At 42.8% G+C, this 144179-nt stretch overlaps 1 protein-coding gene and 1 non-coding gene across 2 annotated transcripts; one reads left to right on the top strand and one right to left on the bottom strand.

Annotated features, from left to right (window-relative positions):
- The first annotated feature begins 4633 nt into the window (after positions 1-4633).
- Trnal-uaa (transfer RNA leucine (anticodon UAA)) lies at positions 4634-4708 on the top strand. The gene has a single exon. It is a non-coding gene; the product is annotated as a tRNA-Leu (tRNA).
- A 33314-nt stretch (positions 4709-38022) lies between these two features.
- On the bottom strand, positions 38023-137057 carry LOC126419585 (ras-like protein family member 10B). Its single transcript, XM_050086772.1, has 6 exons — positions 136920-137057; positions 121437-121503; positions 116543-116694; positions 111859-112062; positions 74663-74807; positions 38023-38324 (listed from the first exon to the last, which is right to left on the bottom strand). Exons 1-6 carry the CDS (start codon positions 137055-137057, stop codon positions 38023-38025), a joined length of 1008 nt encoding a protein of 335 aa, XP_049942729.1.
- Positions 137058-144179: the final 7122 nt, after the last annotated feature.

Genomic DNA, 144179 nt, shown 5'->3' with positions numbered 1-144179 from the left:
CTCTTTACAGTTCTTTTTAATAGGAGGTGGTCCATCAATTTGACAACGTGCATTCACATTATAATGCTTGTAACAATGTTGATATTTAGAAATGAGAGCATCATTTTGAAACACTTGTGGTAAACTGTGAAATATATGAGAAAGATCACATAAAGAGGGTAACAACTGTTTAGGAAATAAGTAATAATCAATTGCATTTAGATTTTGACACTGTTGCACAGTAAGTTTTCTATAAATTCGAGTGAGCAGTTTACAAACATTTTTTGATTTAATCCACTCGAACAAGAAGTGAGCATCATCATCATCATCAGCAGCAGCAGCAGCAGCAGCACCTCTCTCTTTCTTATTAGCACAGTCCAATCCATAATCTTCCAATCGTAGCATATCAACATCTTTATGAATAATAACAATTTGTTCTAGAAAATTTAGGACGAGTGGACACAGCAGATTTTTTGAATACACTAATGTTTTACAGTCACTGTTCTCTTTTAGCAATGAATCGAGTGAACAATTCAGTGCACTGAAAGAGGCCTCCATGTTATGAACTTGCAGTACACATTCACAACCAGTACTTAAATTAGTCACTAACACTATCACTGGATGATTCTCGGAGTTAGCGATAATTATTATAACTTTGTTCATATTTCCTTCTCAAGCTACTGGTTGGGGGGGGGGGGGGGAGCAAACAGGACGACAATGATGAAATGCTTGCACATTTTTCCTCTTATATATATCTCTGAGTATGCCTTATGTGACCTAATTGGCTGGACGGGGACAAATCCTCCTTACACGACATCTAAAAAGCGACTACAGTCAACAGCTGCTTGCATCCATGTAACTTTGCAAGCCTCTCTGGTATATGATAAAATTCCGCCCCCTAGTCATCCAATACGTGAATTGATGTACAGGGCTCATCAGGAAAGTGAACCCTTTTTTTTTTTTTCTTTCCAGCTTCCATGTCTTTTCCCTTCTATATCCGAGTACGCTTTGTGACTTGATTGGTTGATGGAGTCATTTCAATCACTGAATCATGAATGACCAGGCAGTAAGCTATTGTATTTTTAGCAAATGCTTGTTTTGTTTCTATTTCAATCTTCATTCAACGACCGAAGATTTCAGTGTTTCGTCTTGATGAGAACAATCAATGAAAAATATAGGACAGTTCTGAAATTCAGTACGGTTCATGAGCGGGTTCCCTCTTCTTACAATGCTATCTCCATAATACAGCGATTGAAAATTGGCATTCATTTCAAACGCCTGTGCAGTATTCTTCGTGTCAAAATCAACAGCAAAATTCTCCTCTGGGAATTTAGAAGAATTTAAATACACCTTCAAGTTTGATATGTTTATTTTGTCGAATACACTAGAGTCAGCAGTAATCAAATTTCTGTTTGACTGAAAAGCCAATATTACATACCTTGCTGTTTCAAGAGCTGTATTAAATTTAATTTGACATGTCCATGAGTTAATTTCTGGCGCAATGCTTTCAACCAAATCCCAGTGACGAAAAGGTAGAGTCAAACTGATATCATTTTTTAAGATATTCCACAGTGATATTTGTTGATTTTCAGACACCTGAACATGCGGCATTTCCCAGTGAACTTTTTCCAACACCATTTTTGATTTAGTATCTGCTTTATCTGAGATAATACAGTTAATATCTTGCCTGCTACGAATCAGTACCAGTTCATGGCGAGCATTTAAAATAATCTTTTTGTAATCCTCTGCAAAGCCTAAGATCATTTTAAGCGGAATGCAAAAATTAAAACGACCATTATCATCGTCGACTACCTCTTTCAATTCGCTTCTTGCCCCCCATCCGGCATTTTGTAATGCATTTGCGTCACCTGGTGTAAAAGAAGCATATCCTTTCATTAATGTTGCAATTCCTGGATTACGTACATGATCGATAATTTGGTTATTGAGACGGTACTGAATATCCGAAAACAGATTAAGTGCACAGTGTTTTGTTAACTCAATATCCCTTTCCCTCTGAATTGACAAGTCGTCCTTCTATATACAGCATACTCTCGGAAGGAAGCAGGTAAGTGTTTTCATTTTGTATAACAATTGATATGGAATCGTTCTGAGCAAAAGCCGGTTGACCAAAAGGTTTATGCTTATGATACTGAAGGCGAGTAACCGAGTCGTCGACGAGAATTTTTTCTCTTACATTCTACATTTTTTTTTCTTAGCTTCCTCCTCCTCCTCCTCCTCCTCCTGTTTGATCACTGAAAGTCGCACGACTCGAATGAGAGTTTGCGGATGAAGGTATCAGTATTTATAGCCCTTTATATCCCAGTGACGACAGAATTTCTCTGTTATGTGGAGTTAAAACGTTTTTGACTTTCCTCTTCTTTGCTTTTATTTTTTTCTTCTTCTTCTCCATGTTATTATTGCTCACATTGTCAAGGTATCTTGTTTCCTTGCTTATGCAGGCATTCTGTTTGTATACGATACCCATTTCTTTTTTTTACCGTATTTTCCTCAAATGTAATCGCACAGTTATCTCTTCCCCGTCAAAATCAACAAGATTTCCGTCTTGATCTGTAATTGACACACTTACTTCTGAAACGTATCTTGCAATTACTGGCATATAAATGGGTGAATTCGGTGTTTCCACAATCTTATATCCTGGTGGTACAGCAGGCCAGAACTGATGCAATGTATGTGTAGGTTCCTCATTGTGAAATGAACCTCCTGAGGTGTTACAGTCAACACACAAGACATTAACACTTTGAATGTTAACTGAATATTCGGCAGTCTTCAAGACTTTTTTATCCACTACAGTTTTTGCAAACCCTAAAACTGAACCTATGTTGTCTGGGAGATTAAAATCTATAGTAAGATTACTCCTAATCTGACATCGATTCAGTGTTTTATTGAAGGTAATATTTAATTGCAAGTCATGCTTTTTCTTGTTTATCGAGTTATCACTGCAAACCTTCAAGTTGTATGCTTCAATTTCTTTCAATAATGCTGAAAAAATGTCGTGCAGTTCATATGTTCCATGTTTCAGACTAACTTTATCCAAAATTTCTACATCATTCAAATAGTTGTAGAAGTAGAGATTATTATTTAACGATGTAATATTGTGAATGGAATTATATGTAAAAAGGTTTAGCAGAGCAATTTCGTAAACATGTGAGGATAAATTCAATGCAGGATTGAATACAGCAGTTAGAAGTGATTCTTTACCCGTCAGACTTAACGTTATGCCGTGTTCAATGTCCATTGTTAGACTACAACTATACCCTGCAAGACTGTCTGTTTTATGTTGAATTCAGAAACCTTAAACATAAATGGCCACATTTCTGGCTGTTAAGTGACTGAAATGTATTGTAGTTATATTTTATCGTACAGTTTTTCAGATACCTTACTATTTCTGGAGGAGGTGGTAAATTTCCAAAGCTGTCGAAATAGTAGACAATTTTGCCTTCCTTTCTGTAAGCTACCCAGTGTGAACCTGGTTCCTCTTCAGTATTGAGATTAATAATTGCATACTCACATGTGTTAGGTCTTGTAGGTAAAGTATTTCTCATAAAGACACCTCGAAAGTGAAGCTTTTTAGCATAGTGTTCTAAGTCAATGTTGGTAAGTGCTCTTGTAGGGAGACTGTTTATGGAGAACTTTTTTTTTTTATTCCTTGTTCCATTTATACCGGCCAGTTACAGACCGAATCCATTTTTCCTGTATGGACCCAAGTACAGCCCTTTTCCATCACGCAAAGCAATTGCTTCAAGTACACGATGATGCCTCTGCATTTCAGCTAACTCCGTTCGAGCACTTTTCGCTTCATTAACAGCCTTAGCAATTCCAGCAGCACCTCCGGCTAATCCTCCAAGTGCTGATAAAGCAGCAAATATTGGAATTAGAGGTATTATTCCACCTGTTTTGGGCACAGGTATTACACGTTCTCTGTCTAATAATTTCCCCACAGCTTTCGTCGGAGCAACCTGTGATGCGATTTTACGAGCCACTTTCACAACTGTCATCAGATTAGCACCAGGCTTCAAGTACTTAAGTCCACTTCGAACTTTTTTAATTACTTTGCTCAGTATATTACCACCTTTCTTTCGTCCAGAACTTTTCTTCTTCTTCTTCTTCTTATTCAAACCCATACCCATTTTAACTTTAGCTTTCATTGCTCCAGCCACTGCCAGGGCAGCTAACTTTTCCTTCAAATTAGCGTCTTTTGCTTTTACTCTACTCCACGCTTTTCTAGCCAGAATTCTGTCTGCTTGATGTCTGTCAGGCAAACTGTCTGGATGAGTTGCGTAAGCTAAGTCATGTTCTTTACACGCCTCATCTAGTGGATTGATACCGACATCGCCTCTTTTGAGTCTTTCCTCTAACTTTGTGCTAGGACCACAGTAGGAGTAGCCAGGTATGTGAAGTTCAACAGGTAGTTTATTAATCATGCGGTTAAGCAGGGAACCACCACGTTTTTTTGTCCCTCTCTTATTCTTCCCCTTCCTCAACCTATTTTGCTTGTTGTTGTTGTCGCGATGCTTCTTCATAGCTTGAGTGTTATCTAACGACTGGTCTTTTTGACACCCAGAATGCTCTATTATAACAGTATTTGTAAGATAGGAATTGTTTTCTCCAAAATGGTGGCGCATGTTACAAATCTGTCAGATTGGCCGAGTGGTTAAGGCGCTAGATTTAAGATCTTGTGGGAGTGTGGGTTAGAGTCCCACATCTGACAATTTTTTTTTTCATAATCATGATCATTGCCCGTGTGCTAACTTTGCCACCTCGAGTGCTCTATTATAGTAGTAATTGTAAGATACGTAGAGTCCTTAGTGTACTTAAAGATGCAATTCAGGAAACATGCACTTCAACTTCCTATTAGACATATTGCTGAACACAGAAATGAACTGCAAAGGCAAGATCGTAGGCATGGTGATCTATTTCCTGATACGATTAGGTGTATTATTGCAGGTCCTTCCAATTGTGGAAAAACAAATGTGATTGTCAATCTTCTAATTCATGAAAATGGTCTCAAATTTAAGAATGTCTACATATTTTCCAAATCGCTGCAACAATGCAAATATAAATATTTGGAACAAATTTTTAAAAACCTGCATGATATTGGCTACTTTACATTTTCCAGTAAGGAAGATGTAATACCACCAGATCAAGCCCGACCACTTTCAGTTTTTATTTTCGACGACATTGCCTGCGACAAACAAGATCACATGAAAGCTTACTTTTCGATGGGTCGGCATTACGGTGTAGACAGTTTCTATTTGTGTCAGACATATAGCAAAATTCCTAAACAGTTAATCAGAGACAATGCTAACGTTATTGTTCTCTTTAAACAAGATGAGCGTAATTTGAAACATGTCTTCAGTGATCATGTTAATCCTGACATGACATTCAATGAATTTCTCGAAATGTGTAAACGAGCATGGAATGGGAATGCCTACGATTTTCTCGTTATTAGCGAAGATGGTGAATTAAATAATGGTCGTTATCGTATAAACTTTGATAATTATATCTATATTTAAAGCAACAGCTTGACCATTACAGATTATTACCATCATGGCTTCTGCACAGGTAACATCTTCGAATAACAGCAGTAGCAATACTCTATTGCTCGTACTAGATCCTCAATACAATAACGATGTTGCTAATAAAAAATATGTGGATTCGAAATTCCAGTCATACTCGAACATTATTACAAATCTTATCGATAAAGTAAATCAGCTATTTGAGAAACAAGTGAGTATCACCTCTTCTTCTTCTTCTTCTTCTTCTGCCGGAGACTCGACACCGAGAAAAAGAGGAAATGATGCAACAAACTCTAATACTGATGCTGCCTCCTCGAGCTCCTTAATAACGAAATTTTTGCCGCAGATAATAGCTTTCTTTTCCTCCATATACACTACAAGTGCAGCAATATATTTTAATAATAAGCGTTTAAGTGGATTACATGATCCTGCTGAAGATCATGATGCATGTATGAAAGTTTATGTGGATAATGCGGTTGAAAAACTGAACGCATTCGATGTAAGTGAGAGCTCACTTACGGTCAAGCGCCGCAAAACCATCACTAACTTAGCTGATCCGTGAACTGATGATGATGCAGCAACGAAATAATACGTAGACGACATCCGTAGAAGAATCGAAAATTCTGTGAAACGTGTGAAAGACAAAGTTGATTCTGCTGAGAAGGCAAAGCCGAGGGCAAGTGATGTAGTAAGTAAATCGTATGTCGATCTGTTGTTCCAAAAGCTGCAAAATCAGCTTAACGACTTCAGAGAGCTAAAAAACTCTATGCGTACATCTATGAATGCTGGAGTTCAAAACTTTTTAGACTTAATTAGTGTAACAGAACGAGTTTTAGACGTGCAGAATAAACGCATCACGAATGTGCGCGAGCCAATTTTAGACTCGGATGTTGCAACAAAAGGTTACGTTGAAAAAAATCGAATGTGTTCCATCATTTTTAGAATTGACAGCATCCCTTCAGGAGATCCCAATGAATCAGCTTACCTTGTACACAATGGTCAGTATGAGTATGTATTACCTTACACTGGTAAAGTTATTTTACGCTCTATTACCCCTGATATTGAAACAATTAGCTTTGAAGTGAATGAAAACAGTTACCAACTTTTGATGAATACGGAGATTGACGTACATAAAGGAGACAGATTCAAGTTCCATAAAGCATCGCATTTAACACTTGGAAATCGTCCACTTCATGCTGAATTTGAATATCGGGTTCTAAATTAAAGTGTAATTTATCTGAGCAGTTGCGTACTACAAAGCACTCGCAATTATCATCATGTCCCTCAGATTCCTAACATATGTCAATGAGTGCACATCTTACACGCTAGCATTAAAGACCTATATAGGAAATGGAGAAGGTGAGAAAAAAAAAGAAAGTGCACTTTCCAAATGAAGTATGTACCTCAGTGCACATTTTAAATGATTCGGATTTTTCGGTATACAGAGAGGCTCGCATAGGGCTTTGCTGGCAACGTGCCGCCATTGACAGTCTTCGATTCAAGCAACGTATAGAACAATTGTGTAAAATTATCTCACCAATCCTCGACGATGCGCATAGGCAGCGTGTGATAAACACATACTTTGAAACCTCTAAGTGAAGAAATTACTGTTATAAATTGAGATGTCTACGTAAATTTAGTTCAGATAGCGAGTGGGCAGTTTTGAGATATAAACATGCTGCACGATTCGATTAAACGAAACATTAATATTAAAAAACAGATCGCTAAAGCTAGGCAGAATATCCGAAGAAAGATGCTATCTCTACATAAAGAGAAACTGAAACAAAATCTGTGCTGGAAAAGACATTTAAGCCCATTTCACAACCACTAAAGGCGAGAGAAAACAATAGCAATTCTGCAGCTAGATGTCAAGACAATATCAACGGCTGTGACATTAAAGAAAAATATGATGACGATGATGATGTGGAGAGAAAAAAAACGAAAAGTAGCAGAAAAATACAAGAGTTGCGTATAGCAGAAAATGCAGCTGGTCGACTGTCGGATTCGTATTTTAATAAACCTATAGACAAAACGCGCGACGCCGTGTACGGCGTAAGATTTGATCCATTATCAAGTGAATGGATGATTGGAAACTCACCAGTGGAAGTTGATGAAAATGACTTAATAATACACAACGTAAGATATCCTGGAACTAGAGGGCTATACAGTTTATTGTTCAAAATCAAGCCTAAGAATTACACGAGCCGTGATCTTCAAAATTATGCAAAAATTCTGAAGGCAACCAATGCCTTTAGACAACAATACCTCGCCTTCAAGCCTGTAAATGCAAACAAAGGATATAAGTATACACGTATCATAAAGCCATTAATTGGAATACTTGAGGGTCCAAAACGTCGTACTGCAGCAGCAGCAGCAACTGCAACGGTTTTCCTAACATCTACAGAAAAAGACCGTGAAGAGGATAATAATAGAAGTGAGGATGACGACAGTGATGATGACATTGTTGTGGAATACAAAATTGGTAAAGCAGCGAAAATAAAAAGTAAAATACGTACAGGAAAGGGAATTCCCTCTGTACCTGGAGTAAACAGAGAAGATGAAGAACAAGAAGTAAAAATTGACTGGAAAGACTATTCAAACAAATCACATGTTGACTACATTCACTGGAATAACCCAAACGAACTTGTTGAACGTCTAGTTTTTCTCCTTGCATCAAAAACAGCTGGCAACAACTCACACGACAATGAAATTATTTCAATAGAGGAAGAACTCTGAGAAGCTGCAATTATTGCTTAACATAAAAGAATAAAAAGCTTATGTAGCAGTGCTTAAGACTTTGTATATTCATATCAACTGAATAAATAAACATTTTCACTTCAAACTATTTTTTTTTCCTTTTGTGGTTTCCTCTTTTATTTCTCATATCCTTCAAAGAAACAAATCTAAGTATATTTGATTACAGAGAAAACTGTAATTGTAAACTGTGTGTGTGTGTGTGCGTGTGTGTCTGTGTGTGTTTGTTTGTATATGTGTGTGTGTGCGCGCACGTGCGTAACATCTGCACTGGAGAGCTGCCAGAGCAACAGCGAGCAGTAGTGACGTCACGGAGCGGTACGGTGCTAAGGACGGTACGTATACGTCCTCAATGTGTTCCAGAAACCCCCCGGTCGGACACGTTGTAATGTTCTGGCTGTCCATATAAGGATCTCCGCGATAAGTGGGTATAAGTGTGTTGTTTACTTTAGGGCTATACGGAAACTCAAAACATGCCACCCAAAGTGGTCGTGGGAAAAACAAGTCAGGAGCACAATGTCATCTCCTCTCTGCCCGGGAATGTGCGAGTCAGGGATTGCTTCTCAGAATTCGGTCAGGACAGGATTCTGGTTTTGACTTTCATTATGAGTTTCTTGCACTTGGAATACTTGTCACTAGCACTTATCTTGGCTGGGGACACTGGATAAGGATAAGAGGTACTGACAATTTAGCCCTCAGTCACAACGGACAACTCGCTATGCCGAGGACAGTCTTACTCATGACAGGTCTGCCGCCTTGACGGTTGATCTTCTGTGCACTGCCGTGTAATTAAGTCAGATTGGTCCACGGTATGACCGGCGAACTATAGTGTCACGTGCTGCGGTTTGCAAAGATTTCAGGGCTACATTAGAGAGCAGTGGCGATCAGACTAAATGATCGCCAGCCGCGACTTTGCATATTCGTGACCACGATAGCGAATTACAGGCACCACACAACTCTGCTCTGTTGACGCCTCAACCACCACGGTCATATGGAGACAGCGCTAAATATCTGCATATTTCGTCCTCACGATAGCGAATTACAGGGGCCGTGCAATGCTGCTCTGCCGACGCGTGGACCATGACGGTCATATGAGACAACGCTACACATCGAGAAAGGGCTATAGTATAACTGCTACAGCTTGTCAGTGCAAACAGTCTCATTGCTTGTTCTCAGCTGCACCAACGTAGTATAACTTCCATGCAGAATAAAACCGTCAACGTCTATTCAGTGTTAGATAATATCAGATTACGTTATCCATTCTTCGACTCCTAGTAAATAGTTCAATCAGATAAGCCTTAGTCTTTGCCAATGACTCGCAACCCAATGGAGTGTTAAATATTTGTTGTGTCTTTTTGTGTTGGCAACAGTTCAGGTATTGATTGTCATCACCCTAACAGGTACTGTTGGTCCTATTATTTTTAATCAATAACCTTGAGCCATAACTTTTATGAAACAATTGATATATTAATCACGCATCAACAACTGACTAAAATAATATCAGGGCTACCATTTCATTAACATGATTTCAGCACTCAAACTCATTTAGATGCTGATAAATGAGAGAATCTGAAATGCAGGCTAACAACAACAAAGCCAAAGGGAAAAATCAATTTACCAGACACATAGGCCAGGTAGTGAAGTGGAAGACATACTATTTAAAGTAATTGCTGATAGGGCATAAACTCATAGTCGCGTGTAGCCTTCCAAAACATACTGCAAGTTCAGCACAGTTTTGCAGTTCAGTGACCATGCCACGATCCTGAATTGATGTCACCTTCTGTGACCGTCAGAGGCGTTTTCCGTTGCAAGGGTTTTGTTTTCCCATGTTGAAATTCAGTTGGTGCACTGTGGGTAGTTAGTTTAGAATGACCATAAGGACAGCTTCCGCTAAATAAAGTGATTATTTGTAAATCTGTGTGTGTTGTTTGTATTTTCATTCACTTGTCGTTGTAATTTCTGTTTCCTTGCTGATATTTTATAACGGAGAAAAGCGTTGCGTTAATGTGTGGGATGATAGATTGTCTGTGGCTCTTTCTTTTTTAATGTAGATTAAGATTGTTTTTGATATGCGTTTTCAGGGCTCGCCAGAAGAAATTTGAAATTTCAGGGTAGGACTGTGTGGCATTGCGACGAGGAGCAATAGAATTTTCTAAGGAATAGAAACAGAATGCATGGTCACTAGAAACTAGGCATGTTTGCTCCAAAGTAGTGAGAATACTCGAATCTCGTTACAAATACATCGATGTCGGACTGGTAGCACTGATCAAGTGGAAGTTGTGGAGAATTCTCAGTCGAATGTAGTACCTGACTTCGGGGATATACCGAACGTGGAATTCTCTGATTACGAGGAAGAAATTTAGTCACACAATGAGCTCGAAGATCAAATCGCAGCGGATCAGCGTGTAGAATTGGTAGGCATTGCAAAATGTACCTTTAGTGAGAGTGGCAGATGAGACTCCTTACAAAACGTAGAGCGATGGAATCGCGTTCGTCTAGTCCTGGGGATATTAGCGGAGGATATCAGTTTCAGACCCTCATGCAATCCATGTAGGAAGCGGAGAAGAAGAGGTACTACAGAGAAAACATAACCTCAGAAGAGAAGAAGGCGATGAAGGAATTAGTTCCAAACGAGATGGAGGAGACGAACGGATTAGTTACTAAGAAGACAAAAGAGATACGAATGGCAGCTGAACTGCTTGTTGAAAGTATAGAGCATGCTAAGAAGGAAGTCGCAAGTGTTAAGAATGAGGCAGAAAGCGTCAAGGCAACACTGATAGAGACGTGAGAGGTCGCAAACGAGGCTAAACGCGATACCAAGGCGGCAAGATCAGTAGCCCAAGGTGCACGCAAGAACCCTTTGTTAGCTAAAGAACAAGTAAAATAGGCCAAAACCGAAATGTGCAAAAACCGAAAAGTTCTTACCACGCCCCAGTAACAGGGAAGAAAGATAGTCCAGGAAACAAGAGAAAAAATTAACGAAAACGTGAAGCGCATCGAACATATCGAGAATAAAGAGGCAGAAATATCAGAGGTTAAAGAAAAGTTGACTCGGATCACCTAACAGCAAAACGAGTTCAGAAGACGTCCAGCAAGCACTTCGGTGGGTTGCACAATCATGGTCTTATACGGGAGCACTCCTACATGATCAGTGAGCACGTATTAAGACATTTCGATGCGCAGTATGTGTCCCATAGTGCTCAGAGCCATTTGAACCAATTTTTTGCTACTGAAAACGAGGCCATTTAAATACAAGGTGGAACTTATCTGCGGATTTTTAAAGGGCTCGATTGCGGAACATATACACAATGTTGCTGAGAGTAGTCGCTGATATAAAGAGTTAAGGGACGCAGTTACTTAACACATATTGACCGCAAGACACGCAGGAAAGTACCAAGCAGGAGATTATGTTGGGCAAAGATCTAGAAGCGTAGGAATTCTGTACTTCAGTGAAGTTCTTTGAGTCGCTAAATAAGAAGAATGGGTGTTCGGACCAGTCGTAGAGTCCCAAGGAAATTATGAGGCACTCTTACATCAAATCACCTCGGCATTACCAACAACTCCTCATCGGAAGGTGCAACGATTCCACTGAATCATTCAAGAGCGCGCTATGTGAATTAGACTATGTCAACGAAATACAAAGTGCAAAACACAATGACCACAGTTGGAAAGGTTCGTCATAAAGGAACAACAACACAGGAAATGGGGGGATTTATCGATCAAGAGGAACGAACAACTCCAACTACGGAGGGAGCAACCGGCCACTGTGAGACAACACCGACAGACGAGGCACTTACAACAATAACAACAAGGAACGACAAAACGGAAACTGAACCACGAAGTCCAAACCTGTTCGAGTGAGATACTGGATTACAACAGTAGCAAAAATAACTGGGAGAAAAACAGTCAGTTGTAGCAAGGAAACCAACAAGATCATAATGTTCAGATTAGGCCATCCAACCCGTCACAGGGGAAACGTAGCAGAACTCCAAATAGAAACCGACGCTCGGCTGCTGCGGACACAGCTCAAAACAAGGCCTCAGGAAACATCGGGACGAGCACCATCAACATGCTAGAATATGAAGACACATAATAGCATTTTCGTGAGGAAAGAACAGTCGTGAGATGACCGGATCTACATCTCATTATTCACGTGACCGTAGGCAAAATCAATCTGACCGTAACTGTCGACAGTGTAAGCCACATTACGGCGATCTCGGAATCACCGCAGATCAACCACGGCCAGCACTGAAAACTAAAAGCATTGGCCCAATGAGGAGAAAGTATATGGAGATGCGAATGCAAACCCCGTTGATGTTTCAGCTGCCAAGTGCACAAATATGGTTCAAATGGCTCTGAGCACTATGGGACTCAACTTCTGAGGTCATCAGTCCCCTAGAACTTAGAACTACTTAAACCTAACTAACCTAAGGACATCACACACATCCATGCCCGAGGCAGGATTCGAACCTGCGACTGTAGCGGTCTCGCGGTTCCAGACTGCAGCGCCTAGAACCCCATGGCCACTCCGGCCGGCACCAAGGGCACACCTAGAAAGCGACATTTTTGGTCGTTCCTTTGCTAGTAATTGAAATAATATTTGGAGTGGATTTCCTGAACCAACATCAGACCATATTGGAAGTGAGACTAGAAGAGCTCACATTGCAAAAAGATCATCAGGACTATTACATTTGCGAATCACGTAATATGTGCTCGATTTCCTCCTAAATGTCTCAACCTAAACTACACCACAAAACGGGAAGACAGAAATCAATCATGGCATTATGAGCGTTGTCGCATCGCGCAAGAAGATGAACAAACTCAACGGCAGGTGCACTATGCTATTGATAACATTCCAGTGAGTGACAAAGAGGATCTGGAAGAAATCTTACTTAAAAGCGCGCATTTATTTCTGCCAAAAGACCTGTAGGACGTCCTGTATTGAGGTTCAAGGACTCCTGTAACCTAGTTATGGAGAGCTTTGGAATCGGCACAAACAGATGGGAGGCACGGGCTAGCATGAGACCAGAGTGGCGTGATGAAATATCATCTGGAATGCCGAAGCATGATGAAGGGTTGTTAGACAGATTAAGGCAGAAAAAGCTTCGCAATGCTACCACTGCTCCTGCCTCAGCAGCCTGGTACACTTGTGACAATTGCGGCAAGAGATGCCGTGCTGCCATTGGCTTGACAAGTGATATGAAAAAATGCAACCTATAAACACACAGACTCTGCAACAATCATCTACCAAGATGTCGTTGTCAATATATAATTTCTGCTGAAAACTGGAGCTATCCGTAACTTCAAAATTGTAATCCGAATGTGCGAGCACGAGATCCCACTGGCCTACCACCACAAAGCTCTCTTACAGATCAAGAGGATGCTTGACGATGACATTAAACCAGCAACCTCCACGTGTAACAACTCCCTGACGATAGTAGAAAAGTCCGACGGCTCAATGTGTTTGGTACTGCATTCACGCCAAATTAACATCATCATAGAACCAGAAACCCCCCCCCCCCCATGAACCATGGACCTTGCCGTTGGTGGGGAGGCTTGCGTGCCTCAGCGATACAGATAGCCGTACCGTAGGTGCAACCACAACGGAGGGGTATCTGTTGAGAGGCCAGACAAACGTGTGGTTCCTGAAGAGGGGCAGCAGCCTTTTCAGTAGTTGCAAGGGCAACAGTCTGGATGATTGACTGATCTGGCCTTGTAACAATAACCAAAACGGCCTTGCTGTGCTGGTACTGCGAACGGCTGAAAGCAAGGGGAAACTACAGCCGTAATTTTTCCCGAGGGCATGCAGCTTTACTGTATGATTACATGATGATGGCGTCCTCTTGGGTAAAATATTCCGGAGGTAAAATAGTCCCCCATTCGGATCTCCGGGCGGGGACTACTCAGGAGGATGTCGTTATCAGGAGAAAGAAAACTGGCGTTCTACGGATCGGAGCGTGGAATGTCAGATCCCTTAATCGGGCAGGTAGGTTAGAAAATTTAAAAAGGGAAATGGATAGGTTGAAGTTAGATATAGTGGGAATTAGTGAAGTTCGGTGGCAGGAGGAACAAGACTTCTGGTCAGGTGACTACAGGGTTATAAACACAAAATCAAATAGGGGTAATGCAGGAGTAGGTTTAATAATGAATAGGAAAATAGGAATGCGGGTAAGCTACTACAAACAGCATAGTGAACGCATTATTGTGGCCAAGATAGATACGAAGCCCACGCCTACTACAGTAGTACAAGTTTATATGCCAACTAGCTCTGCAGATGACGAAGAAATTGAAGAAATGTATGATGAAATAAAAGAAATTATTCAGATTGTGAAGGGAGACGAAAATTTAATAGTCATGGGTGACTGGAATTCGAGTGTAGGAAAAGGGAAAGAAGGAAACATAGTAGGTGAATATGGATTGGGGGACAGAAATGAAAGAGGAAGCCGCCTGGTCGAATTTTGCACAGAGCACAACATAATCATAACTAACACTTGGTTTAAGAATCATGAAAGAAGGTTGTATACATGGAAGAACCCTGGAGATACTAAAAGGTATCAGATAGATTATATAATGGTAAGACAGAGATTTAGGAACCAGGTTTTAAATTGTAAGACATTTCCAGGGGCAGATGTGGACTCTGACCACAATCTATTGGTTATGACCTGTAGATTAAAACTGAAGAAACTGCTAAAAGGTGGGAATTTAAGGAGATGGGACCTGGATAAACTAAAAGAACCAGAGGTTGTACAGAGATTCAGGGAGAGCATAAGGGAGCAATTGACAGGAATGGGGGAAATAAATACAGTAGAAGAAGAATGGGTAGCTTTGAGGGATGAAGTAGTGAAGGCAGCAGAGGATCAAGTAGGTAAAAAGACGAGGGCTAGTAGAAATCCTTGGGTAACAGAAGAAATATTGAATTTAATTGATGAAAGGAGAAAATATAAAAATGCAGTAAGTGAAACAGGCAAAAAGGAACACAAACGTCTCAAAAATGAGATCGACAGGAAGTGCAAAATGGCTAAGCAGGGATGGCTAGAGGACAAATGTAAGGATGTAGAGGCCTATCTCACTAGGGGTAAGATAGATACCGCCTACAGGAAAATTAAAGAGACCTTTGGAGATAAGGGAACGACTTGTATGAATATCAGGAGCTCAAATGGAAACCCAGTTCTAAGCAAAGAAGGGAAAGCAGAAAGGTGGAAGGAGTATATAGAGGGTCTATACAAGGGTGATGTACTTGAGGACAATATTATGGAAATGGAAGAGGATGTAGATGAAGATGAAATGGGAGATATGATACTGCGTGAAGAGTTTGACAGAGCACTGAAAGACCTGAGTCGAAACAAGGCGCCCGGAGTAGACACTATTCCATTGGAACTACTGACGGCCGTGGGAGAGCCAGTCCTGACAAAACTCTACCATCTGGTGAGCAAGATGTATGAAACAGGCGAAATACCCTCAAACTTCAAGAAGAATATAATAATTCCAATCCCAAAGAAAGCAGGTGTTGACAGATGTGAAAATTACCGAACTATCAGCTTAATAAGTCACAGCTGCAAAATACTAACACGAATTCTTTACAGACGAATGGAAAAACTAGTAGAAGCCAACCTCGGGGAAGATCAGTTTGGATTCCGTAGAAACACTGGAACACGTGAGGCAATACTGACCTTACGACTTATCTTAGAAGAAAGATTAAGGAAAGGCAAACCTACGTTTCTAGCATTTGTAGACTTAGAGAAAGCTTTTGACAATGTTGACTGGAATACTCTCTTTCAAATTCTAAAGGTGGCAGGGGTAAAATACAGGGAGCGAAAGGCTATTTACAATTTGTACAGAAACCAGATGGCAGTTATAAGAGTCGAGGGGCATGAAAGGGAAGCAGTGGTTGGGAAGGGAGTAAGACAGGGTTGTAGCCTCTCCCCGATGTTGTTCAATCTGTATATTGAGCAAGCAGTAAAGGAAACAAAAGAAAAATTCGGAGTAGGTATTAAAATTCATGGAGAAGAAATAAAAACTTTGAGGTTCGCCGATGACATTGTAATTCTGTCAGAGACAGCAAAGGACTTGGAAGAGCAGTTGAATGGAATGGACAGTGTCTTGAAAGGAGGATATAAGATGAACATCAACAAAAGCAAAACAAGGATAATGGAATGTAGTCTAATTAAGTCAGGTGATGCTGAGGGAATTAGATTAGGAAATGAGGCACTTAAAGTAGTAAAGGAGTTTTGCTATTTGGGGAGCAAAATAACTGATGATGGTCGAAGTAGAGAGGATATAAAATGTAGGCTGGCAATGGCAAGGAAAGCGTTTCTGAAGAAGAGAAATTTGTTAACATCCAGTATTGATTTAATTGTCAGGAAGTCATTTCTGAAAGTATTCGTATGGAGTGTAGCCATGTATGGAAGTGAAACATGGACGATAAATAGTTTGGACAAGAAGAGAATAGAAGCTTTCGAAATGTGGTGCTACAGAAGAATGCTGAAGATTAGATGGGTAGATCACATAACTAATGAGGAAGTACTGAATAGGATTGGGGAGAAGAGAAGTTTGTGGCACAACTTGACCAGAAGAAGGGATCGGTTGGTAGGACATGTTCTGAGGCATCAAGGGATCACCAATTTAGTATTGGAGGGCAGCGTGGAGGGTAAAAATCGTAGAGGGAGACCAAGAGATGAATACACTAAACAGATTCAGAAGGATGTAGGTTGCAGTAGGTACTGGGAGATGAAAAAGCTTGCACAGGATAGAGTAGCATGGAGAGCTGCATCAAACCAGTCTCAGGACTGAAGACCACAACAACAACAACAGAACCAGAAACAGATCGTCCAGAAAACTCCTACAAAACTTCCGTGGAGTAACATTATCCTCGTCTCTCAATCTGCGGTACTGTTTCTGGCAAATTACAGTCCACACGGACTGCTGGTAATATACTGCATTCCTCTGCTTCGGTCGACCTTATCAATTCAAATGACTACCATTCGGCTTAAACGTTTCCATTAGGGTTAAGCGTCTCCATTAGGAGACTCGATGGTATCTTAAAGTGTTCCGTGAAGTAAAGAATCACCACTAACGTAAGCGATCTCTTAGGTACGGAACCGACGTGGGGAGGACAAAATGTGATCTTAAGGGAAATTCGACAGACCTCCAAGGAATGCGGCATAACTGCCAACATCAAAAGTCATGTATTGGGATCTCACGAGCAAAATTCCTCGCCCATATCCTCACCGCAGAAGGAATCTCACCAGACACAACCAAGATCGAAGCGATAGCAAAATCCGCAACCCCAATAACTATGAAACAATTGCATGACTTTCTCAGTGTCGCAAATTTCTGCGATAGATTCCTCCACGTTAAGAAACTAGCTGCACAGCGATCATACCAGCTCAGCGGGAAGAGGTCGCCGTGAGATTGGGACGATGTGACGGAAGATGAATTCCAGACCCTTAAAACAGCGCTGGTTAATGCACTAAATTTGTCGCACCATAACTTGGCGGAAGAATTTTGCATGGAAACTAGGGTCTGCGCGTAGTAAACTTCCAGAGATATCAGAAAGGGGCGAACATGGTACAAACCCCATTGCTTTTGGAAGTCATGTTCTCAGAAAGTGCAGGAGAAACTGATCTGTAACTAAGTTGGAAGCATCACCGGTCCTGTTTGGTTTCGAAAAATTGCGATTCTTCCCGTATAGGAGAAAAACAAGAGTCTTCACGGAGCACAGAGTCTTGCAGTTCTTACTCACGGTGGTGCTCCGCAATAAGAGACTTGCGAGATGGGCTTTCTTGCTAGAGGAGTACGACATCACTATTACGCACATACCAGGGAAGGTGAACATTATCTTGGATGCGCTGTCACGCTCACCTGTAAGATTAGTAAGAATTGGTGCAAACCAACAAAAAGAAGAACTCTGCAGCATTACATTAAATATGTGGCGCCTGAGAGTTACTTCACCACAAGCCGTACGGACATGAGCAGGGAACAAGAAAAGAACCCTGTTCTCCTTGGGTTGAAGAAAAAGTTAAAGGAAACTAAGCTGAGGCAGTTCTGCCTATTGCGGAAGGAACTCTTTTGCAGTGAAGAAGAAGAAGTGCTTTTATTCCAAATGAACTTGTGAACAAAGTTATTTGGCACACTCACCTTAGCTATTTACATTCTAGAGCCAGGAAATGCTACCTGAAATAAAGTATGCCGTGCCACTTTAAAAATGTGGTCAAACGAATTCGGGAGGTTTTGGCGATGTGTAAAGCCTGTCAGAAATCAAAGCGTGGTACGGTGACAGTGCAGGCACCTCTGCATCCTATAATTCCAACCAAACTAAAACATCTCGCTGCAACCGACATAATGCGCCCTCTTGAGAGTACAGGTAGAGGATATAGTTACATCCTGGCGGTAGTGGAGCTGACATGCAAGTATGTCACTTTAACGCCCCTGAAAAAGACAACAACTTGGACAATGTGCAGTGCGTTCTGCAAAGATTTCATCACCCAGGTAGGTAGGATTACCTGTTACAATGGACGCCAGTTCCGGTGAGAGAGATTGAAAACTAACTTACGAAAACACAGGATTGAACCAATATACACATCCATACAGCATCCCCAATTGTCCCGGCAAAAAAGGATAATGAAAAGCCTTGTAACACTTATGTAGATTAGGAGTATGTTTATTTTAAGTAACTGTGTATCTGCCGTTTATTTGAAAATTTGTGGTAAGTCCTATGGGACCAAAATACTGAGGTCATCGGTACCTAAAGTTACACACTACTTAATTTAACTTAAACCAACTTACGATTAGGACAACACACACACACACACCCACGCCCGAGGGAGGACTCGAGCACGCACAGTGCGAATCATGGAGGTGTGGCGTACCTCAGGTTCAGGAAAAGGAGGGCAGCAGTAACAAGGGGACCGACGTCGGAGAAATAATTTAGCTTTTGTCAATTTACTTCGACGGCGATTCAAAAAGGAAACCGTTGGCATTTTTGTAAGATGTAAGGCAACACGTAAGCGGATGCTAATGACATTTGTAAGTTTCAGATGTGTGAATACAGGAGGATGTGTCATGAGACAGGTTATCTATGCAGATAAATGGGACCACGGTTTTAGGCCACTTCGGCATTGGATGACAACACTACCGGATGCACCAAGAACAGGAGTATACGAAGCGTAGTCATAATATAAGAGTAGAGACGGTTTAGAGCTAAAGTTAACTGGTGTTGGGCAAAGAGGATAAATTAATACTAAGTATTATTTCGAAAAAACATCTAGGGTCAATGGTGGACGCAGTGTCGGCCTCTTTTTTTTCAGATTTTGTCCTGTATAGCTCCCTCTAGTACCATGAAAGCCATTCCCTGATGTCGTAACAGATGTCCTCTCACACTGTCCATTCTCCTTGTCAATGTTTTCCACATATTCCTTTCCTCTCCGATTACGCGCTGAGCCTCCTCTTTCCTTACCTTATCAGTTCACATTATTTTCAACGTCCTCTGTAGCACCACATGTAAGATACGATTCTCTTCTGTTCCAGAGCCATCCGCTTCTGCTCTTACATCAAGTGCTGAGTGAAGGATGACCTTCCCTCTGGCGCTGTTTCACTGCACCTTAATGCAGGAGCCAGCACAGATACAATTTGTGCATGTATCTAGGCCGTATTTTATATGTCTGACTTTGTAACTGTAAGTTGACTCCTCAGAGACACTTGCAGAGGGAGTGGTAGGATGTTTCGTGTAACTCTTGAGTCCAGGTAATTCTGTGTATATTTTTGTGGAACTGATTTAATTCTTGATACAGCAACGTTCGTAAAGATAATTTGTCCAGGATATACGTAAATTCTATTTGGAAAGTGTGATATGCAAATGTCTTGTAGGTAGTGGATATACTATTAAATCGCCCTACGAAATAAGCAAAAAAGATGACAAATATTACTTGTTCGTTTAGGTTCTGAGAATGACTATCTTTCTCAAATTATAATTGTCTTTTTATGTATTGTGGATGACTGAACAGGGGACGGTTAGAATTCCATTCGTCTCTGACCTCAGAAACTGTATGAGTGAGGAAAACATATTGCTGCAAGACCTTTTTAACCGCTTAGTAATTGTTCATCTGAAGTCTCTGGTGTAGCAGCCGCCTTTGTGTCCACATGAATCACACAGAAATGTTCATACGTTCTTCTTGCAGGCATGCAGCTCTATGTGAGCGAATGACTGTAGTATTGAAAGAGGTAAAGTTAGGATACCTTTTCCAAGTGCGGTCTTGGTAGCAAAGTCAGCCCTATCAGTTACATTATCGTTATGAGATCCCAGTACTACAGGATGATTTCATCTGTTGTGCCACACTGTACCACTTTAAAGTGAAACGCTACGCATGCAGAAATCATCCACAGATAGAAGCAGTCAGAGTGAATAAGTCACTCTCTCACATGTTTTCGTACTCAAGGCTGTTCTTTAATGTTGCTATTACACCTCAGGCATCATTTTCTATTAGGCTATAGGAAGTTATCAACATGAGCAGGCACTGATGAGAGCATGGAAATCGTATATGTATAAGGGATCTTTATGGTAGCTCTCCCCGAATAATATTTTCTCGAGTTGGAAACAAGCATGCAGTGTGGTTATTTAACAGTAAATCTTGCAGTGAACATTCGGGGCTTGGAAGCCGCATGCAGCTGATAGGGAGAAGAACATGTCAAACCGCTTACTGGGAAAATAATGCTGGCCCGAAAAATTTCTCACACTGGTGTGCAGATAATGCTTTCCACTGAAGAGGCGGAAACAGCCTACCTGGATCTACCTGTGAGTATTTCTTACCATGGCACTGACAGGGGCTCATGAGAGAACTAGCTCGCTCAGATGAGGCGTTTCAACAGTGGCGTAAACACCCGTTGCGTATAGAGTTGGCGACCATACAGATCCACGAGTTTCTATGTTCACCTTGGCCTGGATGCTATAGACGTACCACCAGGTGATGTCGTCCCTCTACCTATGGAGTTATTGGGAAGTATAGGTTCTTCGGAAGAATTTTAGGACAGGGTGCTTCATTTATGGTGATCCTGAAATTGTCTGCTGGCTCTGAAACTATCTGTGTTGGGTCACAAAAGCTCTTCGTTTAGCCGAAGGCCCGTGGTCAGTCGGTTGTAGCGTTCAGCCTGTCAAAATAACGATCTCTGTGACAAATGTGTAGTTCACTTTAGGCCTAAACGAAAACTCTCAAAACCTGCTGCCTAAAGAAGTCATCGGTAACACAGTTTAGGAGAGTAAAGTCTTTTCCTTCCTGCGCGGAAATTTTCGAGTCAGGGATAGTCTGCTTCTCCAGCAGGGAAAAGAATATTATTTACTTTGCTTAGGATTGGTATCGATGTTGAGCATATGAGCTAGAAGGGAGGCGTGGCCCTCCTGAAGTTTTTTAGTTGGCATGAAACCCGTGTGGACGCGGTTGTGTCCTTGCAATTTTTTGCTTACCGAGTTTTGCTGGAAAGTTGACTAGAGAAATGGTCAGATTCTGAGTCCAATCTGGAGAGAAAATTCGGGTCTTCAATCTTCTTATAAGTGGGTTGCATTTCGGACGGTCATCCTGGGCCTGGTCTCGAATGGCGAGCCTGAGATGAAGTCTTAGCTATAGTGACAGTTTGGAGCTCAGTCATCTCGGACAACGCGCTGTGCCGAGGGCAATGTTAATCGTATCAGATCTGACACCTTGCCGTTTGGTCGCCTCGTGTGCTCGGTCATGTGAGTCAAATCGGTCCATGGTATGACCGGCGAAATAGAGTGTCACACTCTGCAATCTGCAAGGATTTCAGGGCTACATTAGAGAGCAATTGCGATCCGACTAACAGATCACCAGCCGCGACTTTGCGTATTTCGTGTTACGAATGCGCCGCACAACGCTACTCGGACGACACTACTACCATCACGGTCATACGTATCATACAGCGCTACTCATAGAGAAAGAGGTTAAGTCTCACCACTTGATCTTAGCTGCGCCAACTACTGTCTAGAATAAATCCATCAGCGTCTAATCAGTGCCTGATAATATCAGATTACGTTATCCATTTTTTGAATCAGATTAAATAGTTCCATGAAACAAGCCTTAGTCTTTGCCAACCAGACGCAGTGTTAAATACTTGCTGTGTCTATTTGTGTTGCCAACAGTACACATTTTATTTGTCATCTCGCTAACATGTATTATTTGATCTATTACACACCAAAAAAAGTTTTGCATCACCCCGGTTTCCAGAACTCCTGAAGATAGACGTTGACTATGGATATTGTATCACACAGTCCCTTTGAGTGTTCAGAGATGTCACTAAACCCACCCAAACATTTAAACAACCCTGCATTAGCAGCGGCTATGAGACGGAGGGGTTCCGATAGCCGATCGGTTCCAATCATTCCACCAGGAAGAAGGTACACGGCTCGTGTTGTCTGTAGTTCAACCATGCCTAAACGGTCAATACGGCGGTTCGATCACGTCAGCATTGTTACTTTCTGCCAGGAAGAGCTCTCCACAAGGAAAGTGTCCAGGTGTCGGAGTGAACCAAAGCGATGTTTTTCGACATGGAGGAGATACAGAGAGACAGGAACTGTCGATGACATGCCTCGCTCGGGCCACCGAAGGGCTACTACTGCAGTGGATGACCGCTACCTACGGATTATGGTTCGGAGGAACCCTGACAGAAACGCCACCATGTTGAATAATGATTTTCTTGCAGCCACAGTACGTCGTGTTACGACTCAAACTGTGCGCAATAGGCTGCATGATGCGCAACTTCACTCCCGACGTCGACGGCGAGTTGCATCTTTGCAAACAACGACACCATGCAGCGTGGTACAGATGGCCCAAACAAGTTGCCGAATGGACCGCTCAGGATTGGCACCACATTCTCTTCACCAATGAGAGTCGCATATGCCTTCAACCAGACGATCGACGAAGAGTGTTTGGAGGTCATCCGGTCAGGCTGAACGCCTTAGACACACTGTCCAGGGTGTGAAGCAAGGTGGAAGTTCCTGATGTTTTCGTGTGGCATTATGTGGGGCCGACGTACCTAGCTGGTGGTCATGGAAGGCGCCGTAACGGCTGTACGATACGTGAATGCCATCCTCCGACTGATAGTGCAACCATATCGCCAGCATATTGGCGAGCCATTCGTTTTCATGGACGACAATTCGCGCCCCCATCTTGCACATCTTCCTTCTGGATAACGACATCGCTCGACTAGAGTGGCCGGCATGTTCTCCAGACATGAGCCCTATCGAACATGCCTGGGGTAGACTGAAAACGGCTGCTTATGGATGACGTGACGCACAAAGCAGTGTGCGGGATCCACACTGAATCGCCGTTGAGGAGTGGAACAATATGGACCAACAGTACATTGGTGAACTTGTAGGCGGTATGCCACGACGAGTAAAGGCGTGCATGAATGCAAGAGGACGTGCTACTTACTATTAGAAGTACCGGTGTGTACAGAAATCTCGACCACCACCACTAAAGGTCTCGCTGTATGGTGGTACAACATGCAATGTGTGGTTTCCATGAGCAATAAAAAGGACGGAAATGATATTTATGTTGATCTCTATTAGAATTATTTTCTGTACACGTTCCGGAACTCCTGGAGACGAGGTGATGGGAAAATTTTTTTAGGTGTGTATTTTTATCGATTACCTCGTTCCATAAATTTTACGAATGATCAATCTCGGGTTGATGTATTAATCACACACAAACAACTGACTAAAATAATGACAGGGCCACCACTTCGTTAATTTTATTTCAGGGCTGAAGTTCATGTAGTCTCTGATACAGATATAGCCTCAAATGCAGGCTAGCAAAGACAAACACATACAAAGGGAAAAATCAGTTTAGCTGAAGAATGGGCCAGGTAGTCAAGTGGAAGGCTTACTAGTTAAAGTAATTTCTGTCAGGGCGTAAAGTCACAGTCGCCTTAGCCTTTCAAAACATACCGCAGGTCCTGTGCAGTCTTGCATGGTTACCTTCGCAGAACACTTAACTTTCTAACTATTCCAGTCTCTTAATTTACTAAATCTGAAGGTCAATGCGAGCACAGATTTTCAGCAGGTAAGTAGATCCAGTGTAAGACCAGCGACGCAAATACGTTCGAAAACGGGCAAAACTGCATTTTTCAACAAGACCAACAGTTGCCGCAGTTCATGGCAATAGGTACACCATCATTAACTCACAACGCCCGTTATATTTGTCGACTGATATGTGTTGTATTCTAAACGATAGGCAGGGAAGTGGTGATTAGTAATGAAGGATTCCGTCGTCAGTGCATTAATACCTTATTTTCCTGAAACTAGTATGCCACGACGCGACAGGTAGCTGTATTCTCGAACGAGACTGTTTCCTCGTTTCTCGCGCACGTCAAAATACAATTTTATCACCAAGTGAGCTACACGCCACTAGCTGTGGCACCTCAAAGGTGCTACATGTACGATGTGTAGAAAATAACTGGCTGACATAAGACTGTGTTCCTTAAATAGTTAGGGGCATTCATATAGAAAGCACAGCGTCTATAAATGAATCACTGCAAGCACTCGCACTGAATCTTATCGCAGTGTGTGGGGACATTGCAAATTATGTCATCCTACGTCCTGCCCCACAAGCATATTAGACGATAGTTTTAACTTTGATCCCAGCCAGCGCGAACTCATTGTCATATGGTAGTTTTAAGAAACGACGTATGCATCCACCATTTCAAATTCCACTCCCCTTCATTATTTGTTGGTGTTTATATTACGAAAGGCTGTGCTGTGCTAACGGCTGTTCCCGTCCGACTGCCAAAGTTAGGGACCGATGACTTCCGCAGTTTGGTCCCATAGAACTTACCACCACACCACCGAAGTTAAGCGCGGTATGGCTTGGCTAGCACTTGGTTGGGTCACCACCCAGGTCTGTCGAGTCCTGCTGGCAAGTGGGCTGCAGTCAGCCCTTGTGACGCAAAATGAGGAGCTACTTGACTGAGAAGTAGCGACACCGGTCACGAAAACGGACAACGACCGAGAGAGCGGTGTCCTGAGCAAATGACCCTGAGTATCCGCATCAGACGACGCCTAACGGCTGTAGATGACACGGCGACCGCTGGGCACCATTGGGCCTCTTAGACCTGTTCGGAAGGTGCTGGTTTTTTTTATTGTGATACTATTATAATAAAATGGCTCGTATGTTAATGCTAACCTCTCGTCAACCATTTAGCTTGACGAATGTTTACACTTGCGCCGTTATTATATGTGCGATTAGATTACTTAAATTGTCCTTACGGGACCCTCAAATGTTAACCTTCTATGAAGCTCCAGGCTATTGCAGGAATTTGTACTGAAAAATCACCACGTTCCTCTAGTTCCTCTGTTCTCCCTTACGATATTTACACAATGAAGTCTGCAAATCGTGTTTGTGATGAGCTTCTGTCGTTAGCGATTTGCCCTCGTTTATGGAGGTGCTAGGCTGTTTCCTTATGTTGTTTGCCTCAAATAACTACGCAACTTTCACTCATTTCTTCTGTTACTAGGTAACATATGATAGTTTTCTGTCCTCCGCCGAAACAAGTCCTGCAAAAGTCATCTGAGCACTGGTCTACTTGCTTCCAGGAGGATATCAATTGCGTCATTAGGATTCCGGCGTTGTTGACTGTACATTTGCAAGTGTTTCGCATAAAAGCTTGTTTCCATTTCTTTGTCAGTGTTCTTAACAGTTATAAATCCTTCATATTCACCTGGAACATAGCGACATGCGTCCGTAGTTGATCATCTGACTTCACATTTTGGCCATTGATTTACGCAATTTACCACTAGGATGTCTCTAAAGTCTTCACCAGTGGCTACTGTGAAGTATTTCGGCAACGACCAAGAACGATATGGTTTCACCTGACCAAATGTAATCATCCTGAATCCTTCTAAACCAAGAATGAGTGACTGACATTTTCTGTAAAATTGTGTGAAAATAATCAGCCTATCCTCTGCTGATACGGTAGTAACTTTCTTGTCACTCCTTTCAACGTGTTATTGCAACCGCACTTTGTTTTGATACCCTTGCAATTTGAACGGTCCGTACTTCATTTCTGATTTAATATAGTCCCTTATTCTTCGATGTCTACGTGACACATCTGAAAACTTTACCTTATGCAAATATTGGCATCAGTCCAGGTGAAACTTATTATCGATACTACATCACCCGGTGACTGCTTCCTGAGGATTGCGTTAGTGACTGAAAAAAGGACCATCGTTCAAATGGTTCAAATAGCTCTAAGCACTATGGGACTTAACATCTGAGGTCATCAGTCCCCTAGACTTAGAACTACTTAAACCTAACTAACCTAAGAACATCACACACATCCATGCCCGAGGCAGGATCTGAACCTGCGACCGTAGCAGCAGCGCCGTTCCGGACTGAAGCGCCTAGAACCTCTCGGTCACAGTGGCCGGCTATCCCAGCTCCCGAAGAACATCTCTCCAACAAACAAAGAAGCTCAGACAAAAAAAATCGCAACGAACATAGTCTTCTTGATATTGTGAGCCTGGATGACTGATATCCCGTAAAATGATATTAAACGCGGCCATTGAAGAGTCACCACCTGACTATCTGCCAGCCCATGTAGTGCCTCACGGCTCCACAACAAATTGGAAAACATTGAGGACCTTGAACTGCATAAGAAGAGTGATCCCGGTAAAAATGTGCATCATCAGGTGGGGACATGGTAACGTGCATGACGTCAAGTGAGATTGTGGTGCTGTGCAAGGCGTGTAACTACTCCTCGCCTGTCCGTACTGTTCCTACAGATGCATCCTCGAAGAATTGTGGCTGGACAGAAAAGCAGCTCAGGACATGTCCCAGTACTGTGCTGAGAGGCTATGATTTGGCTTCCGGACACGAAACAGTAAGTGAGGGAAGTAAGCAACCAAGAAGTAACATAAAAAAGAAAAATGCAACTAATTTAATACGGATGTGAAAAGCTGGAGGACGATGAACTTGTCAGTACGAAACCGGTAGTGGCACTGCTTTGGGTAAATAAATAACATTACATATTACTACTGGCTGCTTGCTATTTCTCTTTTTGCACGAATCAGCTTTATAATAACTCCCTTATTTGCACCTAGAACCAACGAATTTCCTGGTTTGGCAGTTATGACGTTATTAATAGGTTATTTATTTTCTAATTTGCCTCATAATTGTTTGTGGCGATGCAGTGAGTATCATGGCAGTTTTGAGTCGAATTAACTTCTCAGTTCCTTGTATACAAGTGAGTTATATACAAAGAGACATATATTATTTTTGATTCTCTTGACGTAAGTGAAATTTGGCACCTAGAAAATTTTCACTTTCCACTCTTCAACTGGTCTCAACAGGACTCAATATGGTTACAATCTTGCTCGGTGCAACTTCCTCGTAGATAAGCCATATACGAAATCTTTAAAAATCAAAGTAATTTTTATTACACTATTGTAAGCAGAGCTTTCAGTTTATAGTATAGTCGGCGTAAGAAGATCCCTTACAGCGGGAAATGCTGGTGTCCTCTTTCAGCTGCGAAACGCAAACGACTGCAGGTGAAAACAAAGTCGTCTACTGAGGTGCTACAACTCTGAGACGTTGCCATAGTGACGTATACAAAGTCGCGTTAAGTGCTTGGTTGAGTTAGACGAGTGAAGCTGTCGTGCCAATCCCCATGGAACTGTCAGTGGCTTTCTTTCGCTGACTGTACTATAGTTCCTTGCTTTCCATGTAACTTTTCGACAGGTACTAATTAGTGACTTGTAATAAGCACTCTTTATCAAATCTTATGCCAGTCACATTGATTGGCATATAGGGATATTGAGGCTAACAGCACCCATTTTCATAGTTCTGAAGCATGTTCTAGATTTACATGAGGGGGAAGGAAAGAAGTGTTTTGGAATATTTTCATACCCGTCTATTTAGTATTGTGTGATAACTAATATCTGTTCTGAAATATAAAAGTATCATGTTTTATACAGAAATCTACAGAAAATATTTATTAATCTTTGCTTATGTATACACAGTGCGACATACATTAAACAGAAATAATGTGCACATTGAAAGCATAAAAGCTAGTAACATTCCCAATTTCTTTAAAAATGTATACAATTTATTTACAATAACTGTTTCACATACACATCGCATCAGTCATGTAATCCACTGCTTCTGACACAACACGGCGACTCTTCGCAGTTTGATGTCCCCACTTTAATTTGTCACACAGTAGTCAACTTGAATGGTACTAAATAACAATAGAAGTCGTAACTGCGATGAGCCCTGTTAAGTGTTACACAAATAACTGAAAATTAACTACCGACAAATTAACTTCTGTTTTCTCCCGATTTCATGAAGATCAGTTGTGAAATGTGACCTGCGGAGGCTAAGCAGGAACGTACACCATTCTTGACAAAATATTACAACGTATGAGAGTACGGAATACTGGTTCAAAGGTTTACGTGACCATCCGATTTCTTCTTCCAGCACATAATGAAAACCTGGTATTTATTGTCTTCTGAATCATCGTCCCTCAAAGACAAAATTTTTAGCACATGTCTTAAGAGAACAGACACCACACATGCAATAGTATTTATAGTATTATTATAATCCAGATTAGTTACTTTGGACTTTGGATTTCTTGGTTAGTTGTATTAAGTCATCTAAGGGACGGACAGTCGTTCTCTGAAGGAAGCATCAATAGGTTAAGATGAGTGAAGGATGTTGAAGCACTGCAATCTCTTAACATTTTTATTTGCATGTAGATAACCGCAGTTTTGTAACGGTGATTACTATAAATTAATTGCTGTCTTTATTCATGTTAACACGACAAATCATGACCTACTTTCTTCGTAACATATTCGGAACAAACAGGGCAGATAATAATAATTACTTCCAAAACAGAGCAAAGTTTGCACTGAAGAATGGAATTAAAAAATGAATCTCGTTCAAAATTTCGCACGTTTTAATTATGCTTTTATTATTTCCAGTCTTAGACTTGTGTGCTTTTAAATATTCCCGTTGTATTTTGTGTTCAAAGAAATTTCGGGCTTGCAGCCGGCCGACCTCGTCTAAACTCCACGACATTTCGACTGAGCACACGTCATTCATCCTCAGGCAAGTCATCGAGGACTGACGAAGACGTCCTCCATTCCGATGTGCGTATTTCGCACATATGTCAAATCTATCACCAAACATTGCGTCTTCACCGGAAAACAACAGAGTACGACAAAACAATTTTGGTCACAGCAGCACCTTTCTGAGTCTTAATCATTAAAGAATCCTTGGAAATACGCACGACGGAGATTCTGACGATCCGCGACGGCTGCTACCAGCTGGATAATGTGTGGAATCTGGACGATTTTCTCAAATGGAACACGATAGAGTGCACCGACGGCCGTGGCGAACGGCAACGCAGAGGACAGCTTGGCTCTGCAGATCCACAAGCGAGGGTTGATTTTGACTGTCTGTCAACACTATTTTGCCGCATTGTATAATGGAAGACATCTTCGACAGTCCGCGAAGGCTCACTTGGGTATAACCGGTAGTTACCCAGTCGAAATAATGTGGAGTTTAGTTGACGAAGACCGTCAGGAAATACGAAATCTCTTCCAGGTCTCATACGGGCCGATAAACAGGTACATTTGAAATTATGTGTAATGAAATAAATTGAAACGAATTAAGATAATATATGAAGGGATCCGACAACAAAAACTGAGTCATCTATGCGGGGTAAGATACAAAATTTTATTTTATTTAGTAGAAACTTAATGTCGTTACAGTTGTTTACTGTATTATTTCTAACGGGAATAGCATCTGAGTATTCAATTTTTGACTACATTTTTATTCCCTTGTCTGTGGTTTTATCATCAATTAACGAAAGTTTTAGTAACCGGTGGAGATAAACTAAATTAAGTGCTCTCCAAAATACACGCCCAGGTGAAAACAATTAATAATCTTCCACTGCCTTGCCACGTTGGTAAAAGCGGTTTCTGCCTGACCACGGGAGTTACGCAACGCTGGGTGTGGCTAGTAGTTGTATGGGTGATCGTCCGGGGAAAGGTAAGTGCCTTTGGTTTTAAGACCGAAGTGGCTCTAATTCAAAGACCTGCACCAGGCCGTGGTACCGAACGACTTTTTTTATGGAAATTACTTGTTGTACGCAGATTTTTGGTGTCGTAATAGTTATCACAATAACACTGTTAAAGGCGCTCTTGTGTTTTGAGAAGTAATTCCTTAACCATAAGCAAAGTGTTTCGTGATAGCGGAGATGATGGCGGTAACAATACAAAAGTGTGTGTCGGCCCGCGAATCGTGTAATATCTTGACCTTTCGATCTTAGGTATACACAGGGATCACAGAAAATACTCTGCTTACATTGAGAGCGCTAATTTTCAGCAACAACACTGTGGCTGTGTACACATCAAAGACCCCGCAATGGTGAAAGATCCTCATAGGATCGTGGAAGGCCCACTGCATAGTATATATATAGAGTGGAGAAGTCTGTGGCCGGTATTAGCACTGAGTGGGTTCAAAATGATTGCTCGGATGGCCTTGCATGTAGCGTACTGTTGATAAAGACGTGGGTCGGGATTCCAAGTGCGCTCAGTCCCGCGTTTTGTTGTAAGCGCTGCTCAGTGCAGTGAACCGTCGACGTGTCCGTGCATTCACCCTGTCGTCACGTGAGTGAGCGCCCCTACCCTTTTAGCGGAGAGTTCGAGCCCTTGGCGCCCTTATGGGGGCCACACCGTCGTCCGTGGCAACGACATTACGAACCCTTCAGCGGTTTTGATTTTACAGCCTCCGCCTCGATTCATTTTTAATGTCCCTTAGACAGTGATTCATTTATCTCAATATCTGTTATTTATTAGTAGCTCTCCCCGGTCCCTTTTTAATATTATTTATTCTGGTGACAGGAGTGCCTTTAATACGGAAACGAGTCCGATGTCAACATGAACAGTGAAGAGAGGATTTGCAGGTAGAGATTCTTTTAGTTGCTAACAGGGAAACTGTTCCAGTCTGGACACCTTGCGCCATTCACGTCCCATAGCGGTTCTTAATTATTAGATTTCATCACATCTTTCAGAAAGGCTTATGCAGCTATTCTCCAGCAAGCAATTATTATCATATTAGCAGTTCCCATGACATAAAATGACAGAAGGAATGGAGCTTGAGAACAGAAAGTCGAGGTTGGAGCTGACAGGGAACACCATGATCCACATTGATAGGCATTTTGGCAAACTGTCTCATTGTTTGTGTATGACTCCAACTGGGGTGTCTACATTATCAACACAGATACCTTCTTATCCATGGTTTCAGTGTTTCCAATATCAAGCTCACATTTTAATTAGAACATTTTTTCAGACTGTCCTTAGTTGAATGGTTAAATAGACCAAATATGTACTCTGAGCAGGTAGGTCCCAAACACCGAAGCTCGCTCAGTGCCCAATCTCTGACTTGTTTCCCGCGAGGCACCATGAATGTGCAGTAAAGTGAAATTGTTTTGGTGTAAAAGTGATGTAATGAGTTAGAAGCACGTTGGAAAACGCTTACATGTGAATTGGTAAGTGTGCGACTTCGAACTGTCTTTAAGTTCGTGTGGACGTAATTGTATGAACTCGAAATGGTGCTCGATATTTCATGAGCACAATCCGCGAATGTACATTAAAGTATTATCGTTGGGCTGGTTCTAATGGCAGTTAGTCTTTGATTTTTTCCATTAAACAAAGTGACGTCCCATTACTTTGACACTTTTCTTAAAGTAGCAGTGAGATTTTTCCGCATGCCCTTGCATCACTCACAGTCGATTGCATGCTCGTGTGGAACCAGGGCTGACGGAGAAGACCAGTTGCGGCATCGAGCCAACTTTACAGACACGACGTAAGCAAATCTCTAGGAGGCGAATAATAGAACTTGAATGTGTGCTGGATGCTTTCGTTACGAGCTACTCAACGTAGCCCTCCACATGCAACAATTCCCAAGTAACAACTACTCTCTTAGCATGTCCAGCGCAGTAGTGTGCCACTGTAGCAAAACAGTTTAGCTCGCCCGAATTGATTAATTAGTTAGCAGGGACTTATGCTGATTCATTTACTTAATTTTAATCTGTACAAAATATCATAGCTTTGTTGATTTGATCACCATAATTACAAAACACAGTCAAGTTAAAACAACGCACGTGGAAGAAAGTAAGTGAACTGTGAAATTTGCAAGACTGTTTACGTTGTCTTGGGACTGGGTGGATGGTGTGACATTGGCCAAAGAAAATTGGAGCCATGACTAGGCTACGACGAGCCAAATGTCCAAGTTCGACCAACTTTCGACATAGATGTTTTGAGGAAGTTCCTACTCGACGATCCGTTATTAGCTTGACCGGGAAAACTACAGATGACGCGACTACGACTGTGTTTGCAAGAGGTCTGATTTTTGCTCCTACAGCTGTTGCATCACCACTACTGGACTTTGTCAGTTCCATCGAAGAAGCTGTGAGCCGTTTTGCTACAGATGAAGCAGAGGAAGTGCCCCGGGAGTCTTGTCTTGTGTTGACAAGAGCTACACCGCCGAAGAACAGTATCTCGCCTATAGAGAGGGCAGCCCTACGGAACTTGCGAGCCGACGAGGATACAATGGTACTTAAATCTGACAAAGGTAATGCTACTGTTTCAATGCTACAGGAGGTATATATTAATAAGATCAATGTTCTAATAAGCAGATCAAATGGCTCTGAGCACTATGGGACTTAACATCTGTGGTCATCAGTCCCCTAGAACTTAGAACTACTTTAACCTAACTAACCTAAGGACATCACACACATCCATGCCCGAGGCAGGATTCGAACCTGCGACCGTAGCAGTCGCACGGTTCCGGACTGCGCGCCTAGAACCGCGAGACCACCGCGGCCGGCGAGTAAGCAGATCAACTTATCGCAGAAACGATAAGGATCCTACTACCCGAGTGGCGAGGAAAACAGCAGAACTTCTAACAGTTACTTACCATAGGAGGTAATTAATAAACTGAAACTAAATAGTTCAGTTCCACGTAGGCTGTAAGCATTGCCGAAGATCCACAAAGATAACGAGCAATTACGTCCAATTATGAGTAATAATGGAGCAGCCACCTGAGACTTAGCAAAGTAGTTGGCGTCTTTGCTCAAACCGATGGTCGGAAAGTGTCCACATCACATAAAGAGTTCTAGTGATTTCATCAGCAGACTGAAGTTATTGCAGCTTCAAAATTATGACTTGTTGGTCGGTTTTTATGTGTTTTCACTATTTTCAAATGTACCTCTTGTGGACTAACATCTCACTGGCAATAGGTTTGGAGCTGACATTACAGCGCTGTTTGAGCACACCCTCTCCTCTAGATATTTGTCTATTTAGCAACGAGTTTTATGAGCAATCAGACGTTGTCGCCATGGGGATCTTTTGTCTCCCCTGGTGGCCAATCATTTTATGGAAGATTCTGAGGAGCGAGCACTCGCCTCAGCCACTATTAAACCAATAGTATTTTGGCGGTATGTTGATAAAACTTATATAGTTTGGCCTCATGGTTTGGATCGTCTGCGAGAGTTCCTACAACATTTGAACTCCATGCACGAAAACATAAAATTTAATATGGAGTTAGGCAAGGAGGGTCGCCTACCGTTTTTAGACGTCTTAGTGCGACGTAAGAGGGATGGCACGCTTGGTCATTCAGTATATAGAAAGACCACTCACGCAGACCTTTACTTGCAAGCCGCTAGTTGCCACCATCCGGCACAAACTATGGGTGTTTTGAGGACTTTGATTCACCGAGCCCACGATATCTCTGACACCGATAGTTTGCAAACGGAATTGGAGCACCTGCAGATTGTATTTCTGAAGAATGGGTATTCGTCCTGGCAACTGGAGAGAGCGCTGCAGACCTGTAAACGACAGAGCAAAGAAGAGGAAGAGGCCTTTAAAACGACTGCCCATTTACTACATACTGGTAATATTTCAGCGCAAATAGGCAGAATACTAGGAAAATATAAAGTGAAAGCAATCTGTCTCCCTCCTGCAAAAATTTCGTCGCTGTTGGGATCTGTCAAAGACGACCGAGAGTTGCACAAGGCAGGTGTTTACAGGATTCCATGTGAATGCGGCGAATCTTACATAGGGAAAACGAAGCGTATTGTGCAGTATCGCCTTGTAGAACATCAGCGGCATACTCGCCTCCTTCAGCCTTATAAGTGAGACAAAAATTGTGGCTCATACGTCTAACTTTCGGAGTTCGACCACCAAGAGTCTGAATTGCGGATGTTAAACCTTGTTTTCGGGGAAAATGGATACAGCAAAAGAGACATCGCAAACTCTTTCAAGGGCCGCCGACGAAAGACACCTGGGGAATCAGTAGAAGAAGCCAAACGGACCGCATTCCTGCCATACCGTGGAGCAACGAACAGTAAGTTAGGACGTCTGCTGCAGAAACATGGGCCCGCCCCCAAGATATGAGGTATGTTGCACCCTGTTAAAGACGACATTGCTCTTCGAGTGTCCGGCGTGTATGGTATACCCTGTGAACATGGCAGCATGTATACCGCACAAACAATTCGCACGGTTGCGGAGCGTTGTACTGAGCACAAGCGCCATATAAAACAAAGGGAACTTGATAAGTCGGCCATAGCGAAGCAATGCCTAGAAAACGGACATATAATACAGTTCGATAATGTAAAATTGTTGGTTCAAGCATCTACATATACGGACTCCGTTACAAAGAAAGCGGCCGAGATTCGTATAAACAACAACAATTTCAACAGAGACCAGGCGTACACACTCAGCAAAGCATGGGGCGGGCGTCGGACATCGAAAGAAAGCAAAGGCAGAGGCGCTGCGCGGGAGCGGCAGTTTCAAACGTGGCGCCTGCCCCTGGCCCCACGTGACGTCACTGGTGCTGCCACGGGCAATAGCTCCGCTTACTGCCCGGGTCGACTTACGCACGCGCGCGCCACATTGGGTCTATCTCATTGGCTGCTGATGATGTCATCATGCCTATATAATAGAGAAACCGTAGCAGCCCGGCAGTCTGTAAACTCCTAACGACGATGGCGGAGATGGTCATCGAAAGCTCGAGGATTTTATTCGAATTGACGCGGCTTGAAAAAAGAGAACCTTTTATTCATATATGCCGTCGCGAAAGACTCCGAGGACACTATGAGACTTAGCATCTGAGGTCGTCAGTTCCCTAGACTTAAACCTACATAAACCTAACTAACCTAAGGACATCACACGCGTCCATGCCCGAGGCAGGATTGGAACCTGCGTCCGTAGCAGCAGCGCGGTTCCGGATTGAAGCGCTTAGAACCACTCGGCCACAGCAACTGACTACAGATCTTTCTACTGGTCCAGATCGTAGGACACAGCGGATTATGAGTCAGTTGATCTAGATGCAATGCATCTGGAGTGGAATCCAAAGGAAGAGAAGAGTATCTGCCTATCGTGATTTCGCGAATAATATGATCCTGTACGCTTGATGCATTGGGATGGATAAATTCGTCCCAAGTTAATTTTGACAAACATGCCGTATGTCCCTTTTATTTATTTGCATAAGTATGTGCATACTTGGACAAGAAAAATGTGGAGTTTGACAATAAATTCTAATAAATCTCAATAAATTTCATTGTGAGGTAACCAACAATATCATCACTACCCAGAAACGCAAGACGTTCTGCTAAAAATGTGGTGATTACAATGACTGGTTCTAAGAGTTTCTGCCAATACTTTTCTTCGGTCTTAGTTTCACTCACAAGTGGAGAAATCACGCGCACATAATTGATTTTTCGAACTAACAGCGAAATTATCGCTAGCCTGTATGAGATGCTTTCCTCATGCCTCTGTAACAATATATTCACGTTCTTCCTGTCATCTAATCAATCTTTTTTGAACTGTGGCGAACTGTCTGAATCTGTAACTTTGCCAACATACTGAAGAACACAGTTCATATCTCACGTGACTTTTATTTTTCAGTTCACATCTGTACAATAATTCCTTCAACTGCTTGTCTGTTACTTGTTTGCAGTTTCCTCCCGACCCTTACCAGTATATTTTTTCCGGCAATAGAAATACCCCTATAGTACGAAAATGAGTCCGATGTCGCCACGGACAGATTTGCCGGGTAGATATTCTTTTACCTGCTCAAACGGAACTAGCAGTATTCAGAATAGCTGATTCATTGATTTAATTTTCAGAACAATATTTTCCCACCAGAATGTGTATAATTATTTTTTTCTATTTTTCACACTACCGGTTTTGGGCACTGCCCATTCTCAAATGTGTCTAGAAACACAGTAACACACAGTAGCAAGAACCAACTAAACATAAATGTAACTACAGTGGACGTACCGTTACACAAACATAATATTTTTATGTTGTAACATGTATGGCTAAATCGTAGTCATTAATTTAAAAATCGCAATATTATACTGAATATATACGATGTAAATAGTTTTTGTTCAGTACATGAAATGTGTCTCGACATATGCACTGAAGATTCTGTAACGGTGCTTAAGTGGGACTCTAATTTATTTACATAATACTTTTTTCACACAACTCTTACTAAGAGCCAGAGATGTTCTTGAAATCGGATCGACAGTTGTACTGTTATTCTCTAACTGACAGCTCAGAGTTCACCACGCAAAATTGCTCATGAGAAAGTTCGTGGATGACGATATACAATGCGTTTAGTAGGAAATATTGCAAGGTTTGTTTCCTTTCTGCACCTGTATGGATGTTACATTTAAATAACGTGGTAATACTTTTTTCTCATCAGCAATTTCATGTCATGAGTCTTTATATTTTAGGTGAGGACGTATGACAACTGCGATTCGCACAGTTACACCTGGCACGCGATTATTAATGACGACGATGTAGACACAAATGTTACTAGAAGTAAATTCAATGTTTGTGTAATGGTACGTACATCTAATATAGTTACATGAATAGTGTTTACCTGTTAGTTTGTTACGGTCTGGTGCTATGTTTTCATACACCTTCGAGAATGGGCAAATGCCCGAAGCCGATAACGCGGAAAATAAAGAATTTTATACGCGGCCTGACAGAAGAAAAATGATATCCTTGAAGTTTACTGAGGCTGTGGGACTCACGAAGGATAAAACGATGGAAACATAATTCACACTATTTTATTTTATTAAAAATGAAACTCTTCCAGCTGTACTTAAGATTTTATATTTACTTGGCTACTAGTTTCGACGTTGCACCAACGCCGTCGCCAGGTCCGAAATCGATTGTGTGTGGCTCAGTACTATTAAGTCCGCGGTGAGACCAACACGTGCTCCACATAGATCGATGTGGGGCACGTGTTGGTCTCACCGCGGACATGTAGTACTGAGCCACACACAATTGATTTCATCAAAGTGTACGGGCCTGAAGATGGCGTTGATGCAACGTCGAAACTAGTAGCCAATTAAATATAAAATCCAAAGTACAGCTGGAGGGGTTTCATTTTTTAATTAAAAAAAATTATATCAGCTGTGTCCCACCGTCATCCAATTTAACTATGGGCGTACGAAGATTAATTCACATCTATTCAGAATACACAGCTGATGAAGAGAATTTGATTCTCATTGCCGGGAGCTCGCGTACGAGTTGTAGGAACGCAGAGCAGAATGGAGGTGTTGAGGGAGTGCGCGTCCAGCGGCAGCGCCCTCAGAGCAGCGGGCAGGAGCGCACGTCCCTCTGCGGTTGGGAGTCGCGGCGGGCGTCCAGGGCGGCCGCGTCGGCGCAGCGTCACAACAGGTGGCAGGTGGCGCGGTCGTCCGGCGTCTCCAGGAAGCCGCGCTCGGGCCGCTCGTCGTCGGCGTCGCCGTCCTCCGGCGAGGAGGCGGCCAGCAGCCCGTAGGAGGCGGGGATGGGCGGCGAGGCGGCGCCGGCCGCGCCCAGCAGCCGGTCCACCTGGCGCATCAGCCGCTGGAACACGGCCAGCACCTGCCCCCGCTGCCGCGCGCTGCACTCGGCGTAGCCGCAGCCCCACGAGGCGCGAACCTCGGACCACAAGTCGGGACGCGCCAGGTCTCTGCCCGGGACCCGCTCTGTAAGATTCACCGCACCACTAGTGCTCTAAACACCGGCTGGTTCTTACGTTTCTCGAATTACAGAAAATGCAGAATAACGAATGAAAAACACACGACACATCAAACATTGCACTAGAATTTATTACATTAGTTTGGTTTTGTCATCTTTGAAAAATTATTGTAATTTACCATGTAGTTCATGACTTAATGCGCCATATACTACCACTGACCTATACTTGAGTATTGCTCATCAGTGTGGGATCCGTACCAGGTCGGGTTGACGGAAGAGATCGAGAAGATCCAAAGATGAGCGGCGCGTTTTGTCACAGGGTTATTTGATAACCGTGAAAGCGTTACGGAGATGTTTAGCAAACTCAAGTGGCAGACTCTGCAAGAGAGGCGCTCTGCACCGCGGTGTAGCTTGCTGTCCAGGTTTCGAGAGGGTGCGTTTCTGGATGAGGTATCGAATATATTGCTTCCCCCTACTTATACCTCCAGAGGAGATCACGAATGTAAAATTAGAGAGATTCGAGCGCGCACGGAAGCTTTCCGGCAGTCGTTCTTAAACGGGAACCATAAGCGACTGGAACAGGAAAGGGAGGTAATGACAGTAGCACGTAAAGTGCCCTACGCCACACAACGTTGAGTGGCTTGCGGAGTATAAATGTAGATGCAGAAATACACTCTAAGAGAAAAAAAAGAGACGCAGCACAAAGAAATTGTCCGAATGGGACGGAAACCGGTCGATGTGATGTACATGTACAGACAAATGAATCATTACAATTTCAGAAAAACTGGATAATTTATTCAAGAGAAAGAAATTCACAAACTGAGCTAGTCAATAACGCATTAGTCCACCTCTGGCCCTTATGCAAGCAGTTATCGGGCGTCTCGGCAGAGTTGCTGAAAGTCTTACTCTGAGATTCCGTCCAAGTGGCAAGTTAGCTCGTCAGTATGTCGAGTCTATTGAAGGGCTCTGCCTATAATGCTGCAAACGTTCTGATTGGAGACAGATCCAGCGATCTTGTTCCCAAGGTAGGATTTGGAAGAAGGAAGACAAGGTGTAGAAACTCTCGCCGTGTGCGGATGAGCGTTATTTTGCTGAAATGCAAACTCAAGAAGGCTTGCCATGAAGGATAACAAAATGTGACTTAGGATATCGTCGACGTACCGCTGTAAGTGTACAATGAATGGCACCCAAAGGGGTCCTGTTGCGAAATAAAATGGCAGCCCAGACCATCAGTCCTGCTTGTGAGGCCGTCTGCAGGGTGACAGTCAGGTTGGTGTCCTACCATTGTATATGGCATCTCCAGACACGTCTTCAGCCTGGAACCGAAGTTACTGGAATATAATTTTATCCAATTATGAGTCCAGTTTAAACCTATGAGATCGTCTCGCTACAATTGCCTACAGTAACTTTTACTGCGTCTTAGCTGCAACGCAAGTATTTTATCCCAATGGAAACGTGAGGTAGACATTTGTGAGTGTTCAACCATTTTATCACGCGCAACTGCTCCCAACCCTTGGCCATCACTATGAAAATATCAGCAATTCAATGCAGCAGTGTGCAGCAGCTCGTGACGATCAGAATAAACGGATGTGGCTGGTTCGCCGGATTCCGCTCAATGATTGAATACTGTTGTAGCTATTTGGCGTGGTAGTTACTGAATGATCACTTTATTACAATAGAGAATATTTTGTAATTAGTTGTTTTAATCCACAAAACGGAACCAAGTGTATGAAGTATGTTTTGAAAACGGGTACATAATTCTGTATAAATATTGTTCCTAAAATCATGAAAAAATCACCTGAGAGCTGTACCATACGAATAAATATTTTCCTTCCTGCAGAAGAAATTTAGGTCTGAAAAGATTTGCATGGGTTAACACCTGTGCGCCATACGCCAGTCACCGTGCGACGGTGCTTAACCCACTTGCATGCCTCTTCTTCCATATGTGCGCGTGAGTGATGCCATTCACTCCTTCGTCGGCGCTGGGCGCCTCTACTTCCGTGTGGGGGCAAGCTACAGCCGGAAGTGCACTAGCGACAAGGTACACATGTGTAAACGCTCCTTTAGAAGCCAGCCTCGACAACCAGCGGCACGACAACCACGAGTGATGCACTGGGACGCAATTTCTATCATAGGAGAAGCCCTTCGGGTGTCAATTGCGGCACTCTTGCAGAACAGCAGCTCGTATCTACATCTACATCCATACTCCGCAAGCCACCTGACGGTGTGTGGCGGAGGGTAACTTGAGTACCTCTATCTGTTCTCCCTTCTATTCCAGTCTCGTATTGTTCATGGAAAGAAGGATTGTCGGTATGTCTCTGTGTCGGCTCTAATCTCTCAGATTTTATGCTCATGGTTTCTTCACGAGATATACGTAGGAGGGAGCAATATACTGCTTGACTCTTCGGTGAAGGTATGTTCTCGAAACTTCAACAAAAGCCCATACCGAGCTACTGAGCGTCCCTCCTGCAGAGTCTTTCACTGGAGTTTATCTATCATCTCCGTAACGCTTTCGCGATTACTAAATGATCCTGTAACGAAGCGCGCTGCTCTCCGTTGGATCTTCTCTATCTCTTCTATCAACCCTATCTGTTACGGATCCCACACTGCAGAGCAGTATTCAAGCAGTGGGCGAACAAGCGTACTGTAACCTACTTCCTTTGTTTTCGGATTGCATTTCCTTAGGATACTTCCAATTTAAATCACTCCTAATGTGTACTCCCAGATAATTTATGGAATTAACTGCTTCCAGTTGCTGACTTGCTATATTGTAGCTAAATGATATGGGATCTTTCTTTCTATGTATTCGCAGCACATTACACTTGTCTACATTGAGATTAAATTGCCATTCCCTGCACCATGCGTCGATTCGCTGCAGATCCTCCTGCATTTCAGTACAATTTTCCATTGTTACAAGCTCTCGATATACCACAGCATCATCCGCAAAAAGCCTCAGCGAACCTCCGATGTCATCCACAAGGTCATTTATGTATATTGTGAATAGCAACGGTCCTACGACAGTCCCCTGCGGGACACTTGAAATCACTCTTACTTCGGATGACTTCTCTCCATTATCGTAGATGATATTTTAGGTCTCGTTTCGCTGCCCTTCATGACAAGACATCCTGAGCTGAGATTTCAGCAAAATAATGCTCACTCGCAAACGGCGAGAGTTGCTACTCTTTCTCTTCGTGCATGCCAGCCCTTCCAAAGCCAAAGAGTTTCCCGGATCTCTCCCCAATGGAGAAAGTTTGAAGCATTATGGGCGGGACCCTCCAATTACCTCGGGGTATTGACGACCTAATGTTTCAATTGGACGCTCCCACGATATCATTCAGGACGTCATCCAGCAATCAATGATTGCCAAGCCTAATAACTGCTTCAATAAGGGCCATAGGTGGACGGATGCATTATTGGCGTGTTCAATTTACGAAGCTCTTTCTCTTGAACAAATGATCGAAATTTTTTGAAACTGTAAACATTCATTTGTCTCTACTCGTAACTCAGATCTAATTCACGATCCCTTCGGACATTTCTTTTGACGTTCGTATTTTTATTTCGGCCAAAATTAAGGTGTACGCCGAACTTGGTCAGAAATGAACCTGCAGAAGTGCCCGCTGCAGATGGCTAAGTCTTTAGAAAACATAACATTTTTGGAGTGGGTCGAACAAAGCATGTGTCATTCATGTTAATGACGTTTACAGACAGCAGGCTGACGCAGCCGATCTATTCCCTAAGTGGAAACGTCGTTTTATATTTCAATTTTTACAGTTATTGCACTGCAAACAGCCCGAAAAAACGCTCAATACATTGTAATTATTAATAAAGGCAGGAAAATAAAGACAAAGGCAAATGTGGGATTGGTAATAAATTTTCAGAGAGGAATTATAAGGCATACAGGAGAACTTCGCACACAAAAAGACACATTTTATTATTTTGCAGTTGTCGATCTACATGGACTGAGGTGAGTTCATTGTAAAAACAGGAGGAGCCGTAATTTTCTCGGTATCTTACACATGTCAAGAATGCCAGACTTTTACACTTACATGATTGTTTCAAAGCTGATACAGAAAAGCAATATTCTCACTGTGTTCTTGAGAGATTCACGTTACTCGGTCGACAGCACGCAAGCGAGTGAGCTGTGTAGTTGTCTGTAGCTAGCGTCATCTCCAACGGCCGATGGGTCGATTTTACCTGCACCACGAACCTACTGTGCAGCTGCCGAGGGTTGCTCGAAGGTTAGAATGAAACTGACGAAATATAAAGTCCCGTAAGCATTAGTCACAATAACGTCGGGGCGCTGTAACCACAATCCTTCCTTGAAAATTTATTTCGAATTACTAATAAATACAATATTGAGCATTGTTACCAACTTAAAAACTGAACAAATTCTTCCACGTAGGGACCAGATCCCACGACCTTCGGATAACCCTCGTGTACCCTTCCAGCTCCACCAACCGCTGCCAGGAAGCCACGTTAACATAAACCGTGTGGGCCTCTCCCTATCCGCCGCAAAAATGCTTTTCCTTCTGAACGCTTTGCCGTCTGGCGCACTGATTTACTTCACTTTCATTTCTGGCAAGTGCGGCATGTACTACAAACATGGACGAAATTGATGACGACGACGGCGCGTTTCTCTTGTCGGCTAAATTGTTTTTACTTCTTATAACATGGAAATAATTGTTCTCATTTTTTCCTTATACCGAATGTTATTATTAGTCATCTTTGAAAGTCAGGCAGTTGAGCGCCCCGCAACTCCAACATCACCATCATCATCTTCTTTGAAAGCCAAATGACAAATCATTTGGTGGCACCTATATTAAAATATTTGATCTCACAAACTTTAGAGCCACAATTTTTTTATGGTTTTTATTGATGACTGCGTACTGCGGAAAACTAGTTAGTTAAATAATACATTTTGTGGAATAGTACCGAAGTGTTTCTCGCTTAATATGTAAACGTCATGTGGCACTGGTGGCCGGGATATCTCAAAGGATGGTTCAATCGCCTGTGGGAAAGCGGCGGTCTTCCTCCATGCATTGACCCCTTTCAAAAAATGGTTCAAATGGCTCTGAGCACTATGGGACACAACTGCTGAGGTCATTAGTCCCCTAGAACTTAGAGATAGTTAAACCTAACTAACCTAAGGACATCACAAACATCCATGCCCGAGGCAGGATTCGAACCTGCGACCGTAGCGGTCTTGCGGTGCCAGACTGCAGCGCCTTTAACCGCACGGCCACTTCGGCCGGCTGACCCCTTTCGTTGTGGGTACGTGACAGGTGTATCGTATATGTATTTGTAAAATAAAAGTGAGTGCAATGGAGGCGTGTAAAAAGTACTGCCATGTGTGTGTTGTATGACGATGATGGCAGAAGAGAGAGAGAGAGAGAGAGAGAGAGAGAGACCCGGTACGGTTACATAGCCTGTCGTCTCGGACAGCACGAAGTGGGCCGGCAACTCCAACGTCCCCATGCCACGATTGAACCGCGACGGGGTGTCACAGTACTCTCTCTTCATGAGATACTGCGGACAGGTTTGTAATTCAACCAGGGCAGAGACTGGTGATTAGGAACTAAACGCCAACACATATCTTCCTCGTGCCGGCCAAATACTGTCACTGATTCATGATGAAGTCATTTCGGGTTATTAGCCGAGTGAAGGCTGATGCCGCAGAACAACGCCTTGACGCAGCTGATAACCCGAGAACACTTCATTATCGTGATTCATTGAGAAATTCTAAATTTGCACTGGCAGTGATTATTTCATCCACCATCAGTATTCGAACCTGCGTACATCCGAGACTAGCGCCACCGCACAAGCGAGCGTTTGCTTCCTCGGCTATGAAGGTGGGGTTGTTTCTAATTGATAATGTATAAAATATTCTACCCTGAACCAACGGAAGGGTAAGTAATATCTTTTAGGTTGATAACCCCCGTCATACTCTATCAGTTTCTTCTGTAAAAGTCAACGTTTCGATCCCTTTGCTGGAATCTTCTTCAGATCCTGTCTGCTGTCTCTGTTTGGCTTAACACTGTAGTAGACCGTTGTTGCTTCCACATTTTTAGTTCGTTCAGTGCTGGCTGGCATTCCTCCTATGACATTCCTCCTATAATTCTTTCAAACAGCACTTCGAAAAATGTGTCGATGTATTTGTGAAGATAGACTACAGAACTGTCTACTGCCACTTGATGGTTTTGCCGCTTCCAATAGGTGACGCGTTGAAGCAGCGCTTGTTCAGGCTTGCGAGTGCACTGGAGGACATAGGTAAAACAACACGAAGTAGACAAGTAAGGACTACAGTGAACAGCACAGTTTAAATGGAGGGAAAGGATGACTACTTCAGACACCCACAAGACGTTAGCAGCCATATGTGGCGAAACAGCGCGAAGTCGTATATCCCTGTTTCGTTGAGCATCAGAATTCAGATACGCAGGGACTATACCGAAAAGCGCAAGAACACTGGGCGCGCAGCAGCTGCACGCAAACTAAACAATGCCCAGCGTGTCAGTGATGTCGCTATGAGACGCCGGCGAACCACGTTTGATCAACTAAAGAAGGCAACCGGTCTACTACGGTGGACCCTCCACACCATCATCTACGAAGATGAAGGTGTATGAACAATGGGTGCCCCATTCCTTCACCGTACAGCAGAAACAGAAGCGTGTGGAGATATGCCAAGAGATTTGCCAACAGTTGATGCAACAGTACAGTGCCGATCCAGCGGAGTTCTTTCAGCGTCTGGTCACCGTCAAAGAGTTATGGTTCTTCCTAGAGACTCCAAAAAAGAAAAACCAGTCTATGGAATGGAAGCATACTGGGGGCTCTCGTCCCAAGAAATCACGGTCGGGAATTTTCGTGCAGAAACAATTGGCGACTGTGTTCTGGGATTACGAAGGGGTACTGCTGGTGTACTGGCTCCCTGCCAGTACGACTCTCAGCAGTGATCGGTACAGCACTGCATTACACCAACTCCGCCCACTCACTCAACTACGCCGCCACGAAGATAGGGCACTGGCGTTCTGCTCCAAACCGACAACGTCCGGTCATGCCAGACGCCAGACGTGTATGACTAGGGTTGACTGTGCTGCCACATTCTCCACACCCGCCGGATTTATATCCTAGCGACTATGCCCTATTCGACTGAATGAAACAGGTCATTCGGGTAAGTAGTTCACCACCAATAACAAATTCATGTAGTTGTCTACCAGTGACATCGAAAAAGCACGAAAGAATGGCACACAAATACGGAAATTGCCAGAACGATGGTAAAAGTCCATAGACGTTGGCGGGGAATACGTGTAATATAATCTGTATTCGTTTGTTCAATAAATGGTTCCTGCGTACACAACAATTAGTAGTTTTCAATCATTTTTTGTGAATGGCTCAGGTACAAAAAGAAATTTTCTTTCACTTGTTCTAAAAACGAGAATCGTTTGAATAAAGTTCTTCAAGCTACTGACTCTCTTTAATTCAACAACTCACTTCACCGAACGACGCATGAGACAGTTCCCTTTTGTATATCAACGTGACGATGATCTTAGAACGTGTTCAGTCAGCCAGAGATATCAGAAGAGTCGCGAAGAAAATCCCAGCTAACGAATCCAAATGTGAGTTCTCAAAGATGGAATCTCAAGAGGGATATGATGCGACCTGACAACTTAGATTATTTTATCCTTTTTTGCAATTCGGATAAAAGATTGTAAAACATGTCTGAAATACTGTTCCGCGGACTAAGTAAACTGAAAAACCAAATGTGAAGATCATCATAGAATTTTCAATACCCATTCTATTAATCCAACATCTTTACATTTCAAAATATACGTCCAATACTAAAGAATTGGTTGGACGAGGTTTTTAGTGTGCGACCTGTGTTGTATTGCGCTAACAGTTTAGGCAGCCACCATTCCAAGTTGATCTGTTCAAAAATGGCTCTGAGCACTATGGGACTTAACATCTCAGGTCATCAGTCCCCTAGAACTTAGAACTACTTAAACCTAACTAAACCTAACGTAACGTGTATCCACAGGACATGTGGCCCCCCATTTGGATCTCCGGGAGGGGACTGCCAAGGGGGAGGTTACCATGAGAAAAAGATTGAATAATCAACGAAAGGATAACGGTCTACGAGTCGGGGCGTGGAATGTCAGAAGCTTGAACGTGATAGGGAAACTCGAAAATCTGAAAAGGGAAATGCAAAGGCTCAATATAGATATAGTAGGGGTCAGTGAAGTGAAGTGGAAGGAAGACAAGCATTTCTGGTCAGATGAGTATCGGGTAATATCAACAGCAGCAGAAAATGGTATAACAGGTGTAGGATTCGTTATGAATAGGAAGGTAGGGCAGAGGGTGTGTTACTGTGAACAGTTCAGTGTCCGGGTTGTTCTAATCAGAATCGACAGCAGACCAACATCGGCAACGATAGTTCAGGTATCCATGCCGACGTCGCAAGCTGAAGATGAACAGATAGAGAAAGGGTAATGCAGTATGTAAAGGGGGACGAAAATCTAATAGTCATGGGCGACTGGAATGCAGTTGTGGGGTAAGGAGTAGAAGAAAAGGTTACAGGAGAATATGGGCTTGGGACAAGGAATGAAAGAGGAGGAAGTCTAATTGAGTTCTGTAACAAGTTTCAGCTAGTAATAGCGAATACCCTGTTCAAGAATCACAAGAGGAGGAGGTATACTTTTAAAAGACCGGGAGATACGGGAAGATTTCAATTAGATTGCATCATGGTCAGACAGAGATTCCGAAAGCAGATACTGGATTGTAAGGCGTACCAAGGAGCAGATATAGACTCAGATCACAATATAGTAGTGATGAAGAGTAGGCTGAAGTTCAAGACATTAGTCAGGAGGAATCAATAGCAAAGAAGTGGGATACGGAAGTACTAAGGAATGACGAGATACGTTTGAAGTTATCTAACGCTATAGATATAACAATAAGGAATAGCGCAGTAGGCAGTACAGTTGAAGGGGAATGGACATCTCTAAAAAGGACCATCACAGAAGTTAGGAAGGAAACCATAGGCACAAAGAAGGTAGCTGCGAAGAAACCATGGGTAACAGGAGAAATACTTCAGTTGATTGATGAAAGGAAGAAGTACAAACATGTTCCGGGAAAATCAGGAATATAGAAATACAAGTCGCTGAGGAGTGAAATAAATAGAAAGTGCAGGGAATCTAAGACGAAATGAAATGCCTGCAGGAAAAATGTGAAGACATCGAAAAAGATATGATTGTCGGAAGGACAGACTCAGCATACAGGAAAGTCAAAACAACCTTTGGTGACATTAAAAGCAACGGTGGTAACATTAAGAGTGCAACGGGAATTCCACTGTTAAATGCAGAGAAGAGAGCAGATAGGTGGAAAGAATACATTGAAAGCCTCTATGAGGGTGAAGATTGGTCTGATGTCATAGAAGAAGGAACAGGAGTCGATTTAGAAGAGATAGGGGATCCAGTATTAGAATCGGAATTTAAAAGAGCTTAGTAGGACTTACGGTCAAATAAGGCAGAAGGGATAGATAACATTCCATCAGAATTTCTAAAATCATTGGGGGAAGTGGCAAGAAAACGACTATTCACGTTGGTGTGTAGAATATATGAGTCTGGCGACATACCATCTGACTTTCGGAAAAGCTTCATCCACACAATTCCGAAGACGGCAAGAGCTGACAAGTGCGAGAATTATCGCACAATCAGCTTAACAGCTCATGCATCGAAGCAGCTTACAAGAATAATATACAGAAGAATGGAAAAGAAAATTGAGAATGCGCTAGGTGACGATCAGTTTGGCTTTAGGAAAAGTAAAGGGACGAGAGAGGCAATTCTGACGTTACGGTTAATAATGGAAGCAATGCTCAAGAAAAATCAAGACACTTTCATAGGATTTGTCGACCTGGAAAAAGCGTTCGACAATATAAAATAGTGCAAGCTATAGGGAGAGACGGGTCATATACAATATGTACAACAACCAAGAGGGAATAATAAGAGTGGACGATCAAGAACGAAGTGCTCGTATTAAGAAGGGTGTAAGACAAGGCTGTAGCCTTTCGCCCCTATTCTTTGTATATCGAGGAAGCAATGATGGAAATAAAAGAAGGGTTCAGAAGTGGAATTAGAATACAAGGTGAAAAGATATCAATGATACGATTCGCTGATGACATTGCTATCCTGAGTGAAAGTGAAGAAGAATTAAATGATCTGCTGAACGGAATGAACCGTGTAATGAGTACACAGTATGGTTTGAGAGTAAATCGGAGAAAGACGAAGGTAATGAGAAGTAGTAGAAATGAGAACAGCGAGAAACTTAACATCAGGATTGATGGTCACGAAGTCAATGAAGTTAAGGAATTCTGCTACCTAGGCAGTAAAATAACCAATGACGGACGGAGCAAGGAGGACATCAAAAGCAGACTCGCTATGGCAAAAAAGGCATTTCTGGCCAAGAGAAGTCTACCAATATCAAATACCGGCCTTAATTTGAGGAAGAAATTTCTCAGGATGTACGTCTGGAGTACAGCATTGTATGGTAGTGAAACATGGACTGTGGGAAAACCGGAACAGAAGAGAATCGAAGCATTTAAGATGTGGTGCTATAGACGAATGTTGAAAATTAGGTGGACTGATAAGGTAAGGAATGAGGAGGTTCTACGAAGAATCGGAGAGGAAAGGAATATGTGGAAAACACTGATAAGGAGAAGGGACAGGATGATAGGACATCTGGTCAGACATGAGGGAATGACTTCCATGGTACTAGAGGGACCTGTAGAGTGCAAAAACTGTAGAGGAAGACAGAGACTGGAATACGTCAAGCAAATAATTGAGGACGTAGGTTGCAAGTGCTACTCTGAGATGGAGAGGTTAGCACAGGAAAGGAATTCGTGGCGGGCCGCATCAAACCAGTCAGTAGGCTGACGACAAAAAAAAAATTCATCTGTAAATCTGTTTATATTATATAACATTGCCAATGCTGCAGTGTTCTAATGTAAGTTCCTACAAATTCTGGTGATGCACATGAATCACATGATTATTATTCCAGAAATGTTGTTGACACCAGACTATGACTTCGAAGCTAAAAAAGATCTGTAGTGCATATTCATATTTATAATCATATTTTTTTTTTCTTTTAGACACACGTTGACAGCACGAGTGGATCCATGGCTTTAATTAATAACATTTATTACGATTCTTCCGACTGGTCAGAGACTTCTTTCTACGTTACACGTAAATGATGTATGCGGCCATCCCACCGTGAGCCACTCTGGGCAGATGCTGTTATATACATAATGATTTCGACTGATACCAGCTACTATTTGCCGATCATGCAATGCAACAGTGTAAGCTTTTTCATATACTTACCCTCTTTACGTTATATATACACGGTCCAGCCACACTAATGTGGCCCGCATCTCGTGGTCGTGCGGTAGCGTTCTTGCTTCCCACGCCCGGGTTCCCGGGTTCGATTCCCGGCGGGGTCAGGGATTTTCTCTGCCTCGTGATGGCTGGGTGTTGTGTGCTGTCCTTAGGTTAGTTAGGTTTAAGTAGTTCTAAGTTCTAGGGGACCACAGCAGTTGAGTCCCATAGTGCTCAGAGCCATTTGAACCACACTAATGTGGCTCCGCCTATGTTCGACGTCAACAGACTAGCGGTGACATCACTAACACTGGGGGTTAGATAAAGCTCGTCGTGGCGACGACGCGAAAAACAGTGTAGTCGTTTTCGTAATGCAGGAACGGAGCGATTTATCTGACGTCCAGATTGTCATGACCTTTGGCTTTCGGACCGAGGGTGCAAGCGTTTCCGAAATGACTTGAAGAATGAATTGAAGAAAGTAAATACCAACATCCATAATTTTATTTCGTAATTCAATTTAGCTATCAGTTTTGGTGCCTCATTCGCACCATCTTCAGGCGCCTATACACGAAACTATGTAAGCCATGTAGTAGCTTGTATTATTGTAGGAACCGCTGTATCAGCCATTTACGGTATATTTGGGTGTATGATTTACCGAGTTTCGTGTATAGAAGGCTGAAGATGGAACCAGTAAGGCACAGAAACGGGTAGCTAAATAAAATTATTAGATAAAATTACAACTGCTGGTATCTATTCTCTTCAACTCTTCGACCAGCCGCAGTCTCATTCCAAAACGAAAGGTGGAATTACAGAAGTTTGTAAACTGTTCGTGTGCCCCAGTGGTTAACGTACACTTTGGTGAACCACGAGCCATAGATGACAGGGATGACGGGTGGCTGCGATGTGTAAGGGCGAATAGACGTGCAACTGTTCAGCAGTTAACCCCCCAGATGTTGCACGAGGCTACCAACAGAGTCTCCCCAACGACATTTTAGTGTTTGTTGTTGTTTATGGGCCCCAGCAGCTGACGCCTGTTTTTCTGCCTATGACAGATAGGTGCTCTAAATGTTCATCAAATCAAAAGTATGCCTGCAGCCCTACAGACACGACTGATCTTGAATGAAGTGACTGCCACAGCATACTCGTCATGAAGATTCCGATCAACGGGCAGCACTTGGTCGCTTAGATTGTTGAAATAAAGTTCATGGTTCAGTCCACCGTGACGTCAGTTAGTGGTCCGAAGCTACTGTATGGAAAATACAAAAGATCCCCAAAAAAATCAGTGAACCACCTCCAGCCTGAGCCATACCCTCCGCAAATTACGGCTTAAACACCGTACTGGACTGTCGATACTCTCTATCCCTTGCATTATTTGAAAAACAAGTAAAAGCCTTGTCTCGTTGGACCACATTATACGCCTCCAGTCAGTAACTGTCCAGTGTCCTGGACGTTATCCGCCGCCGCCCTGCCCCAATGAAGATGTATAAATTCTTGTAGCATAGTGAGTAAGACTTTGCGAGTTGTCTGATCCAAAGGTCAGTTGCTTGCAGCTTTCTTCCCAATGTTCGCCCAGAATCTCTGAGTGACTAACCTGCATTTATGGCCAGCAAATCTTCCTGTTGCGTCTGAAACAGATGGCCATTTATAAGGCACGATACTCGTGTCTGATCACTTACTGTTAGTCATTCTGCGACTGCTGAGGCTGTGCTATAAGGTTGCGAATGTTGCACAAATTGCACGTAGACACGGTGGATGGCAGAACGGTTCTACGCGCTTCTGTCCGGAACCGCGCTGTTGCTACGGTGGCAGGTTCGAATCCTGCCACGTGCATGGATGTGTGTGATGTACTTAGGCTAGTTTAAGTAGTTCTATGTCCAGGGGACTGATGACTTCAGATGTTAATTCCCATAGTGCTCAGAGCCATTTGAACCATTATGAATCGTTGGACACTCCGTATTTTACGCTAATAAATGGGGCAACATCCTTCCCTGTGTTGTCATGTCGAAACATGACGGCTCATTTCCGCTGTTCGGCCACTTCTCCACCTCGAACTATCTTGCTGTTTTTATGGAATAAAATAGTTTATGCAAGCGCACGCGCACACCCCTACATTTGCATAGCCATGTCAGTGGTGCACGTCCACATTACACGCCATGTACCCATTCTACGATTGTGCGTTGAATAGTAACACTTCCAAATTGTATGTGAAAACTCATGAAGGTTTGTAAGTAAGAAACGTTACTAACATTCTCCTCTCCCCGCCCCCCCCCCCCCCCCCCATGAACCACGGAGCGGGGGATGCGATCGACCGGCGGGTGCCGCCCCTGCTCGATGAGTAGCGAAACCTTCAGAACTTGAAATGCCAACCAATAAACAGGATGCTAGAAAGTACTCAAGCATAACAGTTTGACTCATCATAATTTAGTCACCTACCATCATATTGGTTCAAATGGCTCTGAGCACTATGGGACTTAACATCTGTGGTCATCAGTCCCCTAGAACTGAGAACTACTTAAACCTAACTAACCTAAGGACATCACACACATCCATGCCCGAGGTAGGATTCGAACCTGCGACCGTAGCGGCCGCGCGGCTCCGGACTGAGCGCCTAGAACCGCTAGACCACCGCGGCCGGCATCATCATATTGGTAGGTGACTAAATTATGAAGAGTCAAACTGCTATGCTTGAGTTCTCTCTAGCACCCTAGTGCTAGTGCTAGTTGTGGTGTCACCGCCAGACACCACACTTGCTAGGTGGTAGCTTAAATCGGCCGCGGTCCATTTAGTACATGTCGGACCCGCGTGTCGCCACTGTGTGATCGCAGACCTAGTGCCACCACAAGGCAGGTCTCGAGATACGGACGAGCACTCGCCCCAGTTGTACGGACGACATTGCTAGCGACAATACGGACAAAGCCTTCCTCTCATTTGCCGAGAGACCGTTAGAATAGCCTTCTGCTAAGTCCATGGCTACGACCTAGCAAGGCGCCATTAGCCTTACCTAGTTTGAGAGTTATCGTGTAAATGTCTCAAGAAGAACGTGTAACCAACAAAGATTAAAAGTTAAGTATAAAGCAGCTACGTACTTTTCTTGCTACCATTCAATAGTTATCCTGTTACAGACTTGACGCCAGTCGGCGTGTGTGTACGCGTGCCTTTCTTTCGGCTCCCTTCTCAATGTGGCGTAACTAGCTTGTTACGTCACAACACTAGTCACCTACCATCATATCCCCCCCCCCCCCCCCCCCCATGAACCATGGACCTTGCACTTGGTTGGGAGGCTTGCGTGCCTCATCGATACAGATAGCCATACCGTAGGTGCAATCACAACAGAGGGGTAACTGTTGAGAGGCCAGACAAACGTGTGGCTCCTGAAGAGGGGCAGCAGCCTTTTCAGTAGTTGCAGGGGCAACAGTCTGGATGATTGACTGATCTGGCCTTGTAACACTAACCAAAACGGCCTTACTATTGTGGTACTGCGAATGGCTGAAAGCGAGGGGAAACTACAGCCGTAGTTTTTCCCGAGGGCATGCAGCTTTACTGTATGGTTAAATGATGATGGCATCCTCTTGGGTAAAATATTCCGGAGGTAAAATAGTCCCCCATTTGGATCTCCGGGCGGGAACTACTCAAGAGGACGTCGTTATCAGGAGAAAGAAAACTGGAGTTCTACAGATCGGAGCGTGGAATGTCAGATCCCTTAATCGGGCAGATAGGCTAGAAAATTTAAAAAGGGAAATGGATAGGTTAAAGTTAGATACAGTGGGAATTAGTGTAGTTCGGTGGCAGGAGGAACCAGACTTTTGTCAGGTGAATACAGGGTTATAAATACAAAATCAAATAGGGGTAATGAGGGATAGGTTTAATAATGAACAAAAAAAATTGGAGTGCGGGTAAGCTACTACAAACAGCATAGTGAACGCATTATTGTGGTCAAGATAGACATGAAGCCCACGCCTACTACAGTAGTACAATTTTATATGCCAACTAGCTCTGTAGATGATGAAGAAATTGATGAAATGTATGATAAAAGAAATTATTCAGGTAGTGAAGGGAGACGAAAATTTAATAGTCATGGGTGACTGTAATTCAACAGTAGGAAAAGAAAGAGAAGGAAACGTAGTAGGAAAATATGGATTAGGGCGAAGAAATGAAAGAGGAAGCCGTCTGGTAGAATTTTGCACAGAGCATAACTTATAGCTAACACTTGGTTCAAGAATCATGAAATAAGGTTGTATATATGGAAGAACCCTGGAGATACTAGAAGGTTCCAGATAGATTATATAATGGTAAGACAGAGATTTAGAAACCAGGTTTTAAATTGTAAGACATTTTCAGGGGAAGATGTGGACTCTGACCACAATCAGATGGAAGAGGATGTAGATGAAGATGAAATGGGAGATATGATACTGCGTGAAGAGTTTGATAGAGCACTGAAAGACCTAAGTCGAAACAAGGCCCCGGGAGTAGACAACATTCCATTAGACCTACTGACAGCCTTGGGAGAGAGAGTCCTGACAAAACTCTACCATCTGGTGAGCAAGATGTATAAGACTGGCGAAATTCCCTCAGACTTCAAGAGGAATATAATAATTCCAATCCCAAAGAAAGCAGGTGTTGGCAGATGTGAAAAGTACCGAACTATCAGTTTAATAAACCACTGTTGCAAAATACTAACGCGAAATCTTTAGAGACGAATGGAAAAACTGGTAGAAGCCGACCTCGGGGAAGATCAGTTTGGATTCCGTAGAAATGTTGGAACACGTGAGGCAATACTGACCTTACGACTTATCTTAGAAGAAAGATTATGGAAAGTCAAACCAACGTTTCTAGCATTTGTAGACTTAGAGAAAGCTTTTGACAATGTTGACTGGAATACTCTCTTTCAAATTCTGAAGGTGGCAGAGGTAAAATACAGGGAGCGAAAGGCTATTTACAATGTGTGCAGAACGCAGATGGCAGTTATAAGAGTCGAGGAACATGAAAGGGAAGCAGTGGTTGGGAAGGGAGGAGACAGGGTTGTAGCCTCTCCCCGATGCTATTCAATCTGTATACTGAGCAAGCAGTAAAGGAAACAAAAGACAAGTTCGGAGTAGGCATTAAAATCCATGGAGAAGAAATAAAAACTTTGAGGTTCGCTGATGACATTGTAATTCTGTCAGAGACAGCAAAGGGGGGTTACGTTGGGATTTTACTAAAGAGGATCGGGTAGTGATTGTGGGTGGGGCTGGTAATAGTATTGATAGGGATGGGGACTATGACACAGATGGTAACCTGGAAAAGATAGCCACTCACACTGGCAACACGAATGTGAATTTCGTGGAACTGTTTCAGCGTCACGATCGGCCTCGTCTTAATACAGCCGTCAGGCGTAATAACATGAGACTTGGAGGTGCGCTGATGACAGAAAGCATGGGTCACATTTCAGTGGTGTCGGTGGAGTCTATCAGCAGGACGGGTTTCCCTAGACATGGCCTGCACCTCAACAGTTATGGGAAGGGGAGGTTGGCAAAGCTTATAGGTGACAGCATAGGTGATTAGATTGAAGTCAGCTGATAGGTATTGCTGCTTAAGGGAAGTCTCTCTAACAAAGGAACCACTTTCGACAAAGCTTAGGTATCCGAGTAATGAGGGAAATAGTATATTTCATCAAAATATATAAGGTATTAGATATGAAGTTAGTGAACAGCTTATAGATGTTGACTCTCAAACTATTCGTATATCTGAACACTTCTTAAATAAGGAGATAATTCAGAGGCTTCCTTCACCAGAATACAGGTTGGCTGGCAGCTTTTCGAGGAGCTCTTTGTGGTGTGGGGGAGTAGCTATGTATGTGAAATACGGCATCCCATTTGAGTCAATTAATGTTTTAAAGTACTGCACTGAAAAGGTGTTTGAATGTTGTGCAGGTGTGGTCAAATTTAATAACTGTTGTTATTTATAGATCCCCAGACTCCGATCTCACTACATTTTTGCTAAAGCTAGAGGAGGTTCTTGGTTCACTTTATACGAAATACAAAAAGTTAGTTATATGTGGTGACTTCAATATTAATTGTATAAGTGATTGTGCAAGGAAGAGGATGCTGGTAGACCTCCTAAATTCATATAATCTTATGCAAACCGTATTCTTTCCAACGAGAGTGCAAAGGAACAGTAGAACAACCATAGACAATATTTTTCTTCATTCCTGATTACTAGAAGGGCATTCTGTTAGCAAAAAGGTGAATGGCCTTTCGGATCATGATGCACAAATTTTAACTCTAGGCGAAATCCAATCTGCATGTGGAATGCACTTCCTTGACTCTTGTGCAGAAAGGAGTGCAGTATTCTGCTGCATCCATTTTCAATAAGCTACCACAAGAACTGAAAAATCTTAGCAGTAGCCCAAACTCTTTTAAGTCTAAACTGAAGAGTTTCCTCATGGCTCACTCCTTCAATTCTGTCGAGGAGCTCCTGGAAGAGCTAAAAAATTAAGCAAATTCCAGTGTTACATGGTTGATTTTCTATATTTAAACTTACGACTCATCACCTGAATATTTTTTTTTTTTATATTTCATTTTATCTGTTTCTAATATCGTGTTATAATTTCATGTATTGACTCGTTCCATGACCATGGAGACTTCTCCTTAATTTGGTCCCACGGAACAATAAATAAATAAATAAATAAATAAAATAAAAAGGACTTGCAAGAGCAGTTGAACGGAAAGGACAGTGTCTTAAAAGGAGGGTATAAGATGAACATCCACAAAAACAAAACGAGGATAATGGAATGTAGTCGAATTACGTCGGGTGACGCTGAGGAAATTGGATTAGGAAATGAGACGCTTAAAGTAGTAAAGGAGTTTTGCTATTTGGGGAGCAAAATAACTGATGATGGTCGAAGTAGAGAGGATATAAAATGTCAAGGAAAGCGTTTCTGAAGAAGAGAAATTTGTTAACATTGAGTATTGATTTAAGTGTCAGGAAGTCGTTTCTGAAAGTATTTGTATGGAAGTGAAACGTGGACACTAAACAGTGTAGACAAGAAGAGAATAGAAGCTTTCGAAATGTGGTGCTACAGAAGAATGCTGAAGATTAGATGGGTAGATCACATAACTAATGAGGAGGTATTGAATAGAATTGGGGAGAAGAGGAGTTTGTGGTACAACTTGACTGGAAGAAGGGATCGGTTGCTAGGACATGTTCTGAGGCATCAAGGGATCACCAATTTAGTACTGGAGGGTAGTGTGAAGGGTAAAAATAGTAGAGGGAGGCCAAGAGATGAATACACTAAGCAGATTCAGAAGGATATAGGTTGCAGTAGGTACTGGGAGATGAAGAAGCTTGCACAGGATAGAGTAGCACGGAGAGCTGCATCAAACCAGTCTCATGACTGAAGATCACTACAACAACTAATTCTATATCTTTGTTCTTCGCGTATACGTATTTGTATCCCTATGCCGCTAGAAAGCACCTAACTGTAGCGTGTAATGTTGTTACGTGTAACGTAACTCTGTTAGTGCGTAAGATACAGAGTAATCGAGTTTCGAAAGGTTCCTCCACACGTGGAGCACCGTCTCTTTCAGTATTATAGTGCCAGGCCATACACGAGCACCGCTACATCTGGAACAGTCCTGCGCCTTTGATTCACTGTCATCCATCATCTTGTATACAGTCACGGTTTGGCCTTACTGACTTTCATCTGTTTCCAAAGCTGAAAGGACACCTTCCTGAGTGTAACTTTCACAGTGATGAAGGAGTGCAAGCAGAGGTTAGGATTTGGTTCGCTCAACGAAGTAAAACATTCTACAGTGAAGCTGTCAACAAGCTGGTCCGTCATTGGCAGAAATATATTCCTTGTCATGGTGACTATGTATGGAAATGAATATACAGACATGAAGAATAAATATGTAGAATGTTAGTAACGTTTGTTTTGTTTGGAAAGCTTTAAGCGTTTTCACATAAACATTTCGGAGGCATTACTTTTCAACATTCCCTAGAACACAATATGTTGTTGTTCTTGTGGTCTTCAGTCCTGAGACTGGTTTGATGCAGCTCTCCATGCTATTCTATCCTGTGCTAGCTTCTTCATCTCCCAGTACCTACTGCAACCTACATACTTCTGAATCTGCTTAGTGTATTCATCTCTTGGTCTCCCTCTACGATTTTTACCCTCCACACTGCCCTCCAATGCTAAATTTGTGATCCCTTGATGCCTCAAAACATGTCCTACCAACCGATCCCTTCTTCTAGTCAAGTTGTGCCACAAACTTCTCTTCTCCCCAATCCTATTCAATACCTCCTCATTAGTTACGTGATCTATCCACCTTATTTTCAGCATTCTTCTGTAGCACCACATTTCGAAAGCTTCTATTCTCTTCTTGTCCAAACTGGTTATCGTCCATGTTTCACTTCCATACATGGCTACACTCCATACAAATACTTTCAGAAAAGACTTCCTGACACTTAAATCTATACTCGATGTTAACAAATTTCTCTTCTTCAGAAACGATTTCCTTGCCATTGCCAGTCTACATTTTATATCGTCTCTACTTCGACCATCATCAGTTATTTTACTCCCTAAATAGCAAAACTCCTTTACTACCTTAAGTGTCTCATTTCCTAATCTAATCCCCTCAGCATCACCCGATTTGACTACATTCCATTCGTTTTGCTTTTGTTGATGTTCATCTTATATCCTCCTTTCAAGACACTGTCCATTCCGTTCAACTGCTCTTCCAATTCCTTTGCTGTCTCTGACAGAATTACAATGTCATCGGTGAACCTCAAAGTTTTTATTTCTTCTCCATGGATTTTAATATCTACTCCGAATTTTTCTTTTTTTTTCCTTTACTGCTTGCTTAATATACAGATTGAATAACATCGGGGAGAGGCTACAACCCTGTCTCACTCCTTTCCCAACCACTGCTTCCCTTTCATGCCCCTCGACTCTTATAACTACCATCTGGTTTCTGTACAAATTGTAAATAGCCTTTCGCTCCCTGTATTTTACCCCTGCCACCTTCAGAATTTGAAAGAGAGTATTCCAGTTAACGTTGTCAAAAGCTTTCTCTAAGTCTACAAATGCTAGAAACGTCGGTTTGCCTTTTCTTAATCTTTCAAGATAAGTCGCAAGGTTAGTATTGCCTCACGTGTTCCAACATTTCTACGGAATCCAAACTGATCTTCCCCGAGGTCCGCTTCTACCTGTTTTTCCATTCGTCTGTAAAGAATTCGCGTTAGTATTTTGCAGCTGTGACTTATTAAACTGATAGTTCGGCAATTTTCACATCTGTCAACACCTGCTTTCTTTGGGATTGGAATTATTATATTCTTCTTGAAGTCTGTGGGTATTTCGCCTGTCTCATACATCTTGCTCACCAGATGGTAGAGTTTTGTCACGACTGGCTCTCCCAAGGCCATCAGTAGTTCTAATGGAATGTTGTCTACTCCCGGGGCCTTGTTTCGACTCAGGTCTTTCAGTGCTCTATCAAACTCTTCACGCAGTATCTTATCTCCCATTTCATCTTCATCTACATCCTCTTCCATTTCCATAATATTGTCCTCCAGTACATCGCCCTTGTATAAACCCTCTATATACTCCTTCCACCTTTCTGCCTTCCCTTCTTTGCTTAGAACTGGGTTGCCATCTGAGCTCTTGATATTCATACAAGTGGTTCTCTTCTCTCCAAAGGTCTCTTTAATTTTCCTGTAGGCAGTATCTATCTTACCCCTAGTGAGACAAGCCTCTACATCCTTACATTTGTCCTCTAGCCATCCCTTCTTAGCCATTTTGCACTTCCTGTCGATCCTGAACACAATCTAAAGCGTCCAAAACAGAGCAACGTATCCTTTTGGTGAAGTGACTAATATTTTATGCACTCAGCATACATATGTCTCATGATTTTGCAGCACAAAGACGGAGTAAGGTAGCGCAGTTGTAAGACATTGGGAACGTATTCCGCAAGACTGTGGTTCAAATTCCCATCTGGCCTTGAGATCTGCGTATCTCATTATTTTCCTTTTGCACGATGATTTCTTTGAAAAGGACGCGGTCGATTTACTTTTCCATCTCTCACAAACCAAACCTTGTGCACCGTCTTTCAGACTTGGTCGTAAACGCGACATTCCAACAGTCGTCTTCCTCCCTCCCTCTCTTCCTTCCTTCCTTCCTTCTTTCCTTAACACGGCAGTGACATACGTCTGAAGCTCTGTTCATCCCACTTGTACCAACCATAAAGATGTGACAGACGTTGAAAGATCCATTGTCCCGAAGATACGCTGCTCAAACTCACTAGAAGAGGTGTCAGTTCTACCGCATATTCGAAATATCAAATTTCGGCCCCAGTCGAAGGCAGACTGGCACCGCCGTCTTGTCTACGTCCAGTTTGAATAACACAACGACAGGCAGAGGTGCTACCAAGACAAAAAAAAGTCAGAGGTCGCCTTACTACAGAATTATATGCTTTAGATTATTAAATCCCTTGAATTGTGTAACTGTCACTCCAATCGATTAATTCAGTGGCGGTCATCGAGTAGTTTAGTGTTGATATGTTGTCGCGATTCGAGGAATTCTTACGTAGCCTCAAGTAAGATGTAAAAATATTTCGAGAACTCGAGTAAATTTTTGGATGACAGCTGATGTTGAAATACTCCTATCGCGGATCGAACAAAACAGTATGACACAGGGACTCCACTAATGAAACCTGTGCAATAGCACATAAAAAGTAACGAAGAGCTTAAAATGGTGCCTTATAGTTTGTCTCTTATAATTGTGAGACAAATAGTTAATATACATAGAATAAGACAAGCTGCTAAAGAAATTACTAGCTCTAAAATTACTCGCTTTGTTGCGTTCCTCGGTCATTTCAATTAATTAGCCTGCGAGTTAATTACTAACTGTTCAGACGGGAATCTTTACCTAAACTTTGGAAATGCCGTGGTTGCAATAATTGGTGATTTAATGGCATCCTTGACGTATAGAAAGAATTCACACTCATTGTCTATTTCTGTCAAATGCCACATTTCGCTAAAAGAGAACTCCTCAGCAGCTCCAAGAACTAGAGGCAAAAAACGCATCAACATCACCTATGTGTCGTGGAAGGTATTCAGGTCCAGTTCACATGAAGGTGCTCCTGTGATACAGATTCCAATAGCGACAGCAGAGCCCATTATCCCATGGTGACCAGATTTATTTATTGGTCGCAGTTGTATCGCCATCATAACAAGGGATCCTTGCAAACTGTAGCTACTTTTATCGCGAGTGCGTAACGGTAGTCAATTTGCATTTGTCCCGAATCAAAATTCTGTCATTCTGCTTGAAAAGAAATCGCCATTAAATTTACATTTAGGGCCACTATTACAGATGGAATTAATCATAATAAGTGTTCTAGACCTTCTGTCCTATCGGTGCGACATAGCGTATAACGGACATCGTTCCTTTAGAATTAATTCGATATTTATAAAATTAAGAATTCCGTAAATTAAACGGAAAAAGTTATTTAACTTTGATTACTGAACCCCTTTCCCGAGCCACCTGCTGCCGGCAGTCGTCAGGGAGACGGAGGTAAGTTAATTGGCTTCGCTCACTGCTTAGCGGGACAGGCTCTGTCAGATAGCCGACCGCTTTATAAGCAGCCATTCAATTAGAGAGCATACAAGAAGAAAGCTGGAGCTGCGTGCATCGAAAAAAAGTCCTGCAGGAAAGTACCACTCAGCACTCATAGCCAGAAACGGTTTTAAAGGTATGGGACATTCACTTGCGGAATCAACTTGCGCATATTCTAAACGTATAATCGACAGAAAAGAAAATATAGAACCAATATCTCAAGAGATAACAGGAAAATGTGAAACATTAGTAAATTATTCGGTATTTTTTCTGGCTAGAGAGGGTTTTCAGGATGTTAGATCAACGTCGCTACTAAAACATTGACGTAAGGGTACGTAGACGAGAGTACATTAAATCATTATGCCCATATTGAAACTTGAGATACTTCAATATATTTCATTATGCTATCGGGAGAAAATTTTTCGTGTAAGTAATGTGCCAATAATTTTAAGAAAATTCGAAAAAAAAGCGTACAGTGAATGTAAATGGTAAGCTGTGGTTCATCATGTTTTACTGGCCGTATTCAATTATTATTCCCTTTGCAGAAAGGAATAGCCATAATAAGCTGTTTTTAGCATACGTATCTTTTATAGAAAATGCAGAGACAGTTTTCACACAAATAAACATGTTAATCTGCAAAAATAATTTATATTATAATATATGGAAATTTTCTGTAATAAGGAATATAATAAATCACGTAAAAGTACATAAAGATACGGAGCAGTTTATTCATCTAAATTTTATCTGTTATTAACTTCTCTAACGTGTACTGACTTCTTTCAGTGACCATGAAGATCTGTTCCTCATTTTGATACAACTCATTTTTGTACTAGACTTGTCAAAAAAACAAAATTAAAATACTATACCAGAGAGTGGTGTGGCACCGATCAGCGAAAAGCCCCATCTATGTTGTCAGTAATCCCTGCTCTGCGCTCTACCCGGTTGAGCACTGAACTAACTACAATTGACCACTAACCATATTTCATATTGTTGTTGCAGTGGTGTACGCAATTGATTTTCAAACCAATTCCTTATTATTTCTTCATATCTTCGAAGCAACGTAAGTAACATTTCCTCGTGCACTTTTAATGACCTAATCCTACATACACTATCCCGACGCCACCAATAACATACGTTTTTCATATTGACAGCATTATGCTGTCATCCACTGCCAGGTACTCTATATCAGCGACCTGAGTAGTCATCAGACATCGTCAGAGAGCAGAATGGGGCACTCTGCGTAACTCACGAACTTCGAACGTGGTCAGATGATTGTGTGTCACTTGTTTCGTACATCTGTAAGCGAGATTCTCACACACCTAAACATCCTTAGGTCCACGTGAAGGGACACGTACAGCACAAAAGCGTACAGGCTGACGTCGTCTGTTGATTGACAGAGACCGCCGACAGTTGAAGAGGGTAGTAATGTGTAATAGGCAGACATCTATCCAGACTATCCCACAGGATATCCAAACTGCATCAGGATCCACTGCAGCCGTCCGCTGTGGCCGAGCTGTTCTAGGCGCTTCAGTCCGGAACGAGCTGCTGCTACGGTCGTAGGTCCGAATTTTGCGTCGGGCGTGGATGTGCGTGATGTCCTTAGGTTAGTTAGGTTTAAGTAGTTCTAAGCCTAGGGGACTGATGACCTCAGATGTTAAGTTCCATAGTGCTTAGAGTCATTTGAACCACTTTGGGATCCACTGCAAGTACTATGACAGTTAGGCGGGAGGTGAGACACCTTGGATTTCATGGTCGAGCGGCTGCTCATAGGCCAAACATCACGCAAATAAATGCCAAACGACGTCTTGCTTGGTGTATGGACGGTAAACATTGACAATTGAACAGTGGATAACGTTGTGTTGAGTGACGAATCATGGTACACAATGTGGCGATGGCAGTATGTGGATATGGCGAATGCCCGGTGAACGTCATCTGCCACTCTGTATAATGCCAGCAGTAAAATTCGGAGGCGGTGGTGTTACGGTGTGGTCCTGTTTTCTATGGAAGGGGATTGCCCCCTTTGGTTTGCTTCGCACTATCACAGCACAAGCCTACATTGATGCTTTAAGCACCTTCTTACTTCCCACTGTTGAAGAGCAACTCGAGGATGGCGATTGCATCCCTCAACACGATCGAGCACCTATTCATAATGCACGGCCTGTGGCGGAGTGGTTACACGACTATAACAGCCCTGCAATGGATTGGCATGCACAGAGTCCTGACCTGAACGCTATAGAACACCTTTGGGATGTTTTAGAACGCCGACTTCGTGCCAGGCCTTATTGACCGACATCGATACCTCTCCTCAGAGCAGCACTCCGTGAAGAATGGGCTGCAATTGCCCAGGAAACCTTCCAGCACCTGATTGAACGCTGCTTACGAGAATGGAAGCTGTCATCAAGGCTGAGGGTGGGCAAACACTATCTTTGAATTCCAGCATTACCGGTGGAGGGCGCCACGAAGTTTTAAGTTATTTTCAGCCAGGTGTCCGAATACTTTTGATCACATAATGTGTATAGTTGTAATGTTTGCATCATCACTAAAGTTTATGTTTTCAAACTATCTTTTTGTAGTGTTAAGTTCTATAATTCTGTAGCATTTTTGTTGGGTTGCTCCGACTAAGTGATCGGCACAACCCTTCACAGACTTAAATACTAATGCGTTGATCTCTCATATCTGTACGACTTTCAGCTGTAGTAGAGTGCAGGAAACAGTATTCTCTTTCAATTGTGTAAGGAGCGGGAAAGGACTACTACCAGTGGAGAACGGACTGATGAAAGGCTGCAACAGCCGATTTTATTCATCAACGAATGGCATTCCATAAAAGCACTGAGCAAAAAGTTTAATATTCCATTCCCAACACTGCGTGACAGAAAATTTAAGGAGATATCAAGAGGACCACTTCTCAGCTGAAAAGCAGAAGACAGCTTTGGCTGAACGATTAATGTTGATGGACAATATTTGTCTCTGACTAACGCGCATACATGTCCATAGAGTGGCTTTTGCATATGTCGAGACAAAGAAAAGGAATCCTTTAAGTGTCCGAAAGCCAGAAGCAATCAGTATCTACTGGCTTACAGCATTTAACCGATAGGAAGTAAACGTATTCTTTTACCACTTGGGAGGTGTGATGACAAGATCTGCCTTCACACTGGGTCTTGTTTTTAACATGGGCGATACGGGGTGATAACTGTTCAAGACCCTGGAAAATGTCAGATAGAGCGAAAAAAAGAATTGGCTCTGTCGTTACCTGGTAACGACGGAAAATAATAACCGTAATTTGCTGCATGAACGCTGCAGGGGGCTCCAAACGATGGCCCTATGAGCGTTGTATAGTTCTACTCATAACGAAACGAAGGTTTATTCCTTACTTAGCGTAAGCACTTCATTCTCCACTCAAGGGCTGGTGTAGACAGTAGGCTGAATTTGGTACTGGACAACCATGGTAGCCATGCCAACTTAGTCGCATGAAACTTCCTGGCTAATTAAAACTGTGTGCCGGACCGAGACTCGAATTCGGGACCTTTGCCTTTCGCGGACAAGTGCTCTATCGCATGAGCTACCCAAGCACGTCTCACGCCCCTTCCTCACAGCTTCAATTCTGACAGTACCTCGTCTCCTACCTTCCGAGCTTCACAGAAGCTCTTCTGCGAACCTTGCAGTATTAACATTCCTGGAAGGAAGGATATTGCGAAGACATAGCTTAGCCACAGCCTGGGGGATGTTTCCAGAATGAGATTTTCACTCTGCAGCGAAGTGTTCGCTGTTTTGAAACTTCCTGGCAGATTAAAACTGTGTGCCGGACCGAGACTCGAACCAGGGACCTTTGCCTTTCGCGGGCAAGTGCTTTACCATCTGAGAATGTGAGAATGGTCGTGAGTCGCGCTTGGGTAGCTCAGATGGTAGAGCACTCGTCCGCGAAAGGCAAAGGTCCCGAGTCGAGTCTCGGTCCGGCACACAGTTTTAATCTGCCAAGAAATTTCACATAAGCGCACACTCCGCCGCAGAGAGAAAATCTCTTTCTACAGTCGCATGATTTATGTCGTGATAACGGCATAATTATGCTCTCCATCCACCATAAAAGATTCTTTGGCTTCAGCCGTTGATGGACAGCTCATTGGCTTCAGCTTCTGACAGCTTCAGCTTCATTGCGTTTGCCTTCTAAATCTGCTTTTCGACGTGAATGTGATATCAAAATCAGATCCTCCTAACAGCATAAAATAATCTAGTATCATATTGTTTGTTGTTTAACACTGCGAATTCCAAAGTAGCCACTGATGGAAATGCTGTTTCTCTGTTTCCTATTTACCCACATACATTCACAGTTAGAGATTACTTGCATCCTTAAATCATGTTACAACATGATGAAATTCCATAAACAGCCATGGACAGTGATGAGCCAATGAGCACATCGCCTACCATTTGGCTCCTGTGACTCTGCCGAAAGAAACTGAAATCGCTTCTCAATCGAAACGTAGTCTAATCTAAACATTGAGGCGCTAATCATAATACCATCTTCAGAAGGCCAAAACAAAGCTGAGAAACGAAAAAGAAAACCCAAACAACATCCAGAGATTTTAACTGGAAGTCCTCAAAAGAAAAAGAAAAAGGAAAAAAAAACTGGAGGACAAACTAGAAAACCAGAAGTCTCCTGAGCAACGTAGGCCGAAAGAGAGAAAGTGAAAGACGCCAATTAAGACGATGGAAGCTAATATATGCAACCGCAATTCGAAGATTGGAACAGGAAGGCCTTCGGCTTCAATTGTTGGCACTCACCATCAGAAAACTAAGGATATGTGACATGTCAATCGTCATGCGACAATCGGACAACGACGAGAACATATGTGGGTGTGAATTGGTGCGTCTCATCGTGTTTAAAGAGAAATCAATATACATACATTGATGTATAGATTTATTTTTTTTCTTCGTTTGATGAGAAAACGCCAAATACGTACCAAATATAATCTGCAGGACACACGTTCAAGAAGTAGAAGTTGGAAAATTCATATGAAGGATCATAAAATAGAGTTGCAGCAGTTATTACAGGAAAAAGAATTGCGACCCTCTTGATCAAATGGTTCAAATGGCTCTGAGCACTATGGGACTTGACATCTGAGGTCATCAGTCGCCTAGAACTTAGAACTACTTAAACCTAACTAACCTAAGGACATCACACACATCCATGCCCGAGGCAGGATTCGAACCTGCGACCGTAGCGGTAGCTCAGTTCCAGACTGTAGCGCCTAGAACCGCACGGCCACTCTGGCCGGCCCCTCTTGATCCGATGTAGGAGTGATAGGAAAAATCAATATTCGATATCAATGGTATCATAAATCAGAAGTTTTTGCCCCAACGTTACACCTCCACTCACAATTACTCTGTATGTTTTTTGCAATTGTTGTACAATAATATTCAAAAACTGAGACAGATGTTATGTAAAATAAAGTAGTTTGCCGTCATTTTTACACTGTTCACTCATCTTCATTCACTAACAATATTTGTGCCCCCCTCCAGGTTCTGTATGCTAACCCATCGTGTTATTATTTTTTTAGAAAATTAAAATCAGTGTCGAAAGCGTGACGCTTTCATGCTACTAATAACATTATGGAGAATACGCCAGAAGCAATGAAGATCATTCCCAAAAAAGGCTTTCCAAAACTGCGTGGCAAAGTGAGAAGCTACTGTGATAAATGCATAAATACCAAAAGTTCTTTCGCTTTTTAACATACTTCGTATAAGTATTTGTTGTTACAGAAGAATCTCATGGCTGCAACTTGCAATTCGTCTAAGTTAGGTGTTGTTTAGAGAATAGTGTTTGCATGAGTAATGTTCGTTTTGTGAATTATATACGTAATCCATTTCTTTAGTGCATTACCAACTCTCTGTGATATCCTTTATATTTGTAATTCCGCATGTATTAATTCCTTGGCGGTGTGACTTCCAGCTTCAGAACTTTTCTGTACGTTGTTTGCATTCCTGTTATTCTGCAGGTATGCTTCAATGATGTAAGTGACGCAATATACTGGCATGTTCCGGACCTGTAGGTGTCTAATTTATGTAGAGTGTAGTTAATACTAATTTGAATATTTTCATGGTCTGAACTGAACGTTAATTTTTTATTAACACAAGCAACGAACATCCTTTTTTTATGGGAGCGTAATTCTGTTCCAGAAGTACTGTGCGTACAAGATTTTTTGAAGTGTGCAGTTCACGACCAGTTTGCCAACTTGACAGGTTGTGATTTACATATGTTCTCCAAGCCATTAAAACACCATCTCCTTCATTCTGAGCAAAAAATCCCTTGTCAAAAACCTTGACTGTATTTCACGAAAAATGGAGCAAAGGGATTTTAAGATCAGTAATTTACGGCTCCCGCCCCCATCGCCCCGCGGGGTAGCCACGCGGTCTAGAAAGCTTTGTCACGGCTCGCGCGGCTTCCCCCGTCGGAGGTTCGAGTCCTCCCTCGGGCATAAGTGTGTCGTTGTCCATAGTGTAAGTTAGTTTAAGTTAGATTAAGTGGTGCTTAATCTCGAGGACCGATGGCCCCAGCAGGTTGGTCCCATGAGACCTTACCACAAATTTCGGAATTTTTTTCCTCCCCATCTGTCAGTTTCAAGTTCACTTTCCCTCGCATTCCAACCTCTCTATTGTAAGCCAATTTTACTGTGTTTATTTAGGTCCTAAATAATTACCCAGGGGAGTTATCCTGTTGTTTGCAGGGCAGATCTTGTGTTTATCTAGCTTCAAATTTATTAGAGAGTTTACTATGCTAGCTCTGTAACTCATTACAAAATTAGCGCAGGATGTGAATGTTCATTTAGGATTTTTTTCGCTATAGTTTATGACCCGATGTGGCTGTAATTTTTGGGTAGCTCTAGACATTTATCTAGTAGTGTTACATGAAAAAAACTATGCTTCAGGTCAATATCAAGACGTCGCCAGCGCAATGAAAAAAATGGTTCAAATGGCTCTGAGGACTATGGGACTTGACTTCTGAGGTCATCAGTCCCCTAGAACTTAGAACTACTTAAACCTAACTAACCTAAGGACATCACACACATCCATGCCCGAGGCAGGATTCGAACCTGCGACCGTAGCGGTCGCGCGGTTCCAGACTGTAGCGCCTAGAACCGCTCGGCCACTGCGCGCAATGAATAGTATAAAATGGTGAGAAACTCAAAATGCAAAATTATTTGCTTGTTAAAACAGTTACTGGTGTGTTTTATTTCATTAGTTACACACGAGTCAGGAAACTTTTATTAACGTCACAATTGTGGGCACTGTAAAGAGCTCGTGAACGGTTTGTGCTCAAACGAGACAATTTATCAGGTCCAGCGACGCTTTGTATAACATTTTAAACTATGAAGCGACTATTTGCGTGCATCGAAAAAACCAGCGCCCCGGACCCACCATTCACAGAGGCAGTCGACGGCTGGGAGTGCACGGACCACACGCGAGATCCGCCCCAGAGCGGCTGTGTATACTGAGCGCCTGGGGAAATCGAACTGCTGGCCGGTCCACTACGCGGCTCCGCTGCGCCAACAGACTTAGCTCACCTGAATAAACAAATTAAGCGCCGCACACCACCGAGCCAACCGCGCAAGGAACAAGTATGTGTCGCTGAGCAATAGAGCCACCAGCCTGAGGATGTGTCTGGCTTTGTACGGAGGAAGAAAATGCTTGCAGTCATGCGGCACTGTTACCGCTAGCTGCCTTGTTTTGCTACATCGTGTATGCACAGAAAGATACTAGGTCTACGCTTTGTTTAAATCCAGTAGAGTCTGCTATCACCAACCATAAATATTACGGCTCGTGGTCCCAAGGCATTAACCATGCAATATGCGAGCTATATCACTTTATTCTTTTTAATTTATTCCGATTTTTACATTTGAGTATGTCACTCTGACGACATGGTGTCAGACATAAATCAGGGCAGCCGTGTTTCATTGCGACAGCCATTTGGATCGTAAATTATGGCTATAAATACCCAAATAACATACACAGCCTGACATAACTGGATAATAAATTGTAGTGATAATGGGTAATGAATTGGATAGCGACCTGTTAGGAGAGGCGGGAGGGAATGGGGGATGTGGAAGACCTTGGATGTGACAAAGGGGGGAGGGAGTCATAAATCATTGGCCTGCAACTCCCTTTGCTCAATTACTTCTTGTGACTTGTATGACCCAGTTTGACGCTATTTTTCATGTTGTCACGCTTGTTTTATTTACTTCTGCTGACAAGATCAGGTCCTCTCTAGAATCTAAAAAGTCATTCAGTGTATTTTATATTCGTAAAGAAAATCGTTTTATCTGATTATGATGCAGAGTAACATTTAGAAACTAGTAAGTAGTGGAAACAGAAGTAGCTGTAGCATGAAGAAATAATGTTTCCTTCGTTCTGAAAATGTAGAACAATTCAGACGAATTGTAGGAAGGTAGATTTATATCATGAGCGCCTGCAGCCGTGAACATTAGCGGTGCTATTGAAGACCGAGGCAAATAGGAAAGATGGAGGCAAATAGAAATGTAATCAGATACTAATAATGAAGATTGGAGAACAGAAAATGAAGTGACGGACTGAGAAATGAAAAGTGAAGTAAGTGTAACTGGGAAAGGTGGGAGCATTTGTTTTGCAGTTTTACAGTGGAAAACTCCAAACAGAATTTAATTGTGGAAGGTGCGGTTGAGGGCAGGGTTGGGGGAGTTATGAGGTTGACAGGTCATTGTTCACAAAGAGCAGTATAGGAGCGAATGATGTAATACAGCGTATGGTAGTCACATAACCTGTCAGACAACAACCAACCAAACTGGGAGCGTGAAGCAGTGATATGGTCGAGTACACCATTTGCAAATGTAACGCAGACAAACGTACACGATTTGTTCTGATTGCGTAGAGTTTTAATTCTCGTGCCCTATTGGGTTGGATCACATTATTGGATGTTCGGTACAACGCGTGATTTTTCGCTTCGTATCTTATGGAAATATGACCAGAAATTGTTGGAGAACGTACATGCGGATGTGTTCCTGCAAATTATGACACCATTTTCGTCTAAGTTTCGGTGCTCATCCAAAACTACGCCCAGGCTGTGCACTGTTTTGCGGTATGGCCCTCGGTTGCCGTCATGCAGTTGTTCGCAGACTCGTGAACTAATTAATTTATGAATGGATACTAAACTTAATTTGGACTTTTTCCATTTAGTTTTAAGTCCCGGGTTTTGCATACATCCGAACACTGAAGTCAGATCAACATTTATTTGGGCTATAACAGTATTGATATCTTCAATTCTGGGACTGAGTAAAAGCTAGAAGTCGGTGGTATAAAAACTGTACTTACTCGACACAACCGACTATAGAGGGATCAAGGCTGACCGTTGTGGCCCTCTTCAATGAATACGTGACCAGAACGACCAGAACACGTTGGCATCTGCTCCTAAAGTAGTTTTCAAACCACTATCTGATTACCCACTTGCATTTTTCTGAGCAGTATTTCTAAACTGAGAGTATTAAATACATTGATGAAGTGGAGAAGCATCAATATTGGGACCTTGCAGTTGTCAGTTCAAGACATAAGTTACCTCAATTAATGCAGTGTTTGTACTATGCTTGAAAGCCGTCAATCAATGCGCCTGTCATATAATTTTGATGGCATTTGTCTTATTAAATTGGGCAGAATATTTTTTCTCTTCCTGCGTTATCTAGCATTTTCCACGCTCATGTTTTCCGTTGCAGAAAGGTACACCATGCTGGGAAGCTGAATTTTTGCGTTTTAATTACAACTAACAGTCAGTACAAAATGTGCCTTTTGCCGCCTGTCCCAAACATGGATGCTTGATCACTTTTAATGAACGCGGAGGTTATAAAAAATGCACTCAGCTAGGCACATTCAAGTGCAGGCTCTTCGTCAAGCTTTGCAATAGCAGCATGAGGAGGCATCTCAACGCTATTTTCGCACCAAGCGACACTGTGATTCCAGACGCGGTAGCATTTCCAAGGCGTGGGGCTGCGCGGTTGGCCATTTCGTAAACGAGCGTTGTGACACCGTCTTCAAAATTTCAGCGGTTCAACAAAATGAAAAATTTTAAGAATTGTAAGAAAATGAAACACCCACAGTCGTCCTTATGTTATGTACTCTGTAGCTACCACTGTCGGTACTTCAGTGCGCCATCTTCTGGTCTTAGCTGATACTGAAGGGATTACCACGATCCATGTATACACTACATCAGCGGCCAACGTAACTGATTTGCGGAGACTATCTGTAACTGTGATGTCAGCACTCCTAGCTGGTTGGTTGGAGTGCTGATATCACAGTTTCATTCTGTTGAAAGGCTGAAATTTTGAAGACGATGTCCCAACGCTCAACTAAGACCTGAAGACCGAAACCGGTAGCAACATAATACATAATCATAAGGACGGCTCTAGATGTTTCATTTTCTTACAATAGTGAACAGCCGTGATCCCCAAAACCTCCATTCAAAATGACGGACATAAAAAAAAAGAAAAATTTTAGGCCGACAGAATCGGGCGATTCCTGTTCTGTCTTTTGACTGCAGGAAACGCCTGCTCCTTGTGAAAGGAGCAACTTGGGGACTGGTCAATAGACCCCAACCAAGTTCTGTCGTTCTCTGTATGCAGAAGACGGGAAGTTTAAGTTTTAGGCAAGGACGAAAACAGTCTCATGAAGCAGTCGCTCTTCCATGATCAAGAAAATAATGGATGTGAATTTGATCAATTTCGAATTATGTTTCTCCGTCACGATGCAATTTCATCGTCAGGAGCAGTGTGTAATTTCCATTTGCGACAATTTTGGAACCGTTTTTATGTACTCGTAAATTCGCATGGAACAGGATTCGGCATTTGATCGGTTGCGAAGCACTTCACGCAACTTATGCCCAGTTGATTTCCATTGTACTTTTTAATGTGACTCACGACCTGGCTATGATGTTTTAATTAGTAATAGAAAGTACTAAATATAGGAATCTTTGTGTGTAACTGTGCGAGCACACTAGGTGACTAAAAGTGTCCGGACACCTGGCTGAAAATGACTTACAAGTTCATGGCGTCGTCCATCGGTAATTCTGGAATTCAATATGGCGCTGGCCCACCCTTAGCCTTGATGACAGCTTCCACTCTCGCAGGCGTAGTTCAGTCAGGTGCTGGATGGTTTCTTGGGGAATGGCAGCCTATTCATCACGGAGTGTTGCACTGAGGAGAGGTATCGATGTCGGTCAGTGAGGCCTGGCATGAAGTCAGCGTTCCAAAACATCCCAAAGGTGTTCTATAGGTTTCAGGTCAGGACTCTGTCCAGACCAGTCAATTACAGGGATGTTACTGTCGTGTAATCACTCCACCACGGGCCGCGCATTAACAGTATGAATAGGTGCTCGATCGTGCTGAAAGATGCAATCGCCGTCCCAGAATTGCTCTTCAACAGTGGGATGCTGGAAGATGATTAAAGCATCAATGTAGGCCTGTGCTGTGATAGTGCCACGCAAAACAACAAGGGGTTCAAGCCCCGTGCATGAAAAACACGACCACAAACACGACGTTCACCGGGAATTCGCCATACCCACAGCCTGCCATAGGATCGCCACACTGTGTATCGTGATCGTCCAATGTTACGCTCCATACACCAAGCGAGGGGCCGTTTGACATTTACCGGCGTGATGTGGGGCTTACGTGCATGAAAAAAATGAAATGTCGTGTGGCTAGGGCCTCCCGTCGGGTAGACCGTTCGCCTGGTGCAGGTCTTTCGAGTTGACGCCATTTCGGCGACCTGCGCGTCGATACGTGCATGAAATCATAGTCTTCTCACCTCCTGCATGAAATCATAGTCTTCTCACCTCCTGCTTAACAATCATACTACACGCAGTGGATCCTGATGCAGTTTGGAAATCCTGCGAAATGGATAGGTGTCCCTCTATTACAAATTACAATCCTCTTCAACAGTCGGCGGTCTGTGTCAGTCAACAGACGAGATCGGCCTTTACGCCTTTGTGCTGAACGTATCCCTTCACGTTTCCTATTTCACTTTCACATCGGAAACAGTGGATCTACGGATGTTTAAGAGTGTAGAAATCTTGCGTACAGACATATGACACAAGTGGCACCCAGTCACCTGACCACACGTTCGAAGTCTGTGAGTTCCACAGAGCGCTCCATTCTGCTCTCTCACGATGTATAATGATTACTGAGGTCGCTGATATGGAGCACCTAGCAGTAGGTGGCAGCACAATGCGCCAAATATGAAAAACGTATGTTTTTGGGAGTGTCCGGATAATTTTGATCACATAGTGTCGGTTGCTCCTCTTTACACCCGTCGTCCTATCCCTGAAAAATAATCGATAAGTTTGTGTTGTTTCCTCGTATGGAAAAACAGGATTATCATTTTCTAGCGTTTCCACGTTCGAATGCGCTCCATTTTTGAAATAAATTTTAATTCTACAGCTACTTAGTTTGTTAAACTCCTCCCCCAAAGCACGCTCCAACACATGTCCCTACGTCCTGTACTGTTTGGCGTCCTGTACCCAGTGAGAGAAAACTACTTAATTTGTCAGCAGAGTATGATCCGTGATCGGTCGCTCTGGCGTTTCAGAATTAAAGTTCTGTTGCCCAGTTTTTGCTTTAGGATAGAGTGTAGGGCTATTAACCAATTAAAATTTCATGGAACTGTAGGCGAATTGGCGCTCAGGGCATTTAAATAATGTTAATTACAGTGTTAGTACGTAGTCAGAGCTCAGCTACCCAACGTCCTTGTCACAAGGCGACGTGAACGACTTAACAGAAGTGTGAACTTGTTTTATGATGATTAAGGAAACAGGACTGTTACTTGTCAGGTGAGTTACATTTATGTCTACTGTCGGTTATACATGGTAGGGCTCAGGATAAGCTTATAAGATGCTGAATATTCGGCAACCTGATTATGGTTTTCGTTTTCTCTTAGCCATTTTTGTCCATTGAGGATCACGTCGGTAGCGAAACTTTTCTTTCTATACTCGTTTGGTTTTCAAAGCATGCAACATGCGGCGTCAAACTAAATCAGTATCTGCATGTCCGTGTATAGATTAACGCTCAATCTTTGACAACTTAGGAAGTAATTGAACTCCGCTGTGGATGTACCATAGACGATTGTATGTTTTATAACTAGATAACACCGCTAACGCCGATGTTTGTTATGAAACATAAGCAGTTCAGAATCACCCACCTAAGACGTATTGTTATTGCAATACATGATGCTGCCTGAATGATTATTTTCAGGTCATTGCTTTGTTTCGTCAAGATACTGAGTTTTAGATGCTATACATGCAATTTAAACTTCACCGTTAAATTTTGTAATGTTCCGAGCATTAGTCGAGCACACTTTTAATCCAGATTATGTCTACTACCAAACGATGAGTACCAACCTGGAGAGTCCAGGCTCCCAGGAAGGAGGTCGCTCTTGTTGCCAACGACCAGGATGGTGACGTCAGCCATGTCGCGGCTCTCCGACAGCTGCTCCAGAAGTGTGCGGGCGAACTGGAAGGATGCCGCGTCCGCCAGGTCGAACACCTGCCAAGCAGCAAGCAAACACTGCAAAAGCCGCAAACATGAGAACACAAAGAACAGAGGTTTTTTTGACACTTTTCATTCCCTATCCCTTATGACCCACTGTAGGGTCAGGGGCTGTTCTGAAAATACTGGGCGATTAAGTACTGCGACGGAGAATACCCTTTCCACCACTTGCCTCACAGCCAAGAGAAATCTCCCGCAAACCTTGGTCAGAAAAGGGATTGGGATATTTAGCTTAATTGTGGGAAAAAATGTCTCAGACGAAAGAGAGAGAGAGAGAGAGAGAGAGAGAGGGGGGGGGGGGGAGTGAAAGCCTACTGTACTAGTAGGTGTAAATTTTTATTTCTACAGAGAACAAAGTCGACTTGCTCGACCGCTGCAGCGCAACTCAGACCCGCGCATCAGAGGATGACCGCAGAGCATGCAAAGAGGCGACGAACATGCACACACTGCGAAGCAGAGAGAAACGAAAGAGAAGTGGCAAAATGTTAAAGACACAAAACGTAGATTAGAGTAGAGCAGAGTCGAGTTTCCCATCCGATTGCCCCGAGGTCACTGTATTAACGAGTGACTTCAGGAGAGAACCGAGACTGCAGCCGATTACCTACCTCATCCGCTTCCATCAGAGCCCTTGTCTCTGTATCCAGTGACATCAAAGCCTTATAGAACGCCCATCGTCCTCTCTGGCTCCGTTCCAAAACAGCCAGACAGCTAAAATTTACTGCTTGAGCAAAAAAAAAAAAGAACTAATTCAGCCAAGGAGAAAAGAAGATGAAACTTCACGGATTCCTTGGGTATATGATGTTATTACGGTGACATCAAAATCTAATTAAATTTACAAAGAATTGTGGTACGAGCTCATTTAATAGAATTATGTAGCAGCCCGTCTGGCCTGGATGTGTGCAATGATTCGGTGTCCTCTCCTTAGCAAGCTGTCCCGTAACTGTTGTGAACGGTTCTTGACATTCTGGATAATGGCAGAGGGATGAAGGTGACGTCAGAAGTGGTTCCACAAATGAGCTATCGGGGACAGACCACGGTATCTTACCATGGGACTGCTGCTGCGTCACACAGACATTCCGTGATGACACGTGCCATGTGTGGACGAGCACTGTCACATTAAATAATGATACCACGGAACTGTTGCTTGAGGGGTAACATACCAGGATGCAGGATGTCTGTGACCCACCGTTGTGAGGATTGCTCTCAGTCACTACCGCCCTTGAACTGAAGTCATACTCGATTCCTCACCGAGCAATATGGCGCAGTAGTTTGCACACTGGACTCGCATTCGGGAGTACAAACGGTTCAAATCCGCGTCCGGCAATCCTGATTCAGGTTTACTGTGATTTCCCTAAATCGCCTCAGGGAAATGCCGGTATCGTTCCTCTGAAAGGGGACGGCCGACTTCATTCTCCATCCTTCAATAATTTGACAGGACTGATGGTCTCGCTGTTTGGTCCCCTCCCCCAAATCAATCAACCAACTACTTCGATTGCTCCTGACACTGTGAAGCGAAGAGCAACACCGCTTTGCCTCTCCAAAACATTGGAAGAATGGGACCTATACCCACGTTGAAGCCATACTCGCCGACGATGGAAAGCCAGGATAGCGCAGAAACGTGATACGTCACTGAACACCATACGACACCATTCATCAGCATTCCGTATTTCGCAGTCACAGTGCCACTCCAAACGCAGGTGTCGATGTTGTGGTGTTAACGCAACTAATGCATGCTACCGTAACTCCCTCATCTGGATGCTGGTCGCAGACCAATGGTGTGGGATGATACTTGTTCTCGAACGACAGGCGTAGATGTAAAAGGGTTACGATGTACTTGGTGGATGATACGACAACCTCCTTTGTGATGTTCACACGTAGTCAAGCGGAACCTTGACGCCGTGTTTGCCGGTCTTCACTTTCCCATACAGTTCAACATCGGACCATTGGCATATGCAGATGTCCCACAAATCTGGATGCAGCCCAGTAAGACAAGCTGGGTAAACGGAGGCACAAAACCGAGCCCAGTTCTAACTTTCAGATACCGATAATGTGTGTCACACGAGCACGAGCATCTCCGAGTCCTTCACAGTTATCACTCAATGATCACTCAACACCTGACGTCCTCAGCTGGTGGTGTAGTGGGTAGCGTTGCTGCCTCTGGATCAAGGGGTTCCAGGTTCGATTCCCGGCTTGGTCGGCTCAGGAGAAAATGGTTCAAATGGCTCTGAGCACTATGGAACTTAACATCTGAGGTCATCAGTCCCCTAGAACTTAGAACTACTTAAACCTAACTAACCTAAGGACTTCACACACATCCATGCCCGAGGCAGGATTCTAACCTGCGACCGTAGCGGTCACGCGGTTCCAGACAAGCGCTTAGAACCGCACGGCCACACCGGCCGGCCCTGCCAGGAGACTGAGTGTTTGCGTTGTCCTCATCTTTTCATCATCAACCCCGAAAGTGGCGAGACATGACGGTGAAAAGATTGGAATTTTGCACTGGTGCTGATAACCAGGCCGTTGAGCGCCCCACAAACCAAATATCGTCGTCATCATCATCATCATCATCATCATCATCATCATCAACATTTGATACTGCTCACGCCTCATTGTATACAATACCAAGCATGGAGAACACACTGATGCTCTCTGACTGCCTTTCTACTATCCCAGAGAATTCTAACTCTAGTCATTTACATACCCGCCGATGACGTGACGTAAACGAAGTTTTGAGTGTCATCTCACCTTCTCTTCTACGTACTTCACTTTTCTGTCAGGTACTGTGGAGGAAATCGAGATACCAGCAACAGAGGTCACGGTCACTGTACCGCAGTATTTATCAAATCCACAAAAATGACACAGTATAATGCATTCATTTCTGATAGTGTTCCAAAAGTGTGTTCATTGATTACAAACAGCATACTATGACTAGACACAACCTCCGTGGTTACGTAAGTAAAACATACAGGTAAGTACGTTATGGACTTCGCCTATCCCTTCTGCTCTTTAGAGTCAAATCCAGGCAACATCTGGTCATTTCATTTACACTCCTGGAAATTGAAATAAGAACACCGTGAATTCATTGTCCCAGGAAGGGGAAACTTTATTGACACATTCCTGGGGTCAGATACATCACATGATCACACTGACAGAACCACAGGCACATAGACACAGGCAACAGAGCATGCACAATGTCGGCACTAGTACAGTGTATATCCACCTTTCGCAGCAATGCAGGCTGCTATTCTCTCATGGAGACGATCGTAGAGATGCTGGATGTAGTCCTGTGGAACGACTTGGGATGCCATTTCCACCTGGCGCCTCAGTTGGACCAGCGTTCGTGCTGGACGTGCAGACCGCGTGAGACGACGCTTCATCCAGTCCCAAACATGCTCAATGGGGGACAGATCCGGAGATCTTGCTGGCCAGGGTAGTTGACTTACACCTTCTAGAGCACGTTGGGTGGCACGGGATACATGCGGACGTGCATTGTCCTGTTGGAACAGCAAGTTCCCTTGCCGGTCTAGGAATGGTAGAACGATGGGTTCGATGACGGTTTGGATGTACCGTGCACTATTCAGTGTCCCCTCGACGATCACCAATGGTGTACGGCCAGTGTAGGAGATCGCTCCCCACACCATGATGCCGGGTGTTGGCCCCGTGTGCCTCGGTCGTATGCAGTCCTGATTGTGGCGCTCACCTGCACGGCGCCAAACACGCATACGACCATCATTGGCACCAAGACAGAAGCGACTCTCATCGCTGAAGACGACACGTCTCCATTCGTCCCTCCATTCACGCCTGTCGCGACACCACTGGAGGCGGGCTGCACGATGTTGGGGCGTGAGCGGAAGACGGCCTAACGGTGTGCGGGACCGTAGCCCAGCTTCATGGAGACGGTTGCGAATGGTCCTCGCCGATACCCCAGGAGCAACAGTGTCCCTAATTTGCTGGGAAGTGGCGGTGCGGTCCCCTACGGCACTGCGTAGGATCCTACGGTCTTGGCGTGCATCCGTGCGTCGCTGCGGTCCGGTCCCAGGTCGACGGGCACGTGCACCTTCCGCCGACCACTGGCGACAACATCGATGTACTGTGGAGACCTCACGCCCCACGTGTTGAGCAATTCGGCGGTACGTCCACCCGGCCTCCCGCATGCCCACTATATGCCCTCGCTCAAAGTCCGTCAACTGCACATACGGTTCACGTCCACGCTGTCGCGGCATGCTACCAGTGTTAAAGACTGCGATGGAGCTCCGTATGCCACGGCAAACTGGCTGACACTGACGGCGGCGGTGCACAAATGCTGCGCAGCTAGCGCCATTCGACGGCCAACACCGCGGTTCCTGGTGTGTCCGCTGTGCCGTGCATGTGATCATTGCTTGTACAGCCCTCTCGCAGTGTCCGGAGCAAGTATGGTGGGTCTGACACACCGGTGTCAATGTGTTCTTTTTTCCATTTCCAGGAGTGTATTTAGCTTAATGTTTTGCACAACTGCCATGAAATCGTCCATCTAAACCAGAATGAGTGATGCGAGCCGCCTATCGAAACTGTGACCGTTGTCATACTGGGAACCATCATGTGATTATTTCTCTGAAGAGGAGGTAGGAGCTTCGTTATGGCCTTGGTCGAGTTAGGAAACGTACACGTAAAAGCAAGAACTGAAAACACGCTTAATGATTTCTACGTAAAATGGCGAGTATTGGAAATTACACGAGGTCATGGGATTGTTTCCATTATTCCACTCCTCATGTCACTCTATTTGTTAAACCTTTCCTAAATATCATTCCTAGCGTAATTATACCTCTGCTACTGAAGAATGATGGCAATGATCAACCATAGTGTTGTTCAGAACATAAGCTTCAGTAAAATTAAAACGCACGTATTTGTTTGGGTCTCCTGTAAATGGCAGAGAAGGCGGCGATCCAGAGCGCCCTCGATTCATAGTACCCTGTTGTGCACAGAGTAAGGGCCTTGTTTTCCTTCTGCCAGTTTTTTAATGCCGTTTGTCGCGATTTCCTCTTTCTTAAACCCAAAATTATTTCTTCAGTACATTCCAATTTTCCCGTGCAGACTCTGTCCTCTACATCTCCCATTACTGGCGAGGAAGTCATTCTCTCATATATTAACACGCTCCTCATTATCCCGGCCACTCTCCTAGATATTTTTCAAGATATTCCATTCTTAGGCGATTCAATGGAGTTCCTAATTTCTTAACCTTCCGTGCAGAACCGTCTAGTTTCATGATCTATCAGCCTGCTTAATATGTGGTGTTCTTCAGTACAGCTACTTCTCGATTTTTTTCCAGTCTTACAACAGCTCACGATGGGTTTACATACCAAAGACTTTCGAGGAGCATCATACTAAGCATTAAAATGCTGAGTCCATAACTGTAATCACTTCACTCCCCCAGTAACTGAGATCGTGGGCGCACTGTTTTGTGGAACCGTTCCTGTAGACTGATGTCCACTAGTGTTTTTCTTGTATATTCCAAGTAATATGGCAAGGGAATAACCTTCAAAATCTGAAACGCAGGACAATGAGAAAGGGATCTTGCAACAATTTGAAATGCGGAGCGGCAGACGGATGTTACGAAATTCAGAGAAGGGGCATATTTGGTTAAACAAAAGACTAGACATTATTGAGAAAGCGAAATTCTGCTTACAGAAAGTATTGGGATAAACATTAGTTTGGTAACAGCAAATATAATTAATGTAAGTGAAAGGAAACATGTGAGCAATCACTGGAAATACCTATTAACATCTTCCCAGAAAAGATTTTTGGTCTCTATCTGGGAAAGTATATGCTCATGTTTCGAATAGACAAGTAATTCACTAACAACGATAGCGGTTCACTAGACATAAGATATCCGAGTGCTATTTGCAATTTCCTTGTGAACAAAAGGTTTACTATGTAAAGTGAGGAAGATGGCATGGTTTCTTCTTTTACTCCTTACTGTTTCAGAATTTCTTTGGGCAGTTGACTCAAATCTTCAAGAAGAGTCTATCGAAGTTTTTTAATGGTTGTTGGAAGGTCCACAAGACAGTGTCTTACCTAGCTCAGATATTCTGGTTGGGACCGTGTGTAACAATATTAACGTGGTTGCATGATTACCAGTTCGAACTCTGATAGGTGCCATTTAGTGACGATGCACTGCTGTGTGAAAACCAAAATCAGGTGTCACGAATGGTCTCAAAACTAAACTTACCTTTGGAACCTATTCCAAATTTGTCACAGCCTCATACGATTTCGTGGAATCCGCATGACACAGAGTCTGGCTCCTTCGCGTTTCCATGTATGTTACTAAGATACAGTTCTTCTTCTCTGTATGGATTTACGCAGTTCGATCATTTATTTCAATTAAATCCGTATGTAGCTCTTGTCGGAGAACTGTTATTTAAAAGAGATAAATAGCCTAATGAACGTTCGTTGTAACAGGTCTTACACCTCCAATTACATTCCTCCCAGGCTCGATTCATGGTCTGGTTGTTATTAACTTGTGACATACATTAAATACAGAAAATTTCCTGTGATACAGGATCTCCCAAGAGTAACGATTCATTCTCATGAAACATATGTTTAATACAGAAAAAGTATATTTGTGCAGTAAGGGCAGATATGAGGCAGTAGAAATCATTGAAGTTCAACGTGTCCATCCTGAATGTCGACACGTAGACCACCTTTCGACCGTAGCAAGGAATGTATTCCATAGTTGCTCAGGTCTGATGATATTAGCCGCGTCCACAAGCCGATCACGCAAACAACGCTGTGTGCTGGTTTTAATCCTTAGAGAACAGACGTATTCCTACGCAAAGGATGCCAACTCTCTGCCGGTCCACCGTTCAGGAAACAGGTGGTTGCGGTAATGACGAATAACGACAGAAGATCGGGAGAAGCCTCGTCCTGCTGGTATACAGCGGTCTTCAGGATTACATCATACTCAAATTGTGGTTCCAAAAAATGATTAAGAATCTCGAGGTAAATTTTACCTTTTATTGCTTCCTTTGTAAAAACGAATGGTCTATAATTCTTAGTCTTGGTTGTCCCTAGCCTTACGTGCAGTTTCGATGGATTTTTCTGCAACTCCTGCATTTCATGAGAAAGGTTGTCGACCCATATCGGACAGTTGTGACGGTTCGCAGAATCCCATGTGTAATGTGTGGCATCGTGTGAGCAAAGGAGGTTGTGTAACGGGTTCTAGTTACACACTGCCACGAAAAAGTCAGCACATATTTCCACACTGGGGGTACGATGTTCCTCCTCCAGGTGATGTATTACCTGGATGCAATACACCGTCTTCCTTACCACAGAACGAAGATTGCGTTAGACAGTGGATATTGAAATGTTCACTTTACGGCTCAGCCTCCTCGATCACTGGACTACGCCGTTAGACGTTGATAGTTGTCCGGGATGTGGTGTCACCGCCAGACACCACACTTCTTGCTAGGTGGTAGCCTTTAAATCGGCCGCGGTCCGTTAGTATACGTCGGACCCGCGTGTCGCCACTATCAGTGATTGCAGACCGAGCGCCGCCACACGGCAGGTCTAGAGAGACTTCCTAGCACTCACCCCAGTTGTACAGCCGACTTTGCTAGCGATGGTTCACTGACAAAATACGCTCTCATTTGCCGAGACGATAGTTAGCATAGCCTTCAGCTACGTCATTTGCTACGACCTAGCAAGGCGCCATGTTCAGTTACTATTGATATTATGAGTAATGTACAGTCAAGAGCGACGTTCACCATTTATGGATTAAAGTTAAGTATTCCACCAGCTACGTCCGTTTTTCTAAATTCTAATTTCCTTGTCCTGTTCCAGACCTCACGCCAGCCCGCGTGAGCTAAAACGCGTGCCTTTCGGCTTCATCTAATAACACGGTATTGGCTCTCCTGCCAACCCACAACACGGGATGTTCCTTATTAAAGCCACTTCTTCTTCGTGTGAATTTGTTGACATCAAGTCTGATACTGTTGGTGGCTCATGTTCATATACTCCACTGTACAGCTCACATAAATTTTCGAAAGTTTTGCCACGAAGCTTCCAGAAAACAATGGCTATTTTTCTAAAGCCAACGTCTAAAAAGCCTGTGAAATAATTATAGGTAACTTTAATGATACCACGAATATACAAAACATAAATAGACCACACTGTGTCATTTTAAATAGTGAAGAGCATCGTATCATTAGTTTTCAGAGTACTCATGGCCTCCTAAGGGTGTGTACCTCCATATATCGTGACTCTGCAGAACAGCGTTCATCACCTGACGTACGATAAGCTAAGTTGGTGCTTTACTCCCCGGCTAGGACGTGGTTGTTGGTGCAATGGTTGTCCAGCGTTGATCTGCGAGTGATTTGTTTTACTGTGGCCTATGTACCTATTGCTAAAATCCGCATTATTCGACACCAACCATAGTCAAAAACACGTTGTTTCTCCCACTGGAGACAATAGTTCTCCGACATCGAAGTACTGACGGTGGAACCTTAACATAGTGACACGCGAATGCCCTCACGACTGAAGGGATGGGAAGTAACGCACGTGGGGTATCCAAGACCTGATCATAACAATTAACTGCATCCCACTTATTGCATCTTATGCACTCCGCCATACCGGCGGTGGGCAGCACAGACCTGGCAACATCAAAGCCACGGGACGCAGGTGGCTATTCCATTAGTCGTAGGGCAGGAACTTGCATCCCACAACATGAAAGCAGTCCCTAATTCAGTTGCGCTCACAGTGTATATACAAACGCGAGGCTGCTGTTGGCACTAGTGTAATTAGGGAGGAATGGTTATACGCAGCGTCAACAGGTTTCCCAATGTAGCTCTATCAAACCCCAGTTCGTATTTTACACTGCGGTAGAGAAAATGTTCAGAACTTTCTCATTCAACGCATTCTCTTTTCCACAAATCACTCTCAAAAACACGCTAAAATAAAAACATCTCATTTAACTCGCTTACTGACTAGAGTTGCAGAAGTGCAGTAGTCAGCGTAAACTGTCACAATTATCGTTGACCAAGGTAGTTTTTCTAGTAGGTTTAAGCAATTAAGATCGTATCCCTGTTATATGTAAGTTAGGTGTGTTGTATACATTATGTGATCAAAAGTATTCCGACACCTGGCTAAAAATAGCTTTCGTGGCGCCCTCCATCGGTAATGCTGGAATATGGTTTTGACCCAACCTTAGCCTTGATTACAACTTCCACTCTCGCAGACATACGTTCATTCAGGTGCTGGACGTTTTCTTGGTGAACGGCAGTCCATTCTTCAAGGAGTGCTGCACTGAGGAAAGGTATCGATCTCGGTCTGTGAGGCCTGGCAAGAAGTCGGCGTTCCAAAACATCCCAAAGGTGTTTACAGGATTCAAGTCAGTACCCTGAGCAGGCCAGTCCATTACAGGGATGTTATTGTCGTGTAACCACTCCGCCACTGGCCGTGCACTATGAACAAGTGCTCGATGATGTTGAGTAATGCAACCGCCATCCCCGAGTTGCTTTTCAACCGTGGAAAGCAAAAAGGTGCTTAAAGTATCAATGTAGGCCCGTGCAGGAGGCAACATGTTGCTGTACAGGTGCGAGCAGTCAATAGCGGCTCGCTTTCACGCATTCCTTTTTATATATTTTGTGACTAAAGCCCTCCTGGCGTGTTAATTATTTTATATGTGGCATGTAAGTACTGCCTCTGTCTTATTGGTAGTCAGTACTTACACTTTATATAAGAAATATCTTTTTCTGTAAATTTGTAACTGTTATAGGCCATTTTAATTATTTTAATTCTGATGAAGGCATTCTTAGAAGTGTTGGAACCTGGTCAATAAGACTAAAAATAACTGTTTCAGTTTTTATTTAGAAACGGTCACTGAACCAAGCAGCCATGTTTAAAACTTTAAGGAATTGAACCTTCTTTGGTGCCATCCCGTTTCAAAGTCTGTTACGAAATCTCTGCAGTGATAAGATCATTTTGTAATACTTGGCAATGATCTGAATGATTTAGGATCGTTCAAGTAGAAACTAGTCGGAGGCTGTAAAATGAAAACCGCAGAAATGATTGTGAAGCCATTGCCTAAGGAAGCTGAGGTGTGGTCCATATAAAAGCGGTGAGGCCCCATCCTGGCCACTGGAGGGACGTGGGATAATAGCCACGTGACAAAAGAGCGAGCACGTGCCCGCATTGACCGTCCAAAGCACTCATTAGTCCGAAGATAAGAGAAATAGAGGCTTCAAAAGAAGTTCAGGACGGTGCATTGGCGGAAGGAATGTGGGGAACGGATATTCAACGAAGAATGACGTAAGTGTACCGAGTGCAATGTGTGTCTGTAGCACTTCCGACACGAAGTCCGACTTCTGTAGCAACTGTTACCATCATAACGCACCGGTATTCAATAAAGATGGCATCTGCCTGTTGGACAGGTACCAGTAATCCATCATTCCTCCAGTCGATTGTCCCACGCCTGGTCACTTGCAACTGTCATGCAGTGCTCTTCGTACACTGGTGTCATTCCTCCACTCCTCCCGCTGTCAGGAAACACACGACACCCCTTTTTTTCTTATTCTGAAGCCTCCATTTCTCTATTCACAGCACAAAAGAATCGAGGTCTTTGTAGCTAGGCTCAATACCGTTTATTCCAAATCCGCCAGTAACAAACGCAAAATAATTTTATTTAAAATAGCGGATAAAGCGTCACTAGAAGCCTTCCTAAGGCTTCCTTCCGAACTGACTATGCAAATGTAGACGAGATGTGGCTCAAATTCAAAGATATAGTAGAAACAGCAATTGAGAGATTCATACCTCATAAATTGGTAAGAGATGGAACTGATCCCCCGTGGTACACAAAACAGGTCCGAACGCTGTTGCAGAGGCAACGGAAAAAGCATGCGAAGTTCAGAAGAATGCGAAATCCCGAAGATTGGCTAAAATTTACAGACGCGCGAAATTTGGCACGAACTTCAATGCAAGATGCCTTTAATAGGTTTCACAACGATACATTGTTTCGAAATTTGGTAGAAAATCCGAAGAAATTCTGGTCATATGTAAAGTACACAAGCGGCAAGACGCAGTCAATACCTTCGCTGCGCAGTGCCGATGGTACTGTTACCGACGACTGTGCCGCTAAAGCGGAGTTATTGAACGCAGTTTTCCGAAATTCCTTCACCAGGGAAGACGAATGGAATATTCCAGAATTTTAAACACGAACAGCAGCTAGCATTAGTTTCTTGGAAGTAGATACCTTAGGAGTTGCGAAGCAACTCAAATCGCTTGATACAGGCAAGTCCTCAGGTCCAGATTGTATACCGATTAGTTTCCTTTCAGATTACGCTGATACAATAGCTCCCTACTTAGCAATAATATACAACCGCTCGCTCACCGATAGATCTGTACCTACAGATTGGAAAATTGCGCAGGTCGCACCAGTGTTTAAGAAGGGTAGTAGAAGTAATCTATCGAACTACAGACCTATATCATTGACGTCGGTTTGCAGTAGGGTTTTGGAGCATATACTGTATTCAAACATTATGAATCACCTCGAAGGGAACGATCTATTGATACGTAATCTGCATGATTTCAGAAAACATCGTTCTTGTGCAACGCAGCTACATCTTTATTCGTACGGAGTAATGGCGGCTATCGACAGGGGATCTCAAGTTGATTCCGTATTTCTAGATTTCCGGAAAGCTTTTGACACCGTTCCTCACAAGCGACTTCCAATCAAGCTGCGGGCCTATGGGGTATCGTCTCAGTTGTGCGACTGGATTCGTGATTTCCTGTCAGGAAGATCGCAGTTCGTAGTAATAGACGGCAATTCATCGAGTAAAACTGAAGTGATATCAGGTGTTCCCCAGCGAAGCGTCCTGGGACCTCTGATGTCCCTGATCTATATAAATGACCTGGGTGACAATCTGAGCAGTTCTCTTCGGTTGTTCGCAGATGATGCTGTAATTTACCGTCTAGTAAGGTCATCCGAAGACCAGTATCACTTGCAAAGCTATTTAGAAAAGATTGCTGTATGGTGTGGGAGGTGGCAGTTGACGCTAAATAAAAAAAAGTGTGAGGTGATCCACATGAGTTCCAAAAGAAATCCGTTGGAATTCGATTACTCGATAAATAGTGCAATTCTCAAGGGTGTCAATTCAATTGAGTACCTGGGTGTTAAAATTACGAACAACTTCAGTTGGAAAGACCACATAGATAATATTGTGGGGAATGGGAGCCAAAGGTTGCGTTTCATTGGTAGGAGACTTAGAAGATGCAACAAGTCCACTAAAGAGCCAGCTGACACTACACTCGTTCATCCTCTGTTAGAATATTGCTGCGCGGTGTTGGACCCTTACCAGATGGGATTGACGGAGGACATCGAAAGGGTGGAAAATAGGGCAGCTCGTTTTGTATTATCACGTAATAGGGGGAAGAGTGTGGCAGATTTGATACGCGAGTTGGGATGGAAGTCATTAAAGCAAAGACGTTTTTCTTCGCGGCGAGATCTATTTACGAAATTTCAGTCAACAACTTTCTCTTCCGAATGCGAAAATATTTTGTTGAGCCCAACCTACATAGGTACGAATGATCATCAAAATAAAACAATTGAAATTAGAGCTGGAACAGAAAGGTTTAGGTGTTCCTTTTTCCCGCGTGCTGTTCGGGAGTGGAATGGTAGAGAGATAGTATGATTGTGGTTCCATGAACCGTCTGCCAAGCACTTAAATGTAAATTGCAGAGTAATCATGTAGATGTAGAAGTGGACGGTCGACACGTTCAAGTGCTATACGTCATGTGGGTGTGGGTCTTTTTCCCTCTAGCGGAGAATGAGGGGCTTCAGCTCTCTTACAAGGACACAATGTTACGATCCCTCCAGGGGTTTCCTTTTTACAGCTCCCGGCTTGTTTCTTTATGAATGATATTAAACTTTATTGACTGATGACGCGGGTGCCATTTTCTTCTCCGTGCTTTTATTTTATTCGTTAATTGTGACAATGTTTTAAAATTGATGCAGACCTCACTAAACACGCAGCACATGCAGCAACGCTAGTCAATACCCATTTCTTTGCTCACATATCAGTAGTTTTGCTATGGTGAGTGATGCTGAATAAGCAAGCTACAAATTTTTTATGATATGTCTGCGTATGTAGTGGTGTGGAGACGTATGTATGCATATTATGCAGGGTCGGGAGTTACAAAATGAACGTGTTTCTGTTATTTTGCTGTACGTAGAATCTGAAAGCATGCACTATATTTTCTAATTATATTTTACAAAAATGCCTCTGTTTATTAAATTCGTGCAGTAGTAGACTTTTAAGGGTTCTGTGGCATACCTAGTACTATATGTGATACTTTTCCACCAGAGGAGCTTGGCCGCCCACTGCAGACCTCGTAGCGTCTACTGCATCGGCATCCCACTTCACGTCATACCAACATGGGATGCCTGTATCACAAGGCGTATATACCAGGAAAACCTACGTCGTCTGTGTTGTCAGCACAAATATTTACCGACGAACACAACACAACACATCAGGTCTCCACAAACGGCCGCCAGGGACCGCTACCCGTTAGCGGAGCCCGCAGAACAGCTGCACCAGCGGTTGCAGCTAGCCCAGGAACTACTTTGCTACGCCAGGCACGTGATCGAACCGCCGGCAAAGGGATGTTCGACGCACCTTTTCGAAGTCTACATAGCTGCCACCGCGGCAGCCAAAGCCAGACGCCTCTTCTAGCTGGCCTATCCCATTGCAGATGGACTTGGTATAATAGACGAACTACTTGACATTGTAGATTTGCTTGTTTGTGCACTGTACCCGTGAAAATGGTTCAAATGGCTCTGAGCACTATGGGACTTAACTTCTGAGGTCATCAGTCCCCTACAACTTAGAACTACTTAAACCTAACTAACCTAAGGACATCACACACATCCACGCCCGAGGCAGGATTCGAACCTGCGACCTTAGCGGTCACGCGGTTCCAGACTGTAGCGCCTAGAAGCGCTCGGCCCCTCTGGCCGGCTCTCCCTGTGAAAAAATTGGGTCTTTTCTATTATTATTTGTTATTTTACTAGGTCTACAACTTTGTTTCCGCCGTTTCTTCTCGAAGTTCGGGGCTCTATTGTTAAAAACGTACCAAAAATTATGATTCATAGTGTTGTCTACCTTCTGCCATTTTTCGCATAGCATACGAATCCCGTGGCGGAAGAACTGGGCGTCTTTTGTGGGGATATATGAATCAATTCAATTTGGCACTTGTTCATATGATCGGAAGTGCTGGTCAGCCATACTGTTTGCCACTGATCGAAAAGGGTGGTAGTCAGAGAGAGCAACATATGGAGGATACGGCGGGAGGGATATGACTTCTCATTTCAACGTTTCCATGTATATTTTGACGGGTTTTGTGACATGAGGTCGAGCACTGATCTGCTGCAAAACTACCTTTCCGTGTCTATAGCTGTACTGTGGCCGTTTGTGTTGCATTGCTGGGCTCGAACGCGACAACTGCTTTCAATAATGAAGTCCTGTAACTGTCTTCTTCTGTTTCAGTAGCTCCGAACACGTTCTGTCTCCCACAGGCACGCCGATCTTCGACATCAAAATCACCGTCCTTAAAGTGTTGAAAACACTCTCTGCACGTTCTTCCACTAATAGTTCCCCACCATTGATCTTAGCCAGCATTTTAAGAGCCAAAGCCGCAGATTTCTTCGTGTTAAAGCAGAAAATTAAAACTTCCCGCAAATGGCGAGAAATGGGTACGTAAATTGACGTACTTAATCAAGAATATTCTTATGATGCAATCACAAATCGACTAATATTTTATAGCACTATGTTTACAGATGCCTAAGCATATTGTATTACACCTATGAGCAACCACCTGAATCCCACTTGCCGCTACTGCCGTCTATTGCAAAACGGCGGAAGCAAAGTTGTAAACCTAATATACTGGCGACAGTTCGCAGTTGGGATCGAGTCTGTTGTTCTTTTCGAGATTGTATTATTGTGTCGTTCGTTGTGTCCAATAAACTGTATTCGAACTTTTGTTTTCCGCGTTTCTATTGTGCTAGCGCAGATACCTCGGGAGCGACGTATACGAGCGGTTTCTACATTCCATTTTAATGCATCATAGTGGTTACATTTCTGATGCACCCCCTATGACGACTCCTTTAAGACTGATAAGTAGATCGTAATTAATAAATAGATAATAATCAAATGCAACCACACCAAAAATCTGTCACGTTCCACATATAAAAGCACGACTCTCTGTTTGTAGTACAGCCATTAAATGACGCCGTTGTCGTGAAACTTAAAGAGCCGTGGAAGCTGTACAGCACGCGAGACGCTCAGCATCTAAAATGCGAAGGGCTGATGACGGTTCTAATGCCTCTGCAGCTCTTGAGGCCGCCTGATGTTCTGCATCCAAACTCCGGCACACTTGAGACTGCTCTGAGGTCTTTTATATTCGAGTAACATCTTGAGCTCTCTAAGAACTATGCGTTACGTCAGACTTACGTTTTCGAGGCTTATAGTAACAGTTTTAGATATGGTACTCAGGCCTACCGCACGATTTTATTATTGTATCTTCATAAAAACTCTCCAGCTGTGCCAGGTGTCGTACGAGATCAGTATCATATCACGCGCATAGTAACATTGGATTTGCACCGTCACGGAATAATTTGTAAACAGTAAGATTCGGTGACCACCGCGCCAGCGTATCCTGTTATCGGTTGTTACGTTTGACTGAGCCTCTGATTTGGCAGTAGTGAATGGGCTGTCGGCCAGGCGGCTGTCTTTAGCTCGTGGCCGCGAGCGCCATGTAATCTGCAAAGATGTATATTTTGGTTGTTAACGTACCTATGAATAACAAGATTATTTCAACTCTCGTGTTTCATTCCAATGTGAATGGATCGGAACCGTTATACAGTCCTCTTCAATTCATGGCCCTCCTGTACATTGAGGTTTTCGTCTGCGGACGACAACATTTTGGTTCACCGGGCTGGATTGTGATGGATTCGACGAAGTTACGTGCAGCGACAGCCATCCATCAGCGGAACGGCAGCGACGAGTGTCGAAGGAGCAACACGGAGACGCAGCTTGCAGCGTGGAGACGACGCATCTGAAAGCTAAGTACCTGACCTGGCAGAGCTGCTTCCTGTAATTCCCACTCACTGTAACTGCTGATTCTGCTGTTGCCTGCCACCGCTAGCTTTCCATGATGCACGAAGTATTAAGAAAGAAACTTGCAACCACGCTCGGTGGCAAAAGCAAGCCTCACACGGCTGTTAAAGTTTGCAAACGAACTCGATGTAACAGGCAAATCGGACACTTTGGACATTACTGTCAGGCTAGAACAGTTGCCAAAGGTCGTGGAGAAGTATGAGGACGCGCTGTCACACCTCGAATTGTTCGAAGATGTGGAGTGTCATGCCAGGACTGAGCAATTTTTGAAAATATGGTTTTCGAGATTTCGCAAAAAGTGAGAGCGATTCAGATGAATCACACAAACGCAGTTCACGAAGTTTCCACAGATTCTGAGTCTGCATTGAGTGTATCAAAACGTAGAATCATGCTGCCCCCCATAAAACTGAAATCATTTAACGGTGATGTAACGCAATTCCGGAATTTTTACGACACATTTGTGACTCTTGTCCTAAACAATGAGGAACTAGAGGACATTGCTACGTACCATCAATTGCTTAGTTCATTAACAGGTGAAGCACACAATGTAATTGTCCATCTCCCTGTGACTAATACCAACTTTAAAGTAGCCTTTGATTTGGACTGTAATATATACAATAATCCTCGACTGACTGCATCAGAACACTTAAAGAAACTGCTAACGCTACCGGCAATGACAAAGCCATGTTCAAGTGAACTTCGTTCAGTACTAAACGAAGCTTTAAGCTATGTGCATGTGCTGATGGCATCCCAGATAGATGTATCTTTGCAAGACAAATACATCACAGCTTCTTATAGGAAGTGTTGAATGTTCTATCCGAGTCTGAAGCCAGTCTGAGTTCGAGTAGCTTTCCAACATTTAAAGAAACTTGTGCCTTTTTCGATAATTAACATAAATGTTTAGAAGTAGCCAAGGCTACCCGCCTCACACGCTGCACAAGTGCAGCAACTTCAAAAAAGCCACGTGCAGTGAACGCAGGGCTGTTGTGGTGCGCAACAACTTGTGCTACAACTGTCTGAAGAATGATCACAAGGCTTCTCAGTGCAGCTCCATTACCTGTCATTCATGTGGTAAACTACACCACACGTTATTACATTCAGAGTCACAACGGACACAAGATGCACCAAGGAAGGAGTGTACAGGTGATATACAAGACGAACACAATGGCAAACTTCAGTCAACTACATCGAGCTATTGTTCACTGAAGATCAGTCCAGGCAAACGAGTACTCCTTGCGACAGCGAGAATAAGGTTGCAAGATATCGATGGAAAACGGCAGACTTGTCATGCTCTGTTAGATTCTGTCTCGCAGTCATACTTCATATCGGAAACGTGCACAACGCCTCAAAGGTGGCACAGTAGAGTATCTATTCGAGTAATAGGTGCAACCCGCTCAGAAACAAAACACCGTGTCTCCCTACTAGTGGGCTTCTGTGAAAGCAACTTTTTCATCTGTCGAATGCTTAGTTTTGGCAAAGATAACTGACACCTTGCCTGGACAAATAATTGATCCAGTACGTGGCACTTGCAAATGTACAAGTAGCTGATCAAGAGTTTTGGTCACCTGGAAAGATCGAAATGTTGCTAGGAGCAGAATTTGGTGCATACATTCACAAATCAAGGACTATCTTCGTACGAACCGTTCATTCTGTGCTTCAAGAGAAAGAACTAGGTTGCGTCGTATCTGGTCAGCATCAAAAGGTAGAGCACAACATTTCGTCACAGCGGCCGGTCATGTCGTGCTTTGTAAAACGAGCACTAATGTTCGAACACCCTTGAAGAAATTCTAGGAGACGGAAAAATTAAATCGTGATGTAATGACGAAAGAAGAGGAACAATGTGAAGCACACCTAGTGCAACACGCAACTAAAGATTCCATGGCCAGATTCGCTGTCCATCTTCCGTTTCGCGAAGAGCCAAGCAAATTAGCCGAGTCTTTCAATACTGAAGCAAGACGCTTCTCTCAGTTCGAAGAACAGAAACTGGAGAGACACTCGAAGTTAATGAAAGCTGTACAAAAATTTTGTAAGGGAATATGAAGACTTAGGACATATGGAAGAAGTAGCTACACCAGCTGCCATTTCATGCTACATGCCACACCATTCAGTTCTTAAGGACTACCAAAGCACGTGTAGTTTTGGATTGTTCGGCGAAAACAAGCTCTAATTTGTCGCTAAACAATTTGTTGAGGGTCGGACCAACAATTAAACAATATCTGTGCTCCATAATATTACGCTTCCGCCTGCATCGCATTGCCTTGGTTCAAATAGCTCTGAGCACTATGGGACTTAACATCTGAGGTCATCCGTCCCCTGGAACTTAGAACTACTTAAACCTAACTAACCTAAGGACATCACACACATCCATGCCCGAGGCAGGATTCGAACCTGCGACCGTAGCGGTCGCGCGGCTCCAGACTGTAGCGTCTAGAATCGCTCGGCCACCCCGGCCGGCCATCGCATTACCTTCACAGCTGACATACAGAAGATGAATCGACAAGTTCTGGTAGCGGATGAAGATTGCGGCTACCAACGAATATTGCGGAAAAGTGACAGATATGCACCACTGCAAGAATATCAATTAGACACAGTCACATACGGAATGACCTCTGCACCTTTTCTTCCGGTACGATGTCTGTTACAATTAGCTCATGATGAGGGTAGATGTAACAATACAGCAAACATTCTTGCTAATAACTCGTATGTCGACGATTGTGTCTCAGGTTGCGATACAATAGAGGCTGTAATCAAAATCCAGCAAGATCTCACGAAGCTTTAGAAGAAAGGCCGTTTCTCATTACGAAAGTGGCCCAGTAACAGTGTGGAATTCCTCGAAAATATCCCCTCAGAGTTAAGAGAAAGTACCCTTACGGCTTGATAACTAAGATATAAAAACTTTACGTTTACTCTGGCACCCAGCTGCAGGTCAGTTGCCGGCCGCGGTGGTCTCGCGGTTCTAGGCGCGCAGTCCGGAACCGCGCGACTGCTACGGCCGCAGGTTCGAATCCTGCCTCGGGCATGGATGTGTGTGATGTCCTTAGGTTAGTTAGGTTTAAGTAGTTCTAAGTTCTAGGGGACTGATGACCACAGCTGTTAAGTCCCATAGTGCTCAGAGCCATTTGAACCATTTTGCAGGTCAGTTCCAAATTAGGAACAATGTCAGGCCAGCGCGTAAGGTCAACAGTTTCACAAAACGCACTATACTGGCTGTCACGTTATCAATTTTTGATCCTCTGGGATTAATCAGTCCCATTGTTATAATATTCAAAATCTTTTTGCAACGTATGTGGTAGCTTCAGTTAACATTGGACGAGCCCTCGCCTCAAGAGTTGAATTGCATGTGTCAGAAACTGCACAGAGAGGATGATAGATAATATTCGTTTTGATCGTAGAGTCGTTACAGAAGGAAAACTTGTCAGCATCCAACTGCAAGGATTCTGCTTGTTGTGGCGTAGCAAGACAGCCACGCCACGGAAGTAGCCGGAAGGTACGCGTTTAGCTCACGCAGGCAAGAGAGAGGTCTGTAACAGGATACGTAATGAATGCTACAAAGAAAAGTACGTAGCTTCTGGAATACTTAACTTTAATCCATCCTTGGTACATCGCTATTGACGATACAAGTGAGACTCTATAGTTTCAGACAATATACTGCTAATGGCGCCTTGCTAAGTCGTAGCCATTGACTTAGCTGAAGGCTAGTCTAACTATCTGCTCTGCAAATGAGCGAGGCTTCGTCAGTGTGCATCGCTAGCTACGTCGTCCGTACAACTGGGGCGAGTGCTAGTACGTCTCTCTAGACCTGCCGTGTGGTGGCGCTCGGTCTGCTATCACTGAAAGTGGCGACACGCGGGTCCGACATGTACTAATGGATCGCGGCCGATTTAAAGCTACCACCTAGCAAGTGTGGTGTCTGGCGGTGACACCACACTGCTATGCTCCAGAGAAGGCATACGGCTGTTGAATATACGTACGATCAACTAATCATGATCATGGAATCACATATGTCAGATTATTAAGCTACAAAACACGAGTATCTGCATTGAAAAAGTTATCCTTTCATCGCCTGGAAATCTGTAGTACTCTCTTGCTGTCGGGACTAGTACAGCATGTTGCTCGCTCTTTGGGCATAGTCATAGAACGAATTTACTTTTTGACTGACTCATCCATCGTATTGGCATGGCTCGCGTCTCCACCGACGCGGTGGAAGACATTTGTGGGGAACGTGTCGCTGAGATACAGGAAAATACAACAGCTGCGGTGTGGAACCATGTATCTACAATGGAAAACCCAGATGATTTGACTTCGCGAGGAGTGTCTCCGGCAGACCTGCAAGAAAACAGCCTGTGGTGAGATGGACCAGCTTGCCTTAAGGAAGACATCACTTCAAGGCTTGTGATAGACACCTCCAGTGATTCTGCATCCCAGGAGCTGCCAGAAGAAAGGGGTATAGTCCTCTGTCACATCAGCAGAGTAATTCAAGAGGGTATGATCTCTCGATTCTCAAAGTTGTCCCGAATACTGCGGATAATGGCATACTGTATTAGATTTAGTAATAACTGCATGACTGCAATGGAAATGAGAGTTCTCTCTCAATGAACTGCAAGACGCTTTGCTACAGTGTGTCAGGATAGCACAAGAAGATATATACAAAACGGAAATCTACTAGTTGAAGACCGTAAAGCTAGTGGATAAAAATAGCAAGCTCAAATCACAGCATTGTATCCTTGATGCTACAGGTTGGATGGAGGTAGGCTACAAAATACTGATCGGTCATATGAGGAGAAGCATCAACTCGTACCGCCACCTAACCCTCACCTCACACGACTAATAGTGGAAAGTGATCATCATCGTATTACCCACGCTGGGTATCGACTGTTGCTTACGTCTCTCAAAAAGCAATACTGGATACCTAGCGGACGAAATACAATCCGGGTTTTCTCCATCAGCGCTTGACTTGTCAGCGATTGAAGACGAATCCTGCAGAACAGTTCGTGGGAGACCTGCCACAGCCACGTATAGACGCTGTGAGCTCTTTCTTCAGCTGTGGGACTGATTACACTGGACGGTTCTGTGTGAAAACAGGCTCACGGAGAACCAAATTAAAAGAGAATTGTTGCGTTGTCCTGTTTGTGTGCTTGGCTACACGAGCAGTGCATTTGGAGGCAGCTGGCAAGATGATGACTGAAGCACTACTGACGGCCCTCAGAAAATTTGTTTCACGTCGGTGTGGGTGCCAAAAACTGTACAGCGACAATGGGAAGAACTTCGTTGGAGCTAGTGGGGAACTTCGAGAGTTACGAGCTGCCTTGAGCAGTCATTATCAGAAGACACAGATAAAAAGCTTTATGCGCGAAAAAGGCATCGACTGGCACTTCATTCCTCCTGTACCACCACACTTTGGCGGAATATGGGAAGATGAAGTGAAGTCCTTCAAGTACCACTTGCGGCGAACGATGGGAACCATATGTCCAACTTTCGAAGGGTTGACAAGAATGACTTGCCAGATCGAGGCTTGTTGCAACTCTCGTCCTCTCACATCACTGTCTTGCGATCGTACTGGTCCCCAAGCCCTCACCACAGGCCATTTCCTGATAGGATCGCAGTCACAAGCATCCCTCAGCCAGGTCTAGGCACAGCCAACCTGAGCTTGCTTCACAAGGTGAGAACTACTGCAGTAAGGCTTCCAAACTTTTGGCGGTGCTGGTCATCTGACTACCTGCATCACCTGCAGCAGCGGGCCAAGTGGACGGTCCCTAGTCAGAATGTGCAACCTGGTACACTGGTCATATAAAGAGAAAATGACCTGCCACCCTTATGTTGGAAGCTGGCCGCCATTGAAGTAGTACACCCTGGTACTATTCGCACACCGCAAGGGTTTTTCAAGAGATCGATCTAAAAGCTATATATGTCCTTTACCGAGTGACGTGATACGAAAGTGAACAGTGTAATCGTGTTTTTTATTTGGATGTCTTTCTCAGATTGTCTTGCATGTACCTTGCATCAGACTCAGAGTGTTTCGTAATTTTAGTGTTTAAATGTATATTTGTTTATGTGATTGTAATTTCCTGAAACCAATTAAAACTCTATGGAGAGAATACCTGATTGGAGGATGCAATGTTGTGTTTATTTACTTGTGTTATTTTTGGTGATTTAGCAGGACTTACGTAACTTGTATTATGCAGGAAAGAAATTAATATTTCTTTGACGGCCGGATGTTCGGTTGTTCATTGGGGCTGAGCCTCTGGACAGTGCTGTCCTATATGGAGGTATTTGTACATGAGGGACAGTGGTCAGTGGGCCACCCCTCCAAGGGCACCTAAGTGTACACTCGCCGCGGTGAGGGAGAGATTTGGCAGTGGTGAAAGGGCTGTCGGTCGGGAGGCTGACCTTAGCTCGTGGTCACGCGCGCCATGTAAACGGCAAAGGTGTATATTTTTGATGTAAACATACCTATGAATAATAAGTGATTATCTCAACTCTCGTGTTTCATTACAATCTGGATGCATTCCAACCGTTATACAGTCCTCTTCAATTCATCGTCCTCCGGTACATTTACGTTTTCGTCTGCGGACGCTAAGAGCATGTATGTCACTCATCCATACCATATTTATAATTTTCAATAACTTCCAATAAAGTTAAAACTTTCTCAACTAGCCCAAGATCTTCCTCATGGTTCAGACTGCTCCCACACCAAATACTATCGGAATGGGTTCAGCGGTACATTCGTGAAAACGAACGGAATGAGTTACTTTGTTAATTAATAATACTGATATTGGTATGGATTAAACAAGTTGGGAATTGAATAAACTCTGTATTAATTACGTCGAATCATATTACGTAGGGCATATCGACCAATAAAGGCGTTTTTCAAAACTATGATACAGTTCAAAAGTGCAAGAGTTAATAGCGTTTAGAAGGGTAAATATTTTCCCGTACTTTGCGTAATATTCTTCAAATTAATAAATATAGTTTCCTACATATTTTGTAAATTATCATACCTTCCTCATCAGATTTCAAGCAACCTTACGACAACTTTCATATACATCAGCTGAGCGGTTTAGTCGTGGAAAGGCAAAATACAGAGTTACTTTCGCATTTAGGATATTAGTGTCAAAGTATGGATTGCCATGGGTTAAGCGTTGTATAAACATTGAATTCTATTACCTACGGCTGCGCTAGCATATCAGTAAAATGAAATGAAATGTGCGTATGGCTTTACTGGCAGTGAGACCCGTTTAGGGATGTCCATGAGGTAGGTGCAAGTCTCTTTAATTGACCCCACTTCGGTGGCTTGCACGCTCCCCGAGCGGGAACTGAAACCACAAACGCAAGGTCGAGAAACATCAACGCTAGCCGCATGACCACAAACAGTCCACGCATGTTTTAGTGCAACCAAGACGTTACAAGCGACGCATGATGCATAGCGGCTAATACGAGTATGGCTGTATGGATTGAACGCGTAAGAGGATTGAGTAAGCACTGTATTCATTGCGCTGAATCGTATTATGTAGAACATATCAAATTATAAAAGCATGTTCACAAATGCGATAAAAAAGTCAAAGAGTAAACAGCTTTTCCAAACAGTAATTATTGCTCCGTATTTCCCGTTATATTCCTCAAATCAGTACATACATTGTACTACACACTTCCTAAACCATCCAGTATTCTTCCTCAGCCTGCAAGCTATCTCCGTACCAAATATTATCAAAATCAGTTAAAAGGTATAGTCTTGAAGCGTAACAGGTAAAGTTACTTTCGCATTCATAATAGCACGAATTATTAGCATGTTACCGTTAGTTATATATGTAATTTCAATGCCCGATTGCCCAGATTCTGTGAGGCCAGATCGTGCTGCTGACATCTGTAACGGTTTCAGTGTATCTAGTTAAGTGATCTCAGTATGTTTATAGAACTATTACGTACTGCACACCAGAGAACAAAACAGCATCATTCAGTGCCATTTTTTTCATACATAATTGCTGTTGCAATGTATTTGCATCCAACATATAGCGATGACAGACCACGTCGTAGGGCACAGCTTTTGTTAGAGACGAAACGTTCACCGACGTTCCCGGCGACGTTAGACGTAATTTTGCACAAATTATGCCTCTGAGTGGCTGAAAAGCGCAGGCACTCCGTAACGTGTGTACACCTTGTGCGTTGCCTATAACCCAGGCAACCGCTCAAAGAAAGGGGATGGGCCAGGAAAATGGCCGCCTGAGCTGTTCTAGACGCTTCAGTCCCGGACCGCGCTGCTGCTACGGTTGCAGGTTCGAATCCTGTCTCGAGCATTGATGTGTGTGATGTCCTTAGGTTTAAGTAGTTCTAAGACTAGGGGACTGATGACGTCAGATGTTAAGTCCCATAGTGCTTAGAGCAATTTGAACCATTTTTGAACCACGAGAACTGACTCGACATTCGCTTGTAAAATGCCTTTGCCAAGTCTTATTGTTTGTATATTAGTCTAACCCATAATATTGGTAGGTAGCATGCTGCACGCCAGTGCAGTAGACCCTGCCAGTCCAGTGAATTCTTATAGTCCCAGGCCTAGCGTCGCCAGAAAGCGTCAGCGAACAGAGGTAAAATGTTGTTCCCCATGATCTGATCTATCACACCTAGCCTTTTGGTGTAAAGAGCGTGTGCAGTCATAAAGCATCGACTGCACCACGACCAGGGCAGCGCCACGAAACGGCATCAAGAAAGCGCTTCCTCCAGGAAGACAGAGTTCAGTGACCACTGTAACATTGATATAACGAACCGTCCATCGCTGGTCGACCCAGTTAGATCGCAAATAGCATCAGTACTAACATAAAAACATTACTTCGTCTGCGAGTATTAATAGAGAGTAAAGTACTTGTATGTAGCAGGCAGAGGTAGCATAGGAATCAAGTTAAGTTACGTATCTTCTCTTAACAGAAATAAAGTTTTGTATTAATTAAAAGTGTTCTGTACAGATTAATATCGATATCTGCCGCCGGCCATCCCAGCTTTTCTCCTTCCTTTTTTGTGCTGGAGCACACTCCCACAGTAGCCAACACTTCGTCATCGAGGATTCCAGAACCTCCGCCACCTTCGCTCTACACCGCTCCGTCGCAGCGCGTCACTAATACGTCTCTCTTTCCTTTCAGTTTCAGATGCGCATTCCTGCTAATTGTGATTTTTATTACAGTCTAGCTGCGACGCTGTCACTATTTGTGTATAATTCCCTTGTTGCAGCACTCCTCTCATTAACATGGCCTCTAACAAGCGTCCTACACCACCGGCGGCTGCGTCTCCGATTTCTGCAGGTTTTGATGTAGTGCTGTTTATTCAGTTTCAGAATCAACAAAAGTCGCAGTTGACGACAGCAGTCCAGCAGCCCAATAATGCTCAAGCCGCTGCTACGTCAACTCGGTCACAACAGCCAGCCACATCCACTGTAGCAACTCCGTGCATTCCACCGTTCCGAGCTTTCGACAAAAAGCAATAGGAACGGCACGAGTACTATGATCAGTTCCACGCTTATGGTGCTGCACATCACTTGCAACGTACTGAGAAATTTTCTTAGTCCTTGTCCATGGCCGGCACAGGAGTTTACCACCTCGCTCAGAAGTTATTCCCGACTAGTGTGCCGGAGTCGCTACTTTTAGAAGACTTGGTTTCCACCCTCGATAAGTATTACGGGGATCAGGTACAAGTACAGCAGCTTGTTGCAAGTGCGGAAAAAGCGAGAACAGAGATACTGTCATTGGGTGACTAAAACTCTGTGTCTGACACGACATTGTTTTCAATGTAGCTATGGACAATACTATAGTGACGTAATAGTTCGTGATGCAGTTATGTACAATGTGCCAGACAACAGGATTCGTGATCATATTCTGATTCTAAATTGAAACAAGTGTACCAAATTATTGAAGACTAGGGCACGTGTGTTAGTGCCATGCAAAATTTCGAGATAACTCCTGTCGGCAAGGCAAAGCAAACTGACAAACAGCTATGGCCTTGTGACTGAACACCATGCACAAATAAGCCGCCACGCCATGGCCAGAGTATACAAATGTCACCGCGTGTGCCAGTTATGAAATGATGTCCGTGCTGCTTTACCAAGTATAAAAGGCAACATTGCCTTCGCGGAACAGTGCTTTCTTTGCTTGTGGAAAGCCATCTCATGTACAGTCTCTCAGCTTACAACATAAAAATAGCTTCCCACCTCCCTCCCCCCCCCCCCCCCCCATTCACTCTTGGTAGTACGGAGCACCTTCTCGTTCAGTGAAAGTAGTTTTTTTCTTAATCGGCCACCGGTACTAGTAATGAACAAATTAAGGATGAGCCTTCAGCCCGAGCAAGGGCTGTGCAGTGACATTCAAACTTTTTCTGAACTTAGTTTTTACCAGACGCTGTGTGCGGCTTCAGTTAGATATTAACTCTTCAGTTATATTGCTTAATCGTGCGAGTTATGAACTGTTGGGCTCACCACAGTTGACAAAATCTCTCAAGTAATTTACTGCATACAATGGTCAGGACATTCCAGTGCTTGATACAAGTAGTTTGCCTACCACATCACAGTCCCGCACCAGAGCAGTGACACCACACCATTTTGCGTTCAGGGGACTGAAAATATTTTTGGGTTAGATGCATTTGCTTTTTTTGGTCTTCATATGCAGGATATTGAACTTCCTGCTTCTTCTTTCAACCCAAAAGGCAGTATTACTCAACTGATTGCGGAGTATGCTGATTTATTTTCTGCTGGACTTGGCAGAACAAGTAATTTTGTGGCGCACGTTACTATGAAGGACAATGCGTAATAAGTTTCTTCAGATGTTTCGCGTCCCTCCCTATATTCAATGTTGCAAGTCAACTTGAAGAATGTCAAGACAGTGGTGTTACTGTTCCTGTTCAGGCTGGTCAATGGGGTTCTTCCTCAGTAATGTTACCAAATCGTTCTGGACGACTTTGTGTTGACTTTAAACCTAGTGTGAATCCACAAACAATAATTGATACTTATCCGTTGCCTCGCCATTCAGTTGCAAGTTCGAGGTGTCCCCTGGACAAACGTGCCTTTTGTGAGACTGAAATTCAGTACTTACACCATGTGGTTAATAGCCGAGGCGTTCACCCTCTTCACTCACACTTGCTGGCTATGCAGGACCTCCCCTACCCTTATCACCCCTCCTCTCGGGAAGATGCATATTATACCAACGCAGCCCAGATCACGGCTCCGCTCCATCTTTTGCGCCGGAAGAATGTGCCTTTTGTTTGAACCAAAGAGTGTCAGGAGGCATTCCAGAAACTTAAGAATGCCTTGTTGTGTGACAGATGCGTTGTTCATTTCGATTCCGCTAAGCCTGTCGTTTTGACAGTGGACGTTTCTTCATACGGAATTGGGCTCTCGCACATATTTGGTTCACACGACAGGCCGATTGCTTTCACTTCCAAGTTATTGCCTAAGACTCAATTTAACTATTCCCAAATGGAGAAGGTAGAGCTCGCTGTTATCTGTGGTGTGACCAAGTTTCACCATTGTCGGTTTGGTCGGAAGTTTTACCTAGTGGCGGACAGTAAGCCACTTCAGTCTTTGTTTCATCCATAGAAATTACCACGCACGGCTGAGAAGCTGCAGCGTTGGGTTTTGTTACTGTCACAATACCATTACGAAATACTGTACCCGCGCACGTCGAAGCATGCAAATGCAGACACCCTTTCTCGCCTTCCTGTTGGTTCTGATTCTAAATTCGATGCTACTGCCGCATCTTGTCAGATCGATGCGTAGGACATTGGACTTTTACAGATTTTTCCATTGCCCTATAGCAAAACACCACAAGTCACAGACTTAAGCCTTTTGTTGCACAACATTCGTACTGCTTGGCGTCGTCCTGTAAAAACCGTGCAAAATTATTTTGTGCACTGATATTTTGCTCCTCGGAATAGCCTTTCCATTCAGCATAGTTGATTTTATTGAAAAAGCCTCTGGACAATCGTGTGTGATTACTGCTAAAGTGTTGCAAAAAGATGTGTTGTGATTGCTCCACCAAGGACATTGGGGAATTGTACGCACAAAACAGTTAACGCGTCGGCACTGTACTTGGCCTGGCTTGGACATCCACATCGAACAGACGACGCCACAGTGTCGCGCTTGTGCTCAAAATCTGTCGGTCTCGCCGCAACTGTTTTCAGCTTGGCAAAGTCTCAATCGCCGTGGCAACGAGTGTATATTGCCTTTTCTGGCCCCTTTTCGAACATTAGTTGGCTTTTTGTTGAGGACACTTACAGCAAGTATTCTTTTGCAGTGCCCATGACCTCGACTACGTCGCCTAGTATCACTGAGGCTTTGACGTCTATTTTTTGCTCGGAAGGTTTGCCTAAATTGTTGGCTACGTACAATGGACAACAATTTACGGCTCAGGACTTTGAACACAGCCTATGGTATCACTCACCTTACCAGTGCTCCATTTCATCTTCAGTCAAACAGAGAAGCTGAACAATTTGGGCGTGCTTTCAGGCAACAGGTGAACAAACGACGTGCCTTCCACAGTCGGGAGCCACCGCAGCTACTCTTCGTCGCAACGTACTGTTCCCAGCCCCGCGACGGTCTGTCGCCGGCGGAGCTTATACATGGCCGGCGCCACCGCACGCTGCTCCAGTTGCTGCACCCACCGTTTTGCGCCTGATGTCTCTATTATTTTCAGAGTTTTTGGTCGCACCAGGAGATAGGAAGATTCCACGAAATTTGGGCGCTTGCATGTATTTAATTCAAGGTCCTGCTGGGTTCCTGCGCCGCCATCAGAACCAGATTCGATCTTGTCGCTTGCGAGATTCTTCCACCGACAGTCTGTCCCCAGATTCGCATTCTAACCGGATCTTGTGCCGGCGCGGCGCCGCCGGTTGGCTCTTCGGCTCCCCCTCCGGAACCCATGAAGCTGGACCCGTCGCTTTCGCCGCCGCTGCAGTCCGGTATCCCGGCGCTCGACTATTCACCGTCCTTGGACCTGGCGCCGTCGTCGTCGTTATCGTCGTCGTCGTCGTCGCCGCCGTCACCTGTCCATTTGCGCAGGAAGAAGTGGTGACAGCGATCTCAGAAATCAAAAACAAAAAGGCGCCTGGACCGGATGGTATCCACTCTGAGGTACTGAAACAAATTGCACCGCAGATCACCCCGTTCCTCACAACGTTGTTAAACGATGCATTAAGGCTGGGCCGTGTGCCTGCAGTGTGGAAGACCTCCAAGGCGGTTATCAACAAAAAGGCTCCAGACAAAGACCCATCAGGCCCCAAGTCAAACAGACCAATTTGCCTTATCAATACACTCGGCAAAGTACAACAAAAACTACCTTGCAAAAGACTACAAGCACACCGAACACTACGGGGACTGACACCACACTAATACGGCTTCAGGGAAGGGAAATCTATAGACGACGCAATTAACAGAGCACTCCAAATAGTACATGACACACCCTCCAAATACACACCTGCAATTATGATAGACATCTCAGGCGCCTTCGACAACCTCTGGTGGCCGGCCTTGTTCAAGAGGCTCAGACACCTGCAGGTACCGGAGTCTCTGTATAATAGTTTCATGGACTACTGCAGAGACAGAACGGTCGTTTGGCAATTGGACAACCAGAAAGTGATTAAACGAATTACAAAAGGCTGTCCACAATGGTCGATCTGCGGCCCCATCTTCTGGGATATAGTTATAGAGCCGCTCCTACAGTTACTAGAGGAGCACATCCTGACAGGCGGAGTTGTCGCTTATGCTGATGATCTACTCGTCGCCGGCCGAAGTGGCCGTACGGTTCTAGGCGCTGCAGTCTGGAACCGCGAGACCACTACGGTCGCAGGTTCGAATCCTGCCTCGGGCATGGATGTGTGTGTTGTCCTTAGGTTAGTTAGGCTTAACTAGTTCTAAGTTCTAGGGGACTAATAACCTCAGAAGTTGAGTCCCATAGTGCTCAGAGCCATTTGAACCATTTCTACTCGTCGTAGTTTCAGCAAACAACCTTGCCCAGCTAGGAGAAAGAGCCAATGGAACACTTAGGACAATAACCCAATGGTGCACAGATAATAAATTAAAGATAGCAGGAAACAAAACAACTTATACAGTGCTAAAGGGTATCCTGCGCAGGAACCTAAGAGTCAAACTCGGGGACACAAACATAAAAAGACTAACAGTCACACGCTATCTAGGAGTATACATTGGTGAACGGTTGAACTTCCACGAACACATGCGAATATGCACAAACAAAGCAGAAAAGATAGTACACAAACTGGCTAGGCTAAATTCGGAACAATTCAGACTACCCCTGTCAGTGACACGAACATACCATTACGCTCTCTTCGAGTCAGTACTGTGCTTTGCTGCCAGTACGTGGGCCCACAGGTTAAATCTGTCAACCAACAGAACCATTGTACGTCGAGGCCAAAGAAGTGTTCTACTTCGACTAACAGGGGCATTCAACACAACATCAAATGACGCACTATGTGTCGTCATGGGAATCTTCCGCATAGATATCACCATCAGGTACCGCGCAGCAATGTACTGGCTTAGGATGGGGAGAATAGACCAGGTTCGGCAGATCACTGGTGTACCGATTGAGACAACACGCCAACTCAGAGCATGGCGAGTGGATACCTGGCAGAGCGAGTGGGCCAACAGCGATAAGGGCCGCCGTGTATACAACTTCTTCTCTGACATCCGGGAAAGACTAAGAGTAAAACATATTGATCCCAGCCGCGGTATGGTACATTTCATCACAGGACATGGCCCTTATCCCACGCACCTGTACCGCGTGAGTCTGGAGCAGACTAATAGATGCACATGCGGGGAAGAAGGTTCCCCTGAACATACTGTCTTCTTCTGCGGACAAGGCACGAACATAAGACACACAGTACACATAAATCGCCTGAACACACAGAACGAACTATATGCCATAATACGCGACCCGGAAAGGTGGACTGAACTCAACAAACTAACGGACGAAATCTCGAAGATCCAACAAATAGAATACTTGCGCAACAGACCCTACCGAAGGCAAGTCGGTCCAAACAGACGTCACGATGCCCAGGGGGACACATACGATTAGCACCACGAGTGATGAAGAAGAAACAGATAAAGACCAGGGCACCAACACATATATTGAAGCGTCCAGCGCGGATGATCCATAGTGTCAACCTAGTCAAATTCAAAAAACAGACTGGAACAACCGACAAGAGGTGCACAAGTCACACACAATCCTAAAAACAGATTGCACCTATATGTAAATAGTTAACAGCATCTCCATGTCTAATAAGAGCTTAAAGCTGGGTACCTCTTCAAGGGACCTACGCCTTCCGTTAAGAGGCAGCACACAGTCTGGATGGATCTTTTGAGCCCAACCCGACGGATACCTATGGTAAATCGGGGAAAACCACCGTTCAGGCTGTGTTGCTGGCTGGGCCGGAAGGTGCTAATTGCCACACAACGTATCATTGTAAGTCTCATTGGCTCAGCGTGAACTGTTTGTACAACCAACCTACACAGCCTATACCTCAACCTCCACTATACAAATAACTTCTGATCTGAAGCTTAAAGTTAGGCACCTCTTCAAGGGACCTACACCCCCTGGTAAGAGGCGGCGCACGTCCTGGATGGAAGGATCTTAATTGTGGTTCCTCTCTTTTGAGCCCAACCCCACGGATACCTATGGTAGATCGGGGAAAACCACCGTTCAGGTCGTGTTGTGGGCTGGGAGGTGCTTGCACCTGATGTACTATACTAGGGGCCTTGTAGGCTCAACACAAACCGTTAGCGTCATTAACTTTATTACTTTTACCACAAGTACCCTTTCATTAGCAACTTTGAGCCAAGCACAAAATCAGTTACCTCTCTATTGTATATCGTAAATAGTTTAGCAGGCTGGACATGGAGGTCTTAGTTTCTAGCTTTAACGTACTCTAATCTCTTCTAGTTAAGTTAGTTTTTAGGATGGTAGATGTTAAAGGCATGGTGAGCGACGGTCAGCGTCTTTAGGGTCATTCCAAGACCCTGGCCGCCGCCCACAGCCAGGTGACAGGCAATATTATACCTATCCCTTCTCTATTCAGTTCTCTCCCTTCCTTCCTTCTAAATATTTAATTTAGCTTTGTTTATTAATATCTTACTTGATTTTGTATTAGTTATAAGTTTTTCTAATGCTGCACAAAAAAAAGGATATAAAATGGATCTAAACAAATAGAGCCCGCCTCCACGTGGCGGGACACGGGCAACGGTGTGAGGGGACGGGAGCCGGGGTGGTGTTACTTTCAGTCACTCCGGACCCCGCACCCAGTCACAGCGGCTAAGTGGCAACATACGACCCACCATAAGAAATTAGACGGTGGGTCGTAAAATATAAGCAGCTAGTGAAAAAAAAAGTGAGTGTCCGTTTTAGTCGGACGGGCTCTGGAAGAGGGTGGGTGGCATATCAGGGTTTTTCCGACGGACGTTCCCCTCGGAGCGCAGAACGGATTACGGAGCGCGACTGGGAGCTAGGCGTCGGTTCTAGTTCCGGCTCCCAGCTCCTCGCCCATTCAGCTTCCTGCCTCCCCCCCCCCCCCTCCCCCCCAAATCGAACCACACTGTTGTTGTAAGATAGCTAGGTAGCTCCCTTCACGACTACGATGCAGCATTTTGTGGGGCAGGAGTGTGCAGTCCTAGAGCATCTACTACACACCGAACAGCGCAGCTCCGCGAAACGGCGTCAAGAAGTCACTGATCTGCGCGCCACTGGAAAGAGCGCCATTGGAAAAAGTGGGCAACGCCACACTCCCAGGAAGACAGAGTTCAGCGCCCCCTGTCAACACTGATTTAACCAGCCCTCCCATCGCTCGTCGGTCCAGTTCTGTCGCAGTCTTCGAGAGCATCAGTACTGAGTAATACGAAGATGTTTCTTATCCTGCGTCCAGCGAGTAGTAATACGGAGTAAAGTACTTGTATGTAAGAGGCAAAGAAAACATAGGAATCTTGATAAAGATTTCTATTAATTAGAAAAATTAATAGAAATAGGATACGACGAATTATGTTGTCAATTTGCCTGCTAAGTCCCCCGGATTTGACTCCTCTTGATTTCTTCCTTTGGGGAGCACTCAAGTCTATGACGAAGCCCCCACTATGCCACACGATATTTGTCGTCGAATTGTCAGTGCCTGTTCTACCTAACATCCTTTGCAATTACATCTGTTCATCGCTCTTTCGATCAGCGGTTCCAAAAGTATCATTCAGTCCATGGTCATCATGGTCATCAGTCTGAATAACATGATTCAATAAAGGACAGATTTATTTCTTTGATGGACTAAATTATGTTATGTGATTTGGGTGGTTACCTAATCATTCTCAGTAAATTGTTTATTTCACTTATGTGTGTACATTTTTGCATTGCAGTGTCAAACAAAGTAACAGCATGTACTGGATGTAGCTGGTAACAGTGTCATTACGCGTTTACGTTCAGCATGGAAAGACGTTTCGTTAAGAAGAATATTTCCTTTTAACCCTACAGCTGCTCACCAAAGTATTTTTTAATAAAATGTTTAATTTCTACGAATGTATCCTATTTGATATAATTTAGAGCAGTGTAGGCAGATACAGTTGTTCGACAGCATGTATTTTACATCTAAATGGTTCAAATGGCTCTGAGCACTATGGGACTTAACAGCTATGGTCATCAGTCCCCTAGAACTTAGAACTACTTAAACCTAACTAACCTAAGGACAGCACACAACACCCAGCCATCACGAGGCAGAGAAAATCCCTGACCCCGCCCGGAATCGAACCCGGGAACCCGGGCGTGGGAAGCGAGAACGCCACCGCACGACCACGAGATGCGGGCATTTTACATCTAAGAAGCACACAGCTACGTACAGGAAAAAGCTAGGTCAAATCTTTCATCTAACGTTTTGATATATTTGTTGCTTTTTGCAGTATATAAGACCTCTTTACTTTTGAAGAATGGATAGTTGATTTCTCTGTTTCTGTTCACGTAAAACTTGGAGGATGCGCAAATGCTAATGGTTTTCCCAAGTCCTCTATGATAGACTCAGGCCTTTGTCGTATTTCCACATAGAACATTCGTAGAGGAGCTGCATCTATGTCGTAACTTGGTTCAAGTGAAAAAACCTTTATTCTCGCAGCGCAGCCCTACCTCTCGGCATACAACTACGTAGCCTGGTCCGAGACGCCTGTTTGGCAGTTTTCTCCGCAAATGCCGTTTCTAGCCACCGTGCTCTCACATTCTAGGACACTTATCGCATATTTTTAAAACAGGTTTAAACCTCAACATTAGCATACGCTATATCACTAATTGTCTTCTCAAGAGCTATCGAATGCATTTTTAAAAAATATACGGTTCCATTTAGAAAAACAAACTTACTTACTTCGGTATCTCAGTTCATGCTACAGCTAAAAATGTTAACCAAAGAAAAACGCCGGTGCTCCTCGAACCTCTAAAATTTGCCGAAAACCACATTTCGATATGTGTAAGCATTCACGGCATAACAGAGGTGTTTCGTCTTATGTGCCTCATCCTGTGTATAACTTCAAGTGAATGGTGTATAATCAATTGTGCTAGTATACGACTGTAGAATATACGCTTGTCATTTAAAACAAAGGCGTTTTTCTCTGCCGCAAGACATTTTCTTTGAAATTTCAATCTCCCACTTTTTCCCTGGAGTGGGAAAGTATTTTGTTAGTACCACACATATAACGAGAAATAATCATCATAATAAAATAAGAGAAATAAAATTTCACAAAGAAAGATTTAAGTGTTCGTTTTTCCCACGCTCTTTTCGAGAATGAAACGGTGGAGAAGTAGCTTAAAGGTGGTTCGATGAACTCTCTACCACGGACATAATTCTGAATCGCTGAGTAATCATTAGATGTAGATGATACTCTGAAAAATGTATTCTTCTTACGACAATGCCATTATAGAAGTGCCCACGCTAGTCCCATATGGTGGAGCTGTGTTCCTTATTGTTCTACCAACTGCAGTATGCGGCATCACCTCGTTTGTGTAAGATCTGCCGCTTAAAATGATTGGCACCGTGCCTTGTTGATACACATAGCGAATGCCAGTCGCAAAAGAAACTTTAATCGCCTTGAATCAAAGGGCATATTTGAGTCACTGGGCATCAATGGAATCCGACAAGTCTGCATCTGTAGGAAAAGGTGATTAGCTGTACCATCTATTGTTACATTGCACGATAACCGTCTCATTGTCTTTGTCGAGAATTCGTCTTTTATTGTTTCAGCTCAATTCACTATTCCAAAAAAGATCTGTGTTCATGCATGACTCGAACTCTTCGAACAATTCATGTCAGTTCGGGAAATCTAGAGCTCTGTTCGAACGGCCCGCGATCTGCTGACTTTCGTTGCTACTATAACCACGACCTTCATTAGAGTTGGTGTGACACTGTAGATTTTAATAATCAAAATAACTGTGAAACAGGCACTACTGTATCTTCTAGGGTGTATGTCAAATGTAACAACAACCCCTAATCAGAAGTAAGACTTTGCAGTCATGTTTCTGTCAAATTCTCCAGCTTTCGTTCGTCCCGTGATCTAACGACACCTGAAGGTCCTGCTTCCACAGACGGGTATTGCTGCTGTAATTTACGCCTGCGACAGGAATTACAGTCAGTTTACCACGTTATATTTCGATTGTTGGTCGCTTAATTTTCCAGTAACCTTGGGCATTGTTTTGGAGTATAGAAATTTGAGGTAAATCAAAAATGGTTCAAATGGCTCTGAGAACTATGGGACTTAACAGCTGAGGTCATCAGTCCCCTAGAACATAGAACTACTTCAACCTAACTAACCTAAGGACATCACACACATCCATGCCCGAGGCAGGATTCGAACCTGCGACCGTAGCGGTCGCGCGGTTCCAGACTGAAGCGCCTAGAGCCGCTCGGCCACTTCGGCCGGCGTGAGGTAAATCGGTCAGCCACCTTCCGAGATGTTTGTTAACAACGTTTCTGTATGTAACCTAATCCTCCCAAATGTTTATAATGGGAACGTGCAGAAATTTTAAGTAAATCGGCCAAGAGCTTTTACAGAGTTTGGTAACAACCTTTCCCTTTCATACGGTGTATTACATATATGTTTCAAGTAAGATTACTGAGTCTTATGAAGACAGTGACCTTCCCTTCGTATTGAAGGTAAAGTCAGCAAAATTTTCATTAAGATCAGAATAATGCTGTAGATTTGTATCAATTACAAACGAACGTTCTTATGCATATGGACACGATCCGATGTGTCAACCGTGTTGCCATACGTGAAAATTCTGCGTTCATTATTATTGTGTTCGGTTTGTGATTGAAATACATTTCTCATTGTGTTTTTCTTCCTTTACATTGGGTTCCTTTGACAACGGCGAAATGACGAAATGCGGAAGAAAGAAATGAACTAAATATTTTGTGGTCAAAGAGAGAGTTTTTTTGTATCTGGAGACATTTCGTCAGCTTTTCTGCAACATAATTTATTGTCCTCCTACACAGCACAGAACAATATTTTAACCTCGTTGGACTTGTTGGTGACAATCTTAAGAATTCAGCATCATACGAATTGGTCATGCCGTCGCAGGCACACAATAGCTGCTAATGACCGTGACTTGTCATGGCTATAACCAGCTGATCTGTATATGCTTTTATAAGAAGGCAACACGGGTGGCTGTAAACAGTGATACGGACTGATATAAATAATTTATCGAAGCAACCACGACAATGTAATCCAATGTAGTGTGTAAAGGGCTGTGTTTGCTGAAAAAGTTCGTCGAAGAAATCCTCGTGATTGTAATGCTGCACGCACACATGTAAAGAACCGTAAGTTGTTTATTCGCACCTGAAATAGAACAAGTATTTACAGACATTAGGAACTATCAGCAGAGACGTGGGACGTACGAATTGGTGTAAATACTCACCAGCAGGTACGCACTGGCGCTTCTCAGGCCGTAGAAACGGGTGTCGCTCCACTCGTAGAACGAGTTCACTGGGAAGTACGGGATGACGGGTATGTCGGAGATCTTGAGCCGGTACAGCCGCTCATTGATGATCACGGACGGGTAGTAGGTGTGGCGGCGCTCTGTCGAGACGTAGTCTTCGCTGAACTCTCCCCAAACGAATTGCTGCGAAGCAAAAAGGCACAGCTGCAGCAGACCGGAATCTCATCGGCTCTATTACACACAGAATCCTATAGTTCGTAAAAAACCTTGTTTTTTCCTCAGTCTCAGTTGCACATTTTTAAACAGATGACATTCTTCGAACTCGTATCAGAAAACTCTGATATGAGATTCCGGCACAGACTGAACTGCACTGATCTGAAGATGATCCAGAGGGATCGAAACATGTCGTGCATTTAAAGATCGGCAGCTGACGCCCAAGACTAAATGTAGAGTCGAAATCAGTACCAGTACTATTTAGCAAAAAGACTGATTCCCAGGTACTCATTTTTTTTTCAACGAACATTTTAATGAAAACATTCCAACAATATTTTTCATTTTCTGTTTACAATGAAAGTCACACCACGATTTCAAAAATTTTTACAAGTTCCCTTCCCTTTATTAATGTAAATAAATATATTATTCGGGAAAACAGAGAGCGTGCAAAATGCCATACAGGTCTCCACAAAAACGAAGTAAGTGCCAATGAAAAATCTCAAGCATTTATCACATTTGTTAATATTAAACATTTTACAAATAAATATTGCAAATACATTATCCTATGATTACATTATTTCCAATCTTTCTTTTAATTTTATAGAGCACAAAACAATTGTTTTCATTAATTGTTCTAATTTTTAGTGGCTGCATTGAAAGAGGTCAGCATCTCTAGCATATCCTTTTCTTTTTCACCTGAGAATCTTTTTTCTATTTGTTACGGTAAAACAAATTTATTTATTGAATCAGTGGTAATCCGTTTCTTTAAAATTTTTAGGTTCTCCAGTCTTTATGTTCTTTAACCTTTTTTCTTATCTTTACGACAACATGGGCAGTTTCTTTCACTTGAATCAAACTACATTTAGAAACACTTAATTTCTTTGTATTAATATGTCTATCGGCTGCCTTTTAAAATAAAAAATTCCTGATGCTGGAGCATAGTAAGCACAAATCTACTGTAATGTGTCACGTTATCCATAAGGTTTACAAGTTCCATAGTTAGTTGAGACTCTGACAGCCTTCCAGAATCACACTTTTCATATCATGCGACCATTCTGGCTCATCCGATCGTCCCATACTACATAATTCGTTTCGGACGTGTGTCGTCGTGTTTGAAGACGACAGGGCACCTGTCCACACAGCTGGCACCTCCAGGACTGATTCTGTAAGCTTGAGGGTGCGTTGTCGCATTTCCCATGGTCACCACAGTCACCATGTCTCGATATTATTGTGCCTTTGTGGTCTGCTTTGGAGAAAATGGTGCATGTGATCGCTGTCTACCTCATCATCTTTATCGGAACTTACAACTACTTTGAGGGAAGACTAGTGTACTATAAAATAAAGAGTTCCTTAAAAACAGTACAGGACCGATATTAATCAGTTCAGGGAGGACTGGAAGCTATTTCGAATACCAGTGATTTTTCTTACACTGAATCACTTGTGGTAAAGCCTTGTGTTTGTGGTGTTTTCATATATGAATGCGCCTTTTTTAAAAGGCCATAAGTCACTACATTGGTTACATCGCGTTTTATAGATATTCATGTATTATGAGGGCAGATCCACCATTTATAATAAGTCTGGTTGATTTTTAATGTGAAATTGAAAATATCATTTTGATTTAAATGGGCTTAAGTAACCGACATGCGCCCTTTTAAAAAGTGAGCAGTTGGCAATTGTCCATTGAGTGCAAACATTCAGAGGGTAAAAAGGTGCCAAGCACTTTGTGTATTTACCATGAAGGAACCGGTGGAAAGTGTGCAAATGAAGTCTGTTCCTCTTTATATTATTATCTGTAGCCTATCCTCGAAAACAGCAATGAGCTTAGAGTGTTTTGAGCTAACTAAAAGAGACAATAAAAACCAAACGCTCTGAAGAATCTTACTTTCCCTGACGGATTGTCAAAGTTTCGAACTTACCAGACTGTATTTCCCAGTAAGAGGACCTAGCTGCTAAACCTGCGATCATTTTAAAGCAGCTTCAACAGGATGGCAGGATATTCACAATTCGTGAAATAACACGGCACATTCTATAAAGTAGTACAAAATCTGGAAAACTTATAGTTCCAGAATTTCAGATGTGTCAACTTCTGTATGATGAAGGTTCCTGGACAAAACGGTATAAGAAGCCGCCAGAACCTGAAGAAACAAGGACCAAGTCAACGTGTGACATTACTTTGCAATCAGCATTTCTTTCAAATTTTGTATTTGAGTGCCAGAGTTGGACCTGTATCGACGGGTTAAAGAGGCACACATCCTTTATGGCACCTCAGCAAGAACATCTTCCGCCACCAACAAACTTACTCAGCAGGATGAGGGCCAATTAAAGTGCAAAAAATTAATGAGTTCGAAAAGATACAGCAGTAAATTCCAAGAGAGGATATGTAATTCTATGAGGAACCTTTCAAATGGACTACTGACAATAGTACACAATATAACGATGACTGAGGAACAGTTCATTACAACTGAAAAGACATGGGTTTTATATACCTTTTCCAATATGTCTACTTGTTTCTTTTGATAGTTTGAAAGTATGATGTCCATTTTCTGCATCTCAGAATCGTTTTTGTAATATGGCAAAATGCCAACATTTTTTTCTGTGTCGTCTTCCTATGAAACCAATTTTTTTAAGTGTGGATCTTTTCACATATGTCCATAACATTGTATGTATTTGTATTCATGAAGGAATTAATATACACGCCAATCAAGGGGTACATGAAATACTAGTTGTTATGAGCGGACTTTCTTACATACTGGTATTCTTTTTTCAAATTTACTATTGAGTTGGTTTTCTTGACTTACGCCCTATTAAAGAAAGACCGATTCATATTTGTTCACCACCTGTAGAACCCAAACAGTGATGCATCTCTAAATACACTCACTACTATCACAATGGCGTCGCTCTTACGAAAAGGTGGCAGGAAATAAATTTTGTGTGCCAACAGACCACTGATGTCAGCTAAACCAGATATCTACTACGAGGGTAATCCCAAAAGTAAGGTCTCCTATATTTTTTATAAGTACATAGACCTCTTTATTTCTACAATGGATTACATCAGTTTACAGCTTGAACATTTAGCTATTTTTCGACATAAACACCATTCCTGTCGATGCATTTTTGTAGGCGCTGTGGCAGTTTCTGTATGCCCATGTCATATCAGCTCGTCGCCGTGCTGTTCAGAATGTTATGAACCTCTTCTTTCACCTCGTCGTCAGAGCTGAATCGCTTTCCGACCAAATGTTCTTTTAACTTAGGGATGGGCACCAAGTCAGGACTATAGGGTGGATGGGTGATTATGTTCTACTGTATCTGTTGCCGAGAGATGTGTGGGCGAGCGTTGTCATGCAGAATGTGTAGGCCCTTGCTCAACATTCCACTTTTCCGGTTCTGAATTGCCCATTTTTCAGAGACTCACAATACCTGTCAGCGTTAATTGTGGTCCCAGTCGGCATAAAGTCGACCAACAATACCCCTTTCCGATTCCAAAATACGGTTGTCATGATTTTACCGGCAGACTACGTTTGAATTTCCGCGGATTTGGCGAAAAAGGATGCCGCCACTGGCGTGATTGTTGCTTGCTCTCAGGCGTAAAGTGATATGCCCCGGATTCGTCAGCCATAAAAATTGAGTCCAGAGAGTTGTCCTGTTCGGCTGCAAGGCGGTGAAGAAATGCGCGGGAAGCATCAACTCGTTGCCGCATGTGGTCCTCAGTCAGCATGCGTGGCACCCATCTTGCGCACACCTTCCGTTAAAATTCTGTGAGTAGTGCTTCGGGGAACCTCAGGAACCAACGCGCAGATACCATCCAGAGTGATTCGCCAATCTTCACGCATGCCTCGCTCAACCTTCCTCACTGTCTCCTCATAGACTGACGGTCTCCCGCTCCTTTGTTCGTCATGAATTTCGGCCCGACCAGCTGCAAACTCTCTATCCCACTTACGAATATTTTTGACATCCATGCACAAATCACCTTACACTTTCGACAGTTGGCGATGGATTTCAATCGGCGCAGTGCCCTTTGCGTTCAAAAACCGAATAACTGCGCGCAATTTGCAATTGGCCATAACATCCAACGGGAGCCCCATTCTCATCGGCTGCCAAGCCAAGACTGAGCGCCTTCATAACAGTGTTACCAACTGCTACACAAACAGATTTATGCACTTAAAAAAAAAGGAGACCTTACTTTTGGGATTACCCTCGTCGTTTCTGTGAAGCATTAAATTTTTCCTCTGTTGTTGAGTCACGTTATTATTATTTGGTGTTTAACTATCTACTGTAGGCACTTGGTGATAACAACTCTCAAATGTCAGAATAGAGACAGTAACGTTTTCTAAACGAATAGGGAAACGTGGATCGCATATTGCCTTTACCGGATGAGGAATGCAAAAAAAATAAATGATCAGGTGAAATGATAGGACACTGACAGCAGTTTTCGTGCTCGTTAACGACTTACCTGCACGATGGACGTCTTTCCAACAGCGGAGGCACCCAGGAGAACTACCTTGACGAGGTCCACTGAGTCCGGACTCTGCTCGACATCAGGGCTGGCCTGGTGGCGGCCGGCGTCCGCAGAGCTTCTCCGTTCCAGGTAGTCCAGGTCAAGGTCTGGAACGTGATATAACAACCTGCATAATTATATGTACGATACGTTATTCTAGGGAATTTGATTTTAATATCCGCTATTTTCCGGCAAAGTGATTAATTTCTCCTTACACTTGATACCTGTAACACTTAAACACATACAGCTTGTTCTTTAGAACAATTAGCTAATTTCGTACTACTCTAGAAAGACCTGGTTACATCTTCGGACATGAAGTTCTACGGTAGTTGAAGTTTGTTTTGCCCGACGGGAACGGGATACTTAATCCACATGAGTGAACACATTAGGAGACAAGCGTAAGTCCAGAATATCTAGTACTAAATATTGGTCCTCAGATTCCCCAAATCGTAATGCAGTTTGAGCGTTTGCGGAGCTACTGCTATGTATGAATATAGACGTAGGTGGAGCAGGTGTTAACTTACCGGCCTCGAATGATTAAAACTTTCCTTCGGGTGTCCAGATATGAGTATTACGTACATTCCTTAAATCATAGGCAAATAATGAAGTACTTCCTTAGAAAATGACATGAGTTTCATCTTCTCCGACCTTTTTAGAATCCGAGCTGGCGCTCTGTCATTCATCTTCTCGTTTTCGGTGGGACCTTAAATCCTAATCATCCTATATCGGAGGAAAGGTTTTTTGTGGGATATACTTTGATGACATCTCCACGGGTTATCAGCTGAGCGATAGCACCTTTTGCAAACTTTTCAACGAGCATCCTGATCGTTATCTTATCGCGAAGTTGACGAACAGGAAATTCGTTGAACCGTTGGTACAAGCCACTGTGACTCACTTGATATCGCTAAATTTCACCTAATCTACCTTTAGTTTCTTTCCTTCCTTAAGAAGAAAATTTCAGAGAGAAAACTGTAGAGACCTGGCAGCACCAGCGGAACACTTGTAGGAAGCCAGTCGATGTGACCGAGCTGTTCTAGGCGCTTCAGTACGGAGCCGAGCTGCCGCTACGGTCGCAGGTTCGAATTCTGCCTCGGGCATGGATGTATGTGATGACCTTAGGTTAGTTAGGTTTCAGTGGTTCTATGTCAAGGGGACTGATGACCTCAGATGTTAAGTCCCATAATGCTTAGAGCCATTTTTGAACTTGTAGGAAGCATAATCACAGTCTGTGTAACAAACTGGTATTGCTTTATAAGACAGGAACAAAATAAAATATCGCTTAGAGTAGACCTACAGTATTTTGCAGAAGATTCATTACACAGCCAGTGAGGCAAATTTTGTATTTATGAAAGATCATTTCTGTTTTCTCTACTTATTGTAAAATATTAGACAGAACATATGTAATTCTACCCAGTTTTAGATCTGAAGATGATCCTGAGTGCTCGAAACATGTCATACAATTACAAATGTGCAACTAGGACTTAATAATTAATGAGAATTATCTTAAATAACAATACAGCTGTTCGTTATAAAGAGGTGATTATATCGACTATAGTGATACACGTAATGCTTTTGCGCTTACGAAACGTAGTACTTGCGACGAAATGTGCTCTTCTCTCGAGCTTCTGTATTCTATAAATTGTTTGTGGTACCAGCCTTAGACTGACGAGTAACACTCAAGTGTCAGCCGGACAAAAATTTGTAAGAATAGTTCTTACGCATATCGTTTTGGCAGCCACATTTTCCACGATTACTTTTGTGTCATAGCAATGTAAATCACTCGTATGCATACTTAGCAAGCGGAAAGACTACATTCAGTCATTATAATAAGGCCGTGGACCTACTCCTTGACAAAACTGTATAATCAACACAATAGTCTTTCGACCTATCTGTGCGCAACACGATACATTTGTTTATGTTGAAAGAAACTGCCGATCGCTAACTCATGCGTTGATCCTATGCAGGCCTTCGTGTCGTTCACTACACATTCACGAACAATGTCAGTACCATGTTTGAAAACTGTTTTCCTCTAAAAGTTACTCTAATTAAACATAAGTCTATAATAAAACCATGGATCACACAAGGAATAAAGATTTCCTGTAAGACAAAAAGGAAAATGTATCTGTCGACCAAGAATAGCTCCAATGCTGATGATTTAGCTAAATACAAGGGATACTGTAAAATATTATAAAAAGTAATTCAGACATCTAAACAAATGCACTACGAGAAGAAGATAGCAATGTCAGGGAACAAAATAAAAACAATGTGGGATATAGTGAAAGATGAGACTGGTAGAACCAGAAAGGAGCAGGAGCAAATAGCACTAAGGGTAGATGACACATTAGTAGCCGATGGGCATAGTGTGGCAAATCTATTTAACAAGTACTTAATATCCTTTACTGATAGAATGGGATTGTCAGGATCAGTAAATAATGCCCTTGAATATCTGAAACTAGCTTTTACAAATAGCTTCAGTTACATGAATATGTCACTCACTTCATCAAAAGAAATAACTTCCATAATAAAATCTTTAAAAAAGCATTCTAGTTGTGGTGTCACCGCCAGACACCACACTTGCTAGGTGGAAGCTTTAAATCGGCCGCGGTCCATTAGTACAAGTCGGACCCGGGTGTCGCCACTGTGTGATCACAGACTGAGCGCCACCACAAGGCAGGTCTCGAGATACGGACTAGCACTCGCCCCAGTTGTACGGACGACGTTGGTAGCGACCACACTGACGAAACCTCGCTCATTTGCAGAGCAGATAGTTAGAATAGCCTTCAGCTAAGTCAATGGTTATGACCTAGCAAGGCGCCATTAGTAACATTGCATGTATCTAAAGAGTCTGACTTGTATCGCCACAATCTCCAGATGTACCAAAAGGATGGATTAAAATTAAGTATTCCAGAAACTACGTACTTTTCTTTATAGCATTCATTACGTATCCTGTTTCAGACCTCACGCACCCTGCTTTGGCTTAGCGCGTGCCTTTCGGCTTCCTCTCATTGTGTCTAGGCTGTCTTATCTAGACACAACACTAGTGGTTACGATGAAATATCAACAAAGTTAATTCAGGCATGTTCTTGTGAGTTTAGTACAATTCTAAGTTACTTGTGTAACAGTCAATTATAGCTTGGACATTTCCCGACTAGCTAAAATATGCAGACGTTAAGCCTCTATTCAAGAAAGGGGATAAAGAGACACCATCATATTACAGGCCGATTTCCCTTTTGCCAGCATTCTCAAAAATTTTAGGAAAAGTAATGTACCATCTGACCAGAAATAGCATATCAAGAACACAGTTTGGATTTCTGAAGGGTTCTGATATCGAAAAAGCTGTTTACACCTACAGTGAAAATGTACTCAATTCATTAAGTAACAAGTTAAAAGCAGCAGGTATTTTCTGTGATTTGTCAAAGGCATTCGATTGTGTAAACCACAACATCCTTCTAAGTAAATAACAATTCTATGGTGTCACGGGCACTGCTGCAAAATGGTTCAAGTCATACCTCGCTAACAGGAAACAAAGGGTGTCAGTGCAAGGGACTAGTGAATTAAGTCATCAGTCATCATCAGAATGGGAAGAAATTACATGTGGGGTCCCACAGGGATCCATCTTAGGGCCATTGCTTTTTCTTGTTTACATTAATGATCTCTCATCAGTTATACTGCCAGAAGCAGAGTTCGTTTTGTTTGAAGATGACACAAGTATTGCAATAAATAGTATGTCGAGTGTAGTTCTAGATAGATCTGCTAATGATATTTTCATGGATATTAATAAATGGTTTAAAGCCAACTCACTGACATTAAATTTTGAAAAGACTCACTATATGCAATTTAGAACCTGTAAGAGGTTTCCACCCAGCATATGCATAAAGTATGAAGAAGAGCAGATAGAAGAGGTTGACAGTCTTACATTCCTGGGATTACAACTTGATAATAAATTTAGTTGGAGGAGCACACCACAGGACTGCAGAAATGCAGTAACAAATCTGTATTTGCAGTTAGAGTGTTAGCAGACGTAGGTGACATAAAAATGAAAAAGCTTGCATACTTTGCCTACTTTCATTCCATAATGTCATATGGTATAATATTTGACTCTTCAAGTCAAACAAAAGTTTTCAGAGTTCAAAAGCGTGTAATACGTATTATTTGTAGAGTAAATTCACGGACGTCCTGTAGAAACCCCTTCAAAGAACTGGGTATACTAACTACTGCCTCTCAGTATATTTACTCTGTAATGAAATTTGTCCTAAATAATATATCTCTTTTTCCAACAAACAGCTCAGTTCATACATACAATACCAGGAACAAAAATGATCTGCACAAGGACTTAAAAGCACTTACTTTAGTTCAAAAAGGGGTCCACTACTCAGGAACACTCATCTTCAATAATTTGCCAGCAAACAAAAAAAATTTAGTTACAAGTAAAGATCAGTTTAAAAGGAGCCTGAAAGACTTACTAGTGGCCAACTCCTTCTACTCCATTGACGAATTTTTTAATAGAAACAAATGATGTATTCTATTTATACATACTGTTAGTATTGTTATTTCAGCTTTAAAAAAAAGTGACATGTTCCACATCCACGAGGATCTCCTCAACACGGATCTATGGAACGAGAAACTAATCTAATGTAATCTAAACTACACATGTCTGGTGTGGAGACTTTTCTGTGAAAACAGCATCATTTATGAACAGCCCTATGGAGATTCCGACGTTATCCATTAGGTCATTTATGAATATAATGAGAGTAATGGCCCTATAACACTCCATTAAGGCACGCCCTAAGCTACGTTTGCGCTTCTCATGTAGGAAGCTCATGAGCTAGCTCTTGTTAGGATTCTATACTCGACACCGCGTTGTCTCCAGTGCCCTGGAGCTTTGTAGACAACACGGTGTCCAGTGTAGACTCATGCTGAAATACAGCCCACGCGTGCTAGTGACAACTACCTCACAGTAAATGCGTCAAGGATATCAAATACTCTTGATGGTGGGGCTTGAGAGTGGCGCTACTGTGCCGCCGAAACTAGTCGTGTGACAGAATAAAGACGCTCTCAAGACACAGCTATGGTCGTACCTTTTCTCATATAATATTAAAACTTCGTCTATTTACTATTAATACTGTCAGTCTCAGAGACGAATTTTTGAAGTTTCCGGCTCCGGTAATCTGAAATCTGTTTCTAGTCGCATGTACTAATTAAATGAACCTTCCTACCTTCCCTCGCATTCATATTCTCAGTAGTGCTACAACGTAATTGTGATGCTGGATGATCTGCTGTACGTTAACAGAAACTAAATGGACCTCCATCTTTCTAGCCAGGATATCTAAGATGTTACCGTAACGAGTCTGATCTCTGATTAACTCTTCAAGTTCCTTTTCGGATAAGCCATTGAGAGCAGTTTTATAATGCTCCTTGTCGCTAATTCCAGCCCTAATCACTAGATTTCTATAGCTAAAGATTTTATCTTGATATTTTAATCATTTGTTTGTTCTTTCACATTTATTTTGTAGAGAAGTCACTAAAAGCATGGTGGATGAATAATTAAAAGATCCCCATTTCAGCTGAACAACGTAACAGGATAACTGTAAGGATCTGTATAAAGTCTAGCGTCTCTGAACACGCACGCATTGTGACAAAAGCTGTAATAACATTTAACCTAGTTAGAATTCGCGGATTAATTGCAAATGAGTTGAATTTTTACAATGCATGTATATAGTATTGTTCATGCAGTTTTAAAATACCACCTGCCTAGTTCATCTGAAGAGGTTGACCGTCGAACACTGTAATGGAACACAGAATCGGGGTGCATTGTATAAAACTGCCGAATTGTTTGCTGTAAGTGTTTTCGTACTGAGCTTAAAAATTAACAACTTGATTAATGCCGAAATACTTTTCTATTACTCACAGTTACTTGCAGTGCTTTTTCGATTGAAGAGTAATACCGATCACTCCCTTGAAAGAAGCAGCTTTAATAATGATGAAAAACGTGACTCTGATACATAGAAATATCAAAGCGTGTATTTTTTTCAGAAATAGGCTCGACTTTGATTTCGTATGGTTGTTACAGCTACAAAAATGTTATCTTTGTAAATCCTCCGCTATAAAATTCAGAGGGAAACTTTACAAGAGACTTCAAACGATTGCTCGGAATAATACATTGCCTTTAAAGCAGATTACTTCGATAAAAGTCGCCGTCGGTGTTGACAATGATTGTCTCAAACTAGTTCAAGAATGAGATTTAAGCGCCTCACTGAAACGCTGAATAAATCAGTGTGCTGAGTGGCGGAGTCTGTGTTGGTAATTTCCTTTAAATAACGCAGACAGCGGCCTGGTTAACACTGAGGTCTATGGAAGAAATACCCGAATCACTCAGTCCAGAAAAGCATTACCTCAGCTATCAGAATGTGTAACTATTATATCACAGTAGAATAAGTTTCATTTGGGAAACAAAATTTTAACTGAGTTCTATGATTTATTTGTCAACGTCCCACTGAAGCTGCGTTGCAGACTCTTGCAGAAAATTTCTCAACCATAATAATTATTAAAAATGCAGTTGTAATTCGGTTCTTCAGTGCTGAATCCTATTGTTGCTACTATTAATAATTTGTAGCATAATTATCCTTACCGAGGAAATCGTTGGATAAGTAATTTTTCTAGAATTCTTGATACATTTCACAGCAGGAGAGCACATTTCACTTTCACAAGAGGTTTCGAATAAACGTCTCTAACACAAAGGCAACCACATTCATCAGGACAATATGCAACGAAACTTTGTTAAAATTGATCATTATTCTCACACGTTCTATTGCAGATTTCTTACAAGCACCTGCACATATCTAACGATGTAAGTGTGGCTGAAAAGATGTTACACTAAGATGACTTAAGTGGCTCGAGTGATAGTTGAGGTACAGAGAGATGCCATGTTTGGAATAGGATCTCAGGTACTGCCCGAATGTATACAGCTGTGAATTTATAGAAGGCATACGTCTTTCTACAGTTATCATAACATAATTATTAAGGAATGAAATATTCTGATTCGATGAAGATCCGTAATAGAAATGGACAATTTTGAAGGGAGCTCTTCACATAAGACGTAAGACAGTACAATTTATAATATGGTACTGTACTGTAAAGTTTCAATTAGGTAGAAATAAAGTAGTTTAGTGAAATAAAAGAAAAATGAAGGAAAAAACTACCGCCACTTTTAAAGTCAACACTTTTACCTTCAAACGCTTTACAATCGTGGTAAGAGAGTCACAGTGCAGCTCAGGTTCAAAGGAGATTTATAGTTCAAAATTTACCAATTTGGAAGCTGTGTTTCAAGGCATTAATGGGCACATTTATCCTTTTATTCCTAGGTGTTCCACCTGGGTCGATGTCATCCTCGTATGGTTAACTTTTTTACCTCTGCATATCTGCTACTCCTCGTAACTTTGTTGATCAGGATTACATACCCCTGTCAACCCTTTTCTTATTTTCCCTTATCTGCTACATCCCGTCTTATGACAGCTCTTCTTGCGTGTCGTGACATGTGTCCCACTAAGTCGGCCTTTCTTCTGTTAGATAAAGTCCAGAGACTCCTTCTATCGTCTATTTTATTTCTTGCTGATTTCATACTCCGTCAATCCACTTAAATTTTTACATTTAACAACATATCGAATAAATGAAATTGCTTGTACCTACTTCCTATGGCTGATATTTAATTACAACGGCGTCCTCTGGACGTTCAGTGTCACTAACTTATACATCAATAATATGTCTCTTCAAGAGAATACTTCTTTGGCAATCCCAGGCTGATCATTTGTTTTTCCTTCCTACGGCGATCCTTTTCTTTGTTAATTAGAGATGTCCTACAGCTTTTCTTTACTATATCCTTCTAAACTGTGTTCCATATTGTAATAATATTCCTATTTTCTTAGCTTTTTTTATCCTCAATCTAAATTGACTACTGTACACGCTGCCCAATAAATTCAGCAGTTTTAACAACATACAAAGTGTTAAAAAAAGTGTCAAGCATTGTGAGAGGAGGCAGCAACAATGAAAACAACAAAAAAGTCCGATAAACATGTGCTGTAAACTGCATATCTTAAGAGCTTCATCTTCGCTACTGTGAAACATCTGCTCAATTGAGGAAGTGTTCATAACTCTTAAGGTATGCTTTTTAGAAGCTGTGTTAACTAGACATTCTCTTTCTTATTTTCATCCACACTAACACTAACTATGGAAAGCTAGGAGCCTGTAAGAGAAGAGACGTTTTTGAAAGAATTGAAGATAAACAAGTGCTAATAGCTCGTAATATACGCATATTATAGCCCACATTTATCAGACCTTTTTCTTGCTTTGATGGTTATTACCACCAGTCAAAATATTCGACACATTTTTTAACACTCTGTATACACGTTGCTTATGAATCACTCGTCTCTGTTCGCCTAGTTCATTTGACCTTTCCTAATGGTTAGTTTCAGGGTATCATTTGCTGGTTCTCTATTCAACGCAATCCATCAGCTTTGAGTAGCTCCATTCATAACTAGGCACTGTCCTAGTGAAGGTGGCATGCCTTTGCCTATCTGGCACCTTGATTGTCCTTATGTAGAGAGAACCTGCAAATTATATTTATCCCTGTAACTCGATGGAATTTGGGAAATTTTCCTCTTGATATTCTTCTTCTTTCTGAAATGGCATCTGTTTTTGCATGCTCTGTTTTCTGTGGTAAGTTCGCATTTGATCTCTCCAACTCTGTTTTAATCGACACTTTGGTCTTTTCCCTGTTGATCGATAATTCATTAATTTACACTTTTCATTTTTATTGAGTTTCGCAACTTGATCACTCTGTTCCTTTAAATACTCCATGATCAGTTTATATGTGCCTTTAAATCCTAGCTATTTTCTGAGTGCAGTATTCCCTACTGCTGTTCTTGAAAGCCTCAGCCCTCTGCTTCGTCCATATCTGTCATTGTATAAGTCACAGTGATATAAAATACCCATGGTATAGTCATTGTTTTGTCGAACATCGTTAGTATTTCAGTCCTTGCCATTTTATTTAGTGCTATGTATACCGTCTGATTAACTGACTTTTGCAGTAATTCTGGTACGTCTTCTTCGTTTGTAATGGAGATGGTGTTTTGCAGGAAGTTGAGTCGATTCATTTTCTCTATTTTCTGATCGTTCACCCTGTCTTAACCATTAAAACACATGACTTTTGTTATTTTTGATTTGGGATTGTTGAGTTATAGCTCTTGGAAGCCGTATTAGATTTATTAATGATTTTTTGAAAGGTGTTCTTAGCGTTAACTGTAACAAGTTGGTCATCAGCAAAGAATATTTCCATTAGTTAATTTTATTGATCAATATTATGGTTGCAGAGCTCTACTTATTTCAGTCATTATTTCCACAAATCACCAACACAGTTATTAAAAGGTACTAGACACAGTGTATCAATGTCGTAACCCTAGATTTTTGGCTACTTTAAAATTCTCTTTACAGGCAGTGGAAATTAGAGAGTCTTAGTGAGAACTGTGGTATGCCTCTCCTGTCTATCGTGTCAACGTAGTCAAAGTGGTCTGTAAACATCAGATATTTTTCTCTATTAAATTCTACATAGTTTTCAATAATTGAGCCGACAACAATTAGTCTTTTCTCAACAGGACCTACCTTTCATGAACCCAATTTGCCTCTCCAACAAGACACTTTCTAAAATTACTGCAAGTCTTTGTATTACCGCATTTAATTTATTTTGCATCCACTGTTGAGAAAAGAAATAGCTTTATAATTGTCAGTGTTTCTCCTCTTCTTCCTTAAATATAGGTGACTCTATGGCTGCTTTCAGACTTTTCGGAATTTCGTTGTTCAGTTGTTGTTGCTGGAAGAACTGAGTTCACATCTCATGAAAGGAGATGGATACTTTATCAATTCCGTGTTTATGTCGTCACTTTCTGGTGTCCTGTTCTTTTTTATGCAGCACATCCTGTGATTCTGTCCTAAATAGTCTGTTTGCACGTACAGGTTATTCTAAGAAATGAAACAAGCAATAAGTGAGACTAATATACCAGGAACCAGTGAGGATTCACGACCATGTCTTTGGAATCAATAGTGATGGATAAAGTTCGTGAGTGCATTAGGCGTTACGACCTTGCGCCGTATGAAGGCACATCCAGCGTTGTCGAACAAGATCGACTTCGTGGTTCCGGGCGTACCGAGCTCCCAATCTTTGTAAATGGTGTACTCAGCGATCAATGTTGTTGTAATACCGTACTCCTTCCACATGTCGACTTTTCAGGCATGAATTCGACTCTTACTTCATTTGACAATGCGAGACGAGAACGAACAGAGCCGGTTCAAATGGTTCAAATGGCTCTGAGCACTATGGGACTTAACATCTGAGGTCATCAGTCCCCTAGAACCTAGAACTACTTAAACCTAACTAACCTAAGGACATCACACACATCCATGCCCGAGGCAGGATTCGAACCTGCGACCGTAGCGGTCGTGTGGTTCCAGACTGAAGCGCCTAGAACCACTCGGCCACAACGGCCGGCGAACAGAGCAGGTGCAAGAGCTATTTGTAAGATAGGCTATTCTGCAAATGCACTGGCCTGCCCATTTCCCCTACATAAATCCCATCTAGCACGTGCGGGATGAGTTGGGGTAGCGTGTTGCAGCATGTCTACATGCAGTAGTAGTAGTAGTAGTAGTAGTAGTAGTAGTAGCAGGAGCAGCTAAAGCAACAACAGCAACAACAACAACTCCAGCAGTTGTCAACCGAACTGGTCGAGGAACGGAATCCTCCACCATAAGAACTGCTTATCAACCTTATGACCAGCATGGGAGCACATTGCAGAGAATTCTTTGCCGTCCGTGGTGATCACAAACCATTTTAAGAACAACGACAGGTTGTTAGTACTGGTCAAGAGACCACCATGAATCGCGGTGACTTCAGTGTAATTACTGTATTTCATTGCCAGCGGATGGTGCTTTTGTAGTGAGCGTCGCTAATTCTCGATCACGGGGCCGGACGTGTCGGGGATTTTCTCCGCTCCAAACTAGGCGTATTTGTGTTATCATCGTTATTTCATCATCATCGAGATGAAAGTCGCCGAAATGGCGTCGAATAGAAAGACTTACGCCAGGCACCGAAACTCCCCAGAGGAGTCTTCCTGACAAATAAGCCGCACGCGTATTTTCTTTGAATAAAACTATCATTTCTGTTCATCTCATTTTGTGTTTCATTCCATTATGTACTACCGTGTAGCGATTCTTCCTACGAGGACGTGCTGAAAACTAATACATCAAAATTTCTTATGTAAAAACTCCTAGAGCTACTTTAAATAAAAATAAAAAACGTTATCAACATCGTACATTTTGGTTTTTCATGTCTACGTATTTGCGGTCCTCTGCCGCTACAGGGCTACGAATTGTAGCGTGTAACAAGGCGGTGTCTAACGTAGCAGTATCACTTGGTGAGAAAGAGCGTGCTGTAATCGAGTTTGAAATTCAAAGAGTTAGTCCACACATGGATCACCCGCTCTTTCAGCATGACAATTCCAGGCCAGACAGGAGCACTGTGGCGCTACAACAATCCATTGTTTTACGTAAATTGTCATCGATCATCCTCAACGCAGTCCCGACTTGGCACTATCCGATTTTCAACGTTTACCAAGACCTCTCGTCATGGAGGCTACGCTGAGAAATAAATATGTAGTCACGAAGGATAAGGATGCTGAATTATAAGCTTTGTTTTACTTGAAGTTTTCAAGCAAAAATTTCGGAACTATCGCTTTTCAGCACGCCCTCGTATATATGGTCCAAGTCTCACCGAGTTATGTTCCTAACAGTGATACGTCATACTTTGGTCCTTAAGTTTAGCGCACCAATGTATCTACGTTATTGAACGATTGTCACGATTGATATTCCTCCTTTTGAGTTGCATAACTCAAGTTCCACGGGAAACTCAAATTTTATTTCTAACGTTTCTCAGAAATGCTGACCGAATTTAAAACACTGTCTGTATCTACTCAATAAGAGGTGTAATCTTATGTTAAATGTCCGACAGAATAAGACAAATATTGTAGTTGGGAACTGTGTACATGTTTGGATATAGCATAACTCGAGATGTGCAGGTACGCAGAGTAAATTAATCCGGTATTTGAAAATGAGAGCACTTAGTGACATGCAACAAAGTTACACACAATTTCAAACATTTATGAAACATTTTTTCCTCGCTAACACTTGCAACAAAATAATGAAAGGGAAACATTTCGTCGATTAGTACATTTTCGCTGTTTATGTAATAAAACAGATGCATTCAGAACGTCGTTTTAATTTATTACTTTACTACTAACTGTACTCGAAACACATTTTGCCAACAGTACATCTATACACCAGTGAATGTATCTGCAAAATTATATAGTTGTTCGGGACGCAGTTCAGGAAAAATGGCGTCATAAACATTGATACGTGTGAAAAACTGGCTTTTGCTTAAAATGGAGCGCGTATTACCGAGATTATACTCATCCAGTGTTTGATACTGTAAGTACTCGCCGGCTTCCACCAAACTTTAAAAATACTTGCAAAACTTCTGTAAACTTTTTTCTCGCTGACATGCTTAAGGGGAGACGGAAGGCAAGTGGGCTTCAAAAAATCGATTTTCAGAATTTAGCATATTTTAAATGTATGGTCGTTCCTGCGTGAAACAGTTTTTGTATTATATAAATACGACCGTTTTTCCGTGAGATACGTTCCTGACGCTGCGTGCAATCTGAGAACGGTGACAGCAAGGCTTATGACCGCGTATGTGCAGAGGAACCCTACGGTCCTAATGTCATAATTTCTAAATTAGAGTGCATTGGGCATGTCCAGAAGAGAGTGGGGTCCAGGTTGAGAAGACTATTGAAAGAAAATTCCAAAATAGTATTGGAAGATAGTAAGAAGATAGGTGGTAAAGGTCGCCTGACAGATGTTGAAATAGATAGATTACAGAATTATTATGGCTTGGCCATAATAAGAAATGTAGGTATTTTAGAAAACATGAAAAAAGCTGTATGGGCTGTCTTCTTCCATAAGCTTTCCACAAATGAAATTCCAGCGCACGGTCTTTGCCCAAATGATCCTTAAACTTGGTGGAAGTACAGGAGAAATGCCAGATATGACCACAAACATTCTTTACCTACAAGAACAATGAATGAAATTAAACCCATATTTAGAGATCTTTGTAAAAATAACTTGTTGAAGAAGTGTCTTCATAGGAAAACCCAAAATTTAAATGAATTTGTGAATTCTGTTATTTGGAACCGGTTGCCGAAAACTATATTTCTTCAAATTACAACCCTCAAGTTTGGTGTTTATGATACTATTTTATGCTTCAATGATGGTGTGATCAGAAAACTGGATGTTTTGGAATTATTCGGTATAAAATCTACTGCATAATCGTCGGTGCAAATAAATGAAAAAAGAATCCGCAAAGCTGATATTGCTAATTTAAAATTCTCAAAAGAAGCCAGACAGAAAAGAAGAGGGAAAAAGAGCAGAAAAGCAGATCAGTATGATTCAGATGATTCTCAGTATGGTGTAGGAAAATATCAGTGGTAAGTAATTCTTACCAATAACTGTAGCAGAGTTGCAACATTAAACTTTAAATGGATTTTTACAAAATTAAATTTCTTTTACTTTCAGTTACCATTATCTGATAAACTAATGGGGTTAGAAAAATGAAATTTGGTCAATTTGTACTGCAGATGGTAATATGTTATTCTAAGTAGATTGAGAACCACCAAACAACCAGAAACTGTTTTATAATAATTAATGTAAAAAAAGCTAAATTTTACTAGTGAAAGTATAAAAAAATTTTCTTCAAAACCATAACAGGTATTATGTTCATTTAACTTGTAAATTGAGGCATATATGTTATATATACGCAGTAAAAATTTCATTGTTTTATGACTTATAGTTTTTTTGAGAAGTGTACTTATTCAAAGGGTAAAATAGCATTGGCAGAATAGGGAAAAAAATTGCCTTCCGTCTCCCTTTAACGCCAAAGTACTTCACAGGCAAACTCAACTGAAAAGTAATCAGAAGTTTGAAGCTGTCTCAAAAATTAACCTTTGATTCTTTAAAGAATTGTGTCTTTAAATGGTTCATTATCTAAAATGTGGGACTATTTCTGGGCTTGAACAGTTTCAGCATTAGCTGCTCTTTCAGGTTTGCAACCATCACAATAAAATATCATATATTTTTCCTGGCCACTATTTTAGCACACCAAGAGTGAAGAAGTACACTACTCTTGAGGAACTTAAATATTTGCTCCTCCCGACCAGTTTCGTTGCTTTGGCGGAATCAGCACTTGTCACTTTCGGATTTTTCAGTTTCAGTTTCCTTGAAACATGTTTTTTTTTTTTAGATTCTTTGTTACGGAAGACAATCAGTGACATTAACAACAGGTGGTTTTTCTCTGCTTCTTACTCTCTTTTGTAGAGTTGGCACCGGGGTGATTTATTGGGGCCTACTTACACTTCCCTACTACAGGGTTATTTTGTATTTGAAATGAGGGGCTGAGGAGTGTGCAATTTCCATTTATTTGTCTTTATTTTTCAGGGAGTTATTGACTTGCCTGTTCACTCATTTCTTCTTCCTGGTTTCTTGTTTCTGACTACTGGTAGGATTTAGTCCCCTCGAAATCTGAATGCTGAAAGTGCTTGGATTCAATGGCCAGATTCTTGTAATGGAGACACCATTGATAGCATATAGTACGGTTACAGCCCAGTCATATGATTCGCCTGACAGCTGATGAATCCCTGACTGATTAACACTCTGTGAGAATTTGTGCGAAGCTATTTGTCACCGGCTTTGTTGAAATAAGCTTTCAGGCGCAAATGTAGCGTCTAGTGGCTGAAGCCTATGAGTCGTACGTGGAGACATGCAAAGCGTGATTACACCATTATATCTAGCTAACGCTATTGCAGGTAAGATATATATTAGTACCATTAACCTATCGAATCAACTGTTAAACATATATGTTGTTGTTGTGGTCTTCAGTCCTGACACTGGTCTGATGCAGCTCTCCATGCTACTCTATTCGGTGCAAGCTTCTTCAACTCCCAGTACCTACTGCAACCTACAGCCTTCTGAATCTGCTTGGTGAATTCATCTCTTGGTCTTCCTCTACGATTTTTCCCTCCACGCTGCCCTCCAATACTACACTGGTGATCCCTTGATGCCTCAGAACATGTCCTACCAACCGATCCCTTCTTCTAGTCAATTTGTGCCACAAACTTCTCTTCTCCCCAATCCTATTCAATACTTCCTCTTTAGTTATGTGATCTACCCATCTAATCTTCAGCATTCTTCTGTAGCACCGCATTTCGAAAGCTTCTAGTCTCTTCTTGTCCAAACTATTTATCGTCTATGTTTCACTTCCATACATGGTGGCTACACTCCATACAAATACTTTCAGAAACGACTTCCTGACACTTACACCTATACCCGATGTCAACAAATTTCTCTTCTTCAGAAACGCTTTCTGTGCCATTGCCAGTCTACATTTTATATCCTCCCTACTTCGACCATCATCAGTTATTATGCTCCCCAAGTAGCAAAACTCTTTTACTACTTTAAGTGGTTCATTTCCTAATCTAATTCACTCAGCATCACCCGACTTAATTCGACTACATTCCATTATCCTTGTTTTGCTTTTGTTGATGTTCATCTTATATCCTCCTTTCAAGACACTATCCATTCCGTTCAACTGCTCTTCCGAGTCCTTTGCTGTCTCTGACAGAATTACAATGTCATCAGCGAACCTCAAGTTTCTATCTCTTCTCCATGGATTTTAATACCAACTCCGAATTTTTCTTTTGTTTGCCTCACTGCTTGCTCAATATAGAGATTGAATAACATCGGGAAGAGGTTACTACCCTGTCTCACTCCCTTCCCAACCACTGCTTCCCTTTCATGCCCCTTGACTCTTATAACTGCCATCTGGTTTCTGCACAAATTGTAAATAGCCATTCGCTCCCTGTGTTTTACCCCTTACCACCTTCAGAATTTGAAAGAGAGTATTCCAGTCAACATTGTCAAAAGCTTTCTCTAAGTCTACAAATGCTAGAAACACAGGTTTGCCTTTCCTTAATCTAGCTTGTAAGATAAGTCGTAGGGTCAGTATTGCCGCACATGTTCCGACATTGCTATGGAATCCAAACTGATCCTCCCCGAGGTCGGCTTCTACTAGGTTTTCCATTCGTCTGTAAAGAATTCGCGTTAGTATTTTGCAGCCGTGACTTATTAAACTGATAGTTCGGTAATTTTCTCATGTGTCAGCACCTGATTTCTTTGGAATTGGAATTATTATATTCTTCTTGAAGTGTGAGGGTATATATCCTGTCTCATACATCTTGCTCACCAGATGGTAGAGTTTGATCAGGACTAGCTCCCCAAGTCTGTCAATAGTTCTAGTGGAATGTTGTCTACTCCCGGAGCTTTGTTTCGACTCAGGTCTTTCAGTGCTCTGTCAAACTCTTCACGCAGTATCATATCTCCCATTTCATCTTCATCTACATCCTCTTCCATTTCCATAATATTGTCCTCAAGTATTTCGCCCTTGTATAGACCCTCTATATACTCCTCCCACCTTTCGGTTTTCCCTTCTTTGCTTAGAACTGCGTTTCCATCTGAGCTCTTGATATTCATACAAGTGGTTCTCTTTTCTCCAAAGGTCTCTTTAATTTTCCTGTAGGCAGTATCTATCTTACCCCTAGTGAGATAAGCCTCTACGTCCTTCCATTTTTCCTCTAGCCATCCCTGCTTAGCCATTTTGCACTTTCTGTCGATCTCATTTTTGGGACGTTTGTATTCCTTTTTGCCGCTTCATTTACAACATTTTTATATTTTCTCCTTTCATCAATTAAATTCAATATTTCTTCTGTTACCCAAGGATTTCTACTAGCCCTCGTCTTTTTACCTACTTGATCCTCTGCTGCCTACACCACTTCATCCCTGAAAGCTTCCCATTCTTCTCCTACTGTATTTCTTTCCCCCATTCTTGTCAATTGTTCCCTTATGCTCTCCCTGAAACTCTGTACAACCTCTGGTTTAGTCAGTTTATCCACGTCCCATCTCCTAAAATTCCATCTTTTTGCAGTTTCATCAGTTTAAATCTACAGTTCATAACCAATAGATTGTGGTCAGAGTCCACATCTGCCCCTGGAAATGTCTTACAGTTTAAAACCCGGTTCCTAAATCTCTGTCTTACCATTATACAATCAATCTAAAAGCTATCACTATCTCCAGGCTTCTTCCATGTATACACCCTTCTTTCATGATTCTTAAACCAAGTGTTAGCTATGATTAAGTTATGCTCTGTGCAAAATTCTACCAGACGGATTCCTATTTCATTTCTCTCCCCCAATCCATATTCACCCACTACGTTTCCTTCTCTCCCTTTTCCTACTCTCGAATTCCAGTCACCCATTATTAAATTTTCGTCACCCTTCACTATCTGAATAATTTCTTTTATCTCATCATACATTTCTTCAATTTCTTCGTCATCTGCAGAGCTAGTAGACATATGAACTTGTACTACTGTGGTAGGCGTGGGCTTCGTATCTATCTTGGCCACAATAATGCGTTCACTATGCTGTTAGAAGTAGCTTACCAGTATTCCTATTTTCCTATTCATTATTAAACCTACTCCTGCATTACCCCTATTTGACTTTGTGTTTATAGCCCTGTATTCACCTGACCAGAAGACGTGTTCCTCCTGCCACCCAACTTCACTAATTCCCACTGTATTTAACTTTAACCTATCCATTTCCGTTTTTAAATTTTCTAACCTACCTGCCCCATTAAGGGATCTGACATTCCACGCTCCGATCCGTAGAATGCCACTTTTCTTTCTCCTGATAACGACATCCTATTGATTAGTCCCCGCCCGGAGACCCGACTGGGGGACTATTTTACCTCCGGAATGTTTTACCCAAGAGGACGTCATCATCATTTAACCATACAGTAAAGTTACATGCCCTCGGGAAGAATTACGGCCGTAGTTTCCCCTTGCTTTCAGCCGTTCGCAGTACCAGCATAGCAAGGCTGTTTTGGTTAGTGTTACAAGGCCAGATCAGTCAATCATCCAGACTGTTGCCCTTGCAACTACTGAAAAGGCTGCTGCCGCTCTTCAGGAACCACACGTTTGTCTGGCCTCTCAACAGATACCCCTCCGTTGCGGTTGCACCTACGGTACGGCTATCTGTATCGCTGAGGCACGCAAGCCTCCCCACCAGCGGCAAGGTCCATGGTTCATGGGGAACATATATAATGAAAATTATTTTAAAATGCACCAATAGAATATAGAGGAAAAGTGATGGTATAATTTACAAGAGGACGACGCACATTAAAAAAAAAAAAAAAATCCTTTTCTGCACAGACTCTAGAGTCATTTTGAATTCTACCTTATATTAGCACTGAATAAGTATAATTATGTCCCATATAAATTATGAATAGACTTAACGTAACTGTAACAGCACATATGCTTAGCTTAACGAACAAATATTTTCCTCCCCAATACACAAAAAAATTGAACTCTCTCTCACCAAAATTATCAACGATCTGTCGAACTGGTCACGTACAACAGTTAGATACAACCTAATATACATATGAAATATTTTCAAATTTTCGAACTACTACAGTCCTCTAAAATAAACTTCTAGTAACTGTATTGCCTGTTAATAATTCCTTTCTTACACAATAATACACCAACGGTTTCGTGGTGATTTAATCCCATTCTCATGTATACGTCTACAAAAAATATAATGAGAATAAGAAAATATAATAATGGTAAAAAATAAGGCAATTAAACCCCGCATAGCTAATTTAACATTGGGTCGTTAAAGATAGACTGCCTGTAAGAGTTCGGATAGCGTTCGAATTCTCAGATCCACTTAGATCGGTTGGTTGCAAAATGAAACATTCAAGTTCTAATGGGCAGCAGACGCAGATATTGTACATGAGCACTGGGAGCCGTGAGTATGGATCTAAAAGCTTGGGCACCACACCAGGGCGTAATATGTGAACGTCCCCACACCTCCCTAGCCCTCAAGGACAATAAAAAAAGTGTAGTGTTGTCAGACCTTTTCTTTAAAGAAAATAATTCAAATGTCGGTATCAAGCACGTTTTTAACGGGGTCGGAATTAGATCTGTTTTATGGCTGCTTTCAAGTAGCCATTTGCCTACCAAAATACAAAAAATACCCCCAGGTCTAGACCACTCTCTACCTACCGTAGGAGTGCCGTTTCTTAAAAAGGAGTTCATATAGGACCCTGGATAGAAAAATATAAAGGCACAACATATGACCGGAAAAATAAGAAGGTTGAAACAGGATCATGTCCGAAGTTAAATGAGTTGCTTGATGGCTTGGCCTTCATACCTCAAGCATAGTCACGTCTCTATCATGTAGCTTTTGAGGTTTATCTGTCGATTTTTCATCCCTGGTGAGTCGTCATATTTTACTATCCAAATACAGGTCCATTCCGTGTAGTTTTCTTGCTGGGTTTTATTTGAATTCAAGTTCTTATCCGCCAGGGATAATGTACACTATATGCACCTGCTACCGACTGGAATTTCGTGTTTCACTTTTAACCATCAAGTTCAAGGGGTTCTTACAGATCGAACGCCTTACGAACCTTGGGAGAGCGTGCAGCTGTAATAACCCAGTGCTAAATAAGTTATGTATTTGCTCCACAATCTTTGTGGTTTAGCTGCCTTCTTTTCCACCACTGAATACCTGGTAATTCTCATTATGTTTTTCGTAGATTATACACCCATGGATACGGTCAAATCATCACGAATCGGTCCGTGTATGATCCTGTAATAAATGAACTGTTAACAGCTAATGCCTCTACCACAAGTTTTTCAGGAGACTTTAACAGTATATTTTTTTAAAATTTTAAACATGTTTCTATTACCCATCTAAGGTGTAAATGCCCGAACCATAATATCATATGTTCTAAAGCACATTTAGCCCAACATTTGGCATCTACAACTACTTCCACACACAGGAACCCACCGTATGGTGGGTGGCGGAGAGAGTTGCCATGCAGATGGACTGCCTGATCTGTTAGTAGTACAATTTGAAAGGTGGTACGATTTATAAGGCTTTACTATAGAGCCGGTGACGACATGTCAGTAGACAAGAACAGATTAAATTGGGACTACCAGAGAGCAAGATGTGCCTTATAACAGATGGTAGGTGACCAAATTATGAAGAGCCAAACTGTTATGCTAGAATGTTCGTTAGCACCCTGTTTAGTGGTTGGCATTTCAAGATCTGAAGGCTTCGCTACGCACCGAGCAGGGGCGGCACCCGCCGGTCGGTCGCATCCCGCTCCTCCTGGATGCGGCTGCTGTTGCCGCTAGTGGGGGCGGAGGCGGGGGCGGCGTCTCCCGCCGCCTCCAGCTCTCCTCACCGGCGCCGCGCCGCGCCATCCGGCGTTTTCAGCGATGTTTCCTCTGGAGGTGGTACCCAGCCGTTTGGCTTCACCTGTAAAATAATGAAGGGCTGCTTATTTCACATATACAAAAACTGACTGTAGTCGGACGTCCGAATTTCGTCTCTTCGAAACAGTCTTGCTGCACGGGAATCTGCCTTTCTTCAAGCTGCAAATGATGCATCATTCCTAACACCTCATATTGTCCTCCACTGTCTGAATTTTACCATAACTGAGGTTTCCGTAAAAGTCAGCTAGCTCAGCTTTGCGTTCCAAGATGGATGGCAGCAACAATTTTTTATAACCAGATAAACACTTTCATGGATTACGAAAACAGTGCTCAGAAAGAGACATTTCCGCCATTAGTGTCAACTTATACTACGTCTGACGAATGGTCCAACACATCTGCAACAGGGGAACAATCAATACTCGGGACGTTCAATAAGTAATGCAATTAATTTTCTTTATTGGTCAGTTTCGGTTCAAAAAAAATGTGGTATTTGTAGCGACACATCACGAAATATTCCGCTTCAGCCCCTATAGTGCAACGAAGTTCCGACGGGTGAAGGCGCTATGCGTAGCCTTAAAAATGTCGTCGTGACAGAGTTGCCTTCAAAGCAAAAAGCAGTCTTTGAGTCTCTTTTGGTGGAAAACCAGGACATTGCGGATATGCATAGGTCCTTGCAGAGTATCTACGGAGACTTGTCAGTGAACAAAATAAGATGAGGCGTTGGCTGAGGCGTCTGTCACCATCGTCAGAAGGTCGAGTAAACCTGTCCGATCCCTCACCTGCCGGCCGACCAGCCGCACAGAGCTGTTGCTTCAGCAACGCTAGAACGTGCGGACACCCTCACTCGATGTGATGCAAACTAACTTCTCCTTCTGCATGGCAAAGCATGGCCTCATATAAGTCCGCGCAGCATGGAGAAGCTCACAAAACTTCATTCGAGTATTCGTCGTCGTGATCCGTATAATCCAGATATCGCACCTTCCGACCTCCATCTATATGGGACAGTGACGAATGCACTCCGCAGAAAGCAGTACGTGGATGAGGAGGAGGTTACTGATCAAGCACGACGTTAGCTCAGACGCTGCCTACTAGAGTAGTACGCTACCAGCATGCTGGCCCTCCACAGAGGTGACTTAAGGTTGTCGCACTGTACGTAGCCCAAAGTGTGAGGAATAATATTGTGTATTGGAATCCTGAATAAAACCAACCCAATTTCAGAAAAAAATGTGTTACCTTACTTACTGAACGCCCCTTGCACAACTGACCATATCATACCGGACTGTTCGACTTACGAGACCGTCATGAAACAAGGGAGGCAGCAGGTTCAGGGCACTCCAACTGACAACGCACTGCATCATCAGGCAACATTTGGTTTTTGACTGACGAGAATATAACTGAAGAGAATCCATCGTTAACTGCCACATTAAATTTTTAAGAATGTTCAGCCCACTATGTAGCTCCGCTGCCAATTCCATTATACACAGGACCGTCTCTTCACTTGTCCACAACATGGAAGCACACTACGAGATATTAAGTATACAGACGAGACGTATGTTAGGAAGATGTCACTCCTCAAGCAGATGAAAGTTTTTGATAAACGTATCTTGTCAGTTGTGTTTGTTAACGTTGGTAATATACAAGCCGTGAGAGGCATGCGGCAGTTAGTGCGTTGGACGCCAGCGTTTCCCGTTTATTCCAGTTTTAGATCTGAAGAGCGCTTATCTCGTCCGAAAGTTATACGAAGGAGTGATGAAAAGTAGTGCTTCCGAATTTTTAACACGAAAGCTCTTAAATGTTGTTTTTTAAATAAAACGAACTTTGTTAACATTCTGCACCTTCAGTCTTCGTGTCTGCATATTTACAGTTCTCAGCCGCTAGAGATTTCCGAATTGCAATGTGTAACATGGCGGTAGCGGGAGGAACAGAAATTAGATGAATACAGGGTTATAACCACAAAATCAGATAAGGGTAATGCAGGAGTAAGTTCAATAATGAATAAAACAACTCGAACGCAGATAAACTACTACGAACAGCATAGTGAACGCTATATTGTAGCCAAGATAGATAGGAAGAAGCCCACGCCTACCACAGCCGTACAAGTTTATATGCCAACTAGCTCGGCACGTCGGACTAAATTATATGACTCCACTCAGCTACTGTTCAGTTTCTACGTTGTTTCGCAAACTGAAAACGAAAAGCTTTAATTTCCAATGTGAATTGTGGCCATTTTTCGGGATATCAAACTTTAGACGCACATTTTGTGCAGTTTCCTTCGCAAACTTAGTTCGGAAAGTGCTTGCGATGGATCTGCTTTCAATAAGAGAATGTGATTATCGGCATATAATATTGTAAAATTAAATGGCGATGTGTTGTTCTTGCTAACTGTGACAGATAAATAACTAATAGCAAATTGAAACACTATTACTTCCATGAAATATTGATTCGTCTGCCCCCGCGTGCAGCAGCACGAATTACGAATCGAAAAGCGAGATAACCACTGTTTGCGGATCCTCCGCAATGCCTGGTTTCATTTGAAAATGTCGTCTACGTTTCCACCCAGATGGGAACCAAATATTTGTCGCACCAATCCTAAATAAAATTAGTGAAGTTTAATGCACGCAGGCAAGAAATTGCGGTGAAATAACGCTCACTTCTCACAGTGTTTCAAATTTCAATAAGCTGAGTTTATTTGCAGGAAACGAAGTATCACTTATTATAATTCACAATCGTATATTATTGAAATAATATTTGTCTGTGCGTTGGTGTAAGTACGCTGACCAGTATCAGGTGTTCGGTTAAAGTTTCGAATATCCACGAAAAATAGTTGAAGGTGCTTCAGCACAGATATGAAGTAAAAATTGCATGATCGCGAACTAATGATATTGTCAGTGCAGTTCGCCGTCGGAGTGAACTGCAGAAAATTTTTGACTAAGTCGCCTATCCTCATTCTACACCTAATTCTAATCTTGAAGAGGTTTCAAAGTACTCGTGATCGACACATGCGAAACATTAAAAAGTTCTCAAGGCAACTATTTCGCCCGACGTGAATTTCACTCAAACTGTTTCAGATTCCAAGCGTTCGACAAGCATGAAATTTCAAAAGTTCACCACCAAACGCTTACAAACGCACCGGCGGAAAAAAATCACAGTAGCGAGCGCGAGTTTTGCGACGTAAAAAAGTTTGTAGGAGTGTTTCTACATCTGAAAGATGATGTACACTCAAGTTTCACACCAACCACGTAAGAGTGGCGCAAATAGCGCCAGTATGAAAATGCAGCTCAGGCTTGCTTTCAATACACAAAATATGATAGTCATGGGCGTTGGTTACGTTTGAGAATTAACACGGTGAGTTGATGTTAGTCAAGAATGCCTTTAAGACGACTATTAGGCCATTATCAACACCTCACTGAATTTGAACGAGGTCGTTATACAGTTACGAGAAGCTGAATCTTCCTACAGCGATATTGCAGAAAGCCTTGGTAGGAATGTAACCACTTTACGTGACTGCTCGCACAGGTCGTCAAGAGAATGTACTGTCGGAAGAAGACCAGGCTCCGGACTGTCATGCGACACTACCGAGAGTTAAGACCTTCCTATTCGGCGTATGGCTGTGGGGGCATCATAATGCACCTGCAGCAGCAGTTCGCTCAACAGTCACACAAAGAACTGTTACAAATCTCTTGCTTTGACGACAGCTCTGAGCCAGTCGCAGCTTAGCGTAATTCCACTGATCCCAAACCGCAGCCATTTGCGACTTCAGTGGTGTCTCGTGAGAACTCATTGTAGTGTATTGTGGAGATCTATTGTGTTTTCTATTGAAAGATCGTTCTGTCTCGCTGCCAGTGATGGCCATGTGTTGGTTTGAAGATCGCCAATTGAGGACCTGCAACCAACCAGTGTGTCAGACACGCTGGACCTATCGCTGGTCTGCAGTGCGCTTTCATATGGCAATAGATCATTCTCGTGGTTATCTCACGCACCCGGACTGAAAGGTGTAGGTCAGTCTGGTACTTCGATCCGACGTGTTACCATTCGTTAAAAACATGCCATATGGTATTTGCAACAGTATAACCCTCGCCCACATATCGCTGTTGTAACCCAAAATTCTCTACAGAGTGTCGACATGTTGGCTTATCCTGCTCCATCACCAGATCTTTCCCCATTCGAGGACATATGGGACATCATCAGACGACAACTCCAGTGACATACACAACAGCACTAATCCCCTTCCCCCCACCCCCACCCCACCTTGTGCTGACCGTCCTAGTGCAACAGACACGGAACTCAATCCCACAGAGTGACATCAGGCAAGTCTACTACATAATGCAAGCACGTTTGCATGCCTGCATTTAACAGTCTGGCTCTTACACCAGTTATTAATGTACCAGTATTCCAAGTTTGCAAAGAACTTATCTCACGCTTGCATTAACCTGTAATCTTGCAATTTTATTGAAACCTGTTGGTCAAGAGAAGGCAGGAATTGGTTACGATTGTGGACGGGGCTGTAATCAGTTACTATTGATTGCCTTTTACAGATACACACATTTAAAACAGTAATTCCAGACTCAACAATAAATAAAAAGTACCACATGTTATTAACAAAAAAAATGGCTCTGAGCACTATGGGACTTAACATCTATGGTCATGAGTCCCCTAGAACTTAGAACTACTTAAACCTAACAAACCTAAGGACATCACACAACACCCGGTCATCACGAGGCAGAGAAAATCCCTGACCCCGCCGGGAATCGAACCCGGGAACCCGGGCGCGGGAAGCGAGAATGCTACCACACGACCACGAGCTGTGGACCCACATGTTATTAATGAAGAAATAAACAACTGTGTAAGTAATAGTGTTTTCAGTGTGTTACTATTTAGCAAACCACCATAAAATACAGATACAGGTAACGTCTAGAAAAAAAAAGCCACTGTGATGACGGCTGAAGGCCTTAAACGCCAAGAATGGCAATAAATTAAGAATGTTTAAGAACTTCTTGCACCTACAACTTACAGGTATTGAAATATTAAAAGGTAAGTGGCCACAAACACAGCAGAAGGTATGAGACGCCAGGAATGGCAGTAAGTAAGGTTTTAAGGCTACTGCTAAAATACAAATATCTAATTATTTTGTCAAAGCAAATGACCACAACCACGGCCGAAGGCCTCACGCGCCAGGAATGGCAATTATACAAAAAAAATAAAAATAGAAACCTGCTGTAAAACAGCAAATACAAGAAAATGTTAATTAAAAGAAAAAGCAACTGACCACCAAACGCGGGAAATAAGATGGTGGTAACCTTGCAACACAGCCCATACACTGCTAGATTTACTCCAGGAGGCAGCCGGAACTATTGACTAGACATACACAACCTTTAATGTATGCGTTACAAGGTATGGTAGGAACAGTCAAAGATGGTGCCCCAGGAATCGACCTCAGAGAAGGTACGGCAACAAACATTTTTACGAGCGATGACGTAGGCAGCAAAGAGTTGCATTCACTTCACAAGATGGTAATTCACACTGGAGGCAGTCTAACGAATGACTAATGATAATCTTGGTGAAGTTACCTGACGTCCAATAAACCATATGCAAGAATGGAACAGCACGCCAAAGCCGGAACCAGTGGACTGCACTATGCCCCCAGAATAATATGCTTAGGAATCACTACCACCAGAGTAGACGAATCACAAACGGCCTACAATCAAGAAAGCTGTGAAAACACGCCGCGCGGGATTAGCCGAGCGGTCTGGGGCGCTGCAGTCATGGACTGTGTGGCTAATCCTGGCGGAGGTTCGAGTCCTCCCTCGGGCATGAGTGTGTGTGTTTGTCCTTAGGATAATTTAGGTTAAGTAGTGTGTAAGCTTAGGGACTGATGACCTTAGCAGTTAAGTCCCATAAGATTTCACACACATTTTTTTGTGAAAACACGCCTTACCGGACAGCAGCGGCAAGGCGAGGAAAAGTACACTGCCGTTACATACACTGAACCCCAGGGCAGGTAACTGGGGTGTTAGCGGCCACCTGGCATGAAAAATATCGCTGGTTGAACTTAACAAATTGTAACAATCTGAACAGAGTAAATAGCAATAAGAACCGGAGGAAAGCTAATCTGATCCGCCGTTCCCAAGCACTCCACTAGCTGCTCTTCGCCTCGACGACATTACGAGCAGCAACACGAACCCGAGTCACTGTACAATAGCGATGTGTCACAATGGTGGAGGTTTCTATATTTGAATTGAAATTCATTCATCTTATAGCCTGCAGGATCTGGTTTACGACGAGGTCGTGCACCGTCGTGATCATAGCCTTTCCATCTGACAGTCAAAGTACGCCGCCAGCGGTCCCGGTGTGTTCCCGCACTGTGCAGACCTGGTTCCCAGCTGAAGTGCTCACTCACACGACACGGAAAAACAACGTCGTCGCCCCAAAGATATGGCAACTGTTACTACATATCGATAACCACCGCTGCTGCCACTAGCGGACAGGCAACGTTTGCGAAACGAGTGGCGCCAGTCAAGAAGAGAAGAAGTCAAACAACCGCAACAATGTCAACTGAAGGACACGGTCTGTCCTCCAACACAGGGCGGAAACCTATAAACAGCACCAGCGCGAGCCACAGAACGGCTCATTTATCAACTGAATGTATTACCTAGACAAATGTATACCCGAAATTCCATTACTCTATATTAATTATGTTTTCGCGTTTCCATTTTTTTCAGTTAGTGCTTTCCTGCACAAGATAAGGCAAATTATAACCGCACATACGACCTTTCTGTTTTCGGTCTGCAGACCGCTAAATCAATGCCAAGTAACCCCTGCGCGAAAATGATCTCTTACAGGTTGGCACTGATGTGAGTCAAAAATCGCATACCTGACTTCCGAAATCATTCATGAAGTATAAATTTAATTATATATACACATATTACACGAGAATGTGGAAACAAATTTCATTATCTTTCCAATGCTGACGATGGAGCAAGGCTTGTGCGGTCCAGCATGGCGCCCGCAGCTATCAAAATACTCTCTCTTGGCTGTCACGACACTCACCGATTCGGCTCCTGTCGTTACAACAACAGACGCGCGCATGACCACGCCTGTTGTTCAGGTTTT

Source organism: Schistocerca serialis, chromosome 9, assembly GCF_023864345.2.
Source record: "Schistocerca serialis cubense isolate TAMUIC-IGC-003099 chromosome 9, iqSchSeri2.2, whole genome shotgun sequence".
NCBI lineage: Eukaryota > Metazoa > Arthropoda > Insecta > Orthoptera > Acrididae > Schistocerca > Schistocerca serialis.
This window is presented reverse-complemented; position numbering and strand designations above follow the sequence as displayed.

Excerpts from the sequence above, each read along its gene's own strand:
- LOC126419585 (XM_050086772.1), bottom strand. The coding sequence starts at position 137,057 with ATGGCGCGGCGCGGCGCCGGTGAGGAGAGCTGGAGGCGGCGGGAGACG. Across the intron at positions 121,504-136,919 it reads GCGGGTGCCGCCCCTGCTCG|CATGAGTCTACACTGGACAC; the intron begins GTGCGTAGCGAA and ends GCTGTATTTCAG. Across the intron at positions 38,325-74,662 it reads TGGGAGCCTGGACTCTCCAG|AGCGGGTCCCGGGCAGAGAC; the intron begins GTTGGTACTCAT and ends TGAATCTTACAG.